Source organism: Gorilla gorilla, chromosome 15, assembly GCF_029281585.2.
Source record: "Gorilla gorilla gorilla isolate KB3781 chromosome 15, NHGRI_mGorGor1-v2.1_pri, whole genome shotgun sequence".
Taxonomy (NCBI): domain Eukaryota; kingdom Metazoa; phylum Chordata; class Mammalia; order Primates; family Hominidae; genus Gorilla; species Gorilla gorilla.
The window spans coordinates 116,120,272-116,264,450 of NC_073239.2; the positions used below are offsets into that span (position 1 = coordinate 116,120,272).

At 48.8% G+C, this 144,179-nt stretch overlaps 1 protein-coding gene across 4 annotated transcripts; it reads right to left on the reverse strand.

Moving 5' to 3' along the window:
• Positions 1-4,588: 4,588 nt before the first annotated feature.
• On the reverse strand, positions 4,589-105,466 carry BCL11B (BCL11 transcription factor B). Of its 4 annotated transcripts, none has more exons than XM_031002024.3 (4): positions 103,919-105,466; positions 90,386-90,751; positions 64,335-64,547; positions 4,589-9,030 (listed from the first exon to the last, which is right to left on the reverse strand). In XM_031002024.3, the coding sequence occupies exons 1-4, from the start codon at positions 103,974-103,976 to the stop codon at positions 6,986-6,988; spliced, it is 2,682 nt and encodes an 893-aa protein (XP_030857884.1). In that variant the 5' UTR covers positions 103,977-105,466; the 3' UTR covers positions 4,589-6,985. The 4 variants fall into 4 exon arrangements, with proteins under 4 accessions (XP_030857884.1, XP_030857883.1, XP_030857886.1 ...); XM_031002023.3 differs by having other exon boundaries at positions 90,386-90,754; positions 103,919-105,464; XM_031002026.3 differs by lacking the exon at positions 64,335-64,547 and having other exon boundaries at positions 103,919-105,463.
• Positions 105,467-144,179: the final 38,713 nt, after the last annotated feature.

The window sequence follows — 144,179 nt, forward strand, 5'->3', positions numbered from 1 at the left end:
GAATCCATCCTCCTCGCCCTGATTTTTGTAATCTGAACAGCAAACATTTCTGACATGACGTTTCCCATCAGATCTTGTGACTCTGTGCACATGTGGCACTCTTATCAGGGTCCAGCTGTTCAAAGGCAGAATGGTTCCTTCCCAACTACCTTAACTCTCCATTTTACAGATGGGGAAACCAAGGTCCAGAAAAGGGAAGGGACTGACCTAAGGTCACAGAGCTGGTTACAGACCAGACAATGATGAGAAATGAAGTGAGCTTTTCCTTTGTCCCATGGGTAATCACCAAGTTTGGCCAGAAGTGTGAATGACAGGTATTCATGGGTGTTAACTCCCTCCTCCCAAGCAATTCTTGGTACTCAACCTAGGAGTTTGTTCCCCAACTCCCCGAGATGAGCATATCCTGCTGTATTCCAGCCAGAAAGTAACTGAGCATTTCAGTTCTGCTATTTGCCTAGTTTTCTGGGTGGGAAAGACAGACACATTAAGGTTTGGCCAGGCACTGTGGGAGGATTGCTTGAGGCCAGGAGGTTGAGTTTGAGATTAGCCTGGGCAACATAGAAAGACCTCATCTCTACAAAAAACAAAAAAAATAGAAAAAAATTAGTGGGCATACTGGCACACACCTATAGTCCCATCTACTTCGGGAATTTGAAGCAGGAAGATTACTTGAGCCCAGGAGGTTGAGGCTGCAGTGAGCTGTAATTGCACCATTGTACTCCAGCCTGGGCAACAGAGAAAGACCCTGTCTCAAAAAAAAAAAAAAAAAAAAAAAAAAAGGCCCAAATATCTGTGTTTTAAAGCTCACTGGGGAAAAGACTTGGAGCCCAGGACCTATGGAAAAGAGAATTTTCTCTCTGGGAATTCTTATTCCTTAAGGCCCTAGAAAGTAAGGCAAGTGTCCCAAATAACCATCAGCTCCATTTCTTGTGCTGGAGTTCAAACCCCACTTCTTGTCCAGTGGCCTTGGGAGAACAATGGCTTGTGTGGGGTGAAGACAGGACATAGAAGAACGTGCTGCCCTTCTTTTTCTTCTCATCTCTGTGAGCAGAGAGCCCACAAATCACCTTAGCAAGCATGGCTTGGTATTTTCATTCTTGTAAAGTCTCTTTATGAAGATTCTTGGGCTGCCTGAATTCTTGGTACCTGGTTCACATCAGTGCCCAATGATAGTTTGCAGAAGTGGTATAAGCAGATTGTTCTTTGTCCCTTTAAGAACAGAAAACATAGAAAAAGAATGGTCAAAAACCCAGTGGGCCCTTTGTTCCTTCATGCTCAGGGGTGGACTCTGCCTCTCTCTTGCTTACATGGAGAAGACCAAAGGTGCCTTCATGCCTCAGTGTGACTGGAACCCAACAGCCCTGCCTCCTTCCACCCCATCTTGTTGGCTGCTCCAGGCCCAACACTGGGAAACACCGAATTAAAGCTACTTCATTCTGCAAGGCCTGATTTTGATCATCTCCAGTGAAAGTTTCCTCAAATCTGTTAACATCCAGCACATGGGACGGGAAGGATACCCTCCCGTGTGATTTTGTTAAAACTCATGAATGAGTTTTAACAAAATTCATCAACCTCATTTTATAAATGGGAAAAGCAAGGGGACCTGCCCAAGGGCACAGAGTCATTTAGACTCTTGGGGCAGGGTCTCCTTCTCCCTGAATTTTGATCCCCCCATGGCTCACAACAGCTCTCCCTGGGTATTGAGAAAATGGGAGCTGAATTAGGCTCAACTTGAGTCTAATCATTCCTAGCCAAGTGTATTTTCTTTTCAACTACTTGTTCACAAGCTCAGTTGGATAGGAGAATCACCTGGATCATTTTCAAAAATGCTGATACTGGGACCTGCCTCCAGAGATTCTGACAGAATTGGTCTGGGATGTCTCCCAGGCCCTGAGATTTTTAAAAGCTCCCAGAAGATTCCCATGTGCAACTGGGCTGAGAACCACTGTTCTAGATCCCACTGCTGCACAGGAGCGAAGAGAACTATAGGGCTCTCGTGCCGTGATTTCCTGTCATCCTCTCAATGGGCTTAAAGATTTGGGTCAGGAAGAAAATGGAGAAAGACCTTCAATTTGCCCTTGGAAATAAGCTGTCCATCCCCCACCTTTAAAAGACACAGAAAAGGACAAGGTTTGGAGATCAAGTTAAATGTCCAATTTATTTTTATAACTTGAAACCAGAACAAACTTGGTTTTGAACAAGCGTACAAATGAAATGGCAGACACATGCTGAACTCAACATTGTGACATTAAGGAAAAAAAGAGGCCCAAAATCTTGTACAGAGAATAAAGGAACAATAAATATTTTACTAAGCCATATTGAAATGACCTCCTGTCATCTCAACATTTTATCCATAATAAAAAAAAGTGCCTGTTTCTTAAACAGAGCACAAATACCAAGCAATAATAAATAGTTCCAAACTTGTAGTAAAAGACAAAACCTCCAAGTAAACAACAAAAGCTCATACAATAAGTAATAGAAAAGGTAATAAAAATATTTTGCCTTGCCAGTACAAATGCAAACAACTTAAATCAATGGGACTTTGCTTTGCAGGGCTGAGTTACAAGGAGCACCAAAATCACGGGTTTGCCTGTGTTCCACGAGACCTTCAGCTGACGGTTACTTAGGACCGGGATGAAAGGCTGATTTCCTTACTTTTCACATTTTGCTTAGAGTAATTCAGTCTCCTTCTCTCCCCATGAAAGACCCTCTAATGGCAAGTGGCGGGTTCCAATTGGGGGCAACTTTGAACAAAGTTGTGGCAGTGCGGAAACCGGCCTGAGGTCGGCTGGGTCACCCATGCTAGAGGCCTCTCTCTCAGGATCATCTGCTTCCGTGTTGGTTTTTTAAACGCAAAACAGAAGCAAAATTCTCTCTTCTCTGCAGTCACAGAGACACACAATGCTTGTGCTTTGGGATGGCTTAGTCCTGGCAATCTGGTAAGCTGGTGAGCATGGCTAGCTGTTATGACTACAGGAGGACCACCCTGGAGGCACTCTAGGACCTCAGTGGGGCATCCAAAGGCAACAGCAGCCCCTGGATCTGCAGGTAGGAAACTGCAGTAGGAAACTGAAATCTCAGCTTTCTCTCCCATTCCCTCCCCCCTTTTTTTAACTTTGCAAAGGTAAGTGGCAAGGAGGAAAGAGTGCATCGAACAGAAAAGCTTCTGCATTTGGTAAGGAATTGCCCAAAAGGATGCTTGGTTATACTTTCATAACCTGAAATAATGGTTTCTTACATTTCCTGAAATAAAAAATGGCTTCCTGATACTGGTATTTTATTTAAAAATGCATTATTCCCTCATCCAAAAGACCACCACTTTATCTTAAAGCTACTTGGCTTTACAAAAAATAAAAATAAAATAGAGGATTAGGGGAGGAACAGATACGAAGAAAAGAAATTAAATAAAAAATGAAAGAAAAAAAAGGACCAATGGAGGATGAAGGATGGAGAGGAAACACAGGGGAAGGAGAGAGAACGAGATATGGAAAGGCACCAAATTCATCCCAGGCCCTCGCATTCGGAAACTGACGGAATGTAGGTTTCAGAGAGCAAAGCAGCAAAGCAGGGAAGAAAGACAAGAGGCCAACACTCTCCATGGCACGAAAGGTCCTGGCTGTGATGGAGTCTCCTTCCTGAAATCCAATTTGTACCGGTCTCAACAGCAGGTCACTTCACCTGGACCCAGCTGAATCACCAGCTCCTTTTATGATATTTGTGTTTGTTTCACAATTTCTCAAGGACTAAAGCAGCTCAGTTTGCATTGCTTTCTGCTGGTAAGGGCGGGAGAGGTGGTGGTGGTGACCGCCACAGGAGTGATGGTAGAGAAGGAAGATGTTCTCTCGCTCTCTCTCCTCTACATCTGACATCTTAGAGATGGCCTCTTAGAGAAAGGGAGGACGATGTGGAATGTTACTGACATCTTTACAAAAACTGATTTTTTTCCACTCAACACAAATAATTTCCCATCTGGTCTGCTGTGGCCACACCAAGGAGCCTTGATGCAAGGTTCGGGGCGTTCAGAGAGAAGCCCAACACGAACGGTTCTCTGTGTAGGCCAATTCCGACAAAAAATATATACAACTAAATGATTTGTGAACCAAAGCATTTAACTACTTCCTTTTGTTTCTTTTTCTCAAAGGTTGTCAAACAACCCTTTTTCTCCTGTACAATAGGACTTAACATACAAATTTTTTTTTTTTGCAATATTTTATCCTGCCAAATTAAAAAAATATATTATGGCAGCCTGTTTGTTTTTGTTTTTTTTTCTTTTTATTTCCAAATTCACTAACAAAAAGGTACATTAAATCCCTTTAAAAGGACAAGCTTACAGTTAAAAAATTACGAGCTCCAGTAAAAATACAGCAAGTGCCTACATCATATGAACCAACCAATATATCCATTCCAGAGGGAGGCGGGAAGAGAAAAATAAGTACAGGTCAGAAATGTGATTTTTTTTTTTTCTGCAAAGCAATAACAATATTAAGCACTTTTTTTCTACATACTTTTTCTACATGGTGTAGCAATCCCCTTTGAATCCCCAAATACAAGTTTCTATACATTTTTTTTGAAATAAAAATTCAACACCCAAGGCAGAAAAAAATTTACTAAAACTCCGACTTTACAGTTACTGTAACAAGAACAAATTTATAGACCCACCGTTTAAATTTTACTGCAACATTTTCAAGGAAAAGAAAAGGGTATTTTTTTTCTTGTTTTGTAAAATGCCCAGGCATTCTCGATTATTACAAATACTGGTCCACTTTTACAGTAATCAAGAAATTTTAATATATATAATATATACTAAAACCCCGTCACCAAAAGAAAACAATATACACGCGGCCACTGTGGCATTTTTGTATAACCTATTAAGCAAACTTTGAAAAAAAAAAGATCGCTCCAACACACATACACACAATTTTTTTTACCCTTGTATGTACCCAATACTGTAAACGTATTTTTAAGACAGAGTGCACTAAATTTAACTTTAGAAAAAATTAGCCGTTGTTCCTGAATTGTTTTTGTTTTGCTTTTCATTCAACGATATCAACTTGTAACTTGTGTCACTTGAGTTTTAATTCAGCAGTAAATCACCTCCACTCCATATCTAAGCAGCGTTGTCCCAAAAACAAAAGGGGCTGAGGATAATTCAGCTAATGGATGTCCAAGGTTGTGCTGGGTTTATTTCTTCATTTGATTGGGTCTTATGGCATTTCATATCCTCTATCTTCAAACAGAATTTTTTTTTTTTTTACTTAAAGTAAATGTGGCTTTGTTAGTTTCTAAAGAATGTACTTTTCTTGTTTTACTTTTTTAAAAAGTCTTTTCATTTCAAAAAAAAAGTTTTGCATTTGTCTCAAGAGACTCAAATAGGAAGATCAGTTTTCAAGGCACTCACATCAAATTGAATGGCAGTAGAAAAACTGTCCTATAAATTATGATTTTGTTCTTTATAGTGCCAGTATTGTGAATGCCACGCTTAGCAATACTGACACTCAATCTCAGCTGTCCCTTACAGTTTAACCCACCTCTGGGCCAAAGAGAAGAATATGCTGCAATTTCTTGTTTAGAAGCCATTTAATTTAAATGCAAACAAAAGCTTTAAAGTGCGGGTCAACAGAATTCAAATGTCTAATCTTAACAGTTCAATGTTTAGTACCTTCCAACCTAATGAGATAGAAAAAAAAAAAAAAACCTGGGAAGTAGTGCTGGGCACCTTCTGATGGAACTCATCCCCTGCTTTTTCAGTAAAAGAGAATAGAAATTTGCAAGATCCCCACCCCACCCATCCCTACAATATCATCAGTGTGCATTAAATGAGAGAACACTAACTTCAATTAATTAGGGCATTCGTCTGCTTGGGAAATGATGGATGACCCCTTGTAGCAACATAGGATTTGAGATTTATGTGGTGGGGGTGATTAAAAAAAAGAGAGAAGCTGTCAAGCCAGAAAACGCCTAAAAGAACACCGCTAGTTTCTTCCTTTCTGTGTCACTGCAGGCCACCCCATCTCCCCAAAAAGGTACCCTCAGCCCATTTTATGTAGCCTAATCTACAGCGAATAGCAGCCATGGCACCCCAGGGCACACCAACCGGATAGTATCTGCTGGTCATGCACAACCTCAGAATGCTGTCGGGCCATTTCCCAGAGAAGCCCTCCAAAAACCCTATCTCTGGCGGCGCTGAGTCTGTGGGGTGCCTCCCCCAGCACCACCACTCAAGGTTTCCCTTATGTAATATGAAAGCCGAAATCAACACAGAAAAGGCTGCTTGACTCGGGACGACATGAGTGCTACATCTCCATTCCAGTTCTGAAACAAAGTGCTACGACTTGAAAGATTGTTATCCGCTGTACATCCACACCCCCCACCCCAAAAACAAAAACCAAAAAAAATTAAAAAATAATTTTAAAAAAAACTGCATGCCACTTTTTATTTCAGGACAAAAAAAAAAGGAAGGAATGAAAAAGTAAACAACTTTAAAAGTCATTTGAGTGTTGGCTTCTTCACAAGAAATTACACATGCTTAGCTTAAATTTCAAAAAAGCAGCACCACCCCTCCCCCCAAATTATAATTTAAAAGATATGCTTCCCCTCTAACATTGCTTGCGAGTCATTGCTCAGGCTACTACCGGGTTTAAAAAAAAAAGTAAAGAAGGGATGGATACCCAACAAAATCTCTTAAAGGAATTCAAACAGAAAAAATAATAATAAAAAGTACCTGCACATGCCAAAAAAATTACAAAACCCAATAAATACAGAAATTATTGCACAGTTAAAAGGCTCCACAATTTGTACTGCCTTAATCAACCCTCGGGTTTCCATAGGACTTCGCAGACACAGGTTAGGTTGGAGTGCCGCCTCCCCTGGGCCCCGGGGACACGCGGGGTGCGGGGTGGCGGTGACACGGAGGCAAGTCAGGTCAGCATTCTCTCAGTTGGCAACGGTTCCACTGTACAGGTGCGGGGCGCCGGGGCCCGCGCGCTTAGCTCCTCTCGGCCTGCTCGATTTTGACGTCGTTAGTCAGCAAGTGCTCGCCGTGCCACTTTTTCATGTGTTTCTCCAGGGTGCTGTAGACGCTGAAGGGCATCTGGCAGATGTCGCAGCGGTACACCTCCTTGCCGATCTGCCCGTGCGTCTTCATGTGGCGCGTGAGCTTGCTGCTCTGCGCGCACGCGTAGTTGCACAGCTCGCACTTGTAAGGCCGCTCGCCGGTGTGGCTCCGCCGGTGCACCGTCAAGTTGCTGCAGTTCTTGAACACCTTGCCGCAGTACTCGCACGTGTCGCTGCGGCGGCCCTCCTTGGAGCTGGGCCGCCCGGGGCCCGGGCCGCCCAGGTGCGGGGTGCTGCCTCCGCTGGCCGTGCCGCTGCGGCCCGAGAGGCCGCCGTCCAGCAGGTCCCCGGGCGGCGTGGAGAAGCGCAGGCTGCCGTTCTCGGACGAGTGCTCGGACGACGTGGCGAAGGGCGACTGTCGTGCGTCCGTGAAGCCCAGGAAGGGGTCCTTCATGAAGTGCCGCGACGCCGCGTAGCCCACCAGCCACTGCGAGTACACGTTCTCGGACGGGATGAGCGCGGCGGGCGGCAGCTCCAGGTCCTTCTCCACCTTGATGCGCTTGGCGGCGCTGTTGAGCCCGGGGCTGGGCAGCGGCGCGGGCTTGCGCGGGAAGAGCCCGGGGAAGGGCTCGGTGCCTGGCGCGAAGCCGCCCCCGCGCCCGTTGACCGCGCCGCCCGCGCCCGCGTCCCCGCAGCCGCCCGCGTCGTCATCGTCGCCCGCGTCCCCGCCGCCCGCCGCACGCTTCAGGAAGGCGCCGCGCTTCTGCTTGTCGGCCAGGAGCTCGCCGTACTGCGGCAGTGCGCCTAGGCCCACGTTCTCCATGACCTTGCCCAGCACCAGCGCCTTCTCGTCAGCCAGCACCTTGGCCGCGCCGCCCCCCGCGCCCGGGACCCCGGGCACCCCACCACCGCCGTTCTCGCGGTTGCGACTCAGCTCCGAGTCCATGCTGAAGCTCGACTCGGGCCGGCTCTCGTTCTCCAGTAGCAGCTCCTCCTCCTCCTCCTCTTCCTCCTCGTCCTCCTCCTCCGGCTCGTGGCCCAGCGACGGGTCGCTCTCGTGGTGGCGGAAGTCGCCATCGGCCGCCTTGAGGCCCTCGCCCGCCAGCTCGCTGGTGCCGGGCTCGGGGGAGCTGGCGGCCGAGAGCCCGTCGTCGGAGCGGCCGGCCAGCGAGCCGGCCTTGTGCATGTGCGTCTTCATGTGGCGCTTGAGCTTGCTGGCCTGCGAGCACGCGTGGTCGCACAGCTGGCACTTGTAGGGCTTCTCGCCCGTGTGACTGCGCCGGTGCACGATGAGATTGCTCTGGAACTTGAAGGTCTTGCCGCAGAACTCGCACGACTTGCTCTTGGCCGGCGGCTGCGGGGGCGGCGTGCCGCCAGGGGGCATGGGCGGCAGCGGCGGCGTGCTCAGGAACGGGGACTTGGGGCTGGGCTGGAAGGGGTTCAGGAGCCGGTGCATAGGGTTGCCGCGGCCCGGGGACACGGGCGGCGGCGTGGAGCTGTTGCCCGCCAGCTCGCGGAGCCGCCGCGAGAAGTCCATGGCGGGCGAGTCGATGGCCATGGGGTTCAGGCGCATGACTCGGTCGAAGGCACTGGGGTGCTGGGCGACGAGCCCCATCTCCTCGGCACTGAGGCGGTGCGGGTCCAGGTGGTGGCGCGGCGGGGGACTGAAGAGAGGCGGCGTGCCCGGCAGGCGGCCCTCGCCGAAGCCCGGGTGGTCCCGCAGGATGGGGCCCGTCATGCGCAGCAGGTTGAAGGGGTTGCTGTCGCCCAGGAAATTCATGAGCGGGGACTGCGCCACGGCCTCCGGCCCGAGCGGCGGCGGGATGGTGAGCCGCGGCGTGAGCGAGCTGCTGGCCGGCCCGGGCTCCAGGTAGATGCGGAAGCCGTGCGTGTTCTGCGCGTGCTGCAGCAGGAACCACGCGCTGTTGAAGGGCTGCTTGCATGTTGTGCAAATGTAGCTGGAAGGCTCATCTTTACCTGGGGAAACACACGGACAGAAAGGCAGAGACAGCGTGAGAAGCGGCAGCGGGGCGCGGGCACCGCAGGGCCACTGGCCTGGGGGACGCGGCCCGGGCTGATCCGGGATCCCAGTGCCCTGCCTGACAGGGGCTGCAGGGCCGCTTGCAAGCAGGCCTTGTCTCCTCCTGGCTGGGGGGCCGAAGACGCAGGGTCTGTGGGCGGGCGGCCCTGGCCACCTGGGCGCCAGCGACTTACTTCAATTGTGTAAGACCCGCCTTGCTCCCCCAAAGGAAAGGGATTCTGATCTCCATTACCTCCGAGGCCACGGGAGATCGTGTTTGTGAGAATACGATCCAGTAGTAGGAATTCTGTCAAGGCTGGACTGTGTAACAGCCCTGGCAAATCCCAGCCCTCCAGGATGCTCCACACCCGAAACCATCTAGGCCAGGGCTTCTCAGTCAAGGCACTACTGACATTTACATCCTAATTCTTTGGGCGGTGGGGGCTGTCCTGCGCATTGCAGGATGTTTAGCAACATCCTCTGCCAGCACCCACTAGATAGATGCCAGGAGCATCCACCTCCCCCAGTTGCGAGGACCAAAAATGTCTCCAGGCCTTGCCAAATCTTCCCAGGGAGGGGGGCAAGATCACCAACCCCTTTGAGAACAACCAATTCTGATAATATTTGATTCCAGGGAGTTGTACAGAAACACAAATCAAACTGTACTATCCTGCAAACTTCTTTTTTTTTAAGAGAAATAGCTGCAATACCTCTGCAACATTTGGGATTTTTAGCTATAGGAAATTCTCGTGTTTCCTACACCACCGTCTGTGCAGAAAGCACTGTACACCTGAATATGGATTCGTAGGAACAGAAGAAATTTAACATGCTGTGAAGACCCGCTACTACTGTGACAGCTGCCCCCACCCCGTGTCCTCACACACACGCCCAAACACCGCTTGGAATTCCACCTCCAGACCCCAGGGAAGGCGGGGGCACACTGGCCTAAATGAGTCTTTCAAAGTCCTCTGCCAGAATACTAAGCAATGAAAGAACATCCTCACATCTGACAGGGCAGTCAGGATGAACAGTGGCAAATGCTGATGTGTTAGCAACTGGCTCTGGTGACACGGGCAGCAAATTGTAGCGAACACTCGTGGTATGGAGCCAAAACGTCATGGTCTGTGTCCATCACTGAGACAGTCGCAAAATGGAGGCTGAACATTTCCTCCGGAACCCATCCTGCAAGTGCCCTCCTGCACCTGGGGGTGAAGCTCGCCGCTTTTCCAGCATGTACCTCTCCTAATGCTCTGCATAAAAGAGACGGTGCAAACAGGACCCGTCTTCCAGCATTGCACTCACTAGCTGGGGAAGCAAGAGGAACAAGAATCCCAGCTCAGATCCAGCAGAAGACATGGCATGCGAGATCTTGAAAGATCCCTTTTGTTTTCTCAAACTTTCATCTACCTGGAAGATTTTAACACAGATGCTAAAGTACACGAGCCACAAGCTCTGGTGAAGTCAAACGTGCAAATGAATGACCCTTCCCAATATCGGTAAGTTGCCATGGGAAGTGGAGAAAACAGTCCCCTGTCTCACCCTCTCCACCAATCAATTACAGGCCTTCTGAAATCCTAGGCAGACAGCATTTTTGTTTTCCACCCACTAATTATGTTTCTGGAAGGCTGCACTCTTAGCAGTGTTTATAGGCACATAAACTTTCGTTTGGAAACCATCTTTTAAAAATCAAGTGACTCGGGGACCAAATACCCTGAATTCCATCCAAGGGCTTCAGTCTTGAGTGTGGCCTGTGCCTCTGCCTGAAACTGGACTTGCCAGTTTCTGAGGGGCCGGGACCTCCCCAAGACATCCCATGCCTGCAGCGTCACAGAAGGCTTCGTGCTGTCCGAGGGGCAGGGTGGAGACTCCCCCCCGCGACCTCAGAACCAGTTGGCCCAGGACACCAACACTAGAAACCGAGCCACGTTGTTACAAGTTTGGCATTACATAGGGATTCTTTCCCTCTCCTCTCCTATTCTGTGTGTTTGGTGATGAGAAGACGGTGGTAGGGAGGACAGAAATGAAAAAGGAATTCTGAAGTTCGGCCTCATCCCTCTTTTAAAAACAGCTCAAGGAGCGCCTCTGAGGCTGTCTTCTTTCTCCAGGGTGTCTGGGTCATTTCCCTCTCTTAGTCATCCAGGTAACTCAGTTCTCCCATGAAGGAGCCCCTGAGGGGAAACCTCCCCACCTAAGGTAGGGCAGGGACGCCTTCCCAAGGCCCTGGGTGGCCGCGATTCTCCCTGTAAGGCCACCCCAACACCACAGCCCTCCTGCTCTGTGCACTCTCAGCGAACAGAGGATGTGCCCAGCTTCCCTGGGGGCAGCATTTCTGTCCTACACTTATTAGTGATTGTACTTGGGGAACAGCACGCCTTAGCTCAGACAGCCTCACAGGAGAGCTGGCCAGAAGCCATATTTACACGACTCCTCACACCCTTTTTGGGAACAAGGCAGAATAAATAAGTAATAAAAAAAGAAGCTAGATAAACGTCCTTTTCTGACACAGGAGCTAATAACACAAATGAAGTGCCCCTTCCTGCAGGGTTATAGATCTTCAAATTAAAGATCGTTCCTGTACCCTGCACCGCCCTTCAGCCACTCTAATTAATCAATTCACAGCTTTCCGTCACTTTAGTTCCTCATGTTTTCAAGTCAGGCCACCTCCCTTCCCCCAATCTCTTTTTCATCATCTCTGTTTCCCTGGGAAGTGCTCCAGAGCACTTCCTGTTTCTTGATCTGGGTGGCCACAGATTTTCTAGAAAGTTCCGTGGCTGGTGAGGAAAGAACATGGCTATCAGAGGAAAATGCAGAGCGCTTAGGCAGGCCAGCAGTGAAGGCGGCTCTACAGCCGAAATGGCCAAGTCATGGGTTTTTCAACTCAAAAGGGCAGTTACTGGAAGTCAGGTGCTAAAGAGCTCAAGTGTTTCCACTTCTTGTTTGTTTGTTTTAAATGCTTCTGGCTGGGCACGGTGGCTCACGCCTGTAATCCCAGCACTTTGGGAGGCCGAAGCGGGTGGATCACTTGAGGTCAGGAGTTCAAGACCAGCCTGGCCAACATGATGAAACCCCATCTCTGCTAAAAATACAAAAATTAGCCGGGTGTGGTGGCATATGCCTATAATCCCAGCTACTCAGGAGGCTGAGGCAGGAGAATCGCTTGAACCCGGGAGACGGAAGTGGCAGTGAGCTGAGATCGAACCACTGCACTCCAGCCTGGGCGACAGAATGAGAATCCATCTAAAAAAAAAAAAAAAAAACTTCTAAAACTAACTTGGAGCAACATAGGGAGGGCATTACCTGTCCATAATTCACCATCAGGTGAGAAGAGCGATGTTTATTCATCAGGCTGGATTTCAGGGCCACCTGTCCTGCCTGGGAAGCTCTTACTGGACCCGTGTCCGTGAACCGCTTTGGTTCCAATACTTCCCTCTGCACAATGGCAAGATTTCACTTCAGGCGATGGCCTCCAGTGCAGGATCTGAAGCCTTCCGATATCCTAAAAATCACCCAGCCCTCAGAGGCCCACCCTAGACAACTTTCTTTCCAGTCCCCCCTCCCTTCTTTTTTTAATAAAATGTTCATTTCCTTATTATCACTCCATGGTTATCTCTTGCCCAGAAGTAGCCCTGAGCATGAGGCTTGCTCACTTTCAGAAATGGAACAATGTCAGAAAGTCTTTGAAGAGCCACTCAGAACATTTTTCTATTTGAAACCTCGCTAAATATTTTAAACACATGACACGCAGTCTCGGACGGCTCATTTTTAAGTGCAGCAAAAGACCCCTGGTGAGCAGGCTGCTTCTGACTGGGGGCTGGCCCACTCCCCTTCCCAGGACCAGATGTTTCCTGGCTGTCACCCCCCTCCAGGAACTGAGGGCCACCTGCCCACAGGTGAGCTGGAGGCTGCACTGTGGAAAGGGGTGACAACTTTATGCTAGCGGCCCAGAAAGGCTGCTGAGATTCCCACTGATAGGTCAAGGCCTAGATTATTTAGAAGCGATTTACCCAGCAACATCAAACCTGGCCTACAGACCTAGAAACGTCAGCTACACTTTGCTCAGTAAGTCACGCTTGGCGACTCAGACCCAGGGCTTCGTCTTCCCTTTGCTTCTTTCCATCCTTCTTCCTTTCTCAGACATTTTTTGTATCCATTGACAGAAACCCACACTGGATCTTCTTTGCTCCACTGGCTCTAGACAGAGCCCCGGGACATCTTTCTCAAATGCAATACCCTGGGTCATGAGAACCCTGGACAACAGCAGTGCGTCCATACCCCTCTGCCTTGGTGTTCCCAGAAGGAGGAATTCAGTCAATTCATTTAACCTCTCTGAGGCTTGACTTCCTCATCAGTAGAATGGGAATAATATACCTGGCTCCAGAGAGGGCTGGGGAGACCGAATGAGCTCCTGTATGTGGGCACAGCCTATAAATCGCACATGGCTATGCAGGCGTTACGATGGGGTTTGCACGTTTTGTTTTTTTATTATCCATCCTTGTACCTGGTCATGGATGTTTCAGGGATGACTTTCAGTATAACTCCAGCAATAATGAAACCCTGGAGGACATTTAATGCAGCCTGCCTCATGCATTAGAGGTTCTAGGGAAGCAGAAACTTGCAAACATTGAGGAAACATCGTTTTTTATTATGATGCTTGGGAACCGACGTGCAGCTGGACTCCTGCAATGAAATGTGACTCTCCCTCTGCCATTAGGCTTTTTTATGAGCATTTAAATAATTGTTCCTCCTTATTAAGCTGGCTACTCTAATAATACCAATAAAGGTATCAGAGATGTTCAATAAAAAACACACCTTTAATTGAAATTATTATCCAATGAAAAGGCCATAATTGATAGGGGTCCTCCTAAGGCCAAGTGATACCAAAGGGAAGGGCATTCCTGCCTGGGTGAGATTTAGTGGCCCACTGCTGTTCGAGAAGGAGCAGCAAGGAGACACCCTCTCGACTCAAGCAGGGCCTGGGGTGATATCCTGAGGTTGGGGGGCTAAAGTAAGAACTGGGTTCTGGCTTTACAGGCCCCTCTACAGGTTGCAAAACACTTTACACTAGGCGTGGCATTTCCCATGCATTCACTCACACCATCTTTGCTCACTGTGGCCTCAAGGGGGGCCAGGCGAAAACTGCATCCCAGCTGGCACGTGAGCAAACTGACGCTCAGAGAAGCAAAGTGGCATGGCCAGAAAGGAGCAGGCCACGCTCCTCCTCAGGCTTCCCGACCCCTGAGCAAGGCTCCAGCCCCGCCTCAGCACACAGCACCACCTGAGGCATTTATCGTCAGGGCCTGTTTCACAATGAAAATGGCCACGAAGCAGGTTCTCCCACCACACTGTGAGTGTCCTCCCAGTGGAAGGCACTGATGATGTTTGGTTGGAACCCGGTCAGGTCCACCACAGGCCTTGACCCTGGAGAGGAGAAGGGGAGACGTTTCACAGAGCGAGCAAGCGAGCCTGCTGGGTATGACACGTCACTGGGGACCTCGTGAGGCAGACACCGAAGTGGCCAAATCCAGGGATGGGAAACCAGATCCCAGGGCCCCCTGTGGCAGCTCCCTTCCCCGCTCTGGACTTCAGGGTACCCAGTACCCAAGGAGATGGCTGGTTTCACCGGCCAACCACTCAGTCTGCCTCCAGAATCCGTCTGCTAAAGATACCGTCTCCACAGTTCCAAAATGATCGTAATTATCAGTGTTATCCCTCAGATGTGTAGATTCCTTATTCATTTAAAAACTATCCTCTTTCATGACGTCAGAAAGGAGATGTCCATTGGGCACCGCAGGGGTCTATTTAAGTTTCATGTCTATATCATTCTGGGCACAGCCATCTGCAGAATTGATAACCATCCCTGCCTGTTCCAAATGCATTCCGTGAAACCTCAGCTCTCTCCAAGACAAAGGCGGAACTGGGGAAATAACACTCACAGTGGTAACAAGAAAGCTTTATGAAATCCTTACCACCTGCCAGGCCTGAGCTAAGCACACCAAGGACCTCACATGCTGCTCCAACAACCCCTGCAGTACCCACCGTCATGATGACCATTTTACAGATGAAGAAACTGAGGACGGGAAGAGATAGGGGATCCGCCTGGGGCTGCACAGCTGCCCACGGTAAAGCCTGTGCTCTTGTTACGCTGTTCTGATAAACGCTGGGTCAGAAGAGCAGCAGACACACTCTGGGCAGGGATGGGGCTAGCTACCTGGGCCTCAGTATTTTACCTTTCATTTCAGCCCACGTACTAACAAAAATGTCAAGATGTGTTGCTTTTGGCTAGAATTGCAGTAACTCCATGAAATCATGCTGATTATCTCATGGCAAAAATAATAGATGCCATTTAGAAGAGAAAAACCTTTCAAAGCAAGTGGCCCACGGAGGGGTGTAAGTGCTGATGGTATTAGCAGTGGTACTATGACCAATAAGACATGGTCTCCTCTGGTGGGAATGTGCTGAGCCAGCCTCTAGCTAAGAAAGCCACTGCCCCCACACCAAGGCCTGTGGTAGACATTGCCAGTTCATCCCCGCACTCTCCCTCCAGGCCTTGGACTCCTCTTTAACCCCAGGCTCCAGGCAGTCATTGCCAAATAAAGCATGCCTGCACCTCTTTGCCATCCCTGGATCTCAGTAGATGTAAATCCAGTAAGTGTGGGATCAAAATAGATGGGGCTGAATGAGCTTGGTAGCACTGTGTGTTCTGCTGAGAACTTTGTCTACATCTGACTTTCATTAATTCACTGAACAAACAGGATCTGGGCCCCCTTCATCTGCTAGGTACTATGCTGGTAGCTAAGGGTGCAGCTCACACTCCAGGGGGAGACAGGGAACCCCCAGTAACCCACTCCATTATTTAATGCAAATTATGAGTGACGCTAGGAGAAGTTCAGGGTGCTGGGAGAGAGAAGAATTCAAGGGCTTGACTCAACTTGGGGGTTCAGAACCCACAGGATGCCAGACCTCCTACCCACATCACCTCATTTAGACCCCACCTAACTCTACACACGGTGACCATTGACCGAAGAAATAAGGGAAGCCCAGAGAACTTGGACAAGTTGCTCAAGAAGAAATTATTGACCTTAGCTTATTTATTTAAAATTCATCTTCCAGACTCCAAGCTCCTTGAGGACAGGGACGGCGCTGGTCTTGGGGACTGCTTGGACACCAGCCTGCAACATGGTGACTCACGCAAAGTTGCACTTCAGGACTGCCAGCGGCCGAGACATCCGACAGACCAGGAGTCTTCTCAGCCTCCTGCCAGCACGAGCCATGTTCCTTCCAGACCCACTTCAAAGCCCAGACACTTCGGCCAAGTTGCTGGACATCACAGGGCTTCAGGGTCCTCATCCACACAGGGAAAACAATACCTGCCTTCCTGGGTCGTTTGCTGTAGGATGAGGGCTCGTCGTGGTAAAATACCCCAAATAGGGACCCACATACAGTAGGCACTGGGTACACGGGAGGTGACAGAGACCGGAACTTGGGACTTTCTCTGCGTTTTCTCATGGTCAGCGTTCCTGAAGTCCCACCAAGACAAGGACTAGACCTGGGAAGACACTGCAACTCCACAGTGCACATGCCGCCCTCCACACCAGGCCCCCTGCAGAGAGCAGAGCTCCACTCAGCACTCTCAACAAAAGGTCTCTCTTCCCCAGCAGAGAACACACCCAGCACTGCCCCCACCCCGAAGCCGGCTGCATCCCAACCACCAAAGCATGCCAGAATCCCAGGGGACTACACACAGAACCAAGACAGTATGCCACCACCTCTGCTACCACCCACCCCAGAACCAGGGACAGATCTTCCCAAATCACAGAGCTGGTGGGGCCTCCCTGATGCCCAGGACGATGTATCAGGCACCCCAGCCTTTGGGATCCGGTCCCACTTGCTGCCTGCCTTTTGCACACACCCATGAGCTGCCCACTCGCCCTCTCGGTGCCTCCCTTTGGGCAGCGCATTTTCACACCTCCATGCCCTTGCTGGTGCCATTCCTGCTTCCTGGAATACCTGCTGTTTATTCTCTCCCCATAAAATATCTTTTCAGATCCAGCCCAAGTCTAATCCCCTCAGCATTCCACAGCATTGTATTTAGATCTGCTTCATATTGATCACCATACTGAACTGTCATCTTTTGTCCGTGACCTTGGTGTGTTCAGCATGGCTACAGCCTGCACGTGCCAATGTTGGCCTTTTGCTCTCAGGTGGATGCTCACAGCCACTTTGGAAAGTGGGTTTTAACCCAGGTTCTCTATAGAGAAAAGAAACTAAGTCTCATCACAGTTGAGTGAGGGGCCCCAGGTCACAGGGCTGGTGAGTGGCAGAGTCAAGATGCACACCCGAGTCCGTCTGACCCCAGAGCCTGTGCTGGGTCCAGACTCACAACTGGCTGCCCCTCACATAGGGATGGCAGACCCTGTGGTGGCCAGCCCTGGGAAGGAGCCTGAACCAGCCCTGTGCAATCATTCCGCCTGCACCTGGGATTGCCAGCAAGCCAGCCTGGGAGGCTAAGCTGAGGCCTTTGAGGGCAGGAAATGGCCCAGAAGAAAGAGGCTGCACACAGCAAGAAAACCTCGCTCACCCCATAGTGTTGGGTGACCGTCCACTTACCCTCATGGGACCCCTGCATCAGAGGTGAGCTGTGCGGCTTCATCTGCCTGGACTTAATTCAGGCTTTGAGAAAAATGCTAGGAAGCTGGGCCTACACCCCTCAAACAAAGAGCCCCAGCATTCCCCTTGACAGCCAGATTTGCACAAAAACGCCAGTGAGTCTTGCTTTCCTCACTCAGGGTCATAGGTGGGGGTCAGGGAGTGGGAGTGGGTTAAACTGTAGACACAGAGAATTGTCAGACAAAGCAGAAACCTCAAGTGACTTTTGAGCACCTGGGGAGGAGGCAGGCAGCAAAACTACCTGATGAGGCCGGGCGTGGTGGCTCACGCCTGGAATCCCAGCACTTTGGGAGGCCAAGGCGGGCAGATCACCTGAGGTCAAGAGTTGGAGACCAGCCTGGCCAATATGGTGAAACCCCATCTCTACTAAAAATACAAAAATTAGCTGGGCATGGTGGTACGCACCTATAATCCCAGCTACTCAGGAGGCTGAGGCAGGAGAATTGCTTGAACCCAGGAGGCGGAGGTTGCGGTGAGCTGAGATCACACCACTGCACTCCAGCCTGGGTGACAAAGTGAGACTCTGCCTTAAAAAAAAGAAAAAAAAAAAACTATATGACAAGTAATGTTCAAGCCGGACACAGAGAACCGGAGGTGCCCAGGCCAAGGAGGGAAAGGTCCGCAAGGTAGGGAGCTGTGTGAGCACACTCAAGGTGCATGGTGCTGGGCCACACGACGGAGAAAGCAGCTCTGTTTGCCCTAGAATGAGGCAGGTTGGGGGAAATGGGAAATGCAACCGGAGAGGCCAATATATACCCAAGAGCATTCCACAAAAGGGGTCTCCATCCAGTGCAGGCCTGGCTCATTCCACAGGGCTGTCCTCACTCCTGCACACTCGCCCTCCTGACCCAGGGTAAGTGTTAGGTGTGCAGAAGACACCCTGCTCCCGAGGTGCTTTCCCAGGGAAGCCCTGGAAGAGTATCAGGATGACCCAAGACCTCACCGCATCTGGCAACCCAGAAATGGTATCGTTACAGCAAGAAATGAGAGCATGGCTTCACCGTCAACTTCTCAACAACATTTATTCACTTGTTCCTTCCTCCCTTCCTTCACAGATGCACGATGTGTCCACTCTGTGCCAGGCCCTATGCCAAGAGGAGGGACACACAAAGAAATGAAGGTCTGTCCTCATGGAGCCCAAAGTCTAGAGCAAGAGGCCAGTGACTCCAGGAACATCTAGGCAGGGTTCAGGCCACTCAGTCACTAGTGAAGGGTGTGCCAAGCAGTGTGGAACCCAGAGGAAGGAGAGGCTGACATCCTGGGGGGGCCAGGAAAGATTCTCCGAGGAAGAGACCCTGGTGTTCATTCAGAAGGGAAAATAAGAGTGCATCATGCACAGTGGCTCACGCCTGTAATCCCAGCACTTTGGGAGGCTGAGGAAGGTGGATCACCTGAGGTCAGGAGTTTGAGACCAGCCTGGCCAACACGGTGAAACCTCATCTCTACTAAAAATACAAAAATTAGCCAGGCATGGTGGCAGGTGCCTGTAGTCCCAGCTACTCGGGAGGCTGAGGCAGGAGAATTGGTTGAACCTGGGAGGCAGAGGTTGCAGTGAGACGAGGTCACACCACTGCACTCCAGCCTGGGTGACGGAACAAGACTCCGTCTCAAAAAAAAGTGCCTCATGCAGAGAAGGGAGGGAAAGGGCATGCATGCCTGGCAGAGGTACTGCATGCCCAAAGGCGGAGGTGGGACTCCAGACTCAAAGAAAGGAAGAACTAAAGGTGAAATTGAAAAGGGGGAGGTTCTGAAAACACACAAGAAACTTAGCTGGATATAGAGCAAATTCCATTGCTGTAAATCCCATCATAGTGAAAACTTTCCTATTTTGTCCATGAAAAATTTCAAGCCCACACTCAAGGCCTACTCAAGTCAAGAACTGTTCAGTATAAGGGAAAATCTCAATATAACAAAAGGATGCAGGTGAACCCTTCAGAGGATCACCCTTCCCAAGCTGCGAAACCATAAGGTATAAAGGAATGAAACTTAAAATCCAGTCTATGAAGATCACTAGCAAGGAAGGTGGCTTCTATGTTACCCTCTCCAGCAGGAGTTCAACGATTCCAGCAAGCCTCACATCTGAATACCCTAGGCCTGTGAATCCACCTTCAGAAACAAGACAGTCCAGGCTGTCAGTGGAACAGGGAAGTATTAAAACTGAACTATGGCTGCATGCACCCGAGATTTCCCAAAACAGTCTGTGTTTCAACCGTTCAATTCGTTGGTTAGCCCAGGTGTGCAGTTTCAGGCTCAAGAAACAGCCACCCAACCCCAAAATAAAGCAACATTGCCAGCCACAGGGGTATCACGGCACAGGGTGAAAACAGTGGTGTTTGTCAGTAAGATGGAAGAGCCGGGGCAGGACGCACAGAGCAATTTTCCATGTGGCAAGTCATCTGCAGCATTTGTGAAAAACTACAGCACATTCCTAGAGGTTGTCTTTAGAGGTCTCCCCTTCGGATAAGGCACTGAAATCCACTGGAAATAATAAAGAATGCATTGTCAGAGTCCCTTGAAATCTGCTTTCTGTGAACTTCCCTGAAAAGGGCCTACGCTGTTCCGGTGGGTTTTGGTGGGCCGATAGCTGAGCTCACTTTGACGGTGACGTTCCCCCACGCCGCCCAACATGAGAGTTTTCTGAAAGGATTCTAGAACTCTGGGGACAGGAATTTTGCAGAGAATGTGAAAGAGAAGCACAGAGCAAACCATCCTTATCATTTAATGGACAAATAAAGAGGGAGTTAGGAGATAAACAGGCAAAAAAAAAAAAAAAAAAAGCCAGGAGTCGGCTGCAGGTGTGTGAGCGGGGACCAGTGTGTAGCTGTTTCTCACTCACACGTGGGATCTCAGTCTCCCCAGAAGCACCCCATGCAGGCCTTCCTCCTCCTCCTCCTCCTCCTCGAGACAGGAAGTCTCCCCTCTCCATAATTCACGACTTCCTTCACCAGGCAAGCCTCCATCTTTCCTTTCTTTAAATCCACAAAAAATCTCGACATTCCACCCAAGAAGTATGGCAGAGCAGTAAATCTCATTTTAATGGAGTGTACGTTTAGCTCCAAGGAGATAATTGACGTTATGGAGAGCCTCGACACCGAGTTATATAGGTTAGCTAATGCAGAGGGGACTCATTACTGACACACTACAAACAAGTAGTAATATATGTATATTGTTCTGAGTGGCGTTAGAGCAAAAGTGTTCCGGTCCGCGGGGATTGATAAAGCACAAGAAAACAGCAGATATGCACTTGTAAATTTGTCTCATTTGTCTCTGAAGTTAAAGGTTATTCCCTTGTTCTGAATTTGTAATAAAAACATGCTAGCCCAGGGTTTGTGGAGAATGTTTGAATATTTAAATTGTGTATAATGATAGGCAATTATAGGGTAAAAAACTGGACCTTATGAATGGGGGGAACACCGTTTGGATCACCAAGTGTTTTCTTTTATCTTTAATGCATTTTGCAAGTAATTTCCCCCCAGTGGGGTTCAGAGACCATTACCCAGTCCCACAACCACTAACCAGTAACTAACCAAGCTTGGGTTTGCCCGGGTGGATAGGCTCTTTTCCTTCTTTTTTCTTTTCCTTTCTTTTGTTAGTTTTGTTTCCTTCGATATGCAGAATACATCTCTCCAACCAATGGCTGGCCTGGGGCTGGGGCTGGGGCTGGGGCTAGGGCTGAGGCTGAAACCGTGGCCTCTGTCCCCAGCAGGTCAGTTCGTCTTTCTGGGGAAGGACAAGGCTGGCCATAGGGAGAGGTCTGAGGGGCAGGGTGTGAATTTCCTCTGCTCCCCCAGTGGGCTCCCTTCTCCCCAACCCTCTCCCGGGAGGAGGGCCAGGGGCTGGTGGGGAGCCCCAGCTGTGCCACCGGCTTGGGGCGGGGGGTGGCGCTGCGGCTCCCGCGGCTGGAGCCCAGGTGCCCGCCTGGCCAAGTCCGCTGTCGGCCCAGGTTAACCAACTGCAGTGCTAGAGTAACTCCAGCCAGCTTGTCACTGAGCACAAAAGTCATCAGCCAGTGAATGTTCTTTTCTGCACCACAATTAAGACGAATCAATACGACGTGCCACAAATGGTATTTTACTCTCAATAAGAACTCGAGCTGAGTTTATTCAGAATATTTTAGCGCTTCCCCGGGGGATTTTGGGCCGACGCAGATGGCAAATAAAGTACTCAGCCTAAGGCTACAGCACATTATGGTAATTCTAATGTCAGATGTACTTTAATATACAGCTCTATTTAATCACCCCATTATTTCACATTTCCATATGAAAAACCTGCGGCACTTCTGCAGCGCTTTGCCTCTGCCACCGTGCCAAGCTTCCTCCAGCCGCTGCTGGCTGCCGGGACGTGGTCATCTCGCCAGGCACAGCCTGACACTACCGAAGTTTCCGGGTGCCCGGATGCGCAGCCGAACTGCCTGGTGCCGCTAGAACATCAGAGGACTCTAAGATGCACCGAACGCCACCATGGGCGGTTATGGAAGAGAAAAGCTGCACGCACACTACATGCACACACACATGCAAGTTCACAATAAAATGCAGGGGGATGTGTGTGTCCACGTGGGCACACACACACACCCACACACACACAATGTGCAGGAGAGAAACTAATGTCGACAAGGAGTTACACCCACGCTCCTAACACGGCCCTCTCCAGACGCCAACACCCCAGCATGGCGGCTACTGGGTCAGCAGCTGGATCCAATCACAACGCTGGCTCCAGCCTGCGGCCCCAGCAGCTGTGCCCATTGGTTCTCCCACGACTGCCCCCCACCCCATGAGGGCAGGATAAAGGCATCATCCACACGAAGGGGCAGAAGGAGGCCAGGCTGATGACAAAGCCAGAGGGGAGTGCACGAGGTAGAGCGGGGGATGAGAAGGGCTGGGAAACTGCTGCCCACACTGTGTGGGAGCACCTGGAGCAAGAAGGCCCCCAAGATGACCCTTATCGGGGACTATGGGCACTAGGGAATGTGAAGCCTAGAGGTCCAGGCCCAGGAGAGGTGGAGTTCTGTGAATTCCAAGTGGCAGGAGCACCTCAAGGCTGGCTGGGCTGGCCCGCAGAAGCAGGGGTGTGGGCCGAGCCCAGGAAATCACTCTCAAGGCACTCCAAGAAGCCCAGCACAGCACCTGCTGACAATCCAATTCTAGATTTCCCAAAGACAGGTTTTGCTGATGGATGCAATGACACCTGGCACCTGACCCTACTGGGTGTCCCAATAATGAGCCAACATTTAAAGCCACATAACATGATTCACAGAAACAGTTACAGCATATGTCTTTAAAACAAGGCACTTGGGCCAGGCGCGGTGGCTCACACCTGTAATCCCAGCACTTTGGGAGGCCAAAGCGGGCAGATCACGAGGTCAGGAGATCAAGACCATCCTGGCTAATACAGTGAAACCCCGTCTCTACTAAAAATACAAAAAAACTAGCTGGGCGTGGTGGCATGTGCCTGTAGTCCCAGCTACCTGGGAGGCTGAGGCAGTAGAATCGCTTGAACCCGGGAAGTGGAGGTTGCAGTGAGCCGAGATGGCACCATTGCACTCCAGCCTGGGCGACAGAGCAAGACTTCGTCTTAAATAGAAATAAATAAATACTATTTTTTTAAAAAAGGCACTCGCCTGTGCCTTTGTTTTGTTTTGTTTTTTTAGTGAAGTCCCATTCCTAACAATGGGGAAAAAAATCTCTAAGGGAAGGAGGGAAGAGGAAGGAAGGAAAGGAGGGAGGAAGGGCAGTAAAACTGAGAAAGTTCCAACACACACTGCCAAAACCACTGGCAAATTTCTCAAAAGCATCCATTCACCAATAAGGCTATCAGTAAGCTAATTCTAGAAAGAAGAGTTGTTCTAAAGCTCGGCATGGGAAATATTTCAGAGAAAAACTGCTCGACTGTTTGAAGGTACAGATGTCTGACCTACCTGGCCATTCCAACTCGTACAGGTGCGACTGTGACAGACAGCTCACCACCTCCACTCCCACTGCCTGCTTCGGCCACACTGGGGGGTCACCCTCAAATTAGGGTCATCCTGTTACTTCTTTTTAAAATATGCTTTGGGGGTAAAATCTAACAATGGGAATTCAGTCCCAATTTTCAAGGCCTTTGATTCCACTCTTTTATTATTGGTTATTCTTGAACCTCAAAATAGATACTAATATTCCCCCAGGCCTTTTCCAGGTTGTTGTCAGTTAGAAAAAAACAGCCTAGGACAGTGGTTCTCAACTGAGGGTTGTTTTGCCCCTCCAGGAAACCTGCGGCAATATTTGGAGCTATTTGTGATTGTCAAGACTGAAGGGGCTTGGGCTTGGGGTGCTACTGGCATCTAGTGGGGAGAGGCCAGGGATGCCACTGCACATCTACGATGCACAGGACGGCTCCCCAACAAAGGATGAGCCAGTCCACATAGCAACTGCCCCAAAAGTGGGCAGCCCTGGGCCACACCCATCAACTTAAACACTGGCTTCCTTGTGGAGACTGCCCCTAAATCTAAAAAAAAAAAAAAAAAAATAGACTGAAAGAGAAAGTGGGGAGTCAGGAAGAGAGTGGGAAAGGGAGAAAGAGGTGGAGAGAATTGAAAAGACAGAGAGAAGAGGAGGGGCCCACACCATCTACTTCTCTGGCAATAAAGAAACTGTGGAATCCCAGTCAATTTCATCATTGTAGAAATCATTTGAATTCCAGAGTTGCCTGGAGCTGAGAATCCGGGGCTACTAGGGAGCTCCGCGCCTCGTGAAGGGGGAAGGCAGCCTGAAATGGCAGAGGGGGCAGGGGGACTGCATTTGTCAGCACCCCCCTGCCCGCAGCCCTCCACCAAAAAAAAAAAAAAAAATGCTCCGAGTGACTTCCCTCCAGAGCTGGGCTTGGCCACTAAGGCAGGGGCGTCAGGGGCTGCCCTAGATTTGGTGGCTCAGCTGTGAGCCCTGCAACAGCGGCTGCAGGAGATGAAAAACAAATATATACTTCCTGAAGTCAAAGAGATAAAAATACAATTTCTGCTGCGTATGCCACTCTTTCACGCAGCATCAACACTTATGTGGGGTGACGGGGGGAGGAGGATGACCACGCAAGCTTAAGTGATTTTTTTAAAAAACACGATCCAGAGAGATTACATAAAAAGTACAATTAAGGGACGCTCAGAATCCCGAGGCCTTCAAGAACGTGCTAGCTCCGGAATATTTTTAGAACAATCACTGGAGCGATTCTTCTTAGTTGTAGAAACACTCCAAATCAGAAAGTCAATTTTTCCTCTATTTGCAGAAGTGAGCTGGCTCCACTGGACGGAATGCGTGTGTTTTGCTTGGCGGCTGTTCATAATACTGTCTTGGCAGCGTTTCCTTGGAGCGCACACGGTGAACCTGGCTCTCGCATACAGTAGCACTTTCATTTTAAGCGCCCCAGCCACGCTTCCCTAATAACAGCCTGGGAACTGCAAAACCCCTGTAAGCCCAGCCCTTTAAATGGGGAACAGAGCAGGGCTTTCGGGGCCCCGCTCGCCACAATAGGGACTGTAAACTGGGGCTGGTGCTTTCAATCAAGAAACGTGGCTCTCGTTAGAAGGCGGAAAATAAAACAATGCCGGCACGTTCTGGAGACCACAGCGCGCTACCTTTCACCTCGTCCTCGCCACACACACACAGGCCCAGCCCCGCTGCCTCCTCTACCCTCCTGCTGTCCTGCCAGGTACCAGGTGTACCAGACCGGCTGAAGTTTGGATGGGAAGGGACATGGCAACTTGGGAACCACACTGGGGCTGGGGCTGTGGGCCAGAAAGATCTGATTCTCCTGCTTCCTAGCCTTGGCTGAACATGAATGAGTGAGCTCAACTCTGAGCTCCAAGTTCCTTATCCATAAATGCGAGTGACACCTGTATTGAGGATGTGGGAAGATTCCAGAGCGTGCATGGAAGAGTCCTGCCTCTGGTCAGTGCTCAATAGAGAATGCTATTTAATGATCAAAATGTAAATGAGTGAATGAATGAATGAGTGAATGAGTAAGTGGATAAAAGAGTGAATGAATGAGTAAATTAGTGAATAAGTGAATGAATGAATGAGTGAATAAATGAGTGCAAGACAGCAGGATGGGGCTAAGAGGGGCTAAGATGAGATGGGACCGCTCATGAACAAACCCCCAAACCCCTCTCTGTCACTGATCAGCCACCGTGGTCAGCCATTGCCACCAAGTAGTCGTCATTCAAAAGGGGCCTTCCAGGTACAATTTCAGCCCCTCCCTGGCATCAAGAAATGTAGTGATTTCGGCCTCTTACAACTGGCTCATCACCACTGTCTCTGTTCGCACACCCCTCTTTCTTTCTCTCTATGTTGTTTACAAAGGTTTCATTATGTTTTCAACTAATCAGAAAGGCCCCGCTAATACACAATTAACATGTGATTATAAAAAAAATTAAAATAGCTTCCAGAAGAAGGAAATGTAATTAAGTAGAGAATGCTTTTCAATAAGTGCTTGCTTTAACCCATTGTCAGAACACAGTCTACGTTCGTCCACAATGCCTAGAACAGATGCCAAGGGCAGAATGTTAAAAGGAAGTTTAAAAAAAAAAAGGGACATTATTTTCTGGGGGAATAATAGCCATCAACTTGGTACAACATGCCGGAGAACTCGGATTCCGGCTGCAGAGGAGAGACCCTCCTCCCAATCCTCTTACCTCTTTTTTCTGGAGAAAAAAAAAAAGTTTCCCTTCTAAAAAAAAATGAAATAAATGATTAAAGCCAAATCTAAGATAATAAGAATACATGCAACTAAATAGAGAAACCAACAGCCAAACACACACACTAACAAACCCCACTGCCAACAGAAGTTCTGGTCCAGACCACGAAGAGGGTTTGATAGCACCTCTTTTTCATCAAGTCTGTGATCATTTTGTTTCAAATCATTTCTGGCCAAATTTCAGAAGGGATCTGTCTTTTTAAAACCCCAAATCTAAAATGCGTTTGTAGACTCCTGTTTGAAAAGCAGGCTGACCAATCTGAAGGATTTTATTTTTCCCCCTTCTCTGCAGCCATCCCAAAGCAGTGCTCCAGCCAATGAGATCCAGCCATTTTATTGGCCCCAATGCTTGTCAATATGAATGGGGGCACTGGGGGTTTCAATGGTTTCTGCCGGACAATATGGCCCCAAAGCAAGTGGCAAATTCAGTGATTTTGCAAGGAATGGGAATGTTGTGAGAAACGTGCATGAACCCACACATGAATTCTCCCAAACATGATGGAGAAGACGAAATATCAGGAAGCTCAGGGCAGGTGACAGGGCGACCACCTGGACACCTGTCCTCCCTCCTCACAGCCCCAGCACAGAGCAAGTGCCGCTGGCCCCGGACTGTCCCCCAGCAGCAGAAGTCACAGTCAGCAAACCGCCAAGGCCTTCCCCGGACTGCACTGGCTTACAGAACACACCCAGGTCTGGTAAGATGGGCCCGCCAAGGAGCCAGTGCTCCTGGACAACATCCCTAGTGGGTGGCAGGGCCAGGAAGAGGCCTGGAGGCATGGCCAGAGCTCTGTCCTTCTCGGCTTCTGCCCTGTGGGCCACCCAGAACCCCATCCAGTGTTGCCCATGCACCTTGAGCAAAGGACTGAACACTATGGGGTTCTATTCCCAACCAGCCGTGACTCGGCAGTTATTAGCTGGGCAACCCTGGGGAAGGTGCTTAACTTCTCTGAATCTGTCCTTCGGTGTGAAAGGCCTTGTCTGCAAAATGGCCCCCAGAGGAAGCTAATATTTTCCCTGTCACTCAGGGGAGAAAGGTGAGATTCAACCAGGTTGCGTGGCTGGTCCTACAGGAAGTGAAGGAGCTGGGACCCAGGCTTGGATGACTTGGCTCAAAAGCAGTCTCAACCGTGGAGGAGACGGCCTTCGATAATAGCAACCCCCGAGGATGCAGACAGGCCTGAACCACGGGCACCCGACCAGTAGGACCTTGGTCAGTCCTTACCGCGATCCCATCTTACCTCAGCTCCCAAGTGCAGAAGCCAAGGCTCAGGAACAAAGCGCATCTACCCAAGGCCATCCAGGCAACAAGGCAGGTCCAGCCAGCCTGCCCTTGCTCCTTCCACCAATAAGTCACCTTAGCACAGAGCCATCTCCCCCAGGTGCACAGATGGGAAAACGAAGGCTGCCCAGGATGCAGAAAGGGCTTCCTGAGGTCGCACAGCCCAAGGATGAGGCTGGCGCAGGAACTCGAGCCTTCAGACTCCTCTTTGCCCAGATGATCAGGGGACTGAAAAGTACCTAAAGCAAGCCGAGATGCGTTCTCAGGAAATATGCGGAGCGAACTACCTGGCTTCCTGACCTGTACTTTCAAGCCCCACTGTCAAATCCACCACAGACACCAACACAGTGGTCCACTCTGACCCAGGGCTCCTCTGGAAGAAAAGGAAGAGAAGTTTCCCAGGGCTCTCCAGTATTCCCCACACCTCCTCTGCGGGGCTCCCCCAGCACCTCCATTTTGCAGATGACACCAGAATGCTGAAGGCGAATGGTGCACCCAGCATTCTGTCCTTGCCCACCCCACCACACACCACAGTCCCCCGAGCCAGGATACTGCACTGGGCTTTGCACCCCCAAAACAATGGCTGGCCCTTGCTGAGCACTTGCTGAGTGCCTCAGTGTATCTTCGTGAACCCCCACAAGGCTCGTATGCCTTGGATTCCACATGGAGGATCCAAGCTCAGAGAGGTAAAGCAACCCACCCGAGGATACACAGCGTACATCCATCCCAGGGCCTGCAGCATGGGAAGTGCTCAAAATAAAGCATAAGTAAGTTTCCTCGAGCTAGCACCCCACCCCCAAGGATAACAGGCCCCTACAGAGTGGGAACCTCGTCCCAGTCATTCCTGTCACCCTTCACCACCCAACACCATCTGACACATAGTAGGTGCTCAGCCGACACCTGCTAGACTGAGCTGACACAGCCCTCCTGCCTGCTGCCCAGAAGAGCCCTTAAAATTCTGCAGCCTGCACCCGCCCCTTGTGTCTGTGCGGCACAGTGAGAACTGACATTTCTTCCTAGATAAATATCTGGAAAGAAGTCGGGAAACAATTAAAACTAGAAGCTAATAAATGATGAAGAAGCCCATGAGCCAAGTCCTGGCCCACTTCCCAGTCTTCATTCATGCATCAAAAAAACCCCAGCGGTCCGAGGCTTCGAGAGGGCAGCTGGGTGGTGGGGCTGTCCGGCATAATATAAATGGGAATTAGATAGAATCGAAGGTGCTTGTTGCATTCCCAACGGTAAACACCATCTCCCAATGCTGCCCCCCAGCCAAGCCCTCTTCTCGGGGAACACATGACAGATGATCTTGTAACCAGGCAACCAGGGGAGGAAAGGTTCCAAAGTTCCTATGTTCTGATCATAGTGGTGACTGGGGCGCAGCACCGTGATACCTTCTGTGGACCTGAAAAAAACAGGGGCTGGGGGTGCACTGACCACTCCTCCAACGTGAGGACCTCAATGTCCTAGCATCCTCCCCTTCCCCTCCCGAGCCAGGCCACCCAGCCCATCTTTCAGGGAGATAGCTCCGTGTCCCCAGCTATCCTGGTCAAAGCTGTTCCCAGTGGGTTGAAAACCTAAGGTCCCAGGCCACAGCAGCTTTCACTTTGCAGCGGCTCATGTGCCCTGACCATTCCCTGTCTGCAGCTGTCTTGACAGATGCCCCCCAAGATTCCCAGGAGCTGAAGCCTCAGCAGTTCCACCGGCCAGCTGCACACTGGATAGATGTTTGTCCACCATCAGAGAGGACACCTGTGTCCACAAGAGAGGGGACCTTGCAAACGGAACAGGAGCTCTGTGTGCAGGGAGTGTGCAAACCCACCCGCTCAAAAAATCCAAATGCTTGCCAAGGCTGTGATACAACTCGAACACCGAGCACCTTCACGTGAGCACCTCATAAACCAGGCGCTTTCTCAACCAAGGCTGCACGGGATCCTCACCAGTTGAGATTATCACATGGTGATGTTGAGGCTCAGGGCTGGAAGGAGGAAAGGGAACATTTACCAAGAACCTTCCATGTTCTGGTTCCTTCCATGTTCAGAACCTGGCCCGACGGTTTCACATGCATAATTCCAGGGAGTTTATTCTCAGACCTGAAAGCATACTCATTTTGTTACAGGTGAAGGAGCTGAGGCCCAACACCAGACCAGAAGCTAAATGCATGCCTTTCCACCTCCCCAGCCTGCACCCTTATCAGGCTACACAACATCCCTTTGCTAACATGGTCTGATTTTAGGGCACTGTCTAGGGATACAGTTGGTGGCAGTGGGTCAGAAACAATGAGCAGATGAGTAAGAAGAGGACCCCAGGGCAGAAGGGGACACCTACAGGGATCCAGTGTGTGCCAGACACTGCTCTAGGGCCTAAAGACACCCCTGGCCCCTCTCTTGCCAGTCAGCTGAAGTCAGTATGCAAAGCAGGGTCTCCCACTCTGGATTCAGGGCAGAGCTGTCATTTTATGTCTTTCTTTCCAATATCCATAGTACCCTTAATAAAGAAAATGAGTGAAGTTGGAAAATTGAAGATTGGAAAGAGAATTTTTTTTTCACGAGGCAAGCCTCTCATTCATTCCTTTGGGTGTCAGAGGGTGGTGAGGGGTGCTCCAGGGAGGAAATGAAGCCCTTGCTGTGGGGAGGAGGATTCGCCTCATATCTAATAAGGTTCTTCTGACAACACCAAGATACACACCCCGCACGCACTCTTCCTCGCTGCATGAATAGAATATGATTATTTCTAACGTCTCTATCTGAAAGGAAATGACCACAGCCAGAAACGAAGCAGACAGACGGCTGGAGCGGAGACTCAGAGACGGAGGCCATCAACTGGACAGCTGCGTGCGAGGGAGACATCCTCACCAAGTGTCCCCCTTTCTGGGTCATGCACCCCCAGCCCCAGAAGAGGACAGCAGACTCTGCTGTGCAGGCCCCTGACTTCCAATTTGAAGCCGTAAGCCAGGTTTGGAAATCAGAGCAATAAAGAGACGATGCCTCCCAAATGCACAGGACGCGGGCTGTGACGGGAAGCTATCCATCACAGCTGGCTGACACGCGTGGGCTTAGTGTGTATCCCCCTGATCCATCGAAGGGCTGGATGGTTTTCTGGGAAGTGGGAGGAGGAGCTAATGAAACCACAAGGTTGGCAGAGGCTGCCGATGCAGGGTGCCCAGCTAGAAACTTTTCTTTCCACTGAGAAAAAGTGGCTACAACTTTTGAGATCAATGTCACTGCACTGTCTGATTTTCAAGGAAACTTTTCTTCTTGTAGAAACCTTTACAGGTACAAACAAGGATATGGAAGGAAATATAATCCACCAAAATAATTTCTCTTAAAATGTCAATGTTTCCTTTCGGTCCCTTTCCTGTGGATGCAGATAGACAAGAACACACAGACATCGAACGGCTGAGCTCTTGCTGTATACAGTTCAAACAGCTGAGCTCCTGCTGTATACAGTTTTGATTTGTGCTTGACATTTTCCCACATCGCTAGAAGTGCCCTGACATCATTATTTTCAATTGCTGGGTAATGTTCCACCCTATGGCTGGGGCATGTTTATTTCACCACTCTCTTTTCCACAATTATAGGGACGCTGCAGGTGTATACGTATCAGCCTATGCGTGTCCCTGGTTAGTCTTCAGGCCGTGGTCCTGGAAGTAGAATTCCTGGATTGAATGGCATGAAAGGTCTCGCGACACATTCTCAGCCATACCCCCAGCCTTCCAAACAGAGCACACCTTCCGAAATGCACTCACCAGAACAGCCCCATCTGGGCTAATCCTAAGACACGAGAATACCTGTTACACCCCACCCCCGGTCAGCACAGCAAAAAACTTTCCACTTAATCAATAGTTTTAGAAAACCCTTTGGCGACTGGGGCTAGCAGGCTTCCGACTCTCTGCATTCCTCCCAGGCAGACTAGGTCAGCCGTCCCCAAGTGCACCCCAGCCCCGTGACACACCAGAGCGCCTCGCTCAGACTCCCCGGACACCACTTGCTCACGGCGAGGGACGCTTTGCGCGGGGCCGTTGTCCACAAACAATCATTTTTTTAAAAAACAAACAGAAAGGAAGCATCACTGATACTTTTGCGATACTTGTCCGCTTCCTGAAAATGTGAGATAATGAATAAAAATGTTCATTACCGAATTATTCGCTTTTCCTCCCTGATCCACGTCCTGGTAATTACCGTGACCAGCCTAATAAAAACCGCTACAAACCGAAGGTCAACTGGCAGTTAGAAGTGTTCATTTTCATTTCAATGTATTCATCTCTGGCTCCTAATGGCCTCATTTTCTCCCATGCTCCTTAATAAATACCACTGAATTACAGGTTAAATAGCTAAATTAAATTATTGCAATTACAGCGTGCAGAGCCCTGAATCTGGGTTTACCTTTCCCAGTTCAATTAGAGGCGAAGTTTCAACAGCCGAGGAATTCTGATTGCTGTCAATATTCTCAATGGCTGAGAATCTGCACAGACGCCCAGATATTTGGTGAGAGGGTTCTTTCCCCCTTCTTGTTTCTGAGGGACTGATTGGAGCGCTCTCGACTGAAACAAAATCACACAATCAAAAGTGGTTTTTGGAAAGCGACCACAAGGCATAATTGATTCTTTTTGACTGAAAAGGGAGAAGACTTAGCAGGGTTCTGGCTAAATGCTCTGTGTGTGTGTGTGTGTGTGTGTGTGTGTGCACGTGCATGTGTGTGCGTGTGTGCGTGCATATGTGTGTGTGTACACAAAAGAAAAATCCCTGTCTTCTAAAGGGGAAAAGTACAATTCAGTAAATACAGATCTTCTTGTTTTTCATGCCACTGGCCCACAATTATTTTACGGGTCCACATTAAAGAACTTCCTCATTATTTAAATATATTCGAACGCTTGTTGGTATTGCCTCGCCACAGGATTAATTATCCAACATCCCTTATAAGACAGAGTGTCTTAATAATACAGCGTGCCTGGGAAGGAAAAAAAAAAACCTCACCAGTTCTGTTTCCCCAAATCCCAAGATATGAGAGTCTATTTCTTGTGAAAGAGCTCCCCCTGACTTCTCCATCCCTCGGCTTCAAAAGGCACCAAATTCCACCACAGACAGGGACTCTCATCTTTTTTTTTTTTTAAACAGTCTTATTAACACACATCACGGGTGCGCAGTGAAACCCCATGAGGCCCACTGTGAGTATTTGGGAATCCAGGATGCTGCAGGGGTCCGCAGCCGAGAGAAGAGCCTGCTGTCCTGGTGCAGGAGCACAGGCGCTGGTCAGCCTTGGGGAGCTCAGATTCCACCCAGAATGGGCAGGGGAAGGGGACTGGGCTGAAGCCCCATTCGGAGCTCTGTCATTCCCACTCAGAAAACCCAGGGCCTTGCCAGGCCAAGTGCTAAGAAGCCAATATCCATGGCTGGAGCCAGGGGACATGGGCAGTGCCCGAGATCACAGGCACAGGCACAGTTGGCCCTGCAGGGCAAGGCATCTGCTGACATCTGGAAGCCCTCCAACCACGACAGGCCTCCTCTGGGGGCCTGGGCATCTGTCCCTCAGAGAGGTGAGAACATCTCTGCCTGGGCCCAGGGATGCCACTTTGCCCATGAGGCAGCGAGGCGGGGCATCTCTCTTCATACCACATGGCCCACCCATCTGGACGCCCTGCAAATGCCAGCTCCAGGGCTGGGTCACAGACCCCCATGGCCACATGTCCCTGGCATGGCGCAGGAGGCTGGCACGGCCACTACTGGAGCTAACCCAGGATGGAATGAGCCGGCAAGTCCTGGACAAGAAGCTTCCAGAGGGCAGAGACTGCCCTGCGTGTGGCTCACCTCGGGGCCTGGAGCCCTCCCCCGAGGCCTGGCACAGAGCAGCCCCTGGTCAATATTTGCTGACTCAAACTGCATGGGAAGCAGCCCCCCAGTGGTCCACAGGCTGGCCAGGGGAAGTCCAGCCTCCATACCCTTTATGCTCTCAGACCAGACTTTGCTGGCTTGGGGAAGTGGCACAGCCAGACGCAGCATGGGAGGTGAAGCCAGGGCACCAAGGCAGGTCAGACAGTGGACACACAGCACCCCCCACCAGGCCTCCAGCATTTTCCTAAGAGCAGGATCAAAGCTGCAGAGGATCCCAGTTCTCCGAGGGAAGTGGGCAGTAGCCCGTGCAAATCATTTCTACAGAGGAAAACACAACCCTCGCCAGGGATTTCTCACCCTGGAAGCAAAACCAAGGCTCATTGTAAAGAATGCCTGAAAAGCAAATTGACCCTCACCGGCTGAAGAATGGTCGGTAGTTAAAAAGTTGTCACACACAATTAACAGTCCAAATACTGTTTTAAGGGAGGGCAGGACACAAATGGTGACGGGACAATGCTCCCCTCTCATCTAGAGCCTGATGAAGGCCTGCGGCAACATGAATCGCTGTCATCATCATCACCATCCCACAGGGGGCTTCCTCCCTGCTTAGAGATGAGAAACTCAAGGCTCAGAGAGGTGGAGTAACTTGTCCAAGGTCACACAGCCAGAAGCCCCCACCTCCCATGACAAGGCTGCTCCCTAGGGAAACAGACCTGCCCCCAGTCCCTGTCCTGGTCCTGTGTTCACCCTGCTCTGCCCCCAGCAGCCACCCAGGCTGTCCCAGGTCCCTGGTGCTGCACCGCCCCTGGCACATCCCAGAAGTGTCTCCTCACTCACACCCAGCACTGGCATCCCCTCTGCCTTGTGTGGCTGCCCCTCCACTGTGCCCACCTGGGAATGTCTTTGCCTCCTTCACATCTGGGCTCAGACTCCCTTGCAGAGCTCCTGGCCTCCCTTTGACCATCCCTCGGTGCCTCACACTGCTCCCGGGCTCTATGCCAGGGTGCCCCCAAGGAGCTGCACTCTTCCTCTCTATTTCTGGTGACCAGAGCAATGCCAGGCTCCAAAGGGGGTCCTTGAGCCCACAACAGGCAGGAAGGAGTCGGGGCATCAGCCAGAAACACTCGCCTCTTTTTTTTCGGTAGAGACAGTTCACTCTGTTGCCCAGGCTGGAGTACAGTGGCTCGATTACCACTCACTGCAGCCTCAACCTCTTGGGCTCAAGCAATTCTCCCCACCTCAGCCTCCCGATTAGCTGGGATTATAGGCATACACCACCACACTCGGCTGATTTTTTTATTTTTTAGTTTTGTGTAGAAACAGGATCTCACTATATTGCCCAGGCTGGTCTCAAACTCCTGGACTCAAGCCATCCTATCACCTCAGCCTCCCAAAGTGCTGAGATTACAGGTGTGAGCATGGCCAGCCACCGGCCTCTTTGTAAGCACCAGGATCACTTGTTTCTGGTGAAAGCTTTGCATGTGGTAGGAGCCTCTGGAGCTCTTTTCTCCTGCTTTTTCTTTTAATAGGCCCATCCCAGGAGGAGGACACTTGCGCCTCCCAGCTTGCCAGCTCACCGCCCTTCCATCAGAGAAGGTGCTGGGTAGCAATTTCATGATCAGCCGAAAATGTGCCTTGAAGTGGAAGAGGACAGCCCAGCCCTGGGCCAGAAATGACAAACAAGACAGCTTCCTCCTGAAGCCATGCGCAAGGCAACGCAAGGAGTGCCCTGAGGACTCATGGGGATGGGAGGGAGAGAGAGGGAGGCAGGGCCCACAGAGCCCTGGGGAGAGAGCAGAGGCCACCTGTCGTCGGCCACTAGAGCCCAAGTCTAACAGTCCTCCTGGCTACAGGGCAGTCCAACCTCCCCGGCCTCAGCCTCATTCAGCCTAGCTCAGGCAGGGAATAGTGAGGCCGAGGCCACCTGGAGCTGGTAGAACAAGCCTGGGGTCTCATGCAGTGCTGCCCCTGCTGAGTGACCCAGAAGTGTCCCTTCTCCTCTCTGAGTTCTGATCTCTGGTCAGGAAGGGAGTCAAACCAGGCAAATCTAATTCAAAACCCCACCAAGAATCCAGGGCCTCACAGCCCAAGTGCTCTGGGGTCGGACAGCCGGTGAAAAGCTGTTTCCACTAAGAAATACACAGGGTCCCCTCATCCCGGCTCTCAGCTGTTCAATGTCCACACCCCACTGTGGCACAAAGCTGGGCCCTTCCACACCCTATCCCCTATCCACTCCCACCTCCTAGAAGACAAACTGAGGCTGTGGCTTTCCCCAACCACAGATCTGGAAGGCAAGGGCTGCTCCACTGCCCCACATGGCCCCGTTCTCATTCCCCATGGCCACAGTGAGCAGAACAGGCCTAGTCAGCCACATGACCTGGCACCAAACAGAAGGTCTCCACAGGGCTCAGCTCTGCTCCTGTAAATCCCATCATCAAAGAGGGAAATAACCCGTGAAGCCCCAGGACAGAGAGAGACTTCTGAGATGAAAAGATCTCACTTGACCCCTGAGACCTTCTCAGTGGCAGGATGCTGACATGCATGTCTGGGGCCAACAGAACACTGACACTGAATCCAGAACTTTAATTTCTTAAAGGCGATTTCAAAGAGGTTAACGAAAGAAAAGGTGCACCACGTTCCGTCAGTGTCAGTGAGGATGAAGAAAGGAGAAGTGGGTTCGGAATGGGTCCACTGGCTGAGCAGCATTTCCTAAGCATCTACTATGTGCTAGGCACCATGGGGGTCCTGGGAAGGTCCCTACTCACAAGGAGTTCATTCATTCACTCATTCATTCAGTGAGTCATTCTTTACTCTGTCATTGCACAAATGGGTCTGAAAACTGCGTCTCCTGGGCCAAGCTCTGTGCTGGACAAGAGAGGACGTGGTTATGAAGGGAGCCCCCCTACCCCCAACACTGAAGGCATCATTACAGGCCAGCACAGTGGGACCTTCAGCTCAGATAGGAATAGAGGGCTGGGGGCAGGGGGGGCGCCCAGAAGGAAGCAGCCACCTCCCTCTCGTGGCCTAGTCAATCTTATCGCAATGCCCCAAGTGCCCCTGAACCCCCCGCTCTGAGCCAAGGAGTGCCACAAGAAGGTCAGCAGTGCCCAGGATGCCATCAGCCCCCAGGTCCCCCAGGCCCTTGCAGATGGAAGGACTTCCTCCTCGTGGTCTTCCAGCCACTGCACCCACCCTAGCCTTCCAGGCTCTACCCAGTGCCTGAAGCATGGGCATTCTCCCTGCTCAGTCAGAGCTCGGCCTCAGAGGGGAAAAGGCTGCCTTGGGGGTGATGACTGGAGGTGGGCCCACAAAAGGGGTTCACTAATGAGCCACCTGTGAACCCATCACTGGGCAGGTTGCTGCAGACAGGATCCATGCACGAGCTGCCTGGTGGGCCTCTGGGGAAGTCTGTGGACTCGTCTTTCCAGGGGGTCTGGAATGAAGGCCTCTCTCCCTGGGGTTAGTGCAGAGAGGCTAAGGCACCTGTAACAACCTAGCAACTGCCCCCGATCCCGCACCCACTGGCCTGTCCTGAGCACCCGAGCTCTTCCATCTGCAGTGGCCAAAGGCATTTTCACCACCCAACAGCCTTGGGGTAGGGGGGAGGGAGGCAGGCAGGAGAACTCAGAACTTTGCTCCCCCAGCCCTATCATTCACTCCACAGTGCTCAGGGAGGTGGGTGGGGGACTCGCCAACACCCGCTCCACCCCACATTGCTCCACCAGCTTCCTGCCAATGCCCGGCAGCTGTTCATCCCAGGGGCGGTCCCTGGACACCTCCCAGGGGCCGGGCCAGTGCTGGGCATCTGGGAGCCTAACAAGAGTGTCTAGAACCTTCTCCCTTACCAATAATGTCCCTTTTCCCCCACATCCAGACAGAGCGAGAGCTCGAGCCCAAGTGGTAAAAAGAATGTTCCAGACAAAATCAAACAGCAGCATCTTCCTTCCGTCCTTGGGTCTCTGAAGGCTGTCACGAAGGGCTGCCTGCATTTCTCATTCAAAAATGTTCAAAACCTAAAGAAACTCATAAATGTACCCACGATAAGGCCACATGGGCAAAGCAAACCACAGACATGTAACTTGGGGCCTAAATTCAGCCCACTTCATGTGACAACACCATTACAGTCTGCGCCCCCTGTCCTTGGATGGAGGGGTACCCGGGACAGGACAGGCGGACCAGGTCCCAGATCACCTGTGGGCAGGTGTTCAGGGGATGCCCCTCCAGTTACATTACTTTGAAAGGGAGCATAGTATGATCCTTCCTTAATGCAAGCAGCTCTTTCACAACAGTAGGAAGAGGGAATTAAAAAAAACAGGCCCTTGAACGAACCGAGGGCCCTCCTGGGCTGTCAAGAGAGAATTCTACAGCTGGTAGTGATGATGGCTCCATCCTACCCGGCCATTTCTTCATGGAGGTGTGGCCACAGGGTCTCAGACACTGAAAATGAGCATCCGGGGACAGTCCCTAACTGAGACGGCCCAGGCCAGCAGGGCTAGTGGAGGATTCGCATTCACTCTGGTGCTCCACAAGTTTGACGGCTTGGGAAAATTCGCGGACTCTCCCAAAGCCTGCATCTCCCACTTCTACAATGACTGGTTAAATGCGCCCAAGGACCAGGCGCTCGCTACACCAGCATGCCAGGAAAGGGGAGGAGCGATGTGAGGACCTCCTGTGTCACCCTGTCCTGGGCGCTCTGTGAACTTTGTGATGCCTGAGATGAGCTCCCTTTTCCAGAGGAGGAAAAAGGAGCCCAAAATTTAACAGGACATTTGAAGCATCCGCCCCCCTACCCCCCAGCTTTGTGGAATGAGGTCAGGAATATGTAAATAAAGAAACAGAGTACGTGGTAAGGAGCAGAATTCCCAGAAAGTTCTGTTCCCACATTTTACCTCCAAAATTAAAAGAAAATAACAGCACACATACCAGTTCCCGGGAGCAGTATGGTTCTTGACCACGGTGGACCAAGTCCAGACAGCCATAAAGCCACTCCCACCAAGGTCTTCCGGCAAAGATCTCTCATTGCAGAATCAAGTTGTTGAAGGAAGGTTAGCTCCAAAGAGGCAGCCCTTCGTAGCCAGGGGTTGGGAGGGGAGTCTTGTGGGAAGGGAGCCTGAAGGACCCCCGATACCCTCAACAGAGGACCAAGGCTTTGGGGAAGGAACACCTGAGCCAGCAAGATTCATCCAATGGAGGCCAGGGCCAGAGGCCTCCTGGACCAGATTCTCTCTCCAGGAGCAGAGGCAGAGGGTGGTCCAAGGACACAGAACAAGAAGATCTCAGCCTCCAACAGGGTCAAGATGGGAAGATGTCACAGTCATCCATCAGGGTAATACTATCTCTTATCTCTGGGGGCCACAAACTACGGGCCATGGATGTCTGCCTGTTTTTGTAAATAAAGTTCTATTGAAACAACAGCCACACCTGTTCATTAATAGTCCACGGGTACTCTTGCACTACAGTGGCACAGTTGAATACAGTAGTTCCCTGTTACCTGTGGTTTTACTTTCTGGGGTTTCAGCTACCCGAGGTTAACCATGGTCCAAAAATATTAAATGGAAAATTCCAGAAATAAACAATTCATCAGTTTTAAATTTTGAGCCACTCCAAGTAGTGTGATGAGATCTTGCACCACCCTGCTCTGTCCTGCCCAAGACCTGAATCTTCCCTTTGTCCAGCATATCCATGCTGTAAGACACCACCTGCCCCTTAGTCACTAGTAGCCTTCTCGGGCATCAGAGCAACTGTGGTAGTATCGCAGTGCTTGTGTCCAAGTCACTCTTATTTTACCTAATAATGGCCCCAAAGCGCAAGGGCAATGATGCTGGCATATTGTTCCAACTGTTCTATTTCATTATTAATTATTGTTGTTAATCTCTTACTGTGCTGAATTTATAAATTAAACTTTATCATAGGTATGTGTGTATAGGAAAAAGAACACAGTACAATAGGGTTCACTACTACCCGAGGTTTCTGGCATCCACTGGGTGTCTTGGAACATATCCCCCCAAGGATTAGGAGGAGACTACTATAGTTGCAAGAGAGACCACTTGGCCCAAGAACCCTAAAGTACTTCACTGTCTGGTACTTATCATAGATAAAGGCCCGGTCTTATCTAAAAAACCGTGGGATGAAGCCCTCCAGGCTTGCAGTTGATCCAAAACTCTCTATGCTGAACTATTACTTTCTTTCATAAGTGAATCAGAAATCACAATGTTTCCCTTTTTGCCAAGGCTGCCAGGAAGCTCAGAGGTAAATTCTAGGTTTTTATGCAATGCAGATTACTAAGACTACCTCTTCTGTCCCTTGATTGTATGATTCTCATTCTTTCACCATCATTTTAATGCTTCTATTACTGGTTTACTTAAAGCAAGAGACTTCAAATTCCTTTTATTATGACATAAATGATAAAGAAGGCGAAAAAATACATGAGGACCCAATAGCTGCTCCAGCTCAGGGGGCCCCCTGCACCTTGATGAGCCTTTGCAGACCTAACTCTCAGAATTCACCGGGCCAAGGGCACCTCATCCCTTCCTTTCCAATCTCAAGTCCCTCTAGCTGAGACCTTGGGACCAGAAAATCCCCCATGAAGCTGAGGGAGCTTTGGGCACTCATCTCAGTCACTTCCAGTGCCCTTCCTGTTTCTGGTGGGCAGGAGGGCTCCAAAAACACCCCCTATTCACTCAGACCCTCACTGACCTCCTGTGCACCCTGGGTGCTGGGAGCCGGAGCTAGAGGCATCAGGCACAATCTGTGCCCTGGAGGCCTTCACATTCCACACAAAGAGGAGGTGACACGACTTATCAGCCGGCCCAGAGGCAGGTGCAAGTGCTGCCTGGGGAAGCTTTTCCTGGAGAGTAAACAGGAGCTCCCTCGGCTGCCTGGGGATGCCGAGGGCTTGCTGGGCAGAGTCTGGCCAGGCCAAAGGGCAGAGGCACCCAGGAGCCCAGTGGAGCAAGGAGCCCAGTGGAGCAGAGCTCAGCTGCCAATGACAGCAGCCCTGAGGGACAGGGCTCTGGCTGATCCTGTCCCCAGATCCACCTGGAACTGAGCTCCCACCAGCTGGGTGGCCCTGGGCAAGTAACAGGCCCCTGAGTCTCCATCTCCCCACACCAGCAGAGCAGCATTATTGGGAGGAATGGAGAGAGCAGATGCACCACGCCCAGCACAGAGCGGGTGCTTTGTAAATGAAGGCTACCCCAAGAGGCCTGGCTGGGTGGTAGCGGACACAGGGCAGCATAGGGAGATGAGTCCAGTAAGTCCCAGGGGCCATGCATGTTGCAATGAGGAGTCTACTTTCCCACGGGGGTGTCTGAAAGCCCGGATGTTTTAAAGCAAGAGGCGAAGGATCCTGTCCCTTGTCCTTTGGAGTGGCACAATTTGAACAAAGATAGGCCTGCTCAGGCCTGGCATCCCTTCCCCCACTGGAAAAGCCTGGTGTGGTCACCTGGGCCACAGCCACAGGGCCTCGGACTTCCCTGAGCCCCAGATCCCAGGAATGGACAAGGACCGTTCCTCCACAGAGGCCAGCATCTTGGGGCTGCAATCCCTGCTAATCACCACATTATTTATTTGGAGTTTATTAAGCAGTTGCTGCCACTGGCTGTTGGCAGCCTCTAATATTTACACCTAGCTTTCCCGAGGTCTCCTGAAGCACTAAAGTAATAAAAGGGCCATTCCTTCTAGCTGCAGACAGGGAAGCTAACCCAAGCAAGACCGAGCACGGGGCTGCACTTAACAAGAGGAAAGGGGGCTTTCAGGTTCCCTTTGGCTTCAGACTCAATTCTAGCTAATAACACTGCCTCCCTCCTGTCCGGGCAGGCTCGGGGCAGGGCCCCTTCCCAGAATCCACTGGGCCCGTTGTTTGAGGCATTTCTGACCCAAGACAGCAGCCGAGTCTGCGCAAAGGAGTGCTCGCTGGAAGAACCACTCTGGTTCCATTCACCCACCCAGCAGACGTGAGGCCCCTCAGGGTTGGACACGACACTGATACCAGGACACAGAGGTCATGAAGCTCGTCCCTGCCCTCAGCTCCAACAGCCACATACACTGCAGCCAGGCCAAGGCCAACGTGGACATGGAAACTTCGAGCCCCCAAGAAGTGGGAGAGAGAGGCTCCATGCGAGAGCCAGGACACCTCCCGGGAAGCAGAGCACAGTGACAGCAGAAGAGGCTGAGATGGGCTCACAGTGGGGAAGAGCTTTACTAAAATGTGTCTAGGATAGAGAAGGGCTACAGTCTGAGACCTGGTTACAACCCCCTCTCTGCCACTCTAGAGCCATGAGGTCTTACAAGAGGCCCTGGACTCCTATGAGCCCCAGTTTCCTCATTTGCAAGACGGGAGCTGCCATCCTGCCACAGAGTCACGATGAGGACTCTGAAGGGAAAAGGCGATAGGCCATGGGCTGGGGAGGGGGTTCCACCTCTCACTTGGCTCATAATCCTACTGGACCCCAAAACTCCGCTTCTTGTTTATGAAAACACTCGGCCTCCACTGACATCCGCAGGGGACTCCTGTGCGACCAGAGAGCAGGGCAGAGCCCTGGGGTGGAATCCATGGAGACCACCGAGGCCATGTGACGGAACAAGCCTGGTCGTGGGCTGGAATGAGGTCAGTGCCAGGGCCAGCCCAGCCCAGAGCTGTGAGTAACAACAGCTGCCAGGGACACTGGGACAACCAGGGGAGAGAAGCATGCGCCCAGCACGACCTCAGCAAGGTGCCACAGGGATGCAGGATCCAGCCCCTGGGGAGCCTGGCCCCGGGCAGGGGAGAACCTCAGCCTCAGGCTAGGCCAGGGCCATGGCTGCAGGAAGACAAGAGAGCTAGGAGGCTGAGGGTGGGGGAAGAAGCCCGAGGGTGGATGAGAGGTGAGTGCCCTTGGAGTGGACCGGCCAGGCCAGTTGTCCTCTCTGCCTCTAAATCTATGACCTCAGATCGAAGCCTTGCCTTCTGTGCACCTTGACTGCAAAACCACTGCAAAAATGCAGTACTCAGGATGGCCTGGCACCCACTAGCCCTCAATAGGGCAGCCACTATCTCCACAGCTGCAACACTTAGGCCAATGCCTCCAGCTAAGTCCCCTGAATGGTCCCATAACCAGGAAGACCTCTGAGCCCCCCGAGACTCTCATCAAGGGCTGAGGAAATGGTGTGAGGTGGTGCACCCTCTTACCATTTCCTCTGAGGAAAGTCATGCCAGGACAGAAATTAAGTTTCAATTCCTGGGCAGCACAATTGATTAGCAGAGGCTGCCCTACCTCTCGGCTTGAAGCATCCAGGCCAGAGCCCAGGGGAAGGAGGGGCTGTGATTGACGAGTGATGTCTGCTATGGTATAGGAGGGAGCAATGGAGGCACACATGCTATGGGCATGCCCAACTCTAATGCATCTCTGGACAACTGCATCCTATTCCTTGCAGAAGAAACAAACAAAAGAGACAGAACAAGCACTGCAGAAAATAGAAAGGTTGGGAGAGCAGGTCCAAAACAATGGCCAAAACCAGAGAAGGGGAGGAAGAAGAGTTGCCTGCAACTGCCCTACATCCCTGGGCTTTCTCAGCCCACAGTAAACAGGAGGCACAGATTTTCCAGCCCATCTTGACTGCGGAAGTGTGTTTACTGAGAAGGTTTTCTCCAGGGAGAAATCACCGAGAAGAGCTCTCTCTCCTCAGCCAGCCACCTCCCTGCTCCAGCCCTTTCGTTCTGGGTCTGCAACAGGCTCCCACAGGAGCCCAAGCAGCTCATGCCCGAGGACCAAGAAACTGACTTCCCCAGCTTTGGGTCCACGCCAAGGCTTTTCCTGCTCAGGTGTGGATAGTCACTCTAGGGAAGAGAGAGATTGAAGGTAGGGCTTCCCACTGGGGAATAAGGATGTCCCCAAAGCCAGATCCAGGAAAGCACTGCAGCCCCCAGAGTTGGCCTAGCAGGGGTGACTTTGACACTGACGTGCGGAGGAGCCTGAGGTGGGAACCCAGTCTTCACCATCACCTCCTCCTGACTTAGCTGCACTTGGGGCCGCAGAGCCCTGCATCACCATGGAGAAGACACCTTCCCCTCTACCAACGATGACAATGATCCTAATAAGATCAATAGACACCTTCCCCTCTACCAACGATGACAATGATCCTAATAAGATCAATAGACACCTTCCCCTCTACCAACGATGACAATGATCCTAATAAGATCAATAGACACCTTCCCCTCTACCAATGACGAAAATGATCATAATAATAAGATCAATAACAGCTCCCCTAGCTGAGGCCTGCAGATGCGGGCCCCATCCTGAGCCATCCACACATGCGTACCCAGGTAATACCATGATCTCCTTTTAGCAAGTGAGGAAACTGAGGCTGGAAGATGGAAGTGGGGGCCAAAGTCATCCAATTAAGAAGGCAAAGCCAGGTCTGCCCCAGGCCTATCTGGCACCCCGTAGGACTCTCTGCCTCAGAAAGCACCGTGGGAGCAGCAGAGGCTCCGGTCCCCAGCCCAAGCCCATGGGCAACCAGGGGAGTAAAGGGGTCCCCATGAGAGCCTGCAGCTGGACAGCCTCTGGGCCCAGGGCAGAGTCATGTACTTGGGTGTTGTCTGGGCCCCTCACTCCATCCTGGCCTGTGCCTTTTGCTGCTCTGTCCTCCTCCTCATGGCAGCCGGCCACAGAGCCTGGTCTCAGGGTATAGCGTAGAATTGCCAATGCCACTCATGCATCCATGGGCACACACATGCACACTCACACATGCACTCATGTGTGCACAGACATATGTGCACACATGCATGTACACATGCACATGCATTCACATGTACACAATGCACTCATGCACAAACACACGTGCACACACACGCCCCTCCACCTGTTTCCTCGAGTCCATCGTCCTTACTTCTCAGGGCTGCACCTGACCTCTTTCACATGAATGTGTGACTCTGACCTGCTGGTGCATTTCCCACCCAGAGGTTCACACCAAACTCTGCCCTGCCCTCTGGAGTACCCCCCACCACTGGTCCCTCGGTTCTAAACTTGTGTTTATTTTACAGAAAATTTAATGAGTAAGCAAAGTCTGCTTTTCCAGCCTGTCTTTCTCATTATCTATGTGGGCTTTTGCTTCTTACTTATAAGAAGAAGAAACTTCAACTTGATACAAGTAAATGAACTTGAACCCCTGCCCATCCCCACTCCCCCTCCCACACATCCCAGCAGAAGAGTTGGTTCCAAACTCAGAAACCACACTTTGGATCAGATTCCAAGCCCAAAGCTTCTCCCATCCTGCCCACCGACTTCCACTCATTCTCATCCTCCCTACACTTTGTCTTCTTTTCCAGGAGGTGCCATCAACCCAAGCAACTGCTCCTCCTACCCAGGGATTCACCTGAGCACTGGAGGGGCTGGAGCAACTTGCTGAATAAAGAAGCAAAAGCAAAATGGACCTCCCCAAAATTTCCAAAAATCAAACGGTGCACCCAAAGCCAGAGAGGCGGCCTTCCAGGTTGGTCCGACAGCTACAGCGTGTGCAGCTCAAGCCCCATGTTGTCCAAATGTGCAAACCTGCAGCCTCCCCTGGGCCTGGGCAGGCAGCCAACACTGCAGGAAACTGAGGCTCCGAATGCACCTGCCCTGGATCTCTGGCCACACTGGGTCTCTGCTTAGTCAGCTTCATTTCACTTGATTTCACTTCATTCACAAGCGCTCACGGACAGCCTCATAGGGGCCAGACCTCCGCCTGGGCCTATGGGGACAAACAGGGTCCAGGCTAGCTCACAGCCTGGTCTCCCAGGACAGCCAGGGAGACAGGAAAGGAGACCCACCCCGTGATAGGTGTCTCCATGGGGAAGTACAGGGGCCCATCGGGGAGGGCACAGGTGACACGGACCTCAGCCCCGACCTCAGCAGAGACTTCCCAGAGAACAACCCCTCCACGCCCCACCCCCAGGAGCTGAAGCTGGAGGCAAGTGTCCACTTGCCTGTGAGCCAGGCCCTGACAGGGCCCATGTGAGAGGCAGAAAGACTGCACTGCAGAGGGCTGATCCTAGGGCCATGATGGTCTCCACCCTCCCCCATCTGCTTGGCTCCCTTGCCCAAAGCAGGATGTGCTGTCTTTAGACAAGTCTCTGGGTCTGTCCCCAAACCCAGTGATACTTTGCTTTGATTTCCTGCTTTGGTTCCAGTCTTGGTCATTGGTGGCTTCTGGGAGGATAAAATAACATCACTGAGGGAACAAAACCAAGCCTGTCTCCACCTTCACCTGAGCAGGACGCCCACCAGGGGAGAGGGGATCCTAGACCCTGTGCCAGTGCAAAGTGGGGGACCTACTGCCATCTGCTTAAAACTCACATGAGCAGACAGACAGGGAGGCTTTTCAGCTGGGCAGGAATCATACGCAAGAATCAGACGCTGAGACCATGCCGAGGCTCTCAATGAGCCCCCGGAATGAAGAAGGGAGCCCCGGAGGCTCGGCCGACCTGGGTGTGCCAGCACAAAAGAGGATGAAGGCCCCGAGCTGCTCCCTCTCAAGTGCAGCAGACACAGCCCCGACTAATCAGACAGCAGAGGCTGCCACCCAGAATGCCCGGCACGTTATTCAGCAATGAGGTATAATTGAATGGATTAACATGAATGCGACGTTTCCCCTCCAAAAATTCGAGGAACGCCAAAATGACTCTCATCTGGGCTGGTATGACTCATGTTTTTAATAGAAGAACTTAATTTTCACTTCTGAGGAATCTGGGCTCCGGGAAATATTGTCTAAGAAACACTCATTTTACTCCGCGGGCAATGGTAAGTCCTACTACCCCAAAAGTATAAATGCAGAACCCCAGCTGGTGCCTGTCTCCCACACTCCCAGACGCCACAGGCTGCAGAGTCCATGAGCTTGGGCAGAGCACAAAGGTCTAAGGGGAAGGCATAGAGTCCAGCGTCAGCCACACGTGTCCTAGCTCAGGGCAGGGACTTGGGGCACATCCTGTCCCCTCTCTGGGGCACTGCTTGGAGAGCATCTGGCAACAAGGCACAGGGGCCCCTGGCAAGGGCCCCCGAGGGGCTGCCCAGTGCGCCCAGGCACAAGGGTACTGCTGGGGCCAGCATCTTGCTTCTGATGCTGGAACGCTCAAGGTGACACATCCCAGCCCTCCGGTGCTCCTCCGAGAGGCTTGGCCCCAGGACACTGACTCCTCCCTCTCCCTAGACCCAGTCCTCAGACCCCACAGAGGGCAGGCAGAACCTGGGCTCAAGTGTCAGAACAACAGGTCACCATTTGTCAGCTGCCTAATTAGTGGAGAGGACATGACTGACCCCCTTGGTGAAACAGCTCAGAAGTTCCCCTTCCCTCCTGGCACAGTGAGTGTCCCCCCATCCACGGCCCTGCCTGTTCCTAGCTTCAATTCCCACAGAGACCCTGCCTCCCAGGGACACTCCAGCCTACTGCCCTCCACTCCAGATTCCAATGAGTGGCAACTTCTACATAAAATCTGAATCCAGGTGTGGCCAGGTGTGGTGGCTCATGTCTGTAATCCCAATGTTTTGGGAGGCCGAAGAGAGAGGATCACTTGAGGCCAGGAGTTTGAGACCAGCCTGGGAAACATAGCAAGACCCTGTCTCTACAAAAAATTTTAAAATTAGCTGGGCATGGTGGTGCATGCCCATAATCCCAGCTACTTAGGAGGCTGAGACAGGAGGATCACTTGAGCCCAGAAGGCTGAGGCTGCTGTGAGCTATGATCACGCCACTGCACTCCAGCCTGGGTGACAGAGCAAGACCCTATCTCAAAGAAAAAAAAAAAAAACATGCAGCAAACCACCATGGCACACGTTTACCTATGTAACAAACCTGCACATCCTACACATGTATCCCGGAACCTAAAATACATTTAAATATTTAAAAAAAAAAAAAAAAAAAACAGGATGAGCATCTGGATGCAGCCTTCTTGGGAGCATGGGGACCCGGCAGGACGGTGCTGTTCTGCCTCTTTACCTTCCCAGCAGCATCTTATTCCCATGGCCCCAGCAGGTGGATGTGCTTCTAGCCGATGGGTGGCTCCTGAAGCAGGGGAGGGGTCACGGGGGCCAGGAAGTCAGTGCTGGCTTGAGGCTACAGCACCCAGGTACAGCCATCTCCCGGCTGAAGAACTCCACAGGTGAGTTCATCAAGCATGCAGGGGTGGGGGATGCTCCCACACCACCATTCCTCCTGACGGCACCGTCACCTGGACAGCTACAGCGGAATGTCCCTTCTGAGTGCTGCTGACCTCTCACCAAGGGCTCCACGGGCTGCCTCCATGCCCAGAAGGAACCCCATCTCCCCCAGCCCCTCACCCTGCAATGAAGAATAGATATCCACGTTCTCCCTCCCCAGCTCTTCCCCACCCCTGCTCCGGCCAAGGGAGATGCACTAATTTATAAGTTGCAGATAATGTCACCCACCATTCATCCAAATGTGTCACTAACATCCCATTAGACTGTAATTATTTTTTAATTAAAACTAAGAAAACTGGCATGCCTGAGCCGACTTTATGCATCTGTTATGGGTTAAAATAGCTTTTAAAAAATGTTTCGGAGACCGCAGTCTATTGTGGCCGCGGCCCCTGCCAAAGAAAACGCAAGCTTGCTTATTTTCTCCATGGGGCGCAACAGTGCCTATGTGTGCCGGCACAAAATCGGCTGGCCGTGAAAAGAATTCTAAATAAAACACAAACATGGAATTTGGCAACGCCACAGAAGCAAGCTTAAGACTAATTCCAGCATGCGGACGGCTCTCACATAGTAAGGCTGGCTCCAGCATAAATGAAACCAGGCACTGTAAAATACCAAGGCACGTTGGAGTTTCCACTTAAAGGGACAGAACGCTGATTCCAGGTATAAAAGCTTATTAAGCTGGCTCGCACTGCCTCCATAAATCCATAGGTTATTAGCTGTTTGCTTTCAGCCAATCCCTTCTTAAAGACATGTATATTAAGAGAGAGAGAAAGAGGGAGAAAAACAAATGAAAACCATCACTTTGCACTTGACTTTTAGTGCAGTGATTCTGGAAACACTGTGTTCATTATCTCAATTAGAGGAGAAAGAGACCTCAAATACACACAAACCCAAAATGAAGCAGAAAAGCAGGGAAGTAGGGGCGAGACGCGAGGATGAATGCGGCCCCCAGGAACAGAGGGCAGTGCCGGGAACAGAGGAAAAAGCCCCGTGGATCCCGGAAAGCCTCCGCCCAGGGAAGCGGCAATGACAGTGACTGCAATAATAATAATCATAGTTATAACAACAATAAAAATATAGCAGTAATACCTGCCGCTATTCAGCACCTTTCACAGGCCAGCTGCTGCTTAAGGCCGCACAACGTAACAGGGAAAGACTCTAAGGTAGAATAAAGCAGTAAAGTGTCTGAAATCGGACTGCCTCCATTTCCGCATCTGTAAAATGGGGATGTGAAAAGTGCCTTCCTCGCAGAATCGGGGTGAGGGATGTTGAAGATGAAGCCCACAATGAACGCTTAGCACAGCACCTCATTATCACTGCTAGCGCCCACTCGCAGTCGTGAGATGGTGCTATTCTCATGCCACAGGTGGGGAACCAGATGCACACACAGGCTGGGCTACCTGCCCAAGGACAAAGCTCAGAGACATCCAAGTCGGGATTTGAACCCAGCCGTCCACTTCCACAGCCCTTATTCTCTCTGCAGCCACTCCTGGTGGGTCACACACCGGACTGGCCACATTTCCCAGCACTGTGGACTGTGGGCTCCCTGTGAGATTGGGGGTGGGGGCTCAGTCTCCCCCAGGAGGTACAGAGAAGGTGAATTCAGCTCTAGAGAGAGACTCGCCCTCAAAGGCCTCAGCAGGCCTCAGGATGGACACACACCACAAATCCAGGAAGAATCAGAAAGTTCAGGGAAGAAAAATAATCACAAGTGCCCTCACCATAAACACAGAGCTTGGGAGGCTGGGAAGGGCCTGTTCTGTGCTGATAGTTCCCCCTGGACTGCACACACACACATACACATATACACTCAACATGCACATATGCACATACATGCTCACACACAAAACACTCATACACACACACGCATACATACACATATGTGCACAGATACCATATACACTCAGACATACACATATGTACTCACATATGCACAAATATCCACATACGCACACATATATGCACACACATGTGTGTGCATACACAAATACGTGTGTATGTACACACAAATACATATGCACATATGCTCTCACATCTACACATATACACATGCATGCACATATATACACTTAGTCGTGTACACACATGCACACACCCACATTCACACATACACTGACATGCACAAATACACATACACATATGTGCACACACAAATACATGTGTATATGCACACATATATACAAATATGTATATATACCCTCACATGTATACACATGCATGCTCACATATACACTCAGACATGTACACACATGCACACCCACACATACACATATGCTGACATATGCAAATACTCACATACACACACACTCACGAATACATACACTTACATATACACGTGTACACGCATGCACATATATGCACATATACACTCTCACAAGTACAAATATACACACACATACAGACACACACACACATACAGACACACACACACACACACACACAGGGCCTTTTATTACGGGTCTGTGCCAGGCCCAAGGACCCTGGCAGAGGCAATGGGAAAAACCAGGGAGAAAATTACATGAGGCAATGTTTGGCTCCAAATGAAAAAGCCGTGGAATGTTTTTCCCTCAAGTCTTTGTTATTTCTTGCAGGTCCGCTCAGACCCTGTCAGGTCCACCTTATCCAGGGGGAGCCCCCACCCCCTGGCCTCTGAGCTGAACCAGCTGCTGTTCTCTCAATGCTACTGGCTTCCAGACCGGGGGTAGCCAGGACACCCCAGGCTCCAGCACCTACAGAAGCCACGGTAGGCTGGTGGAACACCTCTCCTCAAATGCATGCTCAGACAAATGGCACTCAGAACTGGGCTCCTTAACCTCTGACCCCGCCGCCTGCCACCACCCTGTCCCCACAGGCTTCAGGTGTGCTCTGACTTGGTGACATCATCACATGCCAGTGGGCTCCGAGCTCCTCTCCCTGAAAACATGCACCATGTCTTAAAAGATGCAAACTAAAAATATTCCTGGCTTCTCAGAGCCAGTTTACAAAAATAATTATATTTTCTTTTAAAATCTGGATTATAGGCAATTGTGTGTCCAGTTATTTTTAGCTCCTATTCAACTCTGTTAATTCTCATAATAATCATTGCAGGTTTGTTTTTTTTTTTTTTGAGACAGAGTCTCACTCTGTTGCCCAGGCTGGAGTGCAGTGGCGCGATCTCAGCTCACTTCAAGCTCCGCCTCCTGGGTTCACGCCATTCTCCTGCCTCAGCCTCCCAAGTAGCTGGGACTACAGGCACCCGCCACCATGCCTGGCTAATTTTTTTTTTTTTTTTTTTTTTGTATTTTTACTAGAGACAGGGTTTCACCATGTTAGCCAGGATGGTCTCGATCTCCTGACCTCGTGATCCACCCGCCTCGGCCTCCCAAAGTGCTGGGATTACAGGCATGAGCCACTGCGCCCAGCCACAGATTTTTTTAAGCCATCTCCCCGCCCTATCGTTAATAGTTGTGTTCTGACTCAGCGTGGGGGCAGGGCTGGGGGCCACATGTGACCACACTGCCTTCCATAAACACAGAAGTCTGAGTGCTAGCCGAAGGGCCAGGCATTTCAGAATCACCACATTCCTGAGAAAAAAAGGAACATGTGTCCATCTTGTCAAAAGCCAGCTCCAGCTTCAATGCAGGAGACATTTGGGGAATCCCCTGTAAGTGCCCGAACCTGTCCCAGACCTCAGTTCACCGAGACCAGCTGGGTTTCCTGCCCTGGAAGGGCCTAGAATCCAGCAAGAGGCATGCAGAGAAGATTGAATGGAGCCACCTGAAATAAGCTGTCCACAGCCAGATCCCAGGACCTGTAAATGTGAGCTTATTTAGGGGCAAGTTCACTGCAGGTGTGATTAAGTGAAGGCTGTTGATGAGATCATTCTGGATGGTCTAGGCAGGTCCTGAATCCAAAGACAATTGTCTTTTTTATTTTAATTGTTCAGAAGAGAAGTCAAACCCAGAGGAGAAAGCTGTGTGCCCACAGAGGCAGGGAATCAGGGAGCACGGCCCTGCCGACCCTTCCATCTTGGACCTGTGGCCTCCCAAACTGTGAGAAAATACATTTCTTTTCTTTTTTTTCTTTATTTCTTCTTCTTTTTTTTTTTTTTTTTTTTTTTTTTTGAGACAGGGTCTCACTGTGTTGCCCAAGGCTGGAGCGCAGTGGCACGATCTCGGCTCATGGCAGCCTCAACCTCCCTGGGCTCAAGGGATCCTCCTGCCTCCACCTCCCCAGTAGCTGGGATTACAGGTGTATGCCACCATTCTTGGCTAATTTTTTTAGAGAATGGGTTTCGCCATGTTGCCCAGGTTGGTCTTGAACTGCTGGGCTCAAGAGATCCACCCACCTCAGCCTCCCAAAGTGCTGGGATTACAGGCGTGAGCCACCGCACCCGACCACAGAATCAATTTCTTATTGTCTTAGGCTACCCAGTCTGTGCCCATTTGCTACAGCAGCCCTGGGACACCAACACAGGACAATAGAGAGAAAGCACAACCACTAATAAGAATCATCGCAATTACCATCCTGATATACAAAGGACCCAAGGCCATTCCCTTGAGATTCCCTGTCCCCAGTCCCTCCCAGCCCAGCCAAGGAAGCAAAACCAGTGAGATGATTCCCATCAGGCAGGGAGACCCCACAAGGCTCAGAGAGGGCCAAAGCGTGCACAGGACACCGAGTGAGCTCTATCTCGCTCCTAGGGATTCTGATTCCAAATACGGGGCTCCTTCTGCTAAGTCACACTCAAATCAACACCCTGAAGGCACAACAGAAAGAACAATGAAAATTGTCCATTTGTAGAATTTTCTTCCCCAAGCTATCAAGGTAGCTAAATGTTTAGCTTTGTTATAAAAAATAAAGATAAAAAATAAAAATTTAAAAAAAAAAAAAGCTGTCCTGGGAGACAGAACTGAGAACTGTCATGGGCAACCATTTCCAAGAGAAAGGGGATTCAAGACCCTCAACTAAAATATACTGAAGGTGGTAGCCCCTGGCAGTCCGGCGGTGACTATAGGGCCACACCTAGGCTGGCTGAGGCTGGATTCAAATCGCCCTCAGGTTTATTACCCACCTAACTTGGACCAGTTGTTGCCACATCCCTGAGAGGCAGGTTCCTTGGCTATCAACTCCAACAGTCCAAAAAACACTAAAATTACCCAACAGTCAGATAAGGATGTGGAGAAATGAGAACCTCTGTGCACTGTTGGTGAGAATGTAAAACAGTGTAGCCACTATAGAAAACGGTTTGGCAATTCCTCAAAAAATTAAATATAGAATTACCCTTTGACGCAGAAACTCCACTTCCACAGAAACTCCAAAAGAACTGAAAGCAAGGATTCAAATAGATTATTGTCCACCCACGTTCTTAGCTGTGCCATTCACAATAGCCAAAAGCAGCCCAACTGTCCATCAACGGATGGGTGGACAAGCAAAATGTGGTCTATCCATATGATAGAATATTATTCAGCCTCAAGAAGGAAGGAGATTGTAACACGTGCTACAACATGGATGGACCTCGAAGACACTATACTAAGTGAAATGAGCTAGGTACAAAAGGACAAGCACTGTATGATTCCACTTACCTGAGGAACCTAGAGTAGTCACATTCAGAGAGACAGAACAGAGAATGGGGGGCTGGGGAGAGGGGAAATGGGAAGTTAGTGTTTAATGGGGCCAGAGCTCTGTTTGGGATGATGGAAAAGCTCTGGAGATGCACGGTGGTGATGGCTGCATAACAATTGCAATGTACTTATTGCCACCGAACTGTGCACTTAAAAATGGTTAAAATGGTAAATCTAATGTTTATCTTACCACAATTAAAAAAACTCACAATCAAAGCATTGTGAGAATCACTGGAGATACACAGAAAGCCCACAGCACACAGTGGACCCTTGATCAATGGTATTTTTTATTTATTTTTTTTTATTTTTAGACGGCATCTCGCTCTGTTGCCCAGACTGGAGTGCAATGCTTTGATCTTGGCTCACTGCAACCTCCACCTCCTGGGTTCAAGCGATTCTCCTGCCTCAGCCTCCTGAGTAGCTGGGACTATAGGCGCCCGCCACCACGCCCAGCTACATTTTTTTATATTTTTAATACAGATGGGGTTTCAACATGTTGGCCAGGATGGTCTCGATCTCTTGACCTTGTGATCCGCCTGCCTGCCTCAGCCTCCCAAAGTGCTGGGATTACAGGCGTGAGCCACCGCGCCTGGCCTGATCAAAGGTATTTTTTAAGATTAAAATGTTAATAACTGAGTTGGCTAATAAAGCCCAAGGAAATTCATGCAAAAGAACTTGAGTCAGAACTGGTTAAATACAACACCAAGAGCAGACTCACGCACCCAGTGGGCCTTGCCCCACTAGCTATTCCTCACTTCTTAACAAAGGCAATCATTTAAAATGTCCGTTTTATGAAAAGATTCCAGCGGCCCCCGTTTCTGCAGGTACTGACTCCATTTTTGCATTCACCTCCCTGGAGAAGTCCTGAGCGCCGTGATCCCTTCCTTGAGAATCATACAATACTGGCGTTCTAATTACCCGGGGCTCAGGCTGGCCCAGTGGCAGCTCTGTGATTCACAAGCTCACTCCTCTCCCTTGGCTGTTCCTACTCACACCTGCCAGGTACAAGGCCAGGCGGGAGGGGCAGGCCAGGACCAGACGCAAGGACAGGAGCAGGATGCCCACGTGGGCCCCAGGCTCCAGGAGGCTTGGATTCAAATCCCACCTGTGCCGTCCACCAGATGCGCAAGGAAAACAATTTCGCATCTGCGAAAACCAGGAGCAGGTCCTGTCACCTCTCACCTGTGAACTACGAGAGAAGCTGCCTGGAAAGCCCAAATTCAGAGCTGGGAGAGAAGGCCCCACTTGGGGCACCCCACCGCAGTGAGTTCCTCTAGGGCAAGGACCCTGTCACGCCCATTTCTGGACCCCTAGGGTCTAGCCCAGGGTCTGGCACATGTATGACCAGCGTATGAAGGAAGACCTGGGGGATCCTCCCGGGGACCATATCTGAGTTTGATCTGGTTTCTCCGGCATAATGCTGGGCCCCACAGAGGGACCCCTGCCCATCGAGGGTTCCGTCCCACTGCTTTTTGGGTAAAAGTGGCCAGCCTTGATTATGTTTGAATAAACTATATCTCATGGTTTAGACTATTTGGGTTTAATTGTGAAATATACACAGAACACAGCCCCTCCACCCCGACCCTGCCCTCAGGTTCGAAAAGTCAAGTACATTTTGTTCCCCTCTCCCCGCACCATAAAAACAACAAAGAACACCTCAAGCTTTTTTAAGGGCTATTATTTCTTTCGCTCCCCAGTGGGGGAAAAAAAATGGATTCCACTGCCCTGTGTACAAAAACAAGGAGGATGCTCATAAACGAATGTGGCTAGCTGCGTTTTCTGTGTTTCCTCTTTCTCTCACAGGTGTAGACACTGCCTTTTCTGAGTCTTCATCATCCCCCAGCATCTCCTGGGCACCTGCTGGGACTCAGCCCTGCCCCAGCCACTGGAGAGACAGAGATGAGCCTGGTCGAGGAAATCGACTTGGTTAAGGCTGGCGTGGGACCACATGCCAAGTCCCTGACTCCCAGTCAGACCCCCAAAACCCAATTTGAGGTGTCCGATGAGAAAATCTCGCTCATGCTCTAGCCCTCTTCTTCAAGGTCAAAACTGCCTTCTGGTGGACTGAGGATCAGTGACTTTGTTTCCCTCTATGTCCAGCCAGGGCTGGAGGAAGCTTGTTGTCAGCAGGCCCCTTCCCAGAAGACACCACATCCACACCTGTCACTGCCCACAGTGACTGGACCCTCAGCCTCACGTTCCGCTGTGGTAAAACCCCTGTAGATCTCCCAACCCTCCAGGCTCCTGTAATTCCGGCCCTTTAATTTCTTTATTTCCTTTTGTTTGTTTGTTTCTTTCTTTCTTTCTTTTTCCTTCTTTCCTTCTTTCCTTCCTTTCTTTCTCTTTCTCTCTTTCTGTCTGCTACAAGTAAACTTTATTTGATGTAATGTAATACAACATTTTCAAGTTTCACAATGAGTATCTGACATAAATAATCATTTAAATTAGGAATATAAGTATGCACGGTCACTTGAGCAAATTTGCGGTTCAGGGGTTGGTACAAGCTTTGTCTGAAAGCTTTTTTCTCCTTTAGGAAAAAGTAGCCCTTCCCTTCACCTGGTAAGAAGCACTATCAATGGGAGTTAGAAGAAGTCCATAATCCACCTTGGAATTCCAGCTGATCTGTGAGAGGACAGCTTTCTGTATTCTAGAAAAATAATATTCTCTTTCAGTTCATTCATTTTTCCCCATGGAAGATATTGGCACTCTCTTCATCTACTGTCTTTCTGTCTCCTTAGCTGCTGCTTATTACATAGAACCATTTTTTAAAAATATAATATCTGCAAAGAGACCTCTTCTGTTCCCTTACCTCCCCTAATGTCTACCATTTTGTGGAGAGGGTAAGGTGGTGGGAGCCAGGGGCCAGAATTGCTTAGACACACATTTGATTTCAGGTACAGAGAACACAAATTCTCTGGAAGGAACCCCATGGGGGTCGGGAGCATTTTCCAAGAGTGGTCCAGGTGACCTTCAATTCACACAATTCTGTTTAATACAGCGCTGCTCCATAAGGATGAGCATATGTATGCCCCATTTCCAGAAGCAGCACCACCTTTCATGGAAAACCCATTACTCTCTCACTTCTTCCACATAACACGCGGTTATGGACCAGCCATGGGCCCAATGCACCACTGGATAAAATGAGAGTCAAAAACACGCCAATAATCACGTGGATTCCAATGCAGTCAGGCACCACTTGTGCTTCATTCAGGTAAAAATCCTCACAGAAGGTACCCCCCACCTCTCAGCAATGCGACCACAAGGACAAGCTGTCCTCAGGCGGGACACCTCTCCATCCTGAGATCTGCTCTTGAGCTGCACCATGGCAATAAGTGAGGGAGCACCCGAGCGGCAGCCAATTGATTCATTTTTTTCAAACAGAGAAAGGCGCCATGGGGACACGCATTTCACATCCTCTGAGTGAGAAGGCCCTCCATGGGGCACCCCCACCACAGTGAGTTCCTCTAGGGCAAGGACCCTGTCATGCCCATTTCCGGATCCCTCAGTCCAGCCCAGGGTCTGGCACAAGGATGACCAGTGCATGAAGGAAGACCTTCAGGACCCTCCCAGGTACCATATCAGAGTTTGATTTGGTTTTCTACCAGCAGCTCCTTCTCTGTTGTCCACTACAGCCCAATGGGAAGCCAGAGGGGAGAGCTCCAAGTACAGCTGGGAGGCTGGCCAGACCTGAGTCTGAATCTCTGTTTTGAGACTCTCTGTCCAAGTTCTGCCATTTGTGTGCTGTGTGACCCCTGGTGGGTTGTGTGGCCTCTTTCAGCCCCAATATCCTCATAAGCAAAAGGGTGGGGGAGTGCCTCTTCTTGGGAGCGTTACAACGATGAGATGTCATGCCTAGGACTGAGCCGGCCCTTTAGCAAACAGTGGCAAGCCCCAGGAACACTAATGATGTTGGCCCTTCCTCTGCCTTCATTCACACTAAGAAACTCTCCCAGGCAAGTGGCTTTCCAAGAGCTAAGTCATCACTGGGGTGCCGGTTACCCAAGGCCAAAGTCTCAAAAGGCTTTCCAGCATCTCAGCTTTCTCCCTCCTTCCCTTCCCACTGGCCTTTTCCCTCTGATTCCCCCAGGTGCTGGTCATGGGCTGTGGCCACGCCCAGATGGTAGCTGTTCATGGGACCTGCCAGTAGAGGGATGGTAAGCAAGTACTTCAGTGTCCCCATTTTACAGGTGGGGAAACTGAAGATTGGAGAGAGGAAGTAAGTGGCTAGCCTGGGATCACATACTCACTCCCATTCACTGCAAGGGAAGGACCGAGGATGGCCCCATCTCTAGAGCTTCCCACAATGCCTGCAGTCTAATACGGGTCCACAATGACATTTAACTTCAAACACACATCCATGCCACAGAGCCCCACAGGGACGGGGCAGCCAGCTGTCAAAGCACAACCCCAGAGTCTCAAACCCAGGATGTGTCTGGTGTGCTCCCACTGCAGATAGCAGAGCTAAAGTCCAAGGCGCCCAACGTGGGGCTCCTCAACATCAGAGCTCTACCTGCTACCAATCTCATTGCAGGGTTCACACTGAGCCTCATGGTCAGGCAGAAATCAATCTTTAAGTGGCTTCCACTGGGTGACGAATTTCCTTTTCTGGTTTTCAATAAAAACTCAAGAGAGATAGTATGGCCTAGTGGGCAGACCCAGGTATGAGTCAGCTCTGTCACCCATGTGTCATGGCTTCATCCCCACTCTCTGCCTTGGTTTCCCCATTTATATAATGAAGAGGTTGGAGGAGATGATCTCTTGGGATCCCTGGTCTTAGATTGTTATAGACTGACTTGACCTCAGGTCACCCGAGAAGAACCCATTTCTGGGCCAGTCCGCTCCACACAGAGGGCAATGCAAGCCTCCTCTGCCACTTTCCGAGTCCCTTTAAAGGAGAACGGGGCTGCCTTGCTCTGAGGTCTCTGATGTCCGTGGCCAGTGCTGCTTCTTCACATCCACTAACTGCTTGAAAGCGCTGCATCCAGCACTGCATTAAAAATTAATTACACATGCTATCTTACTGCCAGTACATAATGTAATGAGCACCAGCTGTGCTAAACAGCCAAACTCCTTTTTAAGACAGCTATTAAAAAAAAAGGAAAAAAAGAAAGAAAGAAAGAAACTGCACTTCCAAATGCCTCTCCTGTCAGAGCAGAAAAACAGCAACATCTTGTATGGATTTGAACAGAATTCTTTGATTTAGCTCTGCCTTCAGAACGTCTGAAGGGCCAACTCAGAGAGTGAAATGGAATCTGGCGAGGCTGCAGCGATCTCCACTCAGGGATTTGCTGGGGCCTCTTTTATCTAAGGACAGTCATGCTGGTAGGTGCCCCACCCCCAACAGAGCCACAGTGCAGCCCTTCTGTTGCCCCCAACTCCCCAGCTCCTCTGGCCCTTGCTGATGCTGTAGGAAATGTCACTTTCCAGCTACGTGGGACAGGGGACTTTCTGGCATCCACCAAGCCCTGCCACCCTTGGCTACCTCCAGCACTCTCAGAATCAGCTTCCCCCAACTGGGGGGCTTGCAGCAATCCATGGCTTCTCCTGGCACTTCCTCCGGTCACAGAAAGAGGCGTCTGGGTTCTCAAGGCAGGCGGGCATGGACAGCCTCTGCAGCAGTGTGACCTCAAGAAGCAGGCAGGTGCTAGGGTGGAATCAACAGCGCTTGCACGCCAGGAAGAGCAACAGCGCTGTGAAGGCTGGGTTGCAGATGCTGGGACCACCGGCCCTTGGGCGATGTAGACATTGCAAGGCATACAGATGACTCTCTAAATTTTTAATAACTCCCCTGAAAGCCCTTTTCCTACATGGAGCCAGCCCCCATCAACACTAGGACCTGTCTGGTTAGCCCAGAAGGATCCTAACAACAAACATTACTTTGCAAAGGGAATCCCATGAGCATGTTTTCCAACCTTCCCACGACGGAGCTCTGCTGTCCACACACGCTCACTCACACGGTTCTTTTTTTGTCTTCACCCCCATACTCACCCCTCCCTCCAGTCTCAGTGGCCGATCTAACGCCCTCCTGGAGTGTCTCTGGCACCCCCTGCACCAGAATCAAGGCGACGCGTCAGCAGGGGCCTGGTGAGGCTACCATCTCTGTCCGCATCACCGTTTGGCTTCCCATGGATCCTCCAGTGTTAATCAAACCCAGTCCAGAATGAAACTACAGCTTGCTTCTTGTTTGGTATGAAATGTGCAAAGCACAGACCATATCATTAACATAAAACTTCCAGAAATAAGGCCACTTTCCAGGCAGACTGTATTAATTGCATCAGGCTTCCACAGCTAGGGTGGTCTAATCCACGGCGCCCCATTGGACGGCTCTGGTTATAAAACCAACACAAAATGAACACTGGGATATAATTGAAGGAGGAGAAAAGGATAGATTCTATGGTTAAACCCTACTATTTACTTACAGGTATTCTTTTATCTTTATTGTCCCTTTAACCCATGCCAAGAAACCCCAGACTAGTTAAATAACACAGCAAGCACAATTTCAGTAGAAAAGTAAATTGAATTTAACTTTACAAGATTGCCCTGTGATTTCAGCATATACTAATGACTGCAACTGACTCCCTCTATTAAAGCCAAACACTTCCACTTCCCTGAGCTGGGATCCTGTGTGTTCTTGTGTGAGACCTTGAACTTCACCAAGTACACATATTAATCACTGTGGCTGATGACCATTTGCAGCTTTTAAATATGCAATGAAGTGTCTCAGTTCCTATTCCACCTCCCAAAGCTGGTACATGATCTGAGCCAGCGAAAAGGCTAAATACTTTTAAGAATGGAAAGCGAGGATCCAGCTTGAAGTGAGACCTGACAGAGTCTCAATGTCGTGAATCCCATTCCGCTCGTGCATGGACTCTAACTTCGACAGGGCCCACTCAGCACATGGTGTTGTTCTCAGCACCTGGCCCGTATGATCTCACACGATCCCCAGAATGACCCTTCAGAGCCTGTCCTATCCTTAGCTCCATTTTATAGATGGGGAAACTGAGGAATGGAGAGGGGAAATGACTACACGGGGCAGAACAGCCTTCACCCCCAAGCAGTCTCATACACTTGACCACCGCTTTCCAATCATGGAAGCCTCAGAACAGGGAAGGATTCCGGCATGCAGGGCACAAAGCCCAGGAGTGTCCAAACCATTCTCTGAATGTCCCACGCCCTGCCCTGGAAACCTAGCTAGCCCCATGCTCACTCCACCCACAGCAGCTCCACACTGACCTGTCTCAGAAAATAACACGAGCCTCGTTTTCAAATGTTGCATACATACACATATACATACATATGTGTATTTTTACAGAAGGGGAAACTGAGGCAATGACTTCTTTAGGGCCCCTGGCCAGCTGAAGCACAGACCAGGAACACAGTCTGAGGCTCTTGACCCCACAGCCACTGTGCCAAATCCTCTATGTGAAATTTCTCAGGGAAGAAATTTCAGTTCTCAGGAATGCCTAGACTCAAAGCCCCACATTCCTTCAGCAGAGTCAAAAAGAGTCAGGACTCCCGAGTCCCTTCTCCCCACTGCAGCCATTGGAAAGAGGTCTAGGGTTGGGGTCCCGGGAGGCAGGGCCACCTGGGATGCTGCCAGCCCAGGGTGTGCACAAACACCCATACCTGTGTGGTTTTCTCCCCCCGTAAAATCACATCCTTCTATAAATAACTGCAGATGTGGTAACAGGCACGCAATTAACCTGTGTGAAACACGTTTACACTGGGGTTCTCCATGTTAACTTGAAGAGATGGGTTCAATGCATCCTGATCCGAAAAGGGACAAAACCATGTAAGGACAGCAGGCCCATTCCATCTTTACAAAGGCCTGCTTCTTCCTAACGGGTTACTGGGAACTTAATGACTCCATTCCAACTACTAATTAAACAGGCACTAAAAACACTTAAGCAAACAGCCCAGTGCCAGGGACACAAATCACAAAGGGACAAAAAACACCAGAATAGGACAGTTTCAGGTATTCAAATTGATCGGGAAACATGGTGGTGCAAGCTGGTGAGGGCGAATGAACTGGGACCGAATGAAAAAAGAGAACTGTACCAGACATGGTGGCAGAGGGCAGGAGGTAAGAGCAGGCCCCTTAGAAGGGTCTCCTGGAGCAGTCCTAGGGGCTCGGCCTCCTGCAGTCCCAACCCCAGGAACAGGACACTGCCCTTCCTCACGTCCCTCCCAGAGCACTGCAATCAAGCATTGGTTGCTCACAGGCTCTGAGTCCTGGCAGCTCTCAAGGCCTAAAATCTAAAAAGGCCTTTAATGCCAGAAGAAGAGCCAAAGCCAAAGATGTGGCAGGTGCTGGATGGAGAGCCTGGGATCAAATCCCACCTCCACCACTCCCTCCCTCCCTGCTCCTCCTTCCCCTTCTGCAGGTCCCCACTCCCTGTCCTCCCCACCACCAGACTGCAAGCTGCACGAGGGCAGGGACCTGCCTGCCAACTCTTCCTGTGTGTGCACAGTGCTACAAGCTAGGTGCCTTCCAGATGGCTTCAAGCTAAAGAATGAATAAATGGATGGATGGATGGATGAACGGATGGATGGATGGATGGATAGATGGATGGATGGATGGATGGGTGGATGGGTGGATGGATGGATGCATGGATGGATGCATGGATGGATGGATGGATACATGGATGAATGGATGAATGGATGGATGGATGAATGGATGGATGGATGGATGGATGGATGGATGGATGGATGCATGGATGGATGGATGCATGGATGGATGCATGGATGGATGCATGGATGGATGCATGGATGGATACAGGGATGAATGGATGGATGGATGGATGGACGGATAGATGTGAGCTGTGAGAACTCAACATCTCTGAACATCATTTTCTCATCTGCAAAGTGAGGAGAATAAAGTATTAGGGTTGCTGTGAGGGTTAAATTCAAGAAGGCACACATGCCCAGCACAATGCAGCACATAGCAGGCCCTCCATACACGGTCCTCATAAGGATCCTAGTGGCATGTATGAGGACTTGCTGATGGCAGAGTCCCCCAAAGCCAAGGCAGTGGAAAGCTCATTCGACCTCCCGTGGATATCGGCAGAGGCAGCGTGGCTCCACAGGAAGAGGGGTGGCCTTTCAGGAGGCAACCAAGGACAAATCCCAGTTCTGCCACCCTGGCTAGCCACTCTCCCTCCCCAAGCCCTTGCTTCTCCATCTGAAAATGGGGATGGTAACAGCTCCTAGTCAGCACCATACAAAGATGCTAAGCAGGCCTGGCCACACGAGGGAGCGGCTCAGTCCTCTAGCTGAATCTCATCTACTTCAGCAGCTTCTAAGTAGGGCCAACAGAGGGTTAAGCAAAGCCCTGGGTGAGCCTCTGGTGAGATCAGATTTCTGTGCCACGGAACTTGACCGCGTCCAGTAATAAACACTCAGGCTGATCTTTGATAGCATGGCCCCCCCAGTGGCTGCCGGGGCTGCAGCGCTAATGACAGGAAGCCAAGAGAGCAAGGCAACCACCCAGACAGAGCAGGCACCCCCTGCTCAGCAAGCAGGGCCTTCCACAGACTCACAGAACAGATCTACTGAGCCAGGACAGGAGCCCCGAGCACCTGGGGACCAGCACAGCCCAGAAAAGGGAGCCGGCGTCTTTGCAAGTGGTTCCGACTCCTTCCCAGGAGATTTTGGGTTTTGCTTTGTGCCTTTAAGGCACAAGTCCAGTAAGAAACCAGAACTCCCTTTTGGAAGCCAGATCCTATGATGTCACCACCTGTCACAGCAGGGAGGGTATACTAAAGGCTCCAGGCCACCCTACTAGGGAGCTCTGGAGCCCAGGGAGCTCTGGACCCTGGAGCAGGGGCTGCCTGTGGCCTTTTACAGAGCTGTGGCCATGGCTTTTGCAGAGCTGTGGCTCCATCAGGGACCGCCTGTGGGGACAGCTTCAATTAAAAACAAAACCTGCCCAATAAAAATAGTTTTCCTTTCATAATTCAAGTCAAGAGAAAGCCTGCAACATGCCTGGTGACAAAGCAGGGACCAATCAAATCTGCCCCAGCTCTACACCCCCCTTCTCCTTTCCTGCCCCTGCCACAGAAACCAGGCCACGGCTGCTCACCACATGTGTCTGTGTCAGCATCCTGGTTTGCGTGGCCACAGTGCTTTCACACCAGGCCCTGCCGAGATGCTGGGGGGACAGACTTGTGAGAGGGCCCTTTGCCCTTGAATTCCCAGGGACCCCAAGGATTCCCAGAGACCCTAGGCAGAACAAGATCTTGGGTTCCACTTGGGGAGAAGCAGGGCAGGTAGAGGCCAGTTTGTGTCACCACACCGCCCCATCTGCCCATCTGTAGAATGGGCAGCCACACCGCCCGCCCGGGAGAGCAGGATGAGTCGGCACAAACAGCTGTGTCTGGGTCTGGCCCAGAGCCGGACGCACAGCAGGTACTCAGCCCCCGCCCCCACCCCTCACACACCTCACAGTGTTTCACTCCCTCTCGTGGCCACAGCTTTTTAAGAGGCTCCTTTTGAGCCACTTTTTTTCTTTTTCAAAGCTAGTGGGCAACACATTCTCCCAAAGAGAAACTCAGCATTTTGGACGGCTCCAGCAATGTACACAGTCAACCAAGGAATCTTCCCCTAGCCTGGTCTTGGCGGGGCAGGGGATTGTCTGAGGTGGGGGAGGGGGTGGCAGTGGCAAGGGCCGAAGAAAACCTCAGATGTTAAGTGTTATCCAATTAAGCTGTCGCTAAACAACCCAAAGAAGCGGGATTGGGAGGCTGGGGAACGCATTCTGGGAGCAAGACTCTCAGAACGGGTAGGGGCACCATGGGGGACTCCTGACCGAGGGGCACCGGGCCCTGGCTCGTAGTTCAGCGAACATTCTTTACCACTTCCCCTGGCACCCCAAAAAGCCTTCTGGGTGGGAGCTGCCCTTCCTCCCTGGGTCCCCACCTTGCTCTGGCGCTGCCCATGGCACACCCCGCCATCCCGGGGACCCGCCCCCCACCGCGGCGTCGTCTGTTACCTGACAACTGACACTGGCATCCAAAGGGAGCCTCCGTCTGACCCTCACCCTGAGTCCCGTCACCCGAGACCGGGCGCGCGCTGCAGCACGGCAGGGGGAGGCAGGGCGGGAGAGCGCCCAGGGCACGCAGAGGTGAAGTGATCACGGATGAGTGAGGGTGGGAGGAGGCAGCTATGGGGGCCACCGCTGGCAGCTGGGCAGGCCTGCACGGCCCTGGAGAAAAAACAATAGAAAAGACTGGTCAGTCGGGCCCTGGACTGTGTGAGGGGCACGGGGTGGGATGGGGCTCGGGGCGTGGGGCTCGGCTCAGGCCACCCTTCGGGGGTGGGAGGCCCCCGGGGTGCCAGGCCCTGCAGGGAAGGCAATCGGGACACAGGCGAGGGAATGGGCTCGGGGAGGTGGGCAGGGGGCACTGGGGAGGGCCCGGTTTCCACAGCTGCCAGGCTGGGCTGTCGGGGAGGCAGGACCCCGCCTCTGGGGGCCTGGTGCAGGGGGCTGGGTGAACGGGGGCTGTCAGGGCCCACTCTCAGGAAGGACCCCCCACGTGGGGGCCTCTGGAGCAATCAAATAGGTTCCATTTGGGGATTTGTTTCCAAAACTTCGGGCTACCCCTCCCTGGAAGAGCTGGGAAGCTCACAGCCTCCCCTGTTTGCTATATCAAGATGGGCTGTTCCTACAGGCCCGGGACACCTTGGGTCCGCCTCCAGGTGTCTGGGCTCTGTTAGCCTCCTGCCTGGCAGACCACCAGCTGGGGGCTCTCTCCAGCCCCAAGCACTGAGCGTGCTGCACCCAAGCCGCAATGCCCTTCAGAAGGCTTTCACACCCCCCTACCACACCCCAAGAAAACCCTGGCGCTGCTCACCCCCTCCTAATGTCTCGACCTGGCTTGGGAGGCCTCCCGCCATGTGACAGCAAGGACACAGGGCCAGGGCTGGCCCCGCCTCTGCCCAGCCCCACAGCTCGCTCAGCTCCACAGCAAGGCCTGCATTTGATTTAGCCGTTTATCTTAAATGGCTAAGAGACCACCAGGGCAAAACATTTGTGTGAAGCCCTTGCCAAAACCACAAGTGAAGAAGCCCAAATTCCCTGGGTAAATAATTGAGCAGGGAAGCATCAGAGAGACAAAAAGGAAACGTCAACAAGAGGACGGGCAGCTGGGCCCAGCCGGCTTTGCCAGGGAGGCCCAGCACAGGTCTGCACGGGTGGGAGTCTGCCCACTCCAGGGCCCCCACGTGGATTCCCCCATCGCAAGGAGAGCCACAGGACCCTGCAAGCCACCAGGAGCCAGGAGCCTGTCAGTCTTCATTGGACTGAACTTCCTAACACACTGACGGGAACTGGGGCTTAGAATACCCATTGCACAGACCAGGAAACTGATGGCGTGACTGCAGAAAACTGCAGACATCAGCAGCCCCATCCAAACCCCAGCTGTCTGGCCCCAGAACCAGGGCTCTTTCTCTGTAGCCCTGGTTTCTCTAAAACATGGGTTATCCAGGATCAAGGCATCAGGGCATTTAAGAAGACCCCCTGCTTAGGGATTGCAAGCTGTCAGTGTCCTGTCAAGAGGTCAAAGCTAACACCAACACTGCTCGGACCCCCCTGAACCAACAAAGACCTCATACTAGGTGAGGCCTCAGGCCCAGGGTATTTCTGAGCTGGTGATAGCCCTGGAAGGATGTGGCTGAGGAACCAGGAAACAGTTTCAGCCTCAGATGCTGAGGGGAAGGCCATGCTAGATTTAGTGCCATCCCTCAAGGAAGGTCAGGACCTGCCTCCTCCTGGAAGCCTGCCCTAGCCTGAACCTTCCAGCATTGGACACTGCATTTGATCCTGTCCACTGGTGGTCTCAAATCCCTATGTAGGCCTTCCCTGCAGACCACCGAGGGCTCTGGGTCATCCATCATCATGACAGCCACCTCGCTCAGAAGAGATCCACATTCCACTGGGGGAAAACTGAGGCTTAGGGAGATCTGAGACTGGAACCCAGTTGTGTCCCCGAAGCCCGCAACGCTCTGCTTCCCTCTAGGGCTGCAGCTGGGTAAGTGACCAGGGGTCCTGGGATCTCTAGAGCAACGGCCACATAGTGGGCGGAAGTCTGAGATTCCTGGGCTCAATCCAGCCATTGGAAGCTGCAAAGGCCAAACCCAGGCTCTGGTTCCTGGGTTCTGGGTGAGGCCATGACACAGCCAGCACCATTTATCACCACTGAGAAACCAGCAGAAGCAGCTCGAGGCCTGGTAAGGGTTGTCCCAGGTGCTAAGGAGCTGACTCTGTCTCCGTGGTGGGAGGAACAGTTGCAGAGCAGGTAGAAAACAGGCATCTGGCCACACCCTTCTCCTGGAAACGTCCAAGGTGGGGCTCAGGCCAGGGTCTGTAAAGGCGATGTCACACACCACGGGTTGTTCCCTGCATAGGGGTCAGGGGGTAGGCCGCCCTGGACAGGTTTCCCCAGAGTCTCATTAGCAATTGTGACCTTGCTGAAGTCCATCTGCTCCAGGGACCGGCTCAACTGAGGCAGGGGAGGGGGGCAGCCGGGAGAGGGGCTTCAAATCCCAAGCTCTGCAGGGCCTCTCTGGGGCTCCCAGAGCACCTTCTACACTGGGAGAGGTTTCCACATGGGGCAGCTTAAACCCAGAGCCCTTCCCAAGGGTGGAACTCAAGAAATCTGAAGCTACTGCAAAAGCCCAAAGTGATGAAAGGAGCCATCTACGGCATGATTCCATGGATATGAAATGTTCATAAGAGGCAAATCCATGGACACAGAAAGTAGCAGTTGCCAGGGGCTGGGGGGAGCCGGTAGGGGTGTGAGGGGTGGCTAATGGGTACAGAGTTTCTTCGGGGGGTGATGAAAATGCTCGGGACTTAGACAGGAGGGATGGCTGCACGACATTGTGAATAGATCCAAAACCACTGATTGTACGCTTTAAAATGGTCAATTGTACATCATGTGACTCTTACCTCAACTTGAAAAAACAGCCTCAGTACCTGTCCCAGGCTACCTCCCAGCCCCCGTCCTTCCTCAGAGGAGGGGTATTTGCCTTTAAAAGTGAAGCTGGGAAATCCAGAAAGCACTTAAGGAGCACTTGAGACGTGGGACAGGGTATGCACCCACACCCGCACAGAGGAAGCCACCAGAGCTCCCAGGCCGCACAGCCTTGAGGACCAAGAGGACTGGATTCAAATTCCTCCTCGGCTGTCTCCTGGCCTCGTGACTGAAGGTGAGGCACTTTCTCAGAGCCTCAGCTCCCTCAACTTTAAAGGAAGGGTCAGGTCAGCCCTGAGCCAGAGCCAGAGATCCAGGAAACTCACCAAACGGTCACTATCATTCTCTTGCTTTCCATTCTGAAACTTTCCCCACTCCCTATGGTCCTTTCCAAGGCATCATCGCTGCCCAGCGAAGAAAGCAAGAGGATGTTCTCTGAGCATAGCAAAGCGCCCTGCAAAGACCTGCAAGACACTCCCAAAAAAACGCTGGCTTTGGAGGTCTATGCACAAAAAAAAAAAAAAGTCTAAAAATAAGGCCCCTAAGATCCCGCTTCTTAGGCTCCAAAACTGGGCAATGTTAGATAAGCTCATTCTTGATGCCTTCATGGGTTTAAGCATTCCACAGGGGTCTGTCACCCGTCTCTCTTCTAGAGGGACTTTGCAGAGGCTCCTGCTCCGTTCCTCACACATGCGCACTCACCCAGCGAACACGCCCACCGCCGAGGAGCGTGGAGACACAAAAACGCCTGGAAAAGCCCCATCCCGGTTTCGGGGGGAATTCGAGCCTTCCCCACCCCTGAAGCCTCTGGGGCGTCCCCTCCCAAATGGGAGGATTACAGATTCCATGTTCAGAGCTAGAGAGAGGTGGTCTGGAATACACTGTGCAGGAGACGAGTATTTTTCTCCCTACTGGTGCCTTTCAATTGATACATTTTTTTAAGCTGAGAACTCCTACTGATAGTGCAGAAATGAGTCATAGACCAAGGAAGGAGACAGCCAGGGAGGCAGCGCGTGTGAGTGAGGGACACTGGCAAGGGAACCTGACAGTCCCCGCGCCCCCTCCCCCCATGCCAAGACATTAATTCTCACAAGTCGGAGAAAATTACTATGCATGAATGCAAAAAGCATGATCAGGAGTAATTAACATGGCTTCATATGCAAATTTTATTAATGCAGAAGTACAAAGTCATTATGCAAATGAAACTTACGTCAACTCTCTTGACAAATATTCATCTCTGAGGCTCAAGTTTCTCCCTTTTTATTTATTTATTTATTTATTTTTCTCTCCCCCCCTCTCTTTTATCTTAGGCTTCTTTTTTTTTCTTTTTTTTTTTTTTTGGTGGGGGAAGGACAGCGGGGGGAAGGAGGTGGCGCTGGTGGACGCTACAGCGGTGGCAGCAGCAAGCCACAAGGACTGTTTGACAAGTTTGCAAAGTTGTTTTCCAACCAGAGAAATTTATTCTTGCATTGTTGATTTTTTTTTCTTTTTTTTTTGGTTGTTGGCAGGTACAAGACAGCTCATAGGAGAAGGGGGAAAAAATTAAAAAAATAAAAAAAAGCTCTGGGCAGCAGGCAGCCAATCAAAACGCCAGAGCCTGTAATGAGGGCGATTGATGGCTGTTTGGCTTTTACTGCAGGGTAATGAACTAGAATCCAGTCTGAGGAGGGGGAAAAATATGAATATTCATGAGACTGTGCTCCTGCCTTTGATGATTAAAGAAATTTTTAATATTCAAATAAGCGCTTGCCAAGTGATTAACAAAGAACAAGCACGCAGAAATATGGAAATGGGAGCCGGGAAAGATTTGAGAGGCGAACGTACTGTGCAGGAAAGGCAGCGCCAAATTTCATAAACAAGATAGGCAGATAACCCAATTCGCACGCGGGCAAATAAAAATATTTTTTTCTGATCACTTAAATATTTTGCCAGCTACTTTGTCTTAAGGATGATAGGAAAAAAATGCTAAGTATTAAGAGCGTGAGGGGGAAAAGAAATAACGTGAAGTCAAATGCCTGGCTCACATTTAAAAATCATTATCCTGATCCTAGCTCATCTCCTCCCACCCCAACGGGAAATTAGGATTCTTTTTCCGGTTTGCTACAGAGGGAAGATGGAGGAGAAGCCAGCATAGACTTGAAACTCCAGTGTGTGAGATTCAGGCCTGCCTGTTCTGGGTAGGCACAGGCATGAACTGTGGTCATCTGGCACTTCTAGGCTGGTCCAGAGGGAACCCTGATGTCTAGAGGGCAGGGGATGTGACGCTGGAGAGCTCAGGCCTCCTGGAGGCTCAGGCCCTGGTCTAAACACAAGGAGAAGATGGTCTTTGGGAGAGCAGGGGGCACCTCTTGAGAAGCTGAAAGGGCTCTGATCTTCAGCACAGGGCCTGGCCCGGGGATCTTCAGGGCCGTGAGGAAAAGCGCCCTCCACCCATCCCAACGGCTCCAAGAGCTGTCTGCTAAGACTGCATGCTCGTATTTTAAGAGCTCCACCATGGGTTCACACTGAAGCACATAATAACAGTATTAGCTGGTAAAATGATCCTGCAGTTAAAATACATCTAATTAGCAGCCCATGACATCCATTTTGGCAATTTCCTATTTGAAAGAAGCGGAGTGCAACCTTAAATGAGACAGGCACTGGGTGTTCACCTGACAAGACTGGCCTTCTCATCATTTGTCTTTCTCTCAATCCCTTTTTTTGGGGGACTGTGGGGGGTGTAGAGGGGGAGTGGCTGAGACAGCAGGAATAGAGAAGAACAATTCTAGGGAGACTTCTTCGTTTGCTCAATTTCAGAGCTACACAGGTCTTTGGGGTTGGGAGTGACTCAAAAAATAAATTCCTTCACTCCACAGGTATTACTTCATTTCTTTTTTTTTTTTTTTTTTTTTTTAGCTTTTAATTACCAAGGTCTAGGAACCAGCAATGACTGGAACTTGTTTTCCATTTCATTGTAAAATATATACCAACAATCATCATCATAAAGCAGAAAGGGAAAGCAAAGCATTTAAGTGAACACGCAGGTTACCATGAAAAGCTGCAAGTCTAGGGTGGGTCCCCAAGGCAGGACCAGAGAGGGAGTGGGTGTGCCACGTGGCTCAGCTCACTGCCCCAGAGCATCTGGGGGACCTAGAAATGCCAGGCAGGGCGATGGAGCTCCCCAGGCCCCACCGCCCACTCCTGGATTCTCATTCTCCATCAGACACCACTGTTTTGTCTGGGCACCCGATGGCCATTACAGGTCTCTAGTCCCTTGTTGCCATGGGTTTTGGTTTGGGGGTGAACATGTAGGTGTCCTTGGAAAGAAGAGCAATGAAAAGGGAAAGTCAGGTCTCACAAGGGTTTGCACAGCTGTGTTTAAAGAGTTCCTTCAGGGTCATTACATGGGAGACATAAAAACAGTTCGAATCTACGTTTGGCCTCTATGTGGGCGGCCGGCTGAAAGACAGCAGTCCTTGCAGGTGGCTGAGGAGGGTAAGAATTCAAATGCAGGTGAAAGAGCCTGTCCAGCATCTTTCATCAACCATCTAGGCCCTAATGGATCCAGAGAGGGTCACTGAGGAGTGCCAGGCTGCAGGAAGTGAGGTGGGTTCACCAGGGGCCTCCAGGAACATAGGCAACTGCTCATCTTTGGGTTGAGACCACTTCTACCATCACTTCCACAAACGACCATCCAGAGATTCCCCACAGGCCACCCACAACCCTGTGTGGCCACCAGGGTATCCACCTGCACCCACCGTGAGAAGGCTTGGCCATGAGGGAGACTAGAAGCACACCTCAGGGAGCACCCTGAGCCAGGCTGCCCTACTCTAAGCTCCTCCTCTTGGAGCACTTCCGAAATCTCATCCCAGAAAATGGAAAGGCAGAGCCAAAGAATGATCACGTCCCCCACCGACACTACCAAAACCTTTCTCCTCCTTCCACCAGAGATTGGAAAGGGAACATCCTCCCCAGCAGCTGCCTCTTGCAATTTAGAGGCAGGCACGCTTGGGCACACCCCTTCCCCAGGTCCAAAAGCACCTGTTTCATTGACTGCCAACTCCAATTTCCTCAAGATGCAGGCAGCTGAAATACTCCAGGGCTGCTGATCCCCTTTCTGCACCCTGACCCAAGGACTGGTGAAGTTACATCACAAATTCCAACACCAAGGCCCCTGTGAGGGAGCAGAGGACACTTCAGTGTTGATGGGGAGGAAGGGCATCCCTCAGCCATCTTCTGTGAACCACGGAGGTGGAGGGGGCTGGCCGTTCCAGCCCCTAAGTGGGCATTTGCAGGGGGTAGGGGGGGCGCAGTGAGGGACACGCAGCTTGGACTCTTCTTTTGCTTGTCTCTCGGGGAAAATCCTGCAGTGTTCCAAACTACAGAAATGCAAATAAACCACAGCCACTTGTCCTCCAGCCGGGACGCTGATCATTCCTTTCCTCCTAGGCATCACGGCTTCAGGACACAGATACAAAAATGAATATAACTCCTCTCGGTGACCTCAGGCAGGCAGGGTCCACCAAATTGGGGCCCACCATCCTGGAATAGGCAGGCCTGAGGACAACAGAAGGTGAAGCCATGTGTTGCACTGGTTAGAAAAATGTGTGCATGCACATCTATTATCTATAAGAGAGGTTCTATATACATACACATATGCACATACACACACAAACACTCATCTATCAGCAACGTGGACATGTTAAGATGTCTTGCGTGCATCCAACCAGAGTCCACAGAGGCCAAGGACAAATTGCAACTGAGAGATTCTCCAAATCTCACCAGCAAAATCAGCCAGTCAATACCTAATGGAGGAATTGCCCCTTTTCCTCCCAATTTAGGTTTTCTGATCAGAGGTGTGGTAGCTGCTTCAACCTTCAGCAGTCTTTGCTTTCTAAGACAATTTAATTCAAGATCCTTCAGTAATTTTCTCTCCGGTTGCGTCCAGAGCCACAAACAGTATACTACATGTCATCTGCATGAGGCATAACTCGACGAAGAGTGAAGGCAGGCTGCAAACCGAAGTAAAGTGTTAGATAAATCATCTGGATACCAAGCATAAAGAATGTGGGACTTCGGGTTGGGACCCTGTAGCCCTTTCCCAGATGGAACTTAGGGGCCAGACTCCAGTGACAAGCTTGGCCAGGCATCCCTCAGATATGTTCCTATTTCTTCATTAATTTAGAGCTGGGGGTGGGAGTGGAAATACACAGTTAAGATAGAACTCACATGTCACACAAGGCAAAAACCAGGAAACTCATCTTCAGATTGGGTGCCTACAGTGAGTTTTAAACTAACGACACCTTTTTCTATCCCCTCAGCATCCACTGTGCCTGACCTTTGAGGAATGACCCGGAAAACACTGAATCCTGACACGTGTTAAGAATCTGGCCCTCCCTAAAACATGTTTACAAACTGGGGAGTTCAGGAAGTTGTGGTTCCAAGGTCCCACGAACTCCAATGCTGGCTTTTGCTCAACGGCCATGCACAGACAGTGCAATGGAATAAACAGAAGGAGGAAGGCTGAGCTGCGAGAATCCCGGAGAATTAAGAATGAAAATAAACAGCACAGCCAATAAAAAGAACATAAAGAAAACTGAGTGTCCAACAAGGAGGTTATTGGGATGACTCAAGCCCGAAGCAGCCAGAAAAGGGAACAGAAATTTCAGGTGCAGATGGAGTCATGGATATGAGGAATGTAAGCATCATCAACCTTTTTAAGATCAGACCATAAAACTCTACCTGAGCCATAAGGGAACAGACAACCACAGGGCCAGCAGGGTTTCTTGTTTCAGATGGAACAGAAATAAATTTGGTTAGTAGAAGGTTAAAAAGAAAGAAAAAAGGAAAGAAAGAAAGAAAGAGAAAGAAAAGAAATCAAATTGTAAAAAGGAGGACCCTGCTATAGTTTAAATGCACATTTTGTTTTGGGTTGCATTTAATAGAATTATAGACAATTGATTTCTACTATTGTAATAAAAAAATACAGCTCTCCCCTGGATTTTGTTTATGATTAAATCTCTTTTTTCCCTTTCATTTTTTTCCTTTTCCTAATGGACTTATAGAAGACCGAGGTTCAGTGCTTTGCATTACATAAGAACAAAATCTTTTCTATGGCCTCTTTATGTTCCTAAGCCAAGTCTGAAATGTCACTGACTAAAAAATTGAACAGGCCTGTAATTACTTTCAACAAAGTAGTTCCTTTAACTGAGTTTTCTGTATGTAGATGGCATTTAATATACATATTGTAAGCCTTCTTTTCAGCACAGGTAACATTTGATGGCAAAAATCACAAATTTTCTTCTAAGGGAGCTGTCTGACAGCCACCTTCTTACTTATTTTTTGACGTGAAATCCGTTTTCATCTCCTAACACACTAGCGGTGACGTGCAGTGCGTGCACGACAAAATTTGTAAAAATTAACACTTCGCAGGATCAATTTAATAAAGATTGTTAGCACATTAACGCTAGTAACATTGCTCCTTACGATTCATCTAGCCACGCGCGAGATGCCGCTGTAACAGAGGTTTACATTCAGCTGAGGTTTATACCGCTATTTAATGTAATTAAAGAAACCGGCAGCGCAGTCCTCAATGGAAATATCATTTCTATTGCAGACTATTCCCATTAGAAATTGGGGGAAATCATAGCACGCTGACTTTGATTTTGTTGTAATTTTTTTTTTTACTCAGCTGTCTTTGAAACAGAGCTGATGTGCTGGACCTAGACAGAATTTACTGCAGAAACCCTGCAAAGATCCCGCGATAAGACAAGCCTCTTCTCCCTACAGGAGTGCCCAGTATTTATATGCCACTTACTTGGTTTTGAAACTGTTTTTTTATTATTTTTTTTAAATCTACAGCCTCTGTTTGGCTGTAATTACCCAGGAAGTTCTCTGCCCAGCACCCCATCATGAAATATACCCCAAAACAACATCGTAGATAAGAGCCCAGAGGCGGGGAGGCCTCCGGGGCCACTCTTACACATAAACAATCATAGTGTAGCCAGGATCCCAACGAGCTCCAATTCCAGATCGGGGCGAGAATCTAGCTGTAATCTCAGAGGAAGAAAGCAGCAAGCATCGCTCAGGAGGCCTCAGAGACTAAACAGACACAAAACCCAAAAGAAAAAGAAAAAAAAAAAATCTTCGCACCACATCACCAAAATGGCAGAGAAAATTAAGTCTTGGGGCTGAGACGAAGGGAACCTGACTCAGCTCCTCCGCCTCTGACAGCTGCCTCCTGCCCTTGGAGCGGCCAAGTGCAAACAAAAATGAGACCTTTCTTCTCTAAACCTGCTTGCTACATGTCCCTGTGCTGTAGGGGGGACCATGTCGCTTTTTTTCCCCTTCCCTAAGTGCATTTTAATACCCTTATTCTACATCCTAATTTCTTTGAAAAAAACATCAGTGTCACTAAAAAAAACGTCACTCTGTTTTGCAAAATCCAGCAGCTTCCTTGGCAGCGAGAAAGGCTGGCTGGCATTATCCCCTCATTTGACAAAACTACTATTTCTGGGCATGTGGTCAAAAGCAGGTAGGAAGCAAATGCTGAGAAATAAGGAAGTAAAAACAGCCAACAGATTTTTCACTACCGAAGACGCCAAGCGTAAACATGATTTATTTAGCTGTGTTTAACGTGTCTGTCCTCCACTCGACTACAAGCCCACTTGGGTTTAAGGAAAGGGTGGGTAGAAGGGGACAGGAAAAGGGGAGTGGGGAGGACATCAGGGAGAGGGAGCATGGGCAGGCGGCGCTGAAGGAAGACTTTCTGAACGGTTCGGTTCAGAGTTTTAGGAGAACAAGAATCCTCTACCCCAAAATACATGCATGTGTCAAAAGAAGGCAGCACTAATCTGCTGGTTAATTAACGAGCTGCCACTAACAAAAGATGGAAGACCCAGTTCATACAGACAATATTTACATGGGCGTTGCATGATCTTGTCCCCCTGCTTCCCTACCTTTTCTCACAAACCATGTGGGCTGGGTACAGCCACAGGCGAAGAGGCCCGTCAGGTTGGGAGGGTTACGAGTCCATCCGTGGAGAGGGGAATATCACGGCCTTCCTTGCCCAGCCTTGCATGCCCACGTGGAATTTACTTAGATCTGTATTCAATTAAGAAGCACTAGACAGCTCCTGGCTCCAAGCCTGCACCATCGCAGACTCCAGGTATCTGCCGTTCCCCACTCCAGCCCCAATGCCAGTGAACAGGGGCTGGGTCAAGGCCCCCATGGGGAAAGGAGAGAACCACACTCTCCCACCCCTACCCCACAACTCCAGCCCAAAGTCTTGGCCCAGCCAGGGTGAACAAACCAAATACATAAAGAAAGCTTCTGTATTTCCTAACTAACAAGACTAATCCAGAGGTTTTGGACCCTGCCAGAGGTTATTTTATGAAAAATCTAATTCAAGTAATCCAGCTTTTGCTGGAAAAAAGAAACCAAGACACTTCCAAAGAAAAGCAACAACCAAAAAGTAAAATGGAGCCCCAATAGGACACTTAGGCCCTCTGGCTTCCCTAGTGAAGGTACCATTTCATAGCAGCCAGCTGTGTGCTCCATGGGGATAAGTGCCAATTTTTGTTAGCTCTGAGAGGCGGTGAGAATTTCCTCACTGGTCCGCTTTGAGTTCCTTCCTTACCCGCACCTAGCAAGCCTGTGCATTTAAAGACTGCTTGCTGTATGCATTCCTCCCTAATCCAAGTCTACATGTCCCCTGTCCAGCTCCTCTCCTTCTGGGGCCTGAGACCAAATATCAGGAAAAATACCTTTTCTAGGGTATTCAGGTCAAGAGCAGCAGTGACACTATTCAGTATCAAGATTCTGAATCATGTGACAGTCCCAACAATAACAAGGAGCTGGGGTGGGGGAACACTCCTCTAAAATGAATGGGGAAGTGGGGGAGTTTCCTATTGGTATCAGGTTACTAAATTGAAAAACCAAGCGTCCCCCTCCCCACATAAACCTCCTCCCAAAGCCCCTAATTCTTCTTCCTTGCAGTAAAAAATTACACCCTCTAGAAGCGGCTATTTGATTCCTTTCCCTTTTGCAAATTAGTCACCCTGCCCCCACGGACTGAACACTAACAGTTCTCCATTTTTATGATGTCTTTGAAATCAGCAATTGCTTCACTCCTACCTACGGGTTTGTTTTCATATCTGGACAGGGACAGGGAAGTAAACAATTGGCTAGCCCCATTTTATAGATGAAGCAACTAACAGATGAACTGGTTTGCCCTGGGCTGTTTAGGAAGTCAATGCATTCGAGACTACCCGACACCACATGCCAACCTCTAGATTCTGCGGCTTTAACAACGACACGGCCCCTGACGCTCCAGCAACAACAAATATTATTGAACCTCTAAGCAGGACTCAGGTGCCACTCTGGAAGCCACCCCTGTAGGAAATCCTATACAAAAATCTAGGCTTCTCAAAGCAATAAAATTGAAGATGCTTAACACAGCACCTCCGAAGGAGGCTTCTCCAGGATCCCTTTGGCTACCAATTGCACTGGTATTTCAACATGATCCAGCTGACAGAACCCCCCATTTCTAGGCAAATCTCCCACACATTGCTCCTTAAAAAAAAAAAAAGCAAGTAAAGTGCCCTACAGACACATGGCAGGGCTCGGAAGCACACACTGCAGGGCAGCCCACCCTGCCACTCAGGCGCAGAAAGTGTGCCCTGCAAAGACGCCAGAGCACCCTGGGGGCCACCAGTTCTCCTCGAGGAAGATCCTGAACAAGAGCCTTCCACCACACTGTCCAAGCCTTAGCCCAAACATACAGGGAGAAATCACGCATAATTCTGATCACTGTTGAGCCGTCAAAATAAAGAAAAGGAAAATGAAAAGTCAGCCTCTCCCTCAGTGTACCAGCCAATACTTCAGCCAAACACAGGTTACCTGTCTTTCAAGCAAAACATGAACAATTACCCCCCCCCCCCCACACACACACCCCTAGTCTCCAAAAATCCTAAAATGTACATCCCTTTAAATGAACTGCAGAGACCTAGGATGGGGCCCGTCAAACACACACACACATAATTAGCGTTTCATCTTTCTTTCTGTAAAGGAATCCGGTAACATAAATATTAATCAAACACGAGAATCTGCCAGTTCGTTTTGGACCATTATGAGTGCTGGATTGTGATCTTTACCCGTATTTACAGATATTCAAAGGCGGATTCTATCTTGTTAGACCCACTGTTATAAATGGACGTCTGAGAAATCAGCGAGCAAGTTCAGACAGATATGAAAACCTTCCTGTCCAGGACTGGCAGTAGCTTTGAGCTCCCAAGTGTTGAATTTGTTACCTTTTCCGGAGGGCTTTCAAAAAATAAATTGACAAATGCCTTCAGATTCCTCCACCAGAAAAGCTGGCTGCTCAAAGTTCGGGTTAGCTAAATCTGAGATTTTAAAATCAACTCTTACTCAAAACGCCATGACGGTGCCGTTTACACAATACTTGCCTTGAGAGCCCAGCAAGTGTAACATACTGTTTCATATTATAAGTATATATGTATACGCATATTTTTAATACTACCTTGACTCTTGTTATAGCAAATCAATTCTGCCTGGTTTAGATTTATTTCTGAAAAATGGAAAATAGAGATGTGGCTCCAATCCTAGCCTGGAAAAGCTGTCACAGTGAAGGTAAACTTTTAATCGGCTACAGGCGAACAGTATACCGTTTTATTTCCAGAGTAACAGCTTTGGGAAAATGTTTGAACATTTTCTTAAGAGCTTTCTGGTGGACAGGCTGGGCGTCCAACCACTGCTTTTCTGGGCCTTTAAGGGCCTGTTGAAGTGCTTTAAACAATTGGAGGCCAATTCTTAACACACAAAACTAGAGACTCCTAGCAAGGTGACGATTTGCATACAAATTCTTGTTGGAAGAGGTTATCCTAAGAGAAGTCAGGCTGAAAGGAGGACTGACATTAAATCCCTGTAATTCCAGGAGCTTCGGTGTCCCACTCTAGTGGAGGGTTCCATTCCCACACAATTGGGAAAGCACTTTTGTCCTTGAGAAAAGCGCGCTTACTCTTCTCCCACTCGGAAAGAAACTAAGGTCCCCACGAAATCCCCACTTTGAGATGGGGCTGTTGCCCCTGGATGATCACATTTTTGTACAAGGGAACTCCCGGAGGCTCCTTCCGTCCCGGCCTCACCTGGATCCCGGGAACCGCCCGCTCTGTCCCGCCAAGGTGGGCTGAGGAAGACGGCGCCACTCATCAGGGCAATGGCGGCGAGCGGAAGAGGGATCCCCGTGCGCCCCCAGCACCCGGGACGAATGCCACCCCGGCGAAGCGACCTGACCGGCGCGCAGCGGTTTCGGGGAGGGGACCACTTCCACATTCCCCATGCCCGAGAAGGTCACCCACCCGGGAGAGCGCCCAAGGGCCAGAGAGGAGGCGACTGGTGGAGGAGGGGCGGCCCCGTGCGCACAAAGGGGCCCGGGGCCGGCAGGCTCCCCGCCCTTGACCTTGGGTCTCCGCCTCCATCCATCTCCGCCGGCTGCCAGGGAAGGGGGCTGGCCCGGGGCCAGGGGCGTGCTCGCTGGGCTGCTGCTGGGCTGGGGACCGACGGGGGCGGGGGGAAAGGAGCCGGGAAAAAAGACTCCAGGGCTGCAGAGTGCTCCGAGGAAGCCTGCATTCCACCTCCTTCAGGAGCCGGTCCCGAGGCGGCTCCGATTCACTGCATGCCCCCCGCCCCCCAAAGCAAAAGTTGCATGGATGCACGAGGGAAACCCCTTCCCAAAGCTAGCCCTTCGACTCGCCCACCCCCCGCCTTCCTCGGACCCAGGCCGAGTGGGGGAGGGGAGTGTCAGGGGAGGAAGAAAGGAGCGCGCCTTCCCTGCGAGGCCAGGCGCGGGCTGGGTCAGCTGCGCCTCCGCCCGCCCCTCGCCGCCCGGCTCACGCAGCTGCTCCATTAAGCCCCCGAATTATGCATGGACCTTGAGCCCTCTCGGCCCTCCCGCCCCACCAAGGCACAATCAACGTGCGCAGCGGGCGCGGGTCAAAGAGAGAGGGAAGGAGGTGGACGATGGGCGCAAGGCCGTGGGCGAATCAGAGGCCGGCGGCCAGGCGGGGGCCAGGCGCGCCCGCAGGCCTGGGAACAGTGCCGAGGAGCCTCCCGACCCGGCCAGGGCCAGCCGGGAAAGGGGCACCGCTCGCAGGGGAGGCCCCCGCGCAGTTTTGAAGTTGCCAAAGTGTCCGCGCCGTGCCGGGTGCGGGGTCCGGGAGATGCAGCCGCCCCCGCGGAGCTCTGCGCCCCTGGCCTCGGGGAAGGCCATTGTGTTCTCCTGTGTGGCAATGAAGGGGGCTATGGACCCCAACCATTGAGCCCTTGGAGGGAGGGGCCCGAAGTCCCCCTCGGGCAGGGCGGGGGAGGCTGTCTCGCGGGCGGCGGAGAGGATGGGTATGATTTGCTCGGGATAGGCACCGTCGCGGGGAGGGGAAGAGGCCAAGCTTGAGGGGCTGCTGGAGATGGAAGGAAGTGAGAGGAGACTTGCAAGTTGCAAACGTCGGGGAAACCGGAAAATTGCAGTAGCGGGGAGGCAGGTGGCGCCCAGAGGTTCGGAAGCAGAATTGGGAGGACTTCGATGTCCACCTCGCAGACAGTGACCCAGGCCCCAGAGGGCTCCGCAGCCTGGAACCTCGCGTCCCGCCTCCCCGCAACACGCTGTTTTCAGCGTTCCAGAGCACAGCGCTGCAGTCTACGCTGCCCTGACGCTGGAGTGTGGACCTTGTTTTGCTCCTCGGGGCCCGTCTGTTTCTGGAAATGACTTCTTTCTCTCTTTCCCCTTCTCCCCAAAGCAAAGGCCAGGTCAGGAAAATTATATACTTCGTTTTCCCAACAAATAAAGTCGCCTAGTTTGCAGGGAAAGTTTTACAAGCCAATGATGCAGAGAGAAGACCACACTGTTTAGCTTTCTTAATTGGCTGGCTTTGAACTTGAGGTGGGAGGAGAAAAGAACCCGCTCCAGCCCCAGGAAAACTTAGTTTTGCTGGGTTTACCAACTCCAACAGTTTTTAGCCAGCTGCTGAAGGTGGCAGGGAGTCACTGAAGGTTTGTCCCATTTTCTCCCGAACAGAGAAGAATTCAGACAGTTGTTGTCTCTCTGAGCGCAGGACAGCCAGTCTCTGCCCTCAAACCCCAAGGGAGGAGCCTGGAATCCCTGGTTGGCTGGCTCCACTCTCCAGAAGGTGTGCTCTACCCTGAAAAAGGCTTTGAAATAAAGCCACCTTCTCCACTCCTTTCCAGGATGCCTTTGGCACCTGCAGTCATCAGGAGGTAGACGCGTGTTTTCTGGACACTCTTGTGGATTGGACGGATGGCTTCATCTGTGCCATATCACTAGAGGCACAGCCTAGGCACTGGGGCTACCAGCCCCTAGGGCTCTGTGCCTCTGGATTCATCTTCAGTAGACGCTGACCCACGCACCTGTTTGCCTGCACCTTTGAGGTTGTGTCCACACCCGCAACCTGAAGGCCATGGAAGCTGCCCAGGCACTCAGCCCCCAGGGCAGGGGATGGGGGAAAACAGCCCTGATCAAACATTGTCTTTGCTTAGAGACAAAGCAGGCTGTCCTGGGCTGGGGGGGCTCACCCTGCCCTTGGCTGCTGCCTTCTCTCCACACCAGGAGTGGGGGAGTCTGACTTTTCACCTCCAACAAAAAGGCTATTTTGTTACTATTTTTCCGCCCAGAGGAGGCTGTGGTCCCAGTTTCCCAGCTGTCTGAGCAGGAGGGGCAGATGCTTTCACAGACCTGTGGCTGATCAAGGGCTCCCTCCTCCCTCCCTCCCTGCTCTCCTCTCCCAACCCTCAGCACAGACTCCTCCTTTCTGAGACACCCCAGGGCCCTCCAGACCAAAACCAGCGGACCAGCAAGAAGGCGTCAAGAAAACTCAAAAACAAAATAAAATGAAGCCTCGGGTGCCTTGCCTTCTCCAGCAAGGCCTCTTCTTCCCTGGGTCCAACTCGAGGCTTGCAAGTCCTGATCACACCCTCCCCTGAGGAGGCTCCCACTCCCTGTGTGCCCAGAGGTCACTGGCCGCCCCCAGCAGGCTCTGGGCCAGGGTGGGTCCAGATCTTGCAGGGCCCTAGGTTTATACAATTCAGGGTACACTCATCACAAAGAAAAGAATGCCAAACCACACAGGGACATTAGGGACAGGGCCTGGTCACACGAGGGGCTCTGAGCTTCAGCTGTTAACCTCACGGTGAGTGGACCAAATTCTCCCATAAGGATCTTCACAGCCTGGGGCAGAAAGACCTAAGCTTTCAATCTAACAGTTTTCATTTTCACCACCAGTTTCTTCAGAGAAAACTGACTCCTAAGCCTCATTAATGTGAAAAATGAGGAAAGTTGGGGGAACTACTAGGTGGGAAAGGAATTGAGGTGGGAAATGCACGACCTTCTGCCTGGCTCTTGCAGTTGTTAGAAACCACTGGTGGCTCCATCTCACATTTCAGCCCAGCAGGCTCAGCCCCAGAGATGGGGAAGATCTGTCTGCTCAAGGTCACACAGCATGCCAGCCACAGTAGGATGCCATCCTAGGTCTCAAGCCAGAGTCCACTGTGCCTGCCTCTCCCCACTCTGGACTCAACAGGGCCACTTGCCTGTAACTCATGACGAGGTGGGGGCCAGCTCCTCCCAAAATGCAGTCAACATGAAACCACAGATGTGTGCAGGACAGGTGGGTGCCTATTGTCTTGGTTCTTTCACCCCACTCTGGAACCCAAGTCCCATCACCAAGATTCGACCTCAGAGTGGAAATCACTCATTGCCCAGCCAGGAGCAGAAAGGGCCTGCACCAGCCACAGTTCAAGAACACAGGATCCCACGAGGCCTGGGCTCCTGGGACATGACACAGTGAAGACCCAGGGCCTCCCTGGGAAGTCAGGAGCCTGTCCTCTTTTTTTATTTTAATTTTAATTTTAAGTTCTGGTGTACATGTGCAGGATGTGCAGGTTTGTTACATAGGTAAACGTGTGCCATGGTGGTTTGCTGCACCTACCAACCCATCGCCTAGGTATTAAGCCCAGCATGCATTAGCTATTTTTCCTAATGCTCTCCCTCCCAGGAGCCTGGTCTCTAGGCGCAACTGAGCTGGTGACTCACAGGACAACTGTGCAAGGTACCTCTCTATGACTCAGTTGCCTCATCTGCAAAATGAAAGGAATACCTGATTTACCACCCTCGTGGGGCAGAGAGGTGGATGGAATGTAGGCACAGTTATGACCACAGTGAAGAACATAACTGCCGGAGTTGACACCCTGGGACCCTACTCACCGCTGTGTGACCTTGGGTAAATAACTTAACATCTCTGGGCTTCAGTTTCCTCTTCTATAAAGTGGGGCTGATATTAGCATATCATAAGGTCATAGGGAGGATTACACCAGTTAGTATCTGCAGAGTCTTTAGAATAGTGTCTGGCACACAGTAAGATCTAGTAAGTATGAGTTAAATTTAACATCAGGCTGGGTGCGGTGGCTCGTGCCTGTAATCCCAACAGTTTGGGAGGCCGAGGCGGGTGGATCACCTGAATACAGGAGTTTGAGACCAGCCTGGCCAACATGGCAAAACCCCATCTCACTAAAACTACAAAAATTAGCCAGGCAGGCGCCTGTAATCCCAACTACTCAGGAGGCTGAGACAGGGGAATCTTTTTTTTTTTTTTTTTGAGATGGAATCTCCTTCTGTCGCCCAGGCTGGAGTACAGTGGCATGATCTCGGCTCACTGCAAGCTCCACCTCCCGGGTTCACACCATTCTCCTGCCTCAGCCTCCTGAGTAGCTGGGACTACAGGCACCCGCCACCATGCCCGGCTAATTTTTTGTATTTTTAGTCGAGACGGGGTTTCACCGTGTTAGCCAGGATGGTCTCGATCACCTGACCTAGTGATCCCCCCGCCTCGGCCTCCCAAAGTCCTGAGATTACAGGCGTGAGCCACCGTGCCCAGCAGGAGAATCTCTTGAACCTAGGAGGCAGAGGTTTTGGTGAGCTGAGATCGCGCCCTTGCACTCCAGCCTGGGCGACAGCGAGACTCTGTCTCAAAAATAAATAAATAAATTTTACATGAAATTAGGAAAAACTCCATCTCTTTGTTTCCTCAGTGAAAAGGTGACCCCAAAGGCACAGGGTGACAGCCAGTCAGCCTTATTTCTATAGATTATCAGCAGAGCCCACTCCTAACAGATTCTAGACCTGGTGGTTAATGCATTAGCCAAGCATGCAAATGAGCAACAACCACCCAAAAAAGCTGTCAAATGCCTGATAAAAAAACTTTAGTCAATTACTAACTATTTACTGTCAAATAGATGAACTAAGAATAATAATATTAACTCAGGCTGAACAGTGGTTAAGTTCACCCCTTGGGAGCCCAGCTGCCTTTCTCTCTTTTTCTTACCTTATCTCTCTCTCCTGTTTCCTGAATTACTGCTGGAGGTATGGAACTACGTACATAAAACAATAAATAAGGCCTCAAACCTTAAGAGAAAAAAAAAACACCCATTTATGTGACCAGTATTGTCTCTCTTTTTTTAATCCAATAAAACTTTCAACTACAATCAGTGCTGATGTCACCATGTTAGCTGCACACACTCTTGACTCTGGTTTGCACAGTTCACATGGCAGATGGGTCTGCCGCCTCCCTGGAAGGCCAGTGGGACAGGAAGGGCTCACCCCCTTTCTCAGCTGAGGAAACTGGGACTCCACCAGGGGAGATGGCCTCAAGCTACAGGGCTGGGCACCCTGGGATGGCAAACAGTCACCTGTCCTGACTCGAGATAATTGGGGTCTGGACTCAGCTCTGCCAGTAACTAGTTATGTAAGTTCAGGCAAGTCAGTGAGCAGGTGAGAAGGGAAGAGTTGGCAGCAAGGTCCTTCCAGGAGGCTAGGAAGCCAGACCCTTCCTCTGGATCCCACGGGCAGGATCTCCATTATCAACAACAGCTAAAACCCACAGGAACCTGTTCTATGTATACCTTGTCTGAATCAAACCTTATAACAAGCCCAAAACACAAGGAACATTATCTCCAGTTATAGGGACCGAGACCTGGGGAGGCAAACAGTTGGCTGACAGTCACATAGCAAGACCCTGGCAAAACCACAGTTCCACAAAATAAAACAAATAATTTGTATTTATGGGGGAAAAGTCTATGCAACAGTGAATATAAAATAAAAGAAATAATCATATATATGGGAAAAAATCTAAAATTCTGGCCCAGGTGCACCTGAATTTATACCGTACTTCATTCTTTGTCACCACCCATCTCTCCAATGCCCTCATTAGGAAGTACAGGACAGTATATACAAAAGCCACAGACTGCGGGCCACGGTCCCTGGGGGTCTGAGGACTTCTGGCTGTATCCACAGGGTCATATCTGGGATGGGCTTCAAAGACCATTTTGGATGGGGTCAGAGGTGGTGCCCGCCATCAAGGCCCCACCAGCCAGACAGACAGAGTTAGAATACCCATCCCCAAAATCCTCCACACCCCTTGCTATCCAAGGAAACTAGGCCTGACTGGGTCTGACTCTGTTTTGCTGTGTGACCTTCAGCAACTCCCTTAACCTCTCTGAGCCCCAATTCAAAGTAGGGTTAGAAATATATATTTCAAGGTTGAAGAATTAAGTGAGATAACCCAAGAAAAGCATCTAGCACAATGAGGAATACCAGGTAGCGCCCCTCTTCCCCACCACCCACCAGCCCAGCCCAAACTCTGCCCTGTTCAGCCATCCCAACACCCAAACCCCAGCCTGAGCCCAGGGCCATGTCCCTCAGACAGAACACTGCACTATTCCTCGGTGCAGACAGAACTAATAATTAGCTGTCACGATTTAATAATAAAAAAAGATAATCCATGCCACAACACACATGGATTTAACGCATCTTAATTTGAAGGGAAAATAACAACTCTAAATAGATCAAGTGCAAGTTTTTTAAGGCAACCTGCGAGTGGGGTTTATCTCCAGTTTCCAGCACAAGCAAGTTATTTAGTTTCTCTCACTAGCCAAGCTAATATTTTTTTTCACGTTTATTTTATTTATTTTTAAAAGTCTGGAGAGAACATTCCCAAAGCAGCATGTAAATCCCTGGGCTCATCAGAAGTCCTTTTCTCTCACACATTTTGCTTAGCAATGGGTCACCGGGGCCCCAAACCAAACCCTTATCTGTGCCCCACCTGCTAAAAGAATCTCCCAGGTAGATCCCGCGTCCCCCCTGGGTTGCAGAAGAAGACATATCAAGTGGGCAGGGACATCGCAGCCAGGGCTGCCTGCCACCTCCAAGCCCAGAGGGATCTGCCACCTCCTGTCACCTGCTGCCTGTCTCCGCACTTCTCCAGAAAACTGACATTCAGGACTTGGAGGGTTAGGGAGGCAGGCCTATGAGTGACAGCTGATAGTTAATTCCTCCCTCTGTAGCTTCATTTGGTTATGGAAGGGCTGATAACAGGCAAAACCAAATTCCTGGTGATCAAGCGCCTCCCCTTCAGTGACTATCAAGTGGGAATTATATGGAGGAACCTGTAGGAAATCACCGTGAGAGAGATCCCAGGTAAGTGATCATGGTTTTGACCAAGAAAAGCACGTACTCGGCATGCTGCCAAGCAGGGTCCACACTTTCCTGTGTTTGGCTTTCTAGAAGCATCCACTTCTCGATCATCTGCCTCAGGCCCAACCGGTGCCAGGTGGGTGCTTCCTCATTTCATCCTCAGCATAACCCAAAAAGGAGGTGCAGACGAGGAAACAGAGGCCGAGAAAAGTGAAGTGACTCACACAGGTGGCCAGCAGTGAGTGATGGGGCTGGGATTCCACCAGGGAGATGCCAAAGCCTGTGCTCCCTCACCTGAAACCCCCCGCCGGCTCCTCAGAGTGCACCGCCAGCAAAGAGATCCTCAAGGGACAGTCACCTAACAAAAGGCAGAATGGACGGGAGAGAGTCTGTCCCATGCTGACACTGCCTGTGATGGTGGATTTAGTCCCACAACCCAGCGGCGGTTTGTCCCAACCCTGACAGGAGCCCATTGCCAAGAAGACCGGTGCAAGCTGCTCTAACGCCTGAAGATGCGGCGGAGGAGGGAAAGCCGAGCGCCAGGAAAAGCTCCTATTTGCAGCACACCTACCCCCACCGTGTGCCAGGCACTCATCATAAATGTCACAATGACAGATGAGGAAACCGCGGCTCAGAAGGTCAAGTGGCTGCCGGAGGCTGGCAGGGAGCAGGGTGGGGCTCTGACTCGGGCTGTGTTCTTTCCCACACAGCAACAGACAGCCTTCAAACCCCAAACACCCTGAAAGCCCCTTTCTCCTCACCCCTCCTCAAAACACCCCTCCCAGATAACGGCTTGGCAGCACCACGTGCTCTTTGCAAACCCTGGAACACCTCTCAGCTCCCCCAAAGGATGGGTCCTGTGCTCCCCTGAACTCCCACAGAGGCAGGGAGAATGCCACAGGCAGGAACCTTAAGAAACGTAAAGACCGTAAACCTATAGGCAGCGATGTATCAGAGGCACCATAGCTGCCCTGAGTCAGACCACCAGCTAAAGACCCTGCCTCTGACCAGCTCCGCCCCATCCCCAGAGAGGCCTGAAACAAATTTCCAAGGACCTCCTCTGTCCACAGCGAATGCTCAGCAGGGAGTGGAACCCTGGATCCAGAATGCACACGTCAAGAGCAGGGCTGCTGCCAGCTCACACTCTGCCCATTATCCCCATGTTGGACGCCCGCTCCCTCCTCTGGGGGCTGTTTACCTGGGGATCCAGGTGGGGACACCCAGGGCGGAGGAAGGGCCCCAGGTGCTCAGTTGCTGAATGAATGAATGAATGCCCTCCAGAAAACAAAGCTTCAGAAACTTCCTCCCTCTACCTTCCTACTTCTCTATCATTTACCAAAAATAAAACATAACAGTAATTACTCTCCAGAATGACTATCCTGAGGAAACAGCTGATATGGGGTCCCCGACCTAGTGTGATGACTGACAGAATCCCCCCGCAGTTCTCACCCTGGGATCTCCCTTAAGGGTGGGAGGAACCCCCTTCGGGTCTGCCTCTGGAGTCCCCACTTCTAGAAGCACCTGGTAGCAAGGAAGAGCGGAGACCTGCCTGGGTATCGGGAAGGTTGCTGGCCCTGGAAAAGGCAGGACCCTCACAGCCACCAGGACCCTCGAGGTCTCCTCACCCTGGACTCCTCTGAGCCTGGACAGCCAAAGCCAGAGGCAGAGTCCAAGAATTAACAGCCACCCACTCACCAGCTACTGGCCAGGGCCAGCGAGGCCCTGGGGACAATAGCAGGTCATGGAGGGATTGGAGGACTCCTTGGAGCCCCGGCCAGGAGGCAGAAGCCTGGAGGGACAGCCGGCCCGGGGGCCAGGAGCGTGGGCAGCAGCTGGACGGGTTTCCGGAAGCCTGGGCGGAGAAGTGCCCGTGATTCCTAGTCCCCCTCTTAAAATATAAAGACTCAATTATCTCTGAGCAGCTTGCTTTACACATGAATTGACACATTTATTTTACAATAAATAACTGAAAGTTATCTGTGTTTCCTTTACTGTTAATCTACACAGAGAAATAATAAACAGGGCTTGTCTACAAAAATGCAACTACTGCAGTCCTCAGAATTCAATTAAGCTAAAATAATTAATGCTCCCACCATATTAAATTACTTTATACATTTGAGCCACTGAAGTTTTATTCTTTAATCTTTCCTTTTTATTAAATAAAGAAAAGAAAAGTTGGTGCCCAAGTAGGCAGGGAAATAGGAGGAATGGGAACTAGAAAGGCAGGCGCATGTGTGCTGTTAAAATGGGATGGTCGTCTTCAGCTGACACAGCATGTAGACTGTTTTGTGCCTTTGATTAAAATAACATTTTAAATGCTTTGAACAAACATATCTCTTTAGACTTCTAAGGGATTATTTTACATATTTCTTCTAGAATGAAGAAATCCATTCGTCCTGTTGCTGAACAGAAAGGCCAAGAGTATCTTTCGTCACACATAAAATAAAGATACTGTGGGCTGCTGCAGTATCACAACCTGGAAAAAAAAAAAAAAAAAACAGGGGGGCCAGGGTGTGGAAGGATGAGGACAAAGCTGCCTTGGAGATTAGCTTTGCCTTTTATGAAATCACATTTAGTCACTTTCTTAAACAAACCTGCCACAGTGATCTGCAGCCTCTCATTGGGAAATGCCTTCAATGTGAAATGAGGATTTGGATGTTTTTGGCAAAAGCAGCAAATCTTTCCATGGAAACGTAAATAGGCGGCCCGAGTCTCCCTAGCAAGGCCACCCCTGAAAGATCGATGTGCACTGAGGCCAGGCGTCGATACTACAGGTAAAACTGTCCCTGGAATGTGGACCAACAAAGACAAAAGGGACTCAGCACCTCTCTTGCCTGATGGCTCAGCCCGGTGAAGAGACGCTGCTCAGGTGTGCACAGCACTCTGAGAAGCCAGTGTTTACATGCCGGTGGCCTGGACATGTCTCAAAGCCCCTTGCATCTTGGAAAGTGTATGAGACACTTCATGCTAGGGCACCCATCAGAAGGCAAGGCCCAGAGGCCAATCTGGTTCACTGATGTCTCCCCAGTGCCTGGCATGAGGCTGCAGGACTCTGCATACCACCACAGTCTCCCCACAAAAGAGAGGGCTCACTAAGCCCCTTGTGCAGGTGAGCAAAGTGAGGCTCAGCGTCACAAAGCTTTGGAGACGTGGGGGAGACAGGCTTGCAGCATTACCCTGACTGAGTCCTGGGTGATGGGTCTTGATGAGTGCCCATGCCCATCCATCTCACCCTCCTAGAAGCATCCAAAGCCTGAGTCCCTCCAGAGCGCATGCTACCTTCCATGATGGAAGCATGGTAACGATCAATGCACTCGTTTCCCCAGCCAGCCACCTACTTGCACGCCGCAGAGCCAGAGGAGACCTCTGAGAGACAAGTGCCACAGGCAAAAGACTGATTAGGAGCCCCTGCTCATCTATTCCTCACACCAGGCCTGCTGCTATTATCACTTTCTGTTGACAGATGGGGAAACTGAGGCTCAGACCCATGAAGTGGCTAATCCAAAGTCAACCATCAGGATTTGAAGACTCGTCTGCATAAACTCTGATGCCCATCTTGCTCCAGGACAGGCTGCTGCTTTTTAGGGAACCCAGGCTGACCAGGCCCTCCTTTCTCCCCCAGGCCTCCTGGGCTCAGAAGTATAAACCAGAAACAAACACTCTGGTTTGCACAGAGAGCAGTGGCTCCCTGGAAGAGGCTCCAGCATGCCATGGTGCTGGCCAAGAGGGAGGGACTTCATGCTAACTCACTGTGGTGAGCAGACCCACGCCTGGGGACAGAGGGGCCCTAGACCTGTTCTCAAGGTGGTAAAACCAGCTGTCCCAGTGGTCGAATGAGTGAGCATGTCAAAGGGCATATCCAACCTCCCCCAACGGGCACAGTGCTCCAACAAGTTCCCACACCCCTGCCTGGGACCGGCCCCTGGGGTCGGGCAATGTCAGAAGCAACCTCTGAGATCAGGGGGCCTAACTCCTCATTTCACACATGGGAAACTGAGTCCAGAGAGAAAGGAGAGGGGAGAGAATGAGCACTCCCATTCCTAAGTGCCTACCAGGTCATGCCGCATGCAACAGCTCATTCGTCCTCACAGCAACCCTAACGAGGTGGGTTTCCTTAGCTGCATTTCACAGATGGGCAAACTGACATGTCCAAGTTGTGAAGACAAACTCTAACCCAAGACTGTCTAGCTTCAAAATCAGGGACTAAGCCAAGATCAGTAGCAAAGAGAGGGCCAACCAGACTTCCAAATTTTCATTCTGTGCTTCTGACCACCTCTGGATTAGCCCCCAAGACAGAGTCCCCTCACCAAAAGCCAGCAGCCATCAGCCATTTGGGCCTCCCCGAGCCCCAGGCCTGTCTCCTCCTGAAGGTCACCTGGATGGTGGACCCTCAGAAAGGGGGAGCCCTGGCTGGTGGCCCAGAGGCCATCCTGGAAGCCCCTGGGCCTTCCCCTGCACCAGCACACTCAGGCAGAGGGCATGGGACCCAGGAGGTGGCTTCCACAGCAACCAGGCAAGTGCAGCATCCCATACCTGCAATGTTCTCCTGCTTGGGACAGATGCCTTTCGTGGGTGAGAGCAGGTGGTCATCTTCGTCGGGGGTGACTTGGATCCCGATCTCCACCGGCTCGGACACTTTCCTGAGCTCGGAGCGTGAGGAGGGCGGCGGGCTGTCCTTGTCCAGGGCCTTGTCATAGCAGGCACCCAAGCTGCCGCCACACTGCTTCCTTTTGTGCTCTATAAAAACCAGGATGTCCCCCAAGGGGAAGTTCATTTGACACTGGCCACAGGTGAGCAGGTCAGGGTCGGGGCCACCCACCATCAGCCCCAGGCCACTTGGCTCCTCTATCTCCAGACCCTCATCTTCTTCGAGGATGGCGGCCTCCACATGGTCAGCCTCTGCTGGAGACAGAAAGAAGAAAGGGAAGGGGCAGAGAAGATAGAGATGGGCTTAGGCGGTCACAGCACCCAACTTCCGGTCCACCCCTTCCCCACCAAGAAGCAGCCCCCTCTGCTGCTGGCTGCCAGAGCTCACCAGGTCCTCCCCGGGGTTGGGGGCTGGTGAGCATCCCCCACAGGACAGATGGGTACACTGAGGCTCTAGGAGCAACGTTGTGCCCCCTGGGCATTGCCACGTAAGTAGTGCCGATCTTACTGCATTCTAGTTTATTTTCTGCCAGTTTCTCCCCAACGTAGTATAAGAACACACACGGACACACACGCATACACACACACCCTGGCTGCTGACAGCATGAGGTCGTGACGTGTCTCTCAAAGTTTCCAGCATCTGAGAATCACCTGGAGGGTTTGAAAAATCCCAAGGCGCAGGCAGCACCCCTGATCAGTTACACTGGGAACAAACATCGGAATAGTCTTTCAGACTCCCCAGGTGATTCCAATGGGCAGCCAGGGCTGAGAACCAGTGAGCTGGAGCCCTTTCCCCCTGCTGGGCTGGAGCCCCACCCCTCCCATCCCTTACACCTTCATTCATGCCCTCCCCATTCATGCGAATCCCACTCACATTCCTCTACCTGGGACCTGGCCACACACCAAACTAGAAAACAGAAACCCAGATGGGCGTCTAAGGGCCCGTCCTTAGGAGAGGAGGAAACCCACATGCTCAGAAAGCAACAAGTGAGTGTCAGGTTCCAAAAAAAATATCTTAGGAGAAAGCACTGCAGCAGAAGGGAGGCTGGAACCGGCTTGCAGAGTCGGGAAGCAGGCTCTCCTGCCAAGCACCCGAGGCCCGGTCAGACTTCCATTTCTCTGTAGATTTCCCCCACACTCATCAACTCCCCACTGTCCTTTTCTGTTTGTTGATTTTATTTTCACTCCCAGAAAAATGAAAGAAAGAAAATTCTCCAGACTCCAAAAGCATTTCTTGGAAGATATCAAACCACACTTTCAATGGACTGTATGTTTTTATATTTCTTTAGCAGCCGATAGATTTCTCTTGGGTTTTTTTTGGGGGGGAGGGAGTAGGGAGCCTAGGACCCAAATATTTGGAAGCTAATAAATGCCTCAAAAAGCAGCAACCTCCTCAAGGGAAGACTCGGCAGCCGAAAGTGTCATAAATAAAGAGAAGTGGACAGCGTGGAGGTTTCATATTCCCCTCGGGGTCTGAGCAAATTCGGGCTGGAATTTTTCGAGAGCAAATGTCAGTAGTCGTAGAGAAGACACGAGTGGCGGGGTCTTCAGGGAAGCCAGAGGGCAGCCAAAGGTCTGAAACCCGAGGAGGCAGGTAAATTTTAAGTTGTATGGTATTTAGGAAAGGATAATGAAAACCACAGAGGAACGGCGAGAAGGAATGGGAGGGAGAAAAATACATTCCGTGGCAGTGAAGTTATTGAAGTGCCAGAGCCAAAGAACAGATAATTTAAGGAAAAAATTCTGTGGCATCTCCCATCCTACACATAAATCACTGTTCTCTATTTTCTGAACACGAGCCTATGCAGGGCCTAGGAGAGTCCATGTGTGAAACTGAATACGGAATATACGACGATGCATGACGTACAACGCGCACATATGAACTATGTGTGGATAGGTAGCGACGTAGGTATCGCTGAGAAGAGAAACTACAATTTGAGATCCCACCTGTGGTTACAGAAAAGCAGACAGAGCCCTCGATGAATTAAATGCAGAATGCATCAGAAATGTGGCAGTACAAAAACGCCCCGCAGACGAGGAAATCCTAAATCTGTTGTCTGCATCTCTCTAACAAAAAGAACCTACAAGGTAAAGAAACAGTCCTCACAAAGCCGGTCCCAGAAACCATTAATTACACTTTAAAAAGAAATAGGAGTTTACTTAAAAAGGGGTTTGAAGACAATGCCACGTAATTAATTTACCAATTTATTTTATGAAAAGATGCTTTGCTATGGTTAAAATGTAATCACAACCTTCCCACCGAACAGAGATTCTAGGGAAGAGTGGATTCCTGTGAACGGTTTATCAGAATGTAAAAGGTAATTATTTGGTGTCTCTTTTTCCCTTTAATGATCTAACATTGAGCAATACTGTTTATATTGAAAAGCTCGCACCTTTAATTACCAATTACATATACATAATTTCAGAGCCAAAGGAGAGCGCTGTAAAAACAGTTCTTTAGAAATATAAGGATGTATTGTGCGCCATTTTTACAGAAGGTGCTCTAATAAATGGGAGGAGGATGTCAAAATATTGTTTTGTTAAAAAATAGAGAGAGAGGCACAAAAGAAATGAGCTGAAAAGCAAAAAAGGACATAATGAAATTGAGAATTCAAAGGAAACAGGGGCGAGGTGCGGTACCTGGCACTATTTTAAATACCACCCTGTCCAGGCCTGGCAAACTCCTGCATCAGTGGAAGATTTGATAAAAACGAACAACGACAAATCCACATGGCCAACTGGACCGTCCTTTCTGAGGGCGAAGAGGTTTTCTTGTTTTTTTTAATTTAATCTTCGGTTTACTTTTTTGTTTGCTTTTTTATTAACTTTTTCAGCCTCGTCCGCCCTCCTGAGTAGGAGTTCTAGCAAGCCTAAATATCTCCTCTCTGCTAGGAGGTTTTCAACTACATAATTTCAAATTCATTTTCTAATTCAAAAGAAACACAGATGAATTTAAAAATTAGCAGAGGTCACACATGCCTGTTCGCAAGCACCCCTCCTCCTCAGCTTCGTCTTTTGCCAAGACTGTGTACCAGTACTTTTTCCTTTCTCTCCTTTTTCTTTTATTTTTTTATTTTTGGTAACATCTGGTCTTCTTTCCTTTTTTTGGCAGTCTCTGCCTTTTCACTTTCCTCATGCAGCAGCCCTGCGAGCCCCCGTAATTGAGTTTGAAGGTGTCCAAAGCCGTTTGCTGTGCTGCAGCTCTGATTTCTGCGTTAAGTCCTAACAGCCAACCAACCTGGGAGCCAGGCCCTGCTGGCGTCCCCGAGACAGCCCCAGGATTATCCAGGCCTCCAGGGCTCAGTTCTGAGCTGGGATCTCCACGTCCCAGACCAGAGATCCAACTCACTGCCTCTAAGGGAGTCTGGGAGGAAAAGAAACAAACAAAAAATATCTCCTTCCCTTCCCACTTTCAGCGTTGAAAGTCAAACCCCCTGAGATGACAGGGTGTTCACCCGATTCCAAAGAACGGGGTTTCCTCTCCCCACCACCCAGGCTGTGGCGCTGCGCCTTGGCCTGCTGTGTGCGACACTTCCCAGGAAGGTAGCAAGGTCACCCTCAACATCAGGCAGCAGAGTCACCCCCAGCCCCAAATTTCTGGGTCAGAGTAAGTGGACCAAGTGGGCCTGAAAGCTCACGTTCAAGGCCTTTGTAGACACCCCCAAAGACTGTGGTTTCACTTCCGCTGGCAGGCAGATACCAAGCTAGGCGTGTAGGGTGCCTGCATATGTGTGCATGTGTCCCTCCTTAGAACTGTATCGATAATGGAAGAAATAAAGGGAGAAAGCCAAGCCCTGGGAAGGGCAAAGTGACACCCCTCTTTCTCTGCCCTATGGACACCTGAGTCTCCCGGCTCTGCACAGCCTCAGAGAGCCAGGCCTCTGTTCTAACAGGCAGAGTGGTCCAACCTGCCACCCAGAGACAAAAAAGCACCAGGAAAAAGACCAATGAAAACAGTCTTTCAAATTCCCAGACCCTACAGACCAGCCCCTCATGCAGTCTTGTCCAGCAAACTCGGGCCTTAAAAAAATAAAGCCAAGATGAGGTTTTCCTCTGAGATGATCTCTGCTTTCATGAAAAGCTCCCCAAGTGTCGGGCAGCCCTGCAGAATATTGCTGCTCTCAATATATTATGAGCCGAATAAAGTAGAGCAATTGCTGAAATGTTTGACTCATTAAGAGGAAAAATGAATGGATGCAGCAGACTTGTTCAAAAGGCAGATATCAGAGGGCTGAGGCGGATTCTGAAATGCTAAATCCTAAAGTGCAGGGACAAATCTGTATTTACACACACACACACACAAACACACGAGTTAGATTTTCTTTTACAACAAAACCACATTTTATTTACAAGGCCAGGCCTCCTCCCAGCTGGTAAATGCATTTAGAAGCAATCACAAATAATAATGGACATCGTTGTTAAGTGAAAGGGGAAGCACTTGATCCCAGGACAAACTTCGCCATGCCTCGGCTTTGCTGGGAAGGAATTTGAGTCAGAAGACAGAAATGGAAAGACATCGTTAACACAGGCCCAGCCAAGCAGCCAACAAGCCCCCAGCAGCTACAAGCTTTCAACAGGGCCTTACCTGGCCAGTGACTCCCCCACACACAGGGTGCCAAGGACCCCACCCTCCCTGGCCCATCTCTAACAACTGCCCATGCACCTGCCCTTAGGGAAACTCCAGCCGAGAGGTCTGCTGCCTGCTGTCCCCAGAGCACAGGCATGTGCGTGGCTGCCTGCACACACACATGTGCATTGCTACATACACAGTACATGGGCTGCTGCTCCTCCTTACCCTGCATTAATTCAAATCCAACTCTCTTATCTTTAATGGCTAAGCTACAGTCCAGGAGAAACATACACAGAATTATTGTTTCAGTGATGACGGGGGTGGGAAAGGGAAGGATGTGGGGGGATGGGTCCCAGGCTCTTAAAATCGTGTGCCACCAACGTCACAACCGCCATCATGATGTGTACGCATGTTTACAAGAAATGTTCAGCATCCATCCGCCCGAGCTCTGCATCCGACTGGAGACTTTACACCTGCTTCCTACGAAGAGGGAGCTCTTGCCAGCAAGCCCGTGCTTACCCATAATCTACGAAGAGATCTTTTCATCTCCTCTCCGTGAACACTTGGGGAGGGGCTGGGACTCCAGGCGACACGGAAACGCCACCACACGCACACTCGACGGAGCACAACACTTTCTGAGCTGCCATCCATTTTTAATTTATTGGATCCAAGGGAAAATAACAACCGTAGGGAGGGGGGAGGAGAAGGGTGGAGGGGGAGAGAGCAGGAATCAATTCTTGGTGGAGAAAATAATCTATGACTAGATGACGCTTAAAGGCACGACAAGAGATTTTATGAAGTTCCCCTTACGGAGGGAATAATGAAGTGCCCGGCAGACAAGGAAATGGAGATAAGAGGGAGGCGGGTGTCAGGAGGATGTCCACAGGGGGTCTCGAAGGGTTATTAGGACACAAGTTGGGGGTGGGGACCCTGGGAAGGCACAGCCAGGCAGAGTCTGAAGCAGGAAGCAAGACCCAGATCACGCCTCTCTGTCCTGACCCTCGACCCTCTCAGCAGACGGTCAGAGGAGTCCAGCCTGCTCCAGGTCAGCTCTGCACCCTCCTGACACCCTCCAAAGGCTGCCTCCCTGGAGGGACAGATGCATACCACAGCCACCACCCCATGAGGTCCTGTCTGCCCCTCCTCAGCTGAGGCACACACCTCGATCGCCGTTTCTGACATGTGAGAGGGAGAGCAAGGGAAGGCGGCCGGTGCAAAACATGCTTCCCAGTGTGGGCTTCCCAGGAAAATGACCAGGGTCCCGCTGACTCCGCCAGCAGCGGAAACTTTGGGCCTGGCCTGCAGGCCAGGAGGTGGAAACTCCAGATCCGTGAAGAGGTTTTAGATACAGGAAGAGGCTCACTCCCATACCTTCTGGTCTACAGACTCCAGGCGGGAAAGTCGAATGTTTGGGGAGGGCCTCCCTGTGTACAGATTGTTTGCAGGACTACAGCCTAATTTTAGGATGCTTAAGCAGCTCCCCGAAAAATATCCTCAGTTGCTCTATGGAGTCCAACCGCCTTCTCTCCCCCACTGCACACACCTCTCCAGAACCCGAAAAACTGAGCCCAGGAGTCTGGGTCTCCCCAGCACAAGAGCAGAAAAAAGAACAAGTGAATAAGGCAAACATACTCAGGTATATTCACAGGTCTCAGCCATTACTAAAAGGTTACAAATAAAAGTCTTGACAAATAAAATAGGCGCTTTAAAGAAAAAGAAAAGGAAAAGATTTACCACGATAGCAATCCTTCTCAACACATTTAGCAGGTTCTATAAAACTGCAAATGCCTTCAATCTTCAGAGCCACAACGGGCTCCTAACGATGTGATTAAAAAGCACTCTTTGTGGGCAAATGAAGAGATTTGTTTTTATTTAACATTATGCTTTTTTCAAAGGTGCGGAAGAAAAGAAGGGCTTCCACACAGGACACTGGACCTCAAGGCTTTAGCTGAAGGAGTTTGGATTATCTGAGGCCAACAGCAAATAGCAAGGGCAGGAGTGCTTTTGACATCTCTTTTCCAAGGTAGGAATTTAAACATGACCCCCCCTTTTTTTTAATTCTTAGCAGTGCATCCATTTCTGAGGCACATGTTAATCACAATAATATTGGCACTCAACTTTTCTTGAGTCATTTCTGAGTGTTGTTTTAGTAGAAAACTCATTAGAACATTTCACAAATGTATTTATTTGTATTTCAATAAAATAAGTGGAAGGGGGCCATAAAAAAGAAGTTATGTAAAAGAGAGGATTTTTTTTTTCTTTTTTTACTTTGAAGTGACTTAATTTTGTGTGGTCTGGGATTTCATTACAGTAAAATAGCTCAGGCTGGCTATTCAACACCCAAGCAAATTATCAGCTGCCACAAGAAAAAGAAAAAAGAATGAATTTCTTGATTTTCAGCAACTGCACAAAAGACTAGCATATGTCAAAATGCTGGACCAACATCCCGTGAATGTGGCACCATTCATCAAGCCTCCATCTAGTGTCACTTTTGCCAGTAAAAAACGAGGCTGCTCTGCTCACCCTCCTCACTGGCTTGTGCAGAAGACGCAAGAAATGTGTCCTTCTCTTTCCACGCGTCTCCAAATAGCCTGCTCTCGGCACTTTTTACCCACGCCCTGGGAAACATACTTGCTCAAGGGAGGCAGTCAGCACACGGCGTTTCTTGGGGAGGGATGGAGAAACAGGGGGACCGAGCCTGAGCACATCTGCCTGACATTTGGCTCCCTGGGACCGGAAGGAAGCTGAGTGGGATCAGGGAGTAGGGACAGGACAGAGCACCCAGGACCTCAGGCCAAATGGCCTGAGTCAAAAGAGTGCCGCAAAGTGACAAAGCATACTCACGGCAGCTGGATGACACAGACATTCATTCCTAGTGTCTTCTGTACCCTTCCCCATTAATAAATACAAAAGTGTATCTACAGCTAACACCGTCTTCAGAGAAAGATGCTCAGCCGGTATCAATAACTCAACCATGTGGTGCAGGGTACAGTCCCCAAAGACCATTTACTTTCTCCTCGTCCTCCCCAGATGTGAAGCCAACATTAACCTAGAGGCCAAAGTCTTTGGAGAGTTTCAGCTAAAGGTGAGGCCTAACCAGGCAGCCAGAAGGTCCATCCTTAAGCCATGGGAGATGAAGCAGAGTCTCCAACGGACAAGAACCTGACCCCCTCCCATTCCCTCCCCCATATATTTTTTCCTGCATTGTCTTATCTATGATCTGTGTTTAGTTACAGCTTGTGAAACTCCCCTGAGTTCTAAGGCAAAGGATTGGAGATTGCTAAACTGATTTTTAACGGTTTTCTGCAGCTCAGAGACCACCGTCCGGCCCAAGACTTCGAGGTCACCGTGCCTCTTCATCTCTGAGTGGTCCAGTGAGCTCGCTGCCACTACATGCTTACAACTGGCTCGATTCAAACATTAAATGAAGTAGAGAAATCATCAGATAAATTGCTGGCCCTCTGTACTGGAGAGTGAAGGCTCTTTCTCCAGCTGACGACAGCGCTAGGCTTTTGTCTGACCTAATTTATTTCTCTTTCAGGTTAGAATAAAGCACTCTTTCCTGTCGCAGGGTAACCTCTTCTGCTCATATATTGAACTCTAGCATAAGACTCAGGGTGCAGTCTGCAGATTTCTTCAACTTGGGAAAGAAGACATTATAAATCTAGAAATCCTATGATCAAAAGCACATATATTCCCCATCACTAGATTACATGTTTAGGGGAGAAATCCTGTCATTAAAAGCCATCCATAAAGGACAACTGTTTGGGGTGAAAGATGTGATCAACACTGGCTCTAGCAATCACATACTCTTTCCAAACAAAGTTTTACATGTTATTTGAGTCGGCATTTCAAATCTTTGGGGAACGGTGCTATTTCCATTAGTTCAGTGGGAACATTACCTAATAAATGGAATTGAGAATCCAAGTGTCATAAAATTTGAGCTAAAAGGATTTCCATTCATCAAGTTGTTTTAGGTACACGACTCCCAAAAGCAGCAACTCTCGACTGTTCCCTGGGTCTGTGACATGCAAGACAGAAATGAGCAGTACGCCTTCCCCAGACCTCCCCAGCCCGATCACCAGCGCCTTAATAACGCAGCAGAATTTTCAGAACGTCAAGACCACGGACGAATCAGGGAAAACACACCCATTCAAAACTCACAATTTTAATTGTTAAAAAAGAAAGAAAGAAAATCAAAGAAAAAGAAAATGCCCCCATCTGCCAAGTGAGGGCTTGTAAATCAATGGCGATAGCTTGAAAATAGATTTCTCAAACTTATATTCTCATTTTGTCCTGCACAAATCTCTGCTGGAAAATCAATATTACAACTTCACACTTAAGATATTTTGCAGCAACGTAAACTGCCGCCGCTGCTAATGGAAGCCCGTTCCTAGCCCATTGTAGCGGAGGCGCCAAGCCATGACACGGGCACCGAGCTCCCCCTAGCTGCCAAGTGGCGCTAGGCGCGGCTCGGCGTTTCAGCTTGCCATCAACCAAAAGCCAATTCAACTGAAAGTTTATTTTGGAAAGTATTTTATCACAACAAGCAACAGAGAATGCAAAGCAATCGAGATAGGAGATGAAAAGGGGATAAGTGAAGGCTGGTGCAAGCCGTGTTCTAAGCTATAAGACAGTGCCAAGAACTCCATTCTGAGAAGGCGCTAGAAACTGGTATCTGTAAACGACTGTTTTCTGTGCTTCCGTCTCACCTGAGACATAATTCTAATTATTCTCAAATGCACCCAAAGTTAGCCTTCCCTTGGGTTGACTAGGACCCATTAAGCCCTCCACACTGGTCACTGACACAACACACCCAACCAGCTAACCCAGCCTCGATGTCTCTAAGGCCGGCTTCACAAAAGCAACTGCATTCACCCCAGCACTTCAGAAATGACTAGTTTTCTGTTATGAAATATTTCAAAGGCCAGACAAAAAATCGCCAAGGCCAAGCACAGGCAGATAGCAACCTCCCCATCAAAAAAAAAGAAAAGAAATATGTATATGTACATCATATCATTCAGGTAGGGAAAAAAGACCCTTTAAAAATATTAGGGGTTGTTAAAATATGCTCACGGCTGGTTTCTCTCAGGTGTGAATTACAAATGAATAAAATCAGCCTGGCATAACACCTTTGGTGAACACGTTTTTATTCTCCCATTGAATCAGAGCAGCTGACTTATATCACACTTCTAATGATATGGGGTTCCCTTCTGTGCAGAAGGGAGAGGAACTTCACTCCCCCCCACCAACTAACCAAAAAAAAAAAAAAAGAGGGCTATGTCTTATGAAATTTATCAGAGGCCCAATTTTGAAAGACATGTGGACCACTGGAGATATACTCTACCCTGGGGAGTTAAGATAATTGTGAGCACCGCTGCCTTCAAAACACACAGCTACAGCAAAACCTAATTTAAAAGGTAACCATGGAATTAACACAGTTAGCCTAACTTTTGCATTGAATCTTGGGTCTCTAGTTGTTTTACAAAATCGTGAATTCATACGGAAAATTACTAATCTTCCTAGGAAACCTGTTGGTGGGTTGTTGAGAAAATCACCTTGATTGGGGTTACGCAGTTTACCGTGGACATCTTATTTTCCTTGGTCTCTTCAGAAAGCATCAAGCTCCTTCTTGGATTTAAGTACTCTTCCCTTCACCCTGGCCCTGTCTGGCACAGCGGGCTCTGGCCCTTTCCTCTGCGTGGTCAGCCAATCCCCCTTAACCTCCCCTCGGCACGATTGCCACTGTGTTGTTTTGTGTTTGTTTTTTATTAATAGCTGTGTCTGTCCTCTGCTTTTAAAAGCCATATCCATCTGGGTCAAACATTTTGAAGCAAACCAGAAGCCCAGGTTTCCATCACCAGCTGTCTCTCACTCTTTTTTACCTCACTCCTCTTGTCCCTGGCCCTGTCTGTAAATTTAACTAGCTCATTATGGAGCCCTTCTCAGACGCTCCCTCCCCCCTCTCCCCTCCCCCCCCCCCCCCCCCCGCCACCCACCCACAAAGACCATGCGTGCTATTTGTGTGCCCTCTTGTTTCCCAGGCCATCAGTTATTTGCAGTTGCATCATCCCTGAAGGACCTGAGGTTGCTGCCCCACAGGCCCAGGAGCTGCCACCCAACTGATAAAGATGTACCATGTTTTAAGGGGTATCTTTTGCATTTAAAATCTAAAATGTGAACCCCAAGTAGAGGATGCGACAGCACCCGCTTTGCCAGCCAGGGCTCCAAAGCACCCTGAATCCACGGCTCCTGCATCATTTGTGGAGAGGCACTTCCAGAGGCCAGAGAGGCTAAAGTGCACCCCATTCCTGCCTTTCCCCTGCTTGCTCTCCCACCTCCCTCCCGGGTGACACAGGACAGACGAAAAGCCAGCTGCTTTTGGATAATAAATAGCCTTGTCTGAAAACTGGTTGGACCACTCTCCTAGCTTAAACCTGTACACATAGCCTGGGCTCCGTGTGCCCCTCAAAGGCAGGCCGGCTTTCCTTTGCCCTCTGGTCTCCTTCCCCTTTTTCTCTCCACCTCTCTTCTCCTTTGCCTCTCTCTTTTTCCCTCCCTGCCACTGCTCCAGTGTCAGCTGGCTTTCCCCAGCGCGGCTCTGAGCAGGGCTGAGCGAGACAGGGAACAAATGAAGGATGGGAAAGTGCTGCACCAGGCACCCCTCACCCCCATGCCCAGCTGCCACCAGTCCTCTGGCCAGGGCTCTCGCCTGATGTCCCAGGAATGCCAGGAGAAGGAGAGCCAAAGCAAAGCGAACCTACCTGCTTCTTCCCCTTACACACAACTGCAACCACTCCTGGCTCGCCGCTGCTGCCAGCTTGGCAGTGCACCCCCATCCACTCCCCCTTCCCCGACCCCCCCAATTCCCCCTCCTCAAAAACAACCCTTGCAATTATACAGAGGCTACGTGGGGTAAATTGCCTCCTGGAGAAATTAAGCCTCTGCAAGTATAGACGTTTTAACAACCACCCCATCTAAACGGGGAAGGGTGTAGAATAAGCGATTGCTGTGGCTTGGTAAAGGATCGAAATGTCAACTGGCAAAAAAGACCTTGATCAAACCAAGCTCAAATCTAGCTGCAAAACATTTTGTTTTAAACGCAGCCGGCGAGTCTTCTTTGGTGTTACAATGGCGAAAAATAAAAGAGAAGTCCTCTTCCCTTCCTCCAAAGAGGCATCCCTCTCCCCTGGCGGATCCCACTTTAATTTCTATTCCCCCCCCCCAAAAAAAATCATAATAAATCCACAAATTCTTACTAATGTGTCTGCTGTAACAAAGGAGAGATGGCAACAGCAATTGCTCCGAGCAGATGGCTCCTATGCTGGGTTTTCAGGGGAGGGGAGAACCCCTTTATATATTTATTTATTTATTTAAATTTTTTAAAATATAACATAAATATTCGGCTCTCGGCCGCCCGGCAGCCAGTCCTCTGCGGTGGCTGGGCGCGCAGCCCTCTCTAGCTCCGCGCGGGCAGCCCGGCCCCAGCCCGGCGAGGTGCGCGGCGGATTGCAGGCATATAACCTGCCCGCGGTCTCGATGGCACCCAGAGGATGTTTTATTTCTATTGCAGTAAAAAAAAAAAAAAAAAAAAAAAAAAAGGAACGGCGACCCAGGCACCGCGAGAGAAAGAACGGCGGGGAAATGTTCGCGCGCAGCGAAGAAGCCGCCCCGCGGGCTGCGGCGGGCGGGGAGCGCCGCAAAGCCACCTTCCCGGTGCAAGTGTGCGGGGACCCGGGGCAGGCTCCCCTGCAAACACCGTACCTCGCCCGCTCGCGCTCGCTTTTCCCCTCTGCTAAATAAACCCAACAGGGACGGTGGAAGCTGCTGCTTGTCTTGCCCCGCTGCCTGACTTTGCCCGCCCAGCCACATGCTTGAAATCTACACGATTTCAGCCGGTGGATTTCCACTGCGACCTGCCTTGTTTATTTAGATAGGAAAGATGAAAGATACTGAGATAGAAAGATGGATACAAGATTGATGGGTCTCCTTTTTTTCTTTTTTTTTCTTTTACTATTTTACAAGCGCATCACTCTCTTCCCACTCCTAACTGACAACCTTTTTTTTTTCCTCGTGGCGGGGATTTTTCACCAACCCCAATCCCCCCACCTTTTTTGAAGTGGGGGAAAGAAGACAAGATCATCCCAGGAGACAGACGGAGGTGGGGAAGTGGGGGGTGGGGAGGGGGGCTTGAGCCCGGCAAACAGCCACGCAGCTGGATTATTTTGCAAATAGCAGGAGGAGGGGAGAGAAAGGCGGCTGCGGAATCCTAGGACTGGCGCGGCCGGCACCCTGCTGGGCCGGGCGCAGGGACCGGAGACCCGGAGCCGGCGGCCGCCCCTGGCCCTACGGCTCCCCCAGCCGGAGCGCACCCCGCTCTCATCCGCCCGCGCCGTCAGCGCGGACCCACGCGCTCGCCAACTTTTCCCCACTTCCCGGCTCCCCCTCCCCCTCCGCTCCCCCAGCCCCCTCCCCCTCCTCTCCAAACCCCGCCACCAGCGCCGCCGCCGCCACACACGCCGCTCGGAGGGGCGAGCGTCCAGCAGGGCTCGGCGCGCACACACACACACTCCTCCAGCCTGCATGCCCCCTCCCCGGCCCGGAGCCGGCTCCGCAGGCCCCCGAGCCCGAGGCGCGTCCGGCTGCTCGGCGCCCCAACTCCCCGGGCTGCAAAGAAACTTTCCTATGGCCCCCGCCCCCCGCCATGCTCCAGGCCGACGCCGTAGACTGCCAGCCAGCGGGCGGCCCCGGCGCCTGGCCCGGCTCGGCTGTTCCGGGCTCGGTGTCCCCAGCCCCAGACGCCCGGAGCCCCATCTCCGGCCCCTCGCGCGCACTCCGCAGACACTTACGGGTGATGAGCTCCCTCTGGGACAAGTGCTGCGGGTTGCCCTGTTTGCGGCGGGACATTGCCCCGGCATCTATTCTGGCATCGCCCGGAGAGCTGCACTGATGGGGGGAGCCGGGGGAGGGGGTCCGAGCCGCCGCCGCTGCCGCCGCGCCGCTGCCGCCGCCGCCGCCGCCGCACCTCCTCCTCTGCCCGGGTTGGTGTTTTTTTTCCCTTCCTCTCTTGCCCTCTCTTCCTCCTCTTCTTCTTCTTTATTTTGCTCTTTCTTCTAGGCTGTTTTTTGTTTTGTTTGCAGAAAGAAAAAAAAGGGAAGAAAAGCAAGAAAAACCTCTCGATCTAAAATAAGAAAAAGAGGCAAAAAAAAAAAAACTGCTGTTGCTTTCCGCGGACTGGCTGGTTTCTTTAAAAATATATTCTTTCGAAGGAAAAAAAATCTCTTACACTTCTTCAAACTGCTTGGCCTCTTGCACTTGCAAATGTCTTCTTGAACTTAAACTGGATTTTGCACTGGCTCCTGACACTTTCTTTCAGGGTCTGGTAGGTGGAAAGCGCACTTCTACCAGGAGGGGAAAAAAAATGCAAACAAATAAAAAAATAAAAGAAGAAAAAGCAAAGGAAAAAAAAAAGCAAAGAAAACTTGGGGACTTGTCTCGTACCCCCTCACCCCGCCCCCTCAAAAAACCCAAAGCAATGTAAAACTGCCCCGGTTCGGTTGTTTCTGGGTTTTCTGCGGGCTGCCTGTTTTTGTTTTTGTTTTTGTTTTTTCTCGGAGACTGACCCTTCCGAGGCTCTGGGGGGACACCAGGAGAGGCTCCTTCCCAGTTCACCTGGCAGGCTGGCGCCGGCCGGAGGGGCTGCCGAGTCCCCGCGAGCGCTCCCCAGCGCTCCCCTGGCGCCGCGGGCCCGGGGGGAGCGGGGCGGAGGGGCGGCTCGCCCAGTGCGCCTGGGTCGGTGCGGGCGCAGACTGGGAGCTATAGATTGCAACGTGAAGATGGCGGAGTCCGGGTTCTCTGGGAGCTCTCGGTCTCTCTATGGCTGGGGCTGCCTCTGTACAATGGGATAAAATTCAAGTTCAAGTGCGGACGTGACGTTTAATCTGCACTAGAGACAAAAAGACCCAGAGAGTCGGAGCACTGGGGGCGACTAGCGGTGGCTTTTTAACATTGTACCCTGTAAGAGAACAAGAAAGCACACACAGAGACACACTCGCGCGCGCGCGCACACTCACACACACACACACAGTCGCCAGTTGCGCACACCCGCAGCCCAAGCCGGACACACGTGCAAACCGCGTTTTTGTGCGCTCATCTCCCCCGAGCCCCGGCTGCGCAAAAGCGGGAGGGGGTTGGTGGGGGGGCCACTGGGCAGCTTATTTTAAAATAAAAGAAAAATCGTCCTTATATCTCCTCCCTCCTGGGAGCAGGACCCCCTGAGAAGGGGGGCGGGGTGCTGTGTGAGTGAACTAAATTGAATCAATGCAAGTCTCCACCCACCCAAAAGCTCTTTCGGACTTGGACTTTGGGGGTGGGGGCGTGGACTGTGGAAAAGGGTTGGGGTCGACATGGGAGTTGGGGGGACAGTAAGAATCGCTTCGTTTCCCTGGAAAAGTCGCTTGGTAGTTTTTACTTTTGTTTTATGGTCGCGGGCGGCGAGTGGGGGGGGGAGTAGATGTTGGAGTTCAACTTCCAAAAAGTGTCTCCATATAAATCCTGGTATTACAGACTCTGGGAGGGTGAGGATGACAAAATAAACGACACTAAGACAACAGAATCAAGAGCACGTGAGGGGGTGAGAAGTGTTTGAGACCTTGTTTGAGTCCCACTTGGAAAAGGATTTTCACTCAAATCTTTGTCCCCTCCCCTCACCTTACCCCGATTAACTCCTGGGGTCAAACACGACCCCACCTCCTAAACTGGGTCCATGGCAAGCGAGAGGGTAAAGGGACCGGGGCGCTCCACGTGGGAGAGGGACTTGGACTTGCCGGCCCAGGAGTAGGTGTGGCCAAATCTCCGCAGATACTCGGGTGGGTGACTCCAGGAGGCGCCCCTGACAATCACAGCAACCTGGAAGTCACACCCCGCCCCCCGCGCTCCTCGGCCCAGGGTAGGACTTGGAAATGCCTGTCAGACTGGGAAGGACGCAGCTGCCTTGTCAGCCGTTTGATCTCCAACCGGCGAGGACAAGAGGAGTTGTGGGGCCTCTCCGTGGCCCGGGGACAAGGCCAGACCACGGCCCCCGTGGACACCCCCCATTCCCCAGGCTGCGGCCAACTTTGTCAATTTGATGACCTGGCCTCCAGGGCTGGGCGCGCCACGCGGCTGGCCTCCTCTCCCTTCTCAGGGTTTCTCCGGAGGCGGCCAGGGCGGGTCGGGGCCTGGCTCCGGCTAGGCTTCGCGGGCGAGTCCAGCTGCACCCACCCCACTCCGCCCCCAGGCCTGGCTCCGGCAGCTTCACCCGGGCGCATAGCGAGGCCGTGACGCCTCAGGGAGCGCCGCCTCCCTCGGGGCCTTTTCCTCGGGGGGCACACGGGGGTTTTTGTTTTCGTCCCGAAGGTCTTGGGTGGGGCGATGGCACCAACAATTTAACAGCGCCCAGCGTCCGTGAGCGAGAACGGAAAGAGATCCCTTCCAGTCCCATACCCTAAAAAATAATAACAATAAAATGTGCCCTGGCTTGCAGTTCTGTAAACTGTGGGCTCCACGGTGGGCGGACGCGAGGCCGAGCGGATGGAGACCGGGGGCGGGGCGCGGACTTGCACCTCCTCGCCCTGGCCGGGCAGGCTGCACCCTGCTGCCCACCCCCAACACCCCACCTCCACGTGGTCCAAAGTCTAGTAGGGCCACCCTCTTCTGCCATCCCTCTCACCGGGAAAATCTTTCCAGGAAAGTGGCTTAAGAAAAATATGCCCACACGCACCTTTAATAAACTTCTTAAGACATTCATAAACTGGCCATCCCTACTCGCCCAGACCCTAAATTTGAAAGATCAACTCGCGCTCTCTTTCTGAGAACTAGCGATGTGAAGCCCAGAGAGGGTGAGCACTTTGCCCTAGGACACACAGCGCATCAGGGACAGGTCTGGACCCAAAACACCGCGGCGTGCCTGCAGCCCAGCGCCGCCGGCGGTCCGAGACTCGAAATCCCGACCCACGACCCTCACCTTCCTGGGGTTGATTACAAGGAAGGCAGACCCCGCCAGTGGCAAGGCGGGACGGGGAGGACCCCTCAGGAAAAGGGAGCCCCTCCGCGAGCGGCGCAAGGGCTCTCGGAGTCCCAGCTGCAGCCGCCACCCCGCGTGCGGTAAGGGGCCGTGCCTGGTGAGGGGGCACCCCCTCCCCACTCCCAGCAGGAAGTAGCTGGCGTGGGCCGGCGCGTGCCCCACGGACCCGAGGAGCACTTCCTCATTGGCCCCGCGCTGCCCCGACGGCGGGAAGAGGGACGCGCGGGCGGGCGGGCGCAGGGCCGGACACGCCGCCGCCCGCCGGCGCGCTCCACCTCGCGGCAGCCGGGGAGAGGCTGCCCTGCCCCTGCCCAGCCTTGAGCCGGCCCCTTCGCCCTCCTCCTCCACCTCTTCCTCCGCATCTTCCTCCCCCTCCTCCTCCTTCTCCCCCTCCTCCCCCTCCTCCTCCTTCTCCCCCTCCTTCCCCTCCTCCTCCTCCTCCTCCTCTTCTCCCGAGAGGCGGCCGGGCGCAGGCAGGGAGCGATCCCAGCTGCCACTCCAGTCTCCTCTTTTTCCCTCTGCCCGTCTGGCACGGGCCTCATCAGCGCGCAAAGCTGTTAATGTCTGGTCTCACAGCTCCCCCTTTAGTCTTGCTGCGCTCCATGTCTCGCGTTCCAAGACGGATCAATAGCCGCCTCTCGGCCGACCTTGACCTCTCCCTCGACCCTGCCTGGCTTCCGCAGCTGGCCCAGTACTAATGTTTCCCCACTCTCTAGATGCCCAGACAGCAGGCGGGGCGGGAGGGGGGTGGTCGACCTCGGCCCACAGCCACGTACCCACCCCTGCCTCAGCACCCCAGGCAGGCGAGAGGGGGGTCCAGGACTCTCCTGAGAAGGTCACTGCACCGCCCCACCGCACCCCACCCCACCTCTTCTTCACCAAACCTTTGTTTAAAATACAAGTCACTCCTGCCCTCTCCCCACCCCCAAAAAAGAGGGTGCAGGTGGCTCACATATGAAAATGTAAAAGGAAAAAGTGTGGGTCCAAATGTGGTCCTGAACTAATATCTTAAAACCAGGTTCATTTCTCTAGCACCTGCTGCAGACCTACTGTGTGCTGGGCCCAAAGCTGGGGCTTTGTGCATGCTGGAATCACATGGAAATAAATGCCACCTTTTCTGCACTATCTTTACATACACACACACACACACACACACACACACAGAGCAGATGTCAAAAAGCTTTTTGAACTCACAAATATTTCCCTGCTATTCTTTTTCTAGCTTCACAGTGCATTCCAGCAGATAATCCTCCATATTCTCAGTCACTTTAAATTTCTTTACAGAAGAATAGTTCAGAAATCAGAAATCATTTCATCAAATCAGAGTGCATTTTTATTAACCTTATGTGGGGCTTTAATTCCCTGTGTGTGCTGCGTGTAACACACCATGCAGTGGGGGCAGATTAAACAGACACGTGACCCCCAAGCCAGGCTTTTTGTTTAAAATTCTTTGAACGATTCTCAATACTTAACTCAGCTGAGGTTGGACTCTATTCGAGATCCTACAATGTTATCTTTGCCTTCTGAGCTGTTATATTTTATCTCTTATGTCTTTACAAAAATTTGGAAAGAATCAAGATAAGAAGTGTCAGTAGAAATGGGAAGTCCTAATGTTTCTGCAGAAAGAAAACTGACATTTCATTTGTTTTTGTTGTTTTCTTTTTAACACAGATCCACCCTCTGAAACGCAGTCAACTTTGTAGCAATTCAACAGCACATCTTACCAAATTACTTTGGGCTTCATTTTTGGTGCTTTAAAACAAAGAAGAAGAAGAAGAAATCCATGCAAAGAGAAGGCAAATCGTTTCATATTCACAGGTATAGGGCAGACTCAGAAGCAACCCTTGTCTGTTCATTTCTATTCCTCCGGATCTATAAGTGTTATTGACTGAGAAGATGAACATGAATACGATGTTCCGATCTGATCAGTGGATGGACTTATTCTAACTTGTGAGGAAACCACAGTGGAGGCACCAAGCAAATCATATTTATGTATATATTAATAAGGCTCCCAAGGTGGTCCTTATCTCTTTCCTTACAGTTCTAGAATCTTTAGCAGCTATCAAATCCAGAGGCATAAAAAGACAAAAGAGGCCTTTTGGGCTTCCTGCCGTATCTTCTAGAATTATTTTATGTCATTTCTGAAAATTACAGCAAATTTCTGGGAGCCATAAGCACTCAATTAAAGCTTTGCTGGATTTAGAGGAGTTGTTCACGTTGTCACCTGATAGCAGAGTCAGGACCACAAAACTTGCCTTTCAACAGTTGTTTGGTTGATTCTTTTGGTGTACTGAATTTAACAACATTGCTTTTGTTAAAACATGACATCATTTGCACCTTATTTTTTTCTGCAAGTAATACCTGGCCTTGATACAGTAGTACATTTCCAACCGTTGCTTGACTGTATAAGGCATAGGTAAGCTGTAGGAAAACTGAGGCATCATTGCCTGCTGCCTTTGTATCTGCAGCCTGCAAGGGGTTAAATCAAATTCACTGTTCCTGATTCATGTATTATTTTCCTTAAAAAATACTTACCCAGCTCCCCGTATATGAAAAGGACTCACACCCACATTGAATGTTCCTAGCTCTGTCCCTGTCATCAGAAATGATATTGAATGGCTCAGTACTAGGGGATCTGGAACTATTTCTACAGCTTTCTCACCTCATTTGGAATTTTCTTGTCTTGCTAATTTTAATTCTTTAGTTGAGTCATCAATTCAAATTTGGTAGGGACTGGCATCACCCAGTTGGTCGACTTGGGAGAAATATTGTTCATGAAGATGATCAGACTGCACCAAATTCCACCCCCACCCCTCACATATACAGAGATCCGAGCGGCTGTGTTGTGAGTGCGTGTGTGTGTGTGTGTGTGTGTGTGTGTGTGTGTGTGTGTGTGTGTGTGTTATGCAAAAGGGTCTCTCTGCTGCTTTCTCTTTTGTCACTGAGTCTCCAAATTGTGTAACTGAAACTGCAAGGAAGACCGTTTTCCTGAAGATGCTGAGAGCTCTGTTTTGAAGACACACACATATCCGTGAGTTTGAATTCAGTGGTCTAGTGACCATCCATCTGCCCTTTGTAGAGAACAGACAAGGAAAATAAAGAGAGTTAAAGTGGTTCAAATGAGGGACTCAGAAAGGAATTTTCAGTTCCGACTCTGGCTGTCAGCTGCTGTCATTGAGACCGAGCAACAATGAGGTGTCTGGTGATAGGAAATGGGGAGGACTAGGGATGGAGGCAGTAATGATCACCTTCCTAACAAGGGTTTTATGAGGCTGTGAGGATTAATTAGTTTGTATCCTTAAGCAGTTTGAGAAAGATGAAGTTTCAGTAAATGCTAAGCTGGAGTTGTAGACATCTGACTCAGTAGAGAGGTCTCCCCCACCCCCAATCCCAGGCTTTGAAAACTCCTATCTGTGCTGTGATGCACTACAAAGGAAGTGAGGGGGAAGCAAGCACTCACTTATGGAAGAACAGAGAAGGAGAGAGAGACATGAGTCAGGCTAGCATCCCTCCAACAGGCTCGGCTAATGAGGATGCTGCAATGGGGGCGCTTACCAAAAAATGAAAATAAAAACCAGCCAACACCTTGTTTCAGATATGCCTTCCAGAGCTAGGAAAGAGAGCTCTGGGAGAGCTCATCTGTTGTTTTGTAGTTTTAGAAACAGCCACGGATGCTTTCGAGTGAATTCAACAAAGGTAGTTTGTATCCTAGAAAACACGTAAGTGGTTTCTCTCTATTTAATAGAGAAGGGTTAAGGTTGCAAGCTGACAAACGAGGCTCTACACCACAAAGTTCTAACTGCAGGCACATTATTGAAGATGAAATCATATTTCTATAGTATGTGGAAGTTATGAAAGTTGTTCCATTATGTACATATTAAAACATTGCCTCTGCTTGAAGATGCACTTTCAGCTTAATTTACAAGGCAGACAATTTGCTACAACAAAAGATAATTAATGCTGCCCAGGGAAAACCGAGACACTGGATTGCTGTGCATTCTGGTATTAGTTTAATCTGGATCCTTTTATAAAAATGATTTCACTGTGATTTCAAGCCTTTGGAATCACTGAAACAAGAATAGCTTCTATAATATGGATGTGGCAATAACATTTCCCATTTGAACTTGTGACAAAGCCCCTCTGCCTGCCTCTCTCTCTCTCTTTCTCCCCCCCTTCTACCCACCCCGCCGGCCCCATCACACACACACACACACACACACACACACCACACACACGTATCATGAAATTAACACCAGACAGGAGCAAAAAAGATCATCTCTGACCACTCTGATGATCTGGATTCTAAATAAGGCAGATTTATGGTCAATTATTTTAAATCTGTATTTGGACCTCTGGATTCAAACGGGTAGATTCATCAGCTGTTGGGATTCAGCACAGGCATCTGCAGTTTCATTATTTGTATCTGCTTAACAGGAACAATTAGAGACTGAAGAGTGAGGACGCCTGTTTGGGGACTGGTTTGGTATTGTACCCAGACCACACATTCCGGCTGGGAAGGAACACAGTAATGTATAAAGCATTAGTGGATTTAACGCTCTGCATTGTGCTTGGGGAATCGAATTGTTGATGTTTCTGGCAAGAACTCATACTCCAATTGAAATCTATCAAACACCTTAATTAGCTCCGGGTACCTAAATGCACCCAACCCAGAGGCAAGTTGGAAAGCAGCAGAAGGAAAGGGCAGGAGCTGGCACAGAGGTGTCATGGGCCTCCCTGGGTACCTTCCGCACCCTGTGGCCTCACTTTCCAGACCAGAATACATGGGCCATGGTGGAAAGTCAGACAAGTTGCAGCTCTCACTGCAGCAGCCACAGGGATGTGATTGAAGGTGTTTGGATGGTTTGACCGGTGTTGGCTAAGGGGATGAGAAGAGGCCGCAGTGACACAAAGCTGTTGCCGATAATAACTGGAGCCTTTTTCTGAGCCAATCGTTCCACCTGGACCTCAGTACAAATTATTGTTTTCAATTACCACCTGTGTATTCCTTCCCATGCAACTTATTGATGTAAAATTACAGCTACACCGGTATAAATAAGTTATGCTGCAGTTGTAAAATGGAAGAAATTTTGTTGTAGCAATTATGTTCAGCAAGATGACAAAATAAATTTCCAGAGCTGTGCCTGCAGTAACCTGGGGAATTTAAACCTCATAATTTCCATTCATTTCAGATAATTTGGAGTAATTTCTATATGTAATAACTTTGTAATGAAAAACACAGCAGTACTGAAGTGATTTCGCTCCGTTTTTTTCTCCTATGGTATACATGGCACAAAATGAATGATAAAAATAATATTTCCTTTTTATATGTGTGTGTGTTGAGTAATTCCTTCAGTAAAAATCATAAACTAATACCCAGACTAAATCTCTGTCCACAAAATGAAAAATAAATTGAGTTAAAGAAAGTGAAAAAGTATGAAGGGCTTTGGATGCTTTATTGTGACTTTATTGAATTGTTTTGTTCCCATGCTCCCTCTGATCCCTAAGGGTTACAGTTCCCAAGTAAGGGGCAAATGCAGGGGAGCCCCAGATGGCTCAGAGGAGGTAGCAGGGGGACCCCCAAAGGCCAGGAAACCCTCGCCAGGTGGTGATTTCTCCCCAGAAGCATAAGAGACTCGTTCTCCTCTTGAGATGAGCATCTTTAACGGTTGATTTCACTGCGACTGGAAAGGACCTGGTAGGCTGGTCAGTGGTCATGTCAGTTCTGACATATTTCCTCCTTTAATTAAAGACAAGGCAAGGTGGAGCACCAGTGCCCTGCCCGACCTATGACGGTGACACCTGCCACTGATGTATGCAGCCCCTGAATGCCACGATTTATTCATCGGAAGCTCCCACTGAGCTGTGAGAAGGTGACAGGAATTACAGCAGCTGCATTAGCTCCCAGATCCACGCGATTAGCCTCTGCCACTGCCACGGTGCACATCAAGGGTTTCCTCTAAGTGAAAAATCGAGGCGTCATTTCCTAAAACCTGCCTGCTAATAGTAACGGCTAGTGACTGTCAGTAGCCTCCCCACCAGCCATGAGGGCTGCCTGCTGCCTTGAAGTAGAATGGCTCCCCTGCCCTGCAAACCCTGGCCTGGTACATGCTGCCAGGGTGCCCATCTGGAGGCTCAGGCTTTGGCTGAGTCGGCTGGGGAAAGGGCATTCATTTCTCAGGCTCTGTGGTCTCCCTGTCAGATGGGCTTCACCGCTCTGTATAAGCGGTGATGAGTGGGTCTTAGCAAAGCGCCTGGCCCGGTCTCTCGCCATGCAGCAGTCGCATCATAAGCATGGCTGTGATTTGTTCCTTCAACAACACATGCGGATGGGATACCTGCTGTATGCCAAGCACACCATGGGGGACGGGGCCCAAAGATGGCAATATTGTGAGGTGGTGGTACTGAGGTTCCAAGTTCAGGCAAGCCTGAATCTGACACACCACCCCAGCTCCAAAGAACAGAGCAAGGGAAAACAAAAAGTTGATGACATAGTTCAGCAATTATAGTAGTGAGAGTACAGCCCATCACATGGACTCGTGGCCATGTGTCCCAAGTGCCATGGGAGCAAAGCAGCTGGGCTCAGGGGTCCTGAGCACAGATTGCAGAATTCTTCCAAGACCCTCAAGACCTGCTCATTCAAAGAGACACTCTGTCTAATTACATTGTGAGGCCATTTATCTTATCTAATCCTCGGAAGAGAAAGACTTTCATCCCCCTTAGACAGGAAACCTGAAGTCAGCCACCACGAGGTAGAGCCCAGATCACCCCAGGTCTGTCTCTGTGTGTAACCACTACGCTGTCCTATACCCGGGTTGGATTTCCAGCCATCCTGCAAGCCAATAACAAGCAGCTGAAAACATCACCAGATGTGGAACCAGAACAGCAAAGACAAAGTCAGTGCTGGATCGAGACATGGAGGAAGGAAGAGAATTACAGAGAAACAAAGTTTGCATTAAGGACACAGTATACTCAGTTAGTAGAAGAGATTTTGTTTGTTTGTTTGTTTGTTTGAGACAGCAAAATCCAACAAGACACACCACGGTTATGAAACTAGATAATTGAGGCAGAGAGAAATGGGGTGGAGAGAGTGGGGTAAGACAGACGTTTCTGCTGGTAAAATTTGAAACAGACAAACAACTCATGTTGGGACAGAGTTTTAGTGTACAAAGCCCTTTTGCTTCCGTGACTTGAGTTTGTCCTCCCAGCAGCCTGTGAGAAAAGCAGGACAGGGCACACACAGCTTGATATATGCCTCTGAGATCGCCAGGGTCAAGTCTCCGCTGCGCCCGCTGCTAGCTGCAAAAGCCTTCATGCGGTTTCTCTTCTCGGCATCCCAGGTCCTCCTCTATCAACGCCTCTGTAAGCATCTCATCAGATGACCTCTCAGAAAGCCCCCAGCACAGGCCTGGCACAGAGGAGGCATTGAATAAATGATAGATATTATTATGGAGGCGTTTTACTCATGAAACAAGAGATTCACATTCAACTCAGTCTATGGTACACACGTCAATATTTCAGGAACGAAATGGGAAATTTCCCCAGATTTCACTGGTACATAATTGACTAATATTGATGAAGCATCTTGTCTCAGCGCTGCTGTAACAAAATACCTGAGACTGCATAATGTATACAGAATAGATATTGCCGGGCGCTGTGGCTCATGCCTGTAATCCCAGCACTTTGGGAGGCCGAGGCGGGCAGATCACCTGAGGTCAGGAGTTCAAGACCAGCCTGGCCAACATGGTGAAACCCCATCTCTACAAAAATACAAAAATTAGCCAGGCATGATGGTAGGTGCCTGTAATCCCAGCTACTCAGGAGGCTGAAACAGGAGAATCGCTTGAGCTTGGGAGGCGGAGGTTACAGTGAGCCGAGATCACGCCATTTTACTCCAGCCTGGGTGACAGAGTGAGACTCAATCTCAAAAAAAAAAAAAAAAAAAAAAAGAATAGACGTTGATTTCTCACATTTCTGGAGGTTAGGAAGTCCAAGATGAAGGCGTCAGAAGGTTCAGTGTCTGGTGAGGGCCCCAGCCTTTGCTGCCAACATGGTGCCTTGTTGCCACATCCTCCAGGGTGGACAAACACTACAGCTTCACATGGCAGAGGAGCAAACAGGCCTAAGCTAGTTCCCTCCAGCCCTTTCCCTCCTAATCCACTCATGGGGCAGAGCCTCCATGACTCAGTCATCTCCCCAGAGGCCCTACCTCTGAATACCACCACAATGGGGACTGAGTTTCAGCGTGAATTTTGGAGGGGACACATTCAAATCATAGCACACCTACTTTGTGCCAAGGACCAGGCTAACCTTTGCCAATACCCAGAGGAAAACATCATAGTTGTTATCTGCTAGTAGCAGGTCACTGGGCTCTGAGCTTCTCAAAACAGACAGTCCAGATCCTACCTCGTCTCCTGTGCCCGTGACGGGCACATAGGAGGGTATCAGTGACTGAGCCAGCTGGACCTCACTACAAGACCTAATACACAGGCAAACTAGAAAATCCAAGGCCAGCCGGGCGAGGTGGCTCTCACCTGTAATCCCAGCACTTTGGGAGGCCAAAACGGGTGGATCACCTGAGGTCAGAGGTCAGAAGTTCGCGACCAGCCTGGCCAACATGGTGAAACGCCGTCTCTACTAAAAATACAAAAATTAGCTGGGCGTGGCAGCAGGCACCTGTAATCCCAGCTACTCAGGAGGCTGAGGCAGGAGAATCGCTTGAACCCAGGAAGAGGAGGTTGCAGCGAGCCGAGATCTGGCCACTGAACTCCAGCCTGGGGGACAAGAGCAAAACTCCATCTCGAAAAAAAAAAAAACAAAGAAAGAAAGAAAAAGAAAAACCATGGCCATGGGACAAAAACTGCAAAGAAAGCTCTCAGGGTTCAGAGATGAGCATATGGGAGTTTGAGGGTGGGGAATCATTGTTCATCTTCTTCTCTCGGTCTCCACATTTTCTATAATCTGCATTTATGGTTTTTATTATCAGCCGCCAAAAATTAAAAATTAAAGGTTGTAGCGGCTGAACCTTTTGACTAATTATTCAGGAGGAAAATAATAGACTACATATGAAAAAAAGACCGGAAGGAGATTCAGAAATAACAGCAGCTATTGTGTGAGAATTATGAGATTAGGGGGGATTTTAAAAGAACTTTGTCTCCCGCTGGGCACGGTGGCTCATATCTGTAATCTCAGCACTTTGGGAGCCTGAGGCGGGCGAATCACAAGGTCAAGAGTTCAAGATCAGCCTGGCCAACATAGTGAAACCCCATCTCTACTAAAAATACAAAAAATTAGCTGGCTGTAGTGGCGGGCTAATCCCAGCTACTCGAGAGGCTGAGGCAGGAGAATCGTTTGAACCCGAGAGGCGGAGGTTGCAGTGAGCCAAGATCACGCCACTGTACTCCAGCCCAGGTGACAGAGTGAGGCTCCGTCTCAAAAAGAAAAAAAGGAACTTTTTTTCCCAAACCCCCTAGAATGTCACTAAAGACTTGCTGTACATTTTTTTTTTTTTTTTTGAGATGGAGTTTGGCTTTGTCACCCAGGCTGGAGTACAGTGGCACAATATCTCGGCTCACTGCAACCTCTGCCTCCCAGGTTCAAGCAATTCTGCCTCAGCATCCCAAGTAGCTGGAGCTACAGGTGCCCGCCACCATGACTGGCTAATTTTTGTATTTTTGTATTTTTAGTAGAGACAGGGTTTCCCCATATAGGCAAAGCTGCTCTCGAACTCCTGACCTCAAGTGATCCGCCTGCCTCTGCCTCCCAAAGTGCTGAGATTACAGGCATGAGCCACCGCGCCCAGACTCGTACATTGTAATAAATAGTTTTGTAAAAATATTCTTTGTGAAAGAATCAAGGAGATGGTTGCCATGTTGTGGTGTGAGACCATCCTGGGTGCAGGGAGGTCTGTGGGACATGGCTGGATGAGACCTTCTTTAAGAAGCTGCCATGCTTTTTCCTTCCTTTCCTTCTGTCTGCAGCCCTCCATTACTTGGGACTGCACGCTAAGGCAAAGCTCTCTCACAGCTGCCAAACAGGCTGATTTTAAAGCCACCTCTGCTCGCCCTGCTGGGGCTGGCTAACCGGCTAACCAGCTACACAGAACCTGCTGGAACCTGGCCCTCCGTGGGGTGGGCGCAGGAAGCAGCTTGGTTGGGCTCTCTGCTGGGTGCTTGCGAAGCGTGGAGCACTTTCCGACACTCACAGTGAGGAATGTCCTCTGGAAGCCTCCCCGCTCCCCACCTTCTGTCATCGGGGAGATAATTCATTTATGCAGCGTTCACAGAAGACTGACATTTTCGACTTTTTTAGCAGAATAAATTTATAAGGTAAATTAGGGGGTGGGAGCCTTAGTGTCCTAGGCAGATTCAAACTGGTAATTACAGAGGACCTAATTATGTATTCACCACAGAGCCTTCTGGAAGAGCGAAGGCTACAGGATGGCTCTCATTCTTCCTGCAGAGGACCATCTCCCCTGGAAGCTTCACAACCAACCTTTGAGAGCTGTGCTTCCAGCCCCGGGCCATGGTGGCAAAGCGCCCTTGTCATCGGCACCCACGTCCTGATATCTGCAGAGAACATCCTGTCCCTGGGCAGGGAGCCCCAGTGTCCCCCAATAGTTATGAGGTCAAATATTCTTCAGACCAGGAGTCCTGACTTGGATAAAATAAAAGTCAAAATTACAAGGCAGGGTTTGGTTTTTGTTTTTCTTTTTCATTTTTGTTTTTCATTTTTTGTTTTGAGACAGAGTCTCGCTCTGTCACCCAGGCTGGAGTGCAGTGGCACAGTCTTGGCTCACTGCAGTCTCCACCTCCTGGGTTCAAGCGATTCTCCTGCCTCAGCCTCCCAAGTAGCTGGGATTACAGGCGCCCACCACCACACCTGGCTAAGGATAGGGTTTTTTTTAAATCTGGTTCTGTTCATTTTCCCCCAATCCCCCAGAGTTCTAGATGACATTGGCAGGCTGTGGTATTAGAAGGATCATTTCCACGGCCTTCTCTCCTGCTTGGCTGGGAGCTGCCTTCTCTCCTGCTTGGCTGGGAGCTGCCTTCTCTCCTGCTTGGCTGGGAGCTGCCTTCTCTCCTGCTTGGCTGGGAGCTGCCTTCTCTCCTGCTTGGCTGGGAGCTTCTTGGGGGCAGGAACTGTGTCCTTTGCCTCTCCATCTCATCAGAGCTCAGTATGGGATCTGGCCTCAGTGCAGTTGTTGAATGAAGGGGAGAATCAATAGTCAACAAAAATGCGCAATGACCCTAGGAAGAGAAAAACCCTGGGTTTCGGCAAAGTGGTAAACTAAGAGACTCCCTTTCTCACCCAACACAGCGCCATGCAATGCTTGAATACTTAGACACATTTTACATGCAAAGCCCTCCTTTCTGTGGCCTGTTCGCCCTCGTTTTCCAATGCCCTCCCTGCTCCCAAAGCACCTCATGGTTCACTTGGTAACTACATTGTTACCAAGCATTGTGCTCTGTTGTGGGTCAAATCATGCCCCCTACCCCCCTTAATATGTTGGAGTCCTAAGCCCTGTACCAGTGAATGTGCCTTAGGGTCTTTGCAAATGTAATTAGTTAAGATGAGGTCATCCTGGGTTAGGGTGGACCTTCCATGCAATGACTGGTGTCCTCCTAAAAACACAGCCATGTGAACACAGAGACACACAGGTAGGACGTCTGGTGACAACGGAGGCAGACACTGGACCCAGACAGCTGCCAGGAACACCAAAGAATGCTGGCAACCACCAGAAGCTAGGAAGAGGCAAGGAAGGATCTTCCCCTGGAGGGGGAGCGTGGCCCAGAGACACCGTGATTTCAGACTTCTAGCGTCCCTAGTTGTCAATCAGTGCCTCTTGTTTTAAGCCACCCAGTTAGCAATACTTTGTTATGCCAACCCCCAGAAATGAATGCGTGTGCCTGCCCTGTGCTGGATAATGAGCCGGGGCCAGACCAGCAGAGCCAAGCTACCTGGACACAGACCCTGCCCTCGGGGGCTCAGGGGTCACAGGCCTTTTCTACGAAGTCGTAAAACACTGTGGAAAGTATCCCCGAGGCCGGGGCACAGCGCCTCACACCCGTAATCCCAGCACTGTAGGGGACTGAGGCAGGAGGACCTTATGAGGCCAGGAGTTCAAGGCCAGCCTAAGCGACATTGTGAGACCTCATCTCTACAAAAATTTGAAAAGAAAATTGGCCAAGCTTAGTGGCACAGGCCTGTAGTCTCAGCGACTTGGGAGGCTGAGGCAGGAGGATTACTTGAGTCCAGGAGTTCTAGGCTGCAGTGAGCTATAATTGTACCATTGCACTCCAGCCTGGGTGACAGACTCTGCCTTTAAAATTACATAAATAAAGATTTCCCTGCATTTCATATTTGCAAAGAGAATGTTGACAAGAACTGGTGGCCCTCCTTGTCAACCTCAGAAAAGAGCAATAATGCCTGGACTGTGAGTATCTTGAGGCCAAAACTATGGCAGGTTTGCCCTGAACTCCCACTCAGACGTCCCCTGCCACCCTCTTGTCCTAGCTTGGGACTTTGCACATAGTTTAAGCTCCAGTTATAAAGTCAGGGTTTAGGGGAAAATAATGCTTCAGTGGAGGAAATATTTAAGCGCTGAATATTTGTAGTGGCCTCAAATCACACCCTCCAAGTAACCACACACAAAGTTGACCCTAAAATAAGACTGCACCCTGGTGAAACTCTTCAGCCACTGAAGTGTTAGCTCGGTGTGTAGCTGGGTTTCATTTTCATTTTTGTGTTTAACAAATAAAGAATTAAAAACAAGAGAAACTATTAACTAACTACTAGTAGTAAATTACCGCACAGGAAAATGGAATTACATAAAAGACACATTTCTCTGGTGCTTACTGAAAACCCTCCTGGACATAATAGAGTGAAGAAGCCCCATTTTCCCTCCTCCCCCCAGTGCCCCACAAAATGAAATTATCTAGGTACATAGCTCTACCCCTGCTCCTGCACATGGAAGATGAGGAAGAAACCGCTTTACCTTTCTGCCCCGTGAGCCTCTTAAGAAAGCTCAGGCCTGGGGCAGGACGGGTTCCTGCTTGGCTCTGCTGCCTTCACTCCTGTGTGTGTGGCTGTGGGGGAGGTAAATTAAGAATTCACACTTCTGCAAAGTGCTGGGTTCACGCCCAACCACAGGCTTCTGCAACTTTGACCAAAGGCATGTATGGTGGGGTAGATGCGCCCTCGCTCTTCATGGAACTGTCTCCCCCAGTTGACTGAGCCTTCAGCGGGAGTGAAGTCACGGGGCAGGGCTCACAGAGAGCTGACTCAGACCCAGGCTGTGCCCCTCTTATGCACCAGGCAGCAACTGGACATTTGACATCCACTCTTCCTACACACCACACCGCCCCCCGGGTTACACATCCGTCTCATTTTATAGGAGGGAAGCCAAGCTATGCGATTAGCTCAAGACTGCACAGGCAGTAGCAGCAGACACACGGTTCAAAGTCGGTTTTTCCAATGACACGGGTCCTGTAGTGTCTACCTCCTCATGTTAGGGTAACCCAGGCTGTGCTGCTACACAACTTAATCTCTTTATCTAAGAGGACTTCATGTCTAAAACATCAAAAGCAAGGGCAACAAAAGCCAAAATTGACAAACGGGATCTAATTAAACTAAAGAGCTTCTGCACAGCAAAAGAAACTACCATCTGAGTGAACAGGCAACCTACAGAATGGGAGAAAATTTTTGCAATCTACTCATCTGACAGAGGGCTAATATCCAGAATCTACAAATAACTCAAACAAATTTACGAGAAAAAAACAACTCCATCAAAAAGTGGACGAAGGATATGAACAGACGCTTCTCAAAAGAAGACATTTATGCAGCCAACAGACACATGAAGAAATGCTCATCATCACTGGCCATCAGAGAAATGCAAATCAAAACCACAATGAGATACCATCTCACACCAGTTAGAATGGCAATCATTAAAAAGTCAGGAAACAACAGGTGCTGGAGACGATGTGAAGAAATAGGAACAGTTTTACACTGTTGGTGGGACTGTAAACTAGTTCAACCATTGTGGAAGACAGTGTGGCGATTCCTTAGGGATCTTGAACTAGAAATACCATTTGACCCAGCCATCCCTTTACTGGGTATATACCCAAAGGATTATAAATCATGCTGCTATAAAGACACATGCACACGTATATTTATTGTGGAACTATTCACAATAGCAAAGACTTGGAACCAACCCAAATGTCCATCAATGATAGACTGGATTAAGAAAATGTGGCATATATACACCATGGAATACTATGCAGCCATGAAAAAGGATGAGTTCAGGTCCTTTGTAGGGACATGGATGAAGCTGGAAACCATCATTCTCAGCAAACTATCACAAGGACAAAAACACAAACACCACATGTTCTCACTCATAGGTGGGAATTGAACAATGAGAACACTTGGGCACAGGAAGGGGAACATCACACACCGGGGCCTGTCATGGGGTGGGGGGAGGGGGGAGGGATAACATTAGGAGATATACCTAATGTAAATGACGAGTTAGTGGGTGCAGCACACCAACATGGCACATGTATACATATGTAACAAACCTGAACATTGTGCACATGTACCCAAGAACTTAAAGTATAATAATAATAAAAATAAATTCGAAAAAACAAGAAGTTTACACAAGAAAGGTTCACATGTCCTCTTTTGCCATAGGCTGTTGGTGGTCCTTCTATCCCTCTAGCCACCCCTCATGGCCTCCAGGACCTCCATGGCAGGGGAAGAGGGAGACGGAGGAGTCCCACTGGCTCTTAACTGCCTCAGCCCAGAAGTGACACTCATCACCTCTACTCACAGCCCATTGGCCAGAGCCAGTCACATGACCCATTCCGACCTCCAGAGAAGCTGGGAAATGCAGAACAGCCCCAGAGTGTGGTTGGCAGTGCCCATTGGCGCCATGTCCAGGAAGAGGGTGTGCACAGTTACTCCTTGTTGACTGAAGGGGCCTTCACTAGAAATTTCTTCACCAGTCAATTTGGGAATCAGGACCATGGGTCAATGGAAGTGCCCACACACCTGGATTTGTTACATAACATACGCAGGATCTTATTCTGAGCTGACTGAGGTTTTTCCCTCTGTCCTCTGAAGTTCACTGCTGGCACCACTCCTTTATCCATCACTCACTGTGCTTGCTCCCATCACACTGAAGAAGCATGGGGCTTTCAAGGTAATACAGAAGCAAGAATCTAGGAGACTTTATTCCTGGTTGTGCAATGTGCCCTCAGGAGCAAACCAACCCGCAGCATTTGGAAGTGAGCAGCTAGCTCCTTGGAAACAGAGGCTCACAGTGGGGGCCCCTCCAGTCCAGAAATGTGTCCACTTGACATGCCAATCAAAGGAGATGTTGGAACTTTGGAAGGTGTGAGGTAGGTGTGTGGGATAAGGTAAAAACACCCAGGCTTCACTTCAAAGCCCTCAAAATAGGGTTTGATGGATGGATTTAGAACATAGAATTTTTAAGCTGGAAGGAACCAAGAGATAATGCAGTCCACCTACCTTAGGAGGGAGTCTGAGGCCAGGGGGAGGCGGGGGAGGCACAGGCCCGGGGTAGTGCCTGAGCCATGGGGTGGGCCCCGATGCCCTGACTCCCAGGCCCAGGAGGCAGAAGGGCTTCAATGGGGCCTTCCCGTCTACGTCCAGCCTCCTTTATTCCGAAGCAAAGCCAGGGTTCCCGAGCTCACGCCGAAGCCCAGGGACCAGGTGTAAGCCATATAGCTCCCTTGAAGCAGGTCCCGAGGATGAGCGAAGGGGGTTCCCCTCTGAGCTGTGTCTGTGGAGTCAGCCAGGAGATCTTCTCCTCTTCTGGCCTCTGCAAGATCAAACCTCCCTGGTAGTGTCGAGTCAAAAAACATTTCCTGAGCCCCTGCTATGTGCTAAGGCCGCTGGATAGGGATCAGAAAGAATTCAAATCGAGCTCAGCTGCTTCCTGGCAGTGTGACCTCAGGCAAGGCCCTTCAACCCCCCAGGGCCTCAGTTTCCTCCTCTGTGAGATGGAATCCTAGCGGTACCTCCCTCACAACGCAGTTCCAAGGAGGAACTGAGAAAGCGCAGGTGAAAGTACTAAGCTCAGCATCTGGGCGTGGAAGGCACTTCACCTGTGTGAATGCAATCCCCATAGATAGCCAGTACCAAGTAGAACGCAGCGAGTTCTATGGAGACAAAGATGAGGGGTGTTGTGCAAATACACCAAGGAAGGCTTCCTGGGGGAGGAGGCCTCTTCACCTCCCTTTCAAGGCTCGGCCAGACATCACTTCCTCCAGGAAGGCTTCCCTCTGCAGGCTCCAACCAGGCACTGGGCCTCATCCATCACAGCACATCAGTCCCTGGGCTGTAACCCTGCAGGCCCCAAGCTGCTACTGAACTCGGTGGGTGCAGGAATGGTGTCTTCTTTACCTCTGGGACCCCACAGTGCCCCAGGACTTGGCATGTAAACAGCTCTCGTTTTACCAGCTGTAACCAAGACACGCTATAATTCCTCCATAGCTCCCCCAGGTACCAGCCTATTTCTCCAAGAAGAGCACATTTGTGACAGGGCTGTCTACGCTAACTCCGTTGGGTCTCTGTCTTCCCAGTCCCTGTGGAAGCCACCCCATCCGCCTTGGCTCTCAGGAGCCACCCAAGGACCCTTGCCAAAGTCACCACTGGCCTCTCTGTTGCTAAGTGCAATGTCACCACGCAGTCCTCATCATCCCAGGCCCGTCGGTTGCCTGTGCCATGGCAGGGCATTCCTCCTCTTTGCTGGGCTTTGAGGTGGCCATGTGCCCCTGGTTTTTTCCCCCATCTCACCGGCCAGAAATCTCTTTTCTGGTTCTCCCTCATCTCTCAACCTCTGGGCATAGTTCTGCCCCAGAGCTCATCCCTCAGACCTCTTCTCAACTTACACTCACTCCCTTGGCGATACCAACCTCTCATGTGGCTTCAAATGCCATCTACATGCCAATGTGTCCCCAGCCCCGAACAATGCTTCCATGTATCCAGCCACCTGATGGACTTCCTCACTAACAGTGGACTAACTCACTAACAGTGAGTGCCTAACAGGCCTCTCACTGTTAACCTCTCCAAGACTGACTTCAGAGCTCCACTCCCCAAATCTGCTCTGCCCACAGTATTCTCTAATTCAGAATATGGTCACTGCTCAGGCTAAAACCCTGAGAGTCAGCCCTGACCTTTCTCTTTCTCCCATACCCAACACCCATCCCCTCATCACACTGTATGGCTTCTGCCTTTAAAGTCTTTCCAGAACATGGCCAGGTCTCACTAACCCTACTGCCACCTCCCCAGGCCAAGAGCCTCCTGTCTGATCTTTTTGCTTCTTCCTTGAGGCTACTCTCAACAGTCAGTCTGATATTTTGAAGCATAAGCCAGATCACAACACTGCTCTGAATAAAACTTTCTGTTACTCAGAGTAAAAACCAAAGACCCTATGATGGCCTAGAGGGTCCTAGGTCCCAGCCTCCTTTGCCTCTCTGACCTTAACCCCACCACTCTCTCCCTCCAGAACACCACTCCACTGGCCTGTGGATTATTCTGCAACTCACAGGCAGGTACATGTGTCAGGGTCTTTGCATATTCTATTTCCTCTCCCTGCAATATGCTCCCCAGGTCATGGCCTGCTTCCTCTCCTCCTTCAGGTCTCTGTTCACATATTGCCTTCTCAAGGAGGCCTTCCTGAACCAGTTCATTTATCACTGAAACACTGACAACTTGGATAAAATGAACTAATTCCTTGAAAAATACCAATTATCAAAACTGACATAAGGCACAGTAGCTCACAGCTATAATCCCAGCACTTTAAGAGGCTAAGTTGGGAGGATCCCTTGAAGCCAGGAGTTCAAGACCAGCCTGGGCAACATATCAAGACCCCATCTCTACAAAATTAGCCAAGCGTGGTGGTGTGGACCTGTAGTCTCAGCTACTTGGGAGGCTGAGGCTGGAGGATCACTTGAGCCCAGGAGGCTTGACCGCACCACTGCACTCCAACCCAGGTGACAGAGTGAGACGCTCAAAATACACAAACAAACAAAAAACTACCATCAGAAAAAACAGAAAATTTTCAGAGTCACGTCTGTTTAAGATTGAATCTGTAATTTAAAACCTTCTTCCCCTCCTTCCTCTTTCTCTGCTCTCCCCAACCCCTACCAAAAAAAAAAAAAAATTAGGTCCAGATGACTTCATTGGTAAATTTTCCAAATATTTAAGGAAGAAATACCAGTTTTACACCAACTCTTCCAGAAAACAGAGGAAGAAAAAACACCTCCCAACTCATTTTATGAGGACACAGAACCCCAAAACTGAAACCTGACATGGACGTTACAAGAGGCAGGTGGATCACTTGAGGCCAGGAGTTCGAGACCAGCCTGGCCAATATGGTGAAACCCCGTCTCTATGAAAATTAGCCAGGCATGGTGGTGGGTGCCTGTAATCCCAGCTACTTGGGAGGCTGAGGTGGGAGAATTGCTTGAACCCAGGAGGTGGAAGCTGCAGTGAGCCGAAATCGTCCCACTGCCCTCCAGCCTGGGTGACAGAGCAAGATTCCGTCTCAAAAAAAAAAAAAGAAAAAGAAAAAGAAAAGAAAATTGCAGACCTTAATCCCTCATAAGCATAGATGCAGCCATCTTAAACAAAATATTAGAAAGTTGAATACTGCAATGCATTGAAAGGATAATACATCATGACCAGGTATTGGGGGTTAAGGATTCAACATATGAATTTGAGTGGGACATAATTCAGGCCATAGCAGTCACATAAAAGGCTTGGGTGAGAAGGGGGTGAAATGTTCAAAATGATGGGGTCATAACACAGAACACTCTCTGATTATATTTTATATAATCCTGACCATGTTAATGTGTCACGTGCTCAAAGAAAAGAAAATGAAATCAACCAGGAGAGAGGAGAGGACCTGAATTAGAATACCAACAGACTACAGAGCTATATTTCAGATAAATAGCATAACTGCTGCGGGGGAGAACTGAGTCACTTTTGAACATGGTACTTGGATTATATGCCCTCAGACACTAGACAAAAAGACCCCAAACAAATCTTGAACTCTCTTTAGTAGGCTTCCCTTTTGCAAAGGAATGGGTTAGCAATTCGGATACTCTGTACATTCTATCACTGAACAAATATGTGACTATGTTGTTGATCATGGAAGCCAGTCTTTTCACTATTGAGAAGGGAGTTACAAATATGCAAAAGGAGAAAGATAAGAGGTACCATGAGGTGTTGTTTGGAATTGGAGATATTGGTGTGAACTTATAGGTTTCGATATATAGATAGATAGATAGATAGATAACAGATATATAGCTGATAGATAAATAGGTGATAAATATATGCTGATAGACCGATGATAGATACATAGATATATAGATAGATGATAGATTGATAGATATATACATACATACATAGGTAAATGATTGATAGATACACACATACAGATATGTGTGGATATGTGATGTATGTGTGTGTGTAAAATTTCCCAGTTCTGTCTGCTAAGAGGGCCTCGTAGCAATGAGCATATGTATAGACAAGATCTTGGTTTATAAATGTCATTTTCCACACAAAGGAACTGATGACTGATTCCAGGGCTGGAGCAAGGAATGTACAAGATGAGCTTAGAACATCTTGTAGCAAAATGTAAGGAAGTACTCAAAAAAAAAAAAAAAGATAGAGGTATGTCAAAAAGGCACAAGAGCCAAACTAAAGAGGCTTCCACTGGCCAAATCTGGGACACTTTGAGTGTCAAAATAAACAATGGCAGTAAATGATTATAACCTATAGTATAAAGTAAGAATCTATGAATCATACTGATATAAATAGATGAATAAATAGGAAGAAAAATTATTTATTATAGTAGAAAGCCAACTAATAAAAATAGAACAAATGATAAAATTAGAAAATCACCATTTGGCAACCATAATAATAATTATAATAATTGATTGAAGCAAGAGTCATTAATAGACGCTAAAACTAGGAGATAAGACTTTGAGTAATAACAAGATATTTACATAGTCTCAAAATATAGCCTCACATCATACTTTTCAATTACAAAGGATAAAATAGTGTCTACACTAGAGAGGCCTGACAGATGCCATCTTAACCAAGTGATTGAAGTTATGTCACCAGCCATGGGACTAATGGGCCACACGTGCTTCCTGATAGGATGCACTGAGAACACAGCATCACCGCATGGTGCTCCGGCCAAAGGGCCTTAGCTGAATCTACCTATGAGAAACCATCAGGAAACCCATCCTTGGATTCCAGGCCAGGCACTGTGCTCACACCTGTAATCCCAGCACTTAGGGAGGCCAAGGCTGATGGATCACTTGAGGTCAGGAGTTCAAGATCAGCCTGGCCAACATAGTGAAACCCTGTCTCTACTAAAAATATGAAAATTACCCGACTCTGGTAGCACAAACCTGTAATCCCAGCACTTAGGGAGGCCAAGGCTGGTGGATCACTTGAGGTCAGGAGTTCAAGATCAGCCTGGCCAACATAGTGAAACCCTGTCTCTACTAAAAATATGAAAATTACCCAACTCTGGTAGCACACACCTGTAATCCCAACTACGCATGAGGCTGAGGCACAAGAATCACTTGAACCCGGGAGGTAGAGGTTGCAGTGAGCTGAGACTGTGCCACTCCAGCCTGGTAAACAGAGTAAGACTCCATCTCAAAAAAAAAGAAAGAAAAGACACCCATTCTACAAAATAACTGGACCATGCTCTTCAAAAGTGTCTGTGTCATAAAATATGAAACTAAAGAGGCATGACAAATGAGAGCAACAGATGACCTTGGGCTTTCTTGCGGTATAAAGGATATTATTGGGACAGCTGGTGAAACCTAAATAAGGAATAGTTTAGGCTACAGTTTTGTACCAATGTTAATTTCCTGATTTTGATCATTGCACTGTGGTTATGCAAGATAAATCCTTGCTTTTAGGAAATACACACGCTGAAATAGAGGCATCTTACTCTTAGATAGTTCGGGGGGGGTGGAGAGAGAGAGAGAGAGAGAGAGAGAGAGAGAAAGCGTATGCAGTAAAGTATTCGCATTTGGGGAGTGATATGGTTTGGTTCTGTGTCCCCACCCAAATCTTACCTTGAATTGTAGTAATCGCCACATGTTGTGGGAGGGACCTGGTGGGAGGTAATTGAATCATGGGGTCAGGTTCTTCCTGTGCTGTTCCCATGATAGTGAATAAGTCTCACAAGATCTGATGTTTTTCAGGGTTTTTTTGGTTTTTGTTTTTGTTTTGAGACAGAGTCTCGCTCTGTCGCCCAGGCTGGAGTGCAGTGGCGCCATCTCAGCTCACTGCAAGCTCCGTCGCCCAGGTTCACGCCGTTCTCCTACCTCAGCCTCCCAAATAGCTGGGACTACAGGCTCCCGCCACCACGCCCAGCTAATTTTTTGTATTTTTAGTAGAGACAGGGTTTCACCGTGTTAGCCAGGATGGTCTCAATCTCCTAACCTCGTGATCCGCCTGTCTCAGCCTCCCAAAGCGCTGGGATTACAGGCGTGAGCCACTGCGCCAGGTCGATCTGATGGTTTTTATAAAAAGGAGTTCCACTACACATGCCCTCTTGCCTGCCGCCATGTAAGCCTTTTGCCTTCCACCACGATTGTGAGGCCTCCCCAGCCATGTGGAACTATGAATCAATTAAATCTCTTTCCTTTATATATTACCCAGTTTCAGGTATGAGACTGGGAGTGTGGATAAAGGACAATCAAGAATTATTTGGGCTATTCTTGCAACTTTTCAGTAAGTCTGAAATTATACCTAAAAAGGAATCAAGCAATAGAGTAAAATTGAAATCCCACTCCTGGCACTTCCTACCTCCTGCTTGTGTTTTGATTTTCTCTGTAGCAGTTATTGCCATATCAACATCATGCATTTTATTTTAAGGTTTTTTTGTTTCTTTGTTTTTTTTTGTTTTGTTTTATTTTGTTTTTTTGAGATGGAGTCTCACTCTTTCGCCAAGGCTGGAGTGCAGTGGCAAGATCTCAGCTCACTGCAACCTCCGCCTCCCGGGTTCATGCAATTCTCCTGCCTTAGCCTCTCCAGTAGCTGGGATTACAGGCGCCCGCCACAATGCCCAGCTAACTTTTGTAGCCTGTCGTCACCCACCAGAATATAAACTCCAAAAAGGCAGAAAGTTGTATCTACATTGTTCATTGCTGTACCCAGCCACTAGAACAATAATTGCCACAGAATTTTAACAATATTTGTTAAATAAATGATTTGCACAGAGTTGTGCCTGAAGTATATCTGTTGAATGAATGAGTGAATTCATGGGGAAACAATATCAAGTTGAGCCTGAAACATGGGGTCCTCTCTTGCCAAAGACATCTCTTAGATGAGGCGCAGTTCTGATGGCCTCAAGATGAATATTTGAAGGTCAGCCTTAATGGAGGTACCACAAGAGAGCATCCTCACAGCCTAACCCCGGAACTTATTTTGTTGTGCTGTGAACCCAACCTGGTTTTCATGAGTCTATTCCCACCCCCGACAGGAGTGGCGCTGTTGTTGGCATGGCCCCAAGAGAAATATGCCTGAGATGCAGTTCTCCTTAGTCCTCAGGGCCGAGAGGAGACGATTCTTCAGCAGCCAGTAGGACCCACTCGAAGCGCGTCACAATGCCAGGGTTATGAGTCAAAGCTCCCCAAGTATTATCGCTGCATATACTCAGTACTTCTTTTGCTAGGCAAGACTGGAGGGCAAAGGAAGATCCAAAAATGCCTGGTTTTTAACACAAGTTTAGGAATAACTTGGGAAGAGGCAAAGTGACTCCAGGGAACGAAGGCAGCAGAGAGAAATGCCTGATCCCTCCTCTTCCTCTCTCCACTCCCTCCCGGAAAACGTGTAATCATCTGTAATTCTTTGGCATATAGGGCCAGTGTATCGTTATCATTCCTATCTCTTATTCTACAGCATGGTTCTCTGACTCGTAGAATCATGAAGCTCACCTGGGAAATAGATTCAGTTGATCTGGAGTGAAGCCCAGGAATCTGTATTTTTCACAAGATGAAAGATCAGATTTGAACCCAGGGATCTTGCTCAGAGTTCATGCCCTCAACCACTCAGCTCTGCTCTTCTAATTCTCTGGCAGGGCTACAAGCATACACAGGAAGAAGCTGCAAAGATGTCCATTGTAGCACTTTTCAATATCACAAAACCAAAAATGAACTTCATGCTTCCCAGTGGAGGAGTGATTGATTAAATTCTAATGCAGTGGAACTTGTACTGTCAGCTATGACAGAGTAGCTTATAGAAGACCAAAATAGCTGTTAAGAACAACTGAAAAATCCAGATAAAGTAAATTTTAAAAATCTTTTTTTGAAAGAATTGGGATCATAGGCTGGACCATATAGTGATTCTCAACAAATTTCAAAAGATTGAAATCATTCAGAGTTTGTTGTGAGATCATAGTGGTATTAAAGCCAGAAATCAATAACAAAAAGAAAATCAAAAGCTAGTTTCCAAATGTTTGGAAATGAACTAAAACACTTCTAAATAACCAATTGGTCAAAGAATAAATCAAAATAGAAATTACAAAATACTTTGAATGAAAGGAAACCAAAATACAACATATTAAAATACAATCTAGAGCTAAAGCTGTGATTAGTGGAAAACACATAACCTTAAAAGCAGATATTGGCTGGGCGCGGTGGCTCACACCCATAATCCCAGCACTTTAGGAGGCCAAGATGGGCAGATCACTTGAGGTCAGGAGTTCGAGACCAGCCTGGCCAACATGGTGAAATCCCATCTCTACAAAAAATACAAAAATTAGCCGGGTGTGGTGGCACACGCTTGTAATCCCAGCTACTAGGGAGGCTGAGGCACTAGAATCGCTTGAACCCGGGAGGTGGGGGTTGCAGTGAGCCAAGATCACACCACTACACTCCAGCCTGGGTGACAGAGCAAGACTCTGTCTCAAAAAAAAAAAAGGCAGATATTACAAAAGAAGAAAGACTGAAATGTAATGAAGACAGCAGAAATAAATGAAGAGAACAGAAAACAAACACAGAATAGAGAAAATTAGAAAAGGCAGAAATCACTCCTTGAGAAAAGATGATTAAATTGATAAATATCCAGAAAAACCAACCAAGATAAAAAGAGAGAAAAAAATGCCAATATTAGAAATGAAATGTGGACATCACTACAGTCCCTATGGGCACATTATGAGCAACTACTTTCCAAAACATTCAAACATTTTGACAACATATACAAAGTCCTAGAAAACACAACTTTTCAAAACCGATGCACAAAGACATACAAAATCTAACATACAAATATTTTTAAATTATTTTGTAATTTAAAATCTTCCCAAAAAGAAATGTCCAAAGCACAGTCAGTTTCCCTGGTGAATACACTCAAACATCTATGGAAGAAGTAATGCCAATGTTATACAACCTTCTAGAGAATAAAAAAAGAAATGCTTTCTTACTAATTTTATGATACCAGTACAACCTTGATGTCAAAATCCTGATAAACACGTTGCAAGAATGACAAATTACAGATCACTCTCTCTCAAACATAGATGCTAAAATTCTAAGCAAAATATAAGCAAATTGAATCCAGTGATCTTTTTAAAAAGGATAATATATACATTTTGGCCACATTTGATTAATTTCAGAAATGAAAGCCTGATTTTTTTTAATGTTTCAAAAAATCAATTTAACTCCCTACATTCTCAAAAGATGCAGAAAAATCATATTATCGCCTCAACAGATACAGAAGAAACATTTGATATAATTCAACATCCTAGCTGGGCATAGTGGCTCACGCCTGTAATCCCAGCACTTTGGGAGGCATCAGGGAAGATCACCTGAGGTCAGGAGTTCGAGACCAGCCTGGCCAACATGGTGAAACCCCATCTCTACTAAAAATACAAAAAGTAGCCAGGTGTGGTGGCGGGTGCCTGTAATCCCAGCTACTTGGGAGGCTGAGGCAGGATAATCGTTTAAACCTGGGAGGTGGAGATTGCAGTGAGCTGTGATCATGCCACTGCACTCCAGCCTGGGTGACAGAGCAAGACTCCGTCTCCAGAAAAAAAAAAAAAAACTCTAAGCAAATACTGAATAGAAATGAACTTCCACACTCCCGTAAATAATATTTATTTTAGGCCAGGCACAGTGGCTCACACCTGTAATCCCAGGACTTTGGGAGGCTGAGGTAGGAAGATTGCTTGAGTCCAGGAGCTCAAGACTAGCCTGGCCAATATAGTGAGATCCTGACTGTACAAAAAATTTTAAAAATTAGCTGAGTGAGGTGGTGCACAGTCCCTGCTACTTGGGAGGCTAAGGTGGGAGGATTGCTCGAGGCTGGGAGGTGGAGTTTGCAGCAAGCCATTAATACACCACTGCACTCCAGCCCAGGCAAAAAGAGTGAGACCCTGTCCGAAAAAAAAAAAAAAAAAATTATGTTTTAAAAACCTACAGTCATTACCACCTTATGCTTTCTCCTTGATTAAGAAAAGAAGACAAGGATTCCCAATACCATCATTTATATAAATATTGTTCTGAAGGTCCTAGACAGTGCAATAAAAATAAATAAAATGTATAAGAATGGGGAAAGAGTAAATGAAACTGCCATTTTCTCAAACAACATAATAGTATATGTAAAATTATCCAAAACAATCCACAAACTGTTAGAATTAATAAGTGAAGTTAGCAACACTAACTAGATTGCTAGACATTAGATCAGTATTAAAATTTCATTCTCATTTGTATATAACAGCGGCAAATATTTAGAAAAATTTTGAAAATGATACCATTTAGACTTTGGGCTTATGATAATGGAATAACTGGTCAGGCAAATACTCTCAAACATAAAAACTATAAAATCTGGACAAAATTTATGAAAATAAAAAGTATTTGAAGACACAATCAAAAGAAGGCAGAAACCAAAAAGAATTTCTCACAAGGTGGCCATTGGAAAAGAATTTTGAATTTGTGTTTTTTTTTCCTTGAGGTGACTGAGAGTGATCTCCATCTTCACAAATCTTGTGGCTGAAAACCTCATTTTTACAGGCTTGAAGATGTAGAGGAGATAGTTCAGGGCTAGCAGAGTAGCTGGAAGTTTAGGGGGGCATTCCTGGAAGAACAAGAGCAATAGAAGGAACAAGACTCAAAAATCTGCATATAAACTCTGCTCATTTGCACATGCATAAAGGAGAACACAGGGAGTCCAGGGAAAAAGAAGCAGAAATCACTGACAGAGATTTGTTAAGTTTGCTGCATTTTTTTTTTTTACTAAGGGCATTCCCCAGCATGAAGAGCTCAAGTAGCAGAAGGTTGAATCCTTACTGACTTGAGGTATTAGAGGTCAGAGCTCAAGACTGGCAGACCAGCAGGAATTTCAGAGAGGAACCACAGGAGCAAGGAAGTCACAACAAGGGTAGATGTCAAGATGTGGATATAAACTCTATCCAAACTCTTGGCTGACCACCAAACTATGCTGTTGCAAGGAGACCCCAGCAAGTCAAGCCAAAAATACAGCAGCTGGAACCTGAAAAACCAGGATAGAAAGGATGATGTTTAAAGATTGAGTCTCAGCGAACAACAACCTTCTAGAAGAAAAAATCAACAATCCTTAGAAGAACATAACAGAATCTAGAGTCACTACAATATACTGTACTCGGTATCTAGTTTGCAACAGCATCAAAATACCAGAAATGCAAATAAATAAGAAAATGTGACACACACTCAAGGGAAACGGCAGTCAACAGAAACTGACTCCAAATGGCACAGATGTTGGATTAGTAAACAAAGACTTCAAAGCAGCTATTAAAAATATTTCAGAAAAATAGGGCCAGGCATGATGGCTCACACCTGTAATCTCAGCACTTTGGGAGGCCAAGGTAGGAGGATCACTTGAGGCCAGAAGTTCAAGATCAGCCTGGGCAACATAGTGAGACCCTGTCTGTACAAAAAACTTGAAAATTAGCCGGGCATGGTGGCATATAGCTATAGTCTTAGCTACTCAGAAGGCTGAGGCAAAATGATCACTTGAGTCCAGGAGTTCAAGGTTATAGTAAGTTATGATCACACCACTGCACTCCAGCCTGGGCAACAGAGTGAAACTCTGTCTCTTAAAAAAACAAGAAGAAGAAAAAGAAAAGAAAAAGAGGAGGAGGAAGAGGAAGAAGAAGAAGAAAAAATAAAGATAAATTTGGTGCTTTAATATATTAAATGAAAACATTGTCTTAATGAGTGAACAAATAGAAAATTTTAACAGAGAAAATGAAACTTTAGAAAATCTAGTACATAATTTTTTATCTTCCATTTGAAATGGAAAATGAAGCACTTACTAGATATGCTTAAAAACAAATTGGAGATGGAAGAAGGAAAAAATCAGTGAACTTGAAGATAAATTAATAAAAATCATTCAGTCTAAGGCAGAGAGAAAACTGATTGAAGGAAAATGAACATCAGAGGACTTTGAGAAAATATCAAGAAGTCCAACATAGATGTAATTGGAGTTCAAGAATAAAGCAGAGACAGAATGGGACTAAAAAATGCTTGAATAAATAATGACAAAAAGTTCCCACATTTGATGAAAAATATTAAGTTATAGACCAAAAAGCTAAACAAATCCTAAGCAGGATTAATACAAAGGAAATGCTACTTTGACACCCCATAGTCAAAAGACTGAAAACAAGATAGAGATAAATTCTTGAAAGTAGCCAAGAAAAATGAGAGAAAACAGAATAAAATTAACCACTGACTTCTCATCAGAAACAGTGAAGACCAGGATGTATTTAAATTACATATTTAAAGTACTCAAAGAAAAATAAAACTGCCAACAAAAAATTCCATATCCAGCAAAATAATCCTTTTAAAATGCAAGCCCCACAAGAGAAAAAACGTGAGATAATTAGTCCTACATACAAGAAATGCTAAAAGCCTGGCTGAAGGGAAACAATACCAGATGGTAATTTGAATTTATAGGAAAGAATAAAGTATATCAAAACACAAAATATGTGGATAAATATTATGGATATATATTTTTTCTTCTCTTAATGTCTTTGAAAGGCATATGATTGTTTGAAGCAACATTAAAAATATTGTATTGTGGGTTTATAATGAATATAGATATTGTATTGTGGGTTTATAATAAAAAATATATTGTGGGTTTATAATGAATATAGATGTAATATATGCTATGATAGCTTTAAATAAAACCATTGTTGGAAAGTTCCTACATTTTATCTGAAGTATTTCAATACAAACTTGAAGACTGTGATAAGTTAAACATACTTATTGTAATCTTTAGAACAATCACTAAAAATGTTACTACATAGCTATAAAGCCAATAAAGAATAAATAAAACACCAAAAATATAATTAACACAGAAGAAGACAAACAGAAGAATAATTTAAAAAGAGGAAATGTATAGAAAACAGATACCAAAATGATAGACATAAATCTTAACAAACTGATAATTAGGCTAACTATAAATGTATCACACATTAAAATCAAAAGGCAAAGACTGTAAAACTAGATAAAAATACAAAACCCTGCTAAATACTGTTTACAAGAGTTACACTTTAAATACAATGACATGAATAGTTTGAAAGTACAATGGTGTCAAAAGATGTATTATGTAAACAATGAGCATAAGAAAGGCAGGGCAGCTGTATTAATGTTGGACAAAATAAACTTCAAATAAGAAGTACTACTAAGCAGAAAAAGGACATCTTATGATAAAATAATAGGGCAGGAAGATGTAAAAATTATAAATATATGTGTACTTAAGAAAAGAGCTTCAAAACTACCTATCAGTTCTATGCTCACTACCTGGATGATGGGATCATTCATACCCCAAACCTCAGCATCAAAATATCTACATAACAAACCTGCACATGTACTCCTAAGCCTAAAATAAAAGTTGAAATATAGAAGTTAAAAATTTTTTTAAAAACTTCAAAATACAGGAAGCAAAAACTGATAAACTAAAGGGAAGAAGAGTCAAATCAAAAATCACAGTTAGAAATTTTAAGACATGTTTCTAAAATCATTGATAGAATGACCAGGAAAAAAATTGATAAGGATTAAGAAGCTGTAATAATACTAACAAGTGCATTAACTAATTGATATTTATAACATAGTATACCCAATATCTACAGAGTACATGTTCTGTTTAAGTGTATATGAAATGCTCTCCAAGATAGATCCTACACTGGACCTTAAAATAAATCTCGATAATTTTCAAAAGACTGATATCTCACAGAGTATATTTTCTGACTAAGTTGAAATTATGAAATTAAATTAGTTTTCAATAACACAATGAGATGCCTAGAAAAGCCCCAAGTATTTGGAAATCAAACAATCTATGGGTAAAAAAAGAAATTACAATCAAAATAGAAAATATTTTTAACTGATTAATAGCCCAAACGCAACATAAGAAAAGGTGTGAGATACAGATACAGGTGTGAGACACAGATACAATGGTGCTGAGAGAAAAAGTTATAGTTTTAAAAGCATATAGTATAAAAGAAGAAAGGCCTACAATCTATGCTGTAAGCTTCTGCATTAAGAAACTTTTTTTAAAAGAAGAAATTAAAAGTCAGCAGAAGAAAATTTAAGTAATAAAGAACAGAAATCAATGGAATTTAAAAATCAGATGAACAATAGAGAAAATAAGTAAAACTAAAAGCTTGTTCTTTGAAAAGAATCAATAAAATTACTAAACCTCTAGCTAAAGTAGTAAAGAAAAAATTACCTATTTCAAGAAGGAAAGTGGCGACACAAATACAGATCCTACAGATGTTAAAAAACAAAACAAAAAAACAAGCAGTGTTGTGCTGGTAAGCCAGCTCTTTGTAGCAGAAGAAAAAGATTTGATTTGTAGTGTTTGCCAATTTCCCTGTTGTAAATGCTCCCATCATGGCTGCTTTCAAACTATCAATGTGACGTCACTGAGTGCAGAGTTAGAAAGGGATATTCACATCAACTCCCATAAGCCTTATAATCTGACTCCATGCATCAATATCCCTCACAAAAATAGACATAAAATGCCTACCAAAATACTATAAATAACTTTATGCCAATAAATTCAACAAGTTAGGTGAAATACACAGACTTTTTGAAAGACATGTTAGCTCAGGCTCCTATATCCAAATACCATAGACAGGGTGGCTTAAACAACAGACATTATTTCTCACAGCTCTGGAAGATGGGAATTCCAAGATCAAGATGCCAGTAGATGCAATTCCTGGTAAGAGATCTCTTCCTTGCTTGCAGACGGCTAACTTCTCCATGTGTCCTGATATGTTGGAGAGAGAGAGAGAGAGAGAGCATGCACACTCTGGTCTCTCTTCCTCTTCATATCAGGACACTAATCCCATCCTGAGGACCCCACCTTCATACCTTATTTAAACCTAATTTCCTCCCAAAGCTCCACTGGGGTTAAGGCTTCAACATATGAATTTAGGGGGTGATATGGTTTGGCTCTGTGTCCCCACCCAAATCTCATATTGATTTGTAATATCCACATGTCAAGGGAGGGACCTGCTGGGAGTTGATTGGATCATGGGGGCAATTTCCCCCATGCTGTTCTCATGATAATGAGTTTTCACCAGATCTTATGGTTTAAAAATGCTTGGCAGTTCCCCCCACCCTTTTTTTTCTCTCTCTCTCTCCTGCAGCCATATAAGAATGTGCTTGCTTCTCCCCCACTTTCTGCCATGAAAGTAAGTTTCCTGAAGCCTCCCCATGCAGAACTGTGAGCCAATTAAACCTCCTTTCTTTATAAATTACCCAGTCTCAGGTATTCTTTATAGCAGTATGGAAACAGACTAATACAGGGAGACATAAACATTCATTCCATAATAACATAATTACCAAACTAACTCAAAGTGACATGATCACAGCTCACCTCAGCCTTGACCTTCTGGACTCAATCAATCCTCCCACCTCAGCCTCCCAAGTAGCTGGGACTACAGGAGCATGCAGCCACACCTGGCTAATTTTTGTTTGTTTGTTTGTTCTTTGTAGAGATGGGGTCTAACCATGTTGCCCAGCCTGGTCTCAAACTCCTGAGCTCAGGTGATCCTCCTGCCTCAGCTGCTCAAAGTGCTGGGATTGTAGGCATCAGCCACCATGCCTGGTCCTAATAACTATTAAAGGAATTGAATTTGTGATTTAAAAACTCTTCCCCAAAAAAATGATGCCCAGGTAAATACAACTTCACTGGTGATTTCTATTAAACATTTAAGAAGTAGATAGTACCAGTCCTACACAAATTTTTTCAGGAAGTACAGAAGGAAGAAATACTTTCTAACTCATTTTGTGAGGCCTTAATACCAAAATCAAAGACATTACAGGAAAAAGAAACTATAAACCAAATGCCTTAGAAAACTACACAAAATCCTAGATAAATATTAGCCACTTTGGGAGGCCAAGGTGGGCCGATCACTTGAGCCTAGGAGTTTGAGGTCAGCCTGAGCAAAATGGTGAAATCCCATCTCTACCAAAACAAACAAACAAACAAACAAACAAACAAAAAAATATACACACACACACACACACACACACACACAAACACACACAAATTAGCTGAGCGTGGTGACACATGCCTGTTGTCCCAGCTACTCAGGAGGCTGAGATGGGAGGATCACTTGAGCCCAGGAGGCAGAGGTTGCGGTCAGCTGAGATAGCACCACTGCACTTCAGGTTAGGCAACTGAGCAAGATCCCATCTCAAAAATAAATAAGTAAATACACATTAACAAACTGAATCTAGCCATACATACAAATGATAATACATCATAACCAAATAGGGTTTGTCCCAGAAATGAAAAGTTGGTTTCAGATTTAAAAACCAATCAATATAGTTCACTATATTCACAGAATAAAGGAGTCAAACTGTATGATCATCTCAGTAAATGCAGAAAAAGTATTGAAATATTCAACACTTATTCATGATTAAAAACTCAGCAAACTAGGAATAGAAGGGAACTTCCCCATCCTGATAGAGGGTATCTAGAGAAAACCATAGCTAGCATCATACTTAATGTCAAAAGACTGTGTGCTTTTCTTCTAAAGTTCAGATCAAGGCAAGAATGTTGACTACAACTGAATATATGCATCCCCTATAATTTGCTCCTCAGCAGAAATGTGAACATACTGGTACCAGAAGATATGTTTAAGATTGTTCATAACTGTGTTATTTATTACAGCCCCAAACTGGAAACAACTCAAATGTCTATGAATAATAGAATGGGTACATAAATTATGGCATGGTCATACAATGGAATGCTATAGATCAGTGAGAAAACGTGACCACTGCTACATGCAACAACACGGATAAAGTTCATGAAGCCAGATACAAATACCTACATACTATCTTTTCATTTATACAAAGCTCAAAAACAAGAAAACTAGGCTGGGTGCCAGGGCTCACACCTGTAATCCCAGCACTTTGGGAGGCCAAAGCAAGAGGATCACTTGAGCCCAGGAGTTTGAGACCAGCCTGGGCAACATGGCGAGATGAAATATAAAAAAAATTAGCCGGCATGGTGGTGCATGCCTGTAGTCCCAACTGAGGTGGGAGGATCACTTGAGCCTGGGAAGTCAAGGCTGCAGTGAGCCATGATTTTACTGCATTTCATCCTGAGTGACAGAGCAAGACTCTGTCTCAAAAAAAACAAGCAAAATAGGTCATGGTGATAGAAATCAGGAAAGAGGTAACATCTGAGGGACAGCAATGACTAGATGGGGCTATGAGGGAGCTTCTGGTGTGCCAATAATTTTCTATTTATTAATATATGTGGTGGTTACACAAGTGGACTGGCTTTCAAGAAACTCATTAAGTTGTAGGTATGGATTGTGTATGTTCTTCTATGTTCGTTACACTTCAATTTTTTAAATTACTTTAAAAATTATGGTGCATCCACAATATAAAATGCCGCATAACGTTCTTTAATAAGATAACTCTCTCTGTATATACTAATTATTAAAATCTCTTCAAATCACTTTAAGGGAAATTTCTTATATATAAGATATAAATTATAAAAATATATATTTTTTTATAACATGATATTAAATAGTCTATTTATTATACATTTAAGAGAGTGTGTCTTAGTCCATTTTCTGTTGCTTATAACAGAACATCTGAAACTGGATAATTTATAAAGAAAATGAATTTATTTCTTAACAATTATGGAGGCTGGGAAGTCCAAGAACAATGGGCTGTATCTGGTGAGGGCCTTCTTGCTGGTGCAGACTTTCTGCAGAGTTCCAAGGTGGCACAAACATCGCATGGAGAGGGGCTGAGCATGCGAGCTCAGGTCTCTCTTCCCCTCCTTTTTTTTTCTTTTTTTTTTTTTGAGACAGGGTCTTGCTCTGTAACCCAGGCTGGAGTGCAGCAGTGCAATTTCAGCTTACCACAACCTCCACCTCTTGGGTTCAAGCGATTCTCATGCTTCAGCCTCCCACATAGCTGGGACTACAGGTGCATACCACCACGCCCAGCTACTTTTTGTATTTTTAGTAGAGATGTGGTTTCACTGTGTTGGCCAGGCTGGTTTTGAACTCCTGGCCCCAAGTGATATGCCCGCCTCAGCCTCCAAAAGTGCTGAGATTATAGGTATGAGCCACCGCACCCAGCCTCTCCTCCTCTTTTATGAAGCCACCAGTCCCATTCCCATGCTAACCCATTCGTTAATTCATGGATGGACCAATCAGTTCATGAGAGCACAGCCCCTCATGACCCAATCATCTTTTAAAGGCCCCACCTCTCAATATTGTCACATTGGGGATTAAGTTTCAATATTAGTTTCGGAGGGGACAGATATTCAAACCACAGCAGAGAGAGAGAGCAAAAGTGTATACATACATTTTAGATGGATAGATAGATACTAAGTTGATAGTTTTGAATGAATCGCCAACACATAATAAACGAAATTCTAAAGTGAGAGTGCTGACCAAGATGAAAATTTTCAAAGGAAGTATTTGAATCAGTGGCATATTGAGAGTGGGCTTGTGAGAGTAGTGTACCCGGTGTGCAGGAAGTTGTCTACAGATAATTTTAAAACAATAATAAAACTAACTAAAAGTGGATCTGCTTTTTATTAATATCATGCATTGGCAATTCTAAATAATGCCAGTGATAAGATATTTCTCTTGGAAAAAAAATTTTTGTTGATTTAAGTACTACATAATTACTGTTATTACAGTTGAATTTTACTAATATGTATGCAAGTTTCAAATTAGCACATTTTTATTACTTATCCTTTATTAAATATTGTATCTTACATGGAAGTTAATATAAAGAACTTCCAGTTAAGTGATCTGCACCCAAAATACATTAACTCCATTACAGTGTTTATTTAGAGGGTAATTTTATAGTGGCTGGAAATCATTCAAGTTTGCAAGCTGAGAGGTGTAGTATTTTGTTTGATAAGTGCAAATTTTCATTCATAAATTTAAAAATTTACTAAATTTAAATATATTTAACATTAAATTTATTTTTTAAATTGTTTTAGAGCTAAAAAATGAAGCAAATAATAATTACTGATACTGAAAATAATTTTGTCATATTGAGGAGGGGAAGTGTTTAAAATGATCTGCTTCAGGTCTCTACTGCCTACTTCACAAAGATGCTGTAAAGATTAAATGAGAAAATGCATATAAATTTCATTGCATAGCATCTAGTGTAGAGTCGATGCTCAATGCATGGTAGCCTTTGTTATTAACATTCATAAGCAGTTGGTCCCCTACCCACCTTCCTCAACCACTTGTCCCTCTATTTCCAGATTTTGTTGGGCAAGTTGAGAGTCAAAGTCTGATATAGTTTGGATATTTGTCCCAGCCCAAATCTCCTGCTGAATTGTAATTCCCACTGCTGGAGGTGGGGCCTGGTGGGAGATGTTTAGATCATGGGGGCAGATCCCTCATGGCTTGAGATGCTGTCTTCATGATAGTGAGTTCTCACAAGATCTGGTCATTTAAAAGTGTGTGGCACCCTGCCCCTCCAACTCTCTCTCTCTCTCTCTCTCGCTCCTGCTCTGCCATGTGAAATGCCTGCTCCCCCTTTGCCTGTTGTCATGAGTGGAAGCTTTCTGAGGCCTCCCCAGAAGCAGATGCCACCATGCTTCCTGTAAAGCAGTGGTCCCCAAACTTTTTAGCACCAGGGACCAGTTTTGTAGAAGACAATTTTTCCATGGATAAGGTGTGGGGCAGATGGTTTCAAGCACATGACATTAATTGTGCATTTTATTTCTATTATCATTACATAATCACCATAATGTAGAATCAGAGGGAGTCCTTAGCTTGTTTTCCTGCAACTAGATGGTCCCACCTGGGAGTGATGGGAGATAACAACAGATCATCAGGCATTAGATTCTCATAAGGAGTGCACAACCTAGATCTCTTGCATGCACAGTTCACAATAGGGTTCTCATTCCTATGAGAGTCTAATGCTGCTGATGATCTGACAGGACTGGGAGTTCAGCTCACCTCCTGCTGTGTGGCCCAGTTCCTAATAGGCCATGGACCAGCACAGGGGTTTGGGGACCCCTGCTGTAAAGCACTGCAGAACCATGAGCCAATTAAAACTCTTTTCTTTATAAATTACTCAGTCTCAGGCATTTCTTTATAGCAATGCAAGAACAACCTAATACAAAGTATCAACTACATGCTAAGCCCTATACTTTGTGTTTGATATGCATTATCTAATTTATTTCTCACAAAAACCTGATAAGCACTATTTTTATCCCTACCTGACATATTATAAAACTACCCTCAGAGAGTCGAAGTAACTTTCTCAAACTCATTCAGCTGATAAATGGAAGTTTTATAATCTAAACCTAAGTTTTTCTGATATGAATCCTCAGTCTTTCTATATCATCATTCTGCAAGTTGTATGCACCATCATCATCATCATCATCCTCATCCATCGCTATCACTTACAAGCACCCATTCTATATACATGCACCAGGTATTATGCATATGACTATATATGACTTTGTTCTACAGAGTTGATATAAAGCAATTTTTGCACATATAGTTACCACTTTTCTTAGTCCTTCATTCCTTCCTGCACTTCATGCCTTCCATCTGGGATGATTTTCCATCTGTTTAAAGCATATTCTTTAAAATTCCTTTACTGAGAGTCCATTGGTGGTAAATTTTCTGTTTTTGTCTATGTGAAAATGACTGAATTTAATCTTCATTTTGCAATATATTTTTGCTGAGTACAGAATTGCAGGTTGCCAGTGATTTTTTTCTCAGCGCATTGAAAATATCATTCCATGGTCTTCTGGCTGACTCCTTTTGTTTTTGCAGAAAAGTCAACTGTCAGCCTGTCCCTCTTCAATGTATAATCTATCTTTTCTCTCGTACTTAGGACATCTTTCCTTTATTTTTGGTTCCCTGCAGTTTCACTTATGTTTTTTCTTTTTTTGAGATGGAGTCTCGCTCTGTTGCCCAGGCTGGAGTGCAGTGGTGCAATCTCGGCTCATTGCAACCTCTGCCTTCCGGGTTCAAGCAATTCTCCTGCCTCACCCTCCTGAGTAGCTGGGATTACAGGCTTACAGGCATGCACCACCATGCCTGGCTAATTTTTTTTGTATTTTTAGTAGCGACCGAGTTTCACCATATTGGCCAGGCTGGTCTGGAAGTCCTGACCTTGTGACCTGCCCGCCTTGGCCTCCCTAAGTGCTGGGATTACAGGTGTGAGCCACTGTGCCTAGACTATGTTTTTTCTTTTAACTTAACTTGGAACGTATCGGGCCTCTGAGGATTGTTCTTTCTTCAATTCTGAAAAGTTCTCAGCTGTTATCTGCTCACGTTATTGGCTTTGCCCTACCGCATACCTCCATCTCCCTTCTTTCCTCCCACTCTTTTCTTTTCTTCTAACCTCTCCTTTTGCAGCTGTGATTAGACTACAGTTAAACTTCTCACTCAGTCTTTTAGATATCTTAACCTCTTGTCCATATTTGCCATATCTTTGTCTCTTTGGGCTGATTTTAAATAATTTTCTTATTTCTGTCTTCAAATTCACTAATTCTCTCTT

Bases quoted from the DNA above. Each gene is read 5' to 3' on its own strand.
- BCL11B (XM_031002023.3), bottom strand. From the start codon at position 103,976: ATGTCCCGCCGCAAACAGGGCAACCCGCAGCACTTGTCCCAGAGGGAG. The intron at 90,755-103,918 runs GTAAGTGTCTGC...TTCTGTCTCCAG, and splicing joins CCAGAGGGAGCTCATCACCC to CAGAGGCTGACCATGTGGAG. The intron at 64,548-90,385 runs GTATGGGATGCT...TTTTTTCTCCAG, and splicing joins CAAGCAGGAGAACATTGCAG to GGCCGTGCAGGCCTGCCCAG.